This window comes from Salmo salar, chromosome 16 (genome assembly GCF_965601325.2).
Source record: "Salmo salar chromosome 16, fSalSal1, whole genome shotgun sequence".
Classification (NCBI taxonomy): Eukaryota; Metazoa; Chordata; class Actinopteri; order Salmoniformes; family Salmonidae; genus Salmo; species Salmo salar.
The window spans coordinates 25627764-25771942 of record NC_138306.1 but is presented as its reverse complement, the minus strand read 5'-3'; the positions used below and the strand labels follow the sequence as shown (position 1 = coordinate 25771942).

At 43.7% G+C, this 144179-nt stretch overlaps 3 protein-coding genes and 2 long non-coding RNA genes across 13 annotated transcripts in view; all 5 read left to right on the top strand.

Moving 5' to 3' along the window:
* Positions 1-1897, top strand: part of LOC106573431 (WASH complex subunit 1) — a 17659-nt gene extending 15762 nt beyond the window's left edge. For both annotated transcript variants that reach the window (XM_045697079.2, XM_045697080.2), the window contains exons 9-11: positions 684-839; positions 1121-1189; positions 1318-1897. In XM_045697079.2, coding sequence (XP_045553035.1) covers positions 684-839; positions 1121-1189; positions 1318-1466 — 374 coding nt within the window. In that variant the 3' untranslated portion in view covers positions 1467-1897. The remainder of the gene's footprint in view (positions 1-683; positions 840-1120; positions 1190-1317) is intronic.
* A 9558-nt stretch (positions 1898-11455) lies between these two features.
* On the top strand, positions 11456-18024 carry LOC100195395 (FKBP prolyl isomerase 4). Its single transcript, NM_001140424.1, has 9 exons — positions 11456-11847; positions 13124-13268; positions 13349-13491; positions 13607-13727; positions 13816-14590; positions 14685-14870; positions 14977-15120; positions 15240-15335; positions 16894-18024. Exons 1-5 carry the CDS (start codon positions 11755-11757, stop codon positions 13974-13976), a joined length of 663 nt encoding a protein of 220 aa, NP_001133896.1. The 5' UTR covers positions 11456-11754; the 3' UTR covers positions 13977-14590; positions 14685-14870; positions 14977-15120; positions 15240-15335; positions 16894-18024.
* A 3875-nt stretch (positions 18025-21899) lies between these two features.
* LOC106573437 (beta-1,4-N-acetylgalactosaminyltransferase 3) lies at positions 21900-42995 on the top strand. The gene is made up of 10 exons (XR_001321345.3): positions 21900-22392; positions 27254-27344; positions 27428-27502; positions 38668-38735; positions 38840-40713; positions 40916-41069; positions 41564-41636; positions 41747-41899; positions 42161-42287; positions 42425-42995. It is a non-coding gene; the product is annotated as a beta-1,4-N-acetylgalactosaminyltransferase 3 (long non-coding RNA).
* Positions 42996-43001: 6 nt separating this feature from the next.
* Positions 43002-55194, top strand: LOC123727802 (uncharacterized). Its single transcript, XR_006759702.2, has 2 exons — positions 43002-44986; positions 53919-55194. It is a non-coding gene; the product is annotated as an uncharacterized LOC123727802 (long non-coding RNA).
* Positions 55195-74698: 19504 nt separating this feature from the next.
* On the top strand, positions 74699-138686 carry LOC106573427 (C2 domain-containing protein 5). Of its 8 annotated transcripts, none has more exons than XM_082962624.1 (29): positions 74699-74994; positions 81338-81446; positions 81570-81656; positions 81811-81982; positions 82685-82780; positions 82881-83036; positions 89413-89662; positions 98603-98757; positions 99220-99435; positions 100120-100208; positions 101376-101484; positions 125632-125746; positions 125911-126084; positions 126287-126478; positions 127988-128174; positions 128295-128459; positions 128558-128599; positions 131350-131490; positions 132353-132416; positions 132503-132564; positions 132654-132752; positions 132879-132968; positions 133109-133181; positions 133335-133427; positions 134020-134055; positions 134337-134468; positions 136583-136779; positions 136966-137112; positions 137411-138686. In XM_082962624.1, the coding sequence occupies exons 2-29, from the start codon at positions 81357-81359 to the stop codon at positions 137534-137536; spliced, it is 3555 nt and encodes a 1184-aa protein (XP_082818750.1). In that variant the 5' UTR covers positions 74699-74994; positions 81338-81356; the 3' UTR covers positions 137537-138686. The 8 variants fall into 8 exon arrangements, with proteins under 8 accessions (XP_082818750.1, XP_082818754.1, XP_082818752.1 ...); XM_082962628.1 differs by having other exon boundaries at positions 128555-128599; positions 134367-134438; XM_082962626.1 differs by having other exon boundaries at positions 128555-128599; positions 134367-134468.
* Positions 138687-144179: the final 5493 nt, after the last annotated feature.

The window sequence follows — 144179 nt, the reverse complement described above, 5'->3', positions numbered from 1 at the left end:
CTTGGTCACTTTCCTGACCAAGGCCCTTCTCCCCCGATTGCTCAGTTTGGCCGGGCGACCAGCACTAGGAAGACTTTTGGTGGTTCCAAACTTCTTCCATTTAAGAATGATGGAGGCAAGTGTGTTCTTGGGGACTTCAATGCTGCAGAAATGTTTCTGTACCCTTCCCCAGATCTGTGCCTTGACACAATCCTGTCTCGGAGCTCTACGGACAATTCATTTGACCTCATGGCTTGGTTTTTGCTCTGACATGCACTGTTAACTGTGGGACCTTGTATAGACAGGTGTGTGCCTTTCCAAATCATGTCCAATGAATTGAATTTACCACAGGTGGACTCCATTCAAGTTGTAAAAACACCTCAAGGATGATCAATGGAAACAGCACCTGAGCTCAATTTCGAGTTTCATAGCAAAGGGTCTGAATACTTATTTCTGTTTTTAATCAATTTGCAAAAATTTCTAAAACCCTGTTTTAGCTTTCTCATTATGGGGTATTGTGTGTAAATTGATGAGGGAAAACAATTATTTAATACATTTTAAAATAAGTCTGTAACGTAACAAAATGTCAAAAAAGGGAAGGGGTCTGAATCCTTTCCGAATGCACTGTATGTAAGTATACACACACACACACACACACACACACACACACACACACTCCTCTCTAACTGTGTGTTTACGTCCAGCTCCTGTAGCGGGGGCTCCCAGTGAGGTGGTTGAATCAAACAGCCGGGCCAGTCTACTAGAGTCCATCCGCAACGCTGGAGGCATCGGCAAGGCCAAACTACGCAACATCAAAGAACGCAAGATGGAAAAGAAGAAACAGAAGGAACAGGAACAAGGTAAGATAAAAAGAGGGGGAGTGAGAGGGGAGAGGTGGTGGGGAGAGGGGAAGAAGAAGAATAGAGGGAGAGGAAAATAAACAGATTGCCGTTGGTTGAGTGTCTTGGTTTTCCAGTTGAATAACAAGCGAGAGATCAGTCTTGAATCTGGTGACTCTTTGAGAACATGTAGCACCAACAGAGCAATGCTACAGGCTTCCAGTTCTTTAACTTACAGAGCATATTTGGGACATAGTGTTACACACTGCTTTCTTACTGTGTTCTCCCTCCCTCTCTCTCAGTGGTAGCAGCAGCCAGTGGAGGAGACTTCATGTCAGATCTTTTCAATAAGTTGGCCATGCGAAGGAAAGGTGAGAACATCCCTCTCCCTGCCTGTCCTCCCTCCTTTGCTCATCTCCCCTGGGTTATTGTCGCAAAGGCTCTGATAATGGTGTAGAAGTATTCCTGTCTTGGTGATCGTGGTGTGTGTGTTTCCTAGGTATCTCTGGTAAGGGTCCTGGAGGCGGGGACTCTGGGGAGGGCCCAGCTGGTTCTGGCAGCGCATTCGCTAGGATGTCCGATGTAATCCCGCCTCTTCCTGCCCCCCATCAGCCAACCGCTGAAGATGAGGACGACTGGGAGGCCTAACAACTGAGACTAGCCAATCAGAACCAATGGAACTCTGAGCACATATCGGGAACGCCACTGGTTTCTTTGCGGATTATATGATTGTTTGACCATAGTGACGTGGTCCCTACGTTTTGCAATCAGCCACACTTCCAGTGTCTGCCATGTATTTGACCCAGGTGTATTCTATAGTTCGGTGACTCCCTCTGCTGGCTTTCTGTAGTTCTGATCAACACACAGGAACCATCATGGACTGATCTTTACTGAGAAAATGAAAGGACAAACAACTACAGGAGAAAAGTCAGACCTCATCTCAGCATTGTAAAGATGTTTAATAAAGTAACATGTAAATATTACATCATGTGTAACACCACACTAAAGTAGCAGAACATTTCAATCAGAATGTTAACACATTTCATTCAATAAATGGCTTTTTGCATTTAAAAACAAAAGTCAGTGGAGAGTTGACTGATCTGTACTGCTGGAGAGGTGTGTGAGACAGACAGAGCCTAAACCTACAGTGCCTTCAGAAAGTATTCACACCCCTTGACTTTTCCCACCTGTTGTTACGAAGTGGGATTAAAATGGATTTAATTGTCATTTTTTTGTCAATGATTACACAAAATACGAAAAATAAAACATCTTAAATAGTTAGGTAATTCAACCCCCTGAGTCAATACATGTTAGAATCACCTTTGGCAGCGATTACAGCTGTGAGTCTTTCTGGGTAAGTCTTAAGAGCTTTGCACACCTGGATTGTACAATATTTGCACAATATTCTTTTAAAAATTCTTCAAGCTCTGTCAAGTTGGTTGTTGATCATTGCTAGACAGTCATGTACAGTAAGTCTTTTCAAACCAAAACTAGGCCACTCAGGAACATTCAATGTCATCTTGGTAATCAACTCTGGTGTATATTTGGCCTTGTGTTTTAGGTGATTGTCCTGCTGAAAGGTGAATTTGTCTCCAAGTGTCTGGTGGAAAGCAGACTGAACAAGGTTTTCCTTTAGGATTTTACCTGTGCTTAGCTCTATCCCGGTTCCTTTTATCCTAAAAAAACTCCCTAGTCCTTGCTGATGACAAGCATACCCATAACATGATGCAGCTACCACCATGCTTGAAAATATGAATAGTCATACGCACATCCTTAAAAACATAGGTGCAGGGCTAACAAAGAATACTAGTACAGAACAAGGCCTGCACACTGTTGAAGCTCCCAATTTCAGTTTTATTGACAACGTTATGATCAAAAACGGATCTTCGACTTTTGGTCTTAACTTGTTTGATTTGCCCCAAACATAACGCTTTGTATTCTGGACAAAAAGTTATTTATCTTGCCTCATTTTTTGCAGTTTTACTTTTATGCCTTATTGCAAATAGGATGCATGTTTTGGAATATTTTTATTCTGTACAGGCATCCTTTTCACTCTGTCATTTAGGTTAGTATTATGAAGTAACTACAATGTTGTTGATCTACCCTCAGCTATCTCCCATCACAGCCATTAAATTCTTAACTATTTGGCCTCGTGGTGAAAACCCTGAGCGGTTTCCTTCCTCTCCGGCAATTAGAAGGACTCCTGTATCTTTTTAGTGACTAGGTGTATTGATACACCATCCAACGTGTCATTAATAACTTCACCATGCTCAAATGGATATTCCATGTGCTTTTTTAAATGTTTACCCATCTACCAATAGGTGCCCTTCTTTGCAAGGCATTGGAAAACCTCCCTGGTCTTTGTGGTTGAATCTGTGTTTGAAAGGAATACCTAGGATAGGATAAAGTAATCCTTCTAACCCCCCCCCCCCCTTAAAAGATTTAGATGCACTATTGTAAAGTGGTTGTTCCACTGGATATCATAAGGTGAATGCACCAATTTGTAAGTCGCTCTGGATAAGAGCGTCTGCTAAATGACTTAAATGTAAATGTAATGAAATTCACTGCTCGACTGAGGGACCTTACAATTATCTGTATGTGTGGGGTACAGAGACGAGGTAGTCATTTAAAAAATCATGTTAAGCACTATTATTGCACACAGTGAGTCCATGAAATTTGTGACTTGTTAGCACATTTTTACTCCTGAACTTATTTAGGCTTGCCATAAAGGAGTTGAATACATGACTAAAGACTCAATCTCAATTTAATCTATTTGAAATTCAGGCTGTAACAAAATGTGGAAAAAGTCAAGGGGTGGGAATACTTTCTGAAGGCACTGTGCTATATATGCTTCAACGAGTGTGTGTGTGTGTGTGTGTGTGTTTTTGATAAAAACATCCCTCCAATTGAAAAGAGAGACTCTTGTCCAATCAGAAGTCCTGGCTCCAGGCTGAGAGAGGTGAAGCAGCTTAACTTTTTGACAAGGGGTACACACCTGGCCGCACTCTTTCCCCTTCACCTTCCTCTGATAGCTGCTGCTGTTGCTTTTTCTTCTCCATGAAGAGAGAGAAGTGTTGGGTCAGAGAGGTTCTGTGCTCCAGGGTTGTGCTCTACAGGAGTGCGTGTGTGACTGTGTGTGTGCGACTGTGTGTGTGTGATTACCCATCGCAGGCCAGCGAAGGCAGGGCCGAAGCTGGCGTGTGTGCTCTGATCTAGTCGGGGAGTTTGGCCAGCGTTGCAGGTTGGGAGTAGTGTCGGTCACACAAAATAATACAAGCATAGTCTCTGTGATGACGAGGAGAGGAAATTTTCATCCCCAGAACATTGATTAGGGGTACAGATTGATTGATTAGGCCAAGGGTATACATACCTTGAGATATATACTGAACAAAAATAGCACAACATGCAACAATTTCAAAAATTTTACTGAGTTACACTTCATATAGGGAAATCAGTCAATTGAAATAAATTCATTAGGCCCTAATCTATGGATTTCACATGACTGGGAATACAGATATGCATCTGTTGGTCACAGACACCTAAAAGAAATCAGTACCTGGTGTGGCCATCATTTGCCAAATACAGTGCGACACATCTCCTTCACATAGAGTTGATCAGGCTGTTGATTGTGGCCTGTGGAATGTTGTCCAACTCCTTTTCAATGGCTGTGCAAAGTAAAAAAATATTGGCGGAAACTAGAACAAGCGGTTGTCTGGTGAGTATGCAGACCATGGAAGAACTGGGACATTTTCAGCTTCCAGGAATTGTGTACAGATCCTTGCGACATGAGGCAGTGTATTATCATGCTGAAACATGAGGTGATGGCGGCAGATGAATGGCACGACAATGGGCCTCAGGATCTCGTCACGGTATCTCGGTGCATTCAAACTGCCATAGATAAAATACAATTGTGTTTGTTGTCCGTAGCTTATGCCTGCCCATACTATAACCCCACTATGGAGCAAATCGCTCGCCCACTCGACGCCATACACACTGTCTGCCATCTGCCCAGTACAGTTGAAACCGGGATTCATTCGTGAAGAGCACACTTCTCCAGCATGCCAGTGGCCATCGAAGGTGAGCATTTGCCCACTGAAGTTGTTTACGACGCCGAACTGCAATCAGGTCAAGACCCTGGTGAGGACGACGAGCAAGCAGATGAGCTTCCCTTAGACAGATTCTAACAGTTTTGCCAAAATTATTTAGTTGTGCAAACCCTCAGTTTCATCAGCTGTCCAGGTGGCTCATCTCACTCCATCCTGCAGGGGAAGAAGCCGGATGTGGAAGTCCTGGGCTGGCGTGGTTACACGTGGTCTAAGGTTGTGAGGTCGGTTGAACATATTGCCACATTCTCTAAAATGGAGGTGGCTTATGGTAGAGAAATTAACATGAAATTCTCTGACAACAGCTCTGGTGGACATTCCTGCAGTCCGCATGCCAATTGCACGCTCCCTCAAACCTTGAGACATCTGTGGCATTGTGTTGTGTGATTAAAATGCACATATTTGAATGGCCTTTTATTGTCCACAGCACAAGGTTCACCTGTGTAATGATCATGCTGTTTCAATTAGCTTCTTGATATGCCACACCTGTCAGGTGGATAGATTATTTTGGCAAAGGAGAAATGCTCAATAACAGGGATGTAAACAAATGTGTGCACAAAATTTGAGAGAAAAGCTTTTTGTACATATGGAACATTTCTGGGATCTTTTATTTCAGCTCATGAGACATGGGACCAACACTTTGTGTTTATATTTTTGTTCAGTATACTGTAGATAGATACGTTACCTATAGATTAACTGAGAAGGTCTATAGATAGAGTACCTATGGATTGATTGACAGCCTTCATGTAGAGGTTCTCTATCACAGCCTGGCCTGGACTCCTCCCACCAGAGTGAGGCTGAAACATAACTGAGTGTGAGTGTGAATAAGCCATAGACAAACAATTAATGGATGCAGGATGGACTGAGCTTTCCATTCAACCCTATGAGAAATGGAGAATGGCGGTGTTGGGCTGATGTTGGGCGATTAGGCCTGGCTCACAGTCGACGTTCCAATTCATCTCAAAGGTGTTCGATGGGGTTGAGGTCAGGGCTCTTTGCAGGCCAGTCAAGTTCTTCCACACTGATCTCGACAAAACATTTCTGTATGGACCTCGCTTTGTGCACGGGTGCATTGTGTCATGCTGAAACAGGAAAGGGCCTTTCCCAAACTGTTGCCACAAAGTTGGAAGCACAGAATCATCTAGAATGTCATTAATTGTATGCTGTAGCATTAATATTTCCCTTCACTGGAACTAAGGAACTAGCCCGAAACATGAAAAGCAGCCCCATTTGGTCCTAGACGTTTCCACTTCACAATAACAGCACTTACAGTTGACGGGGGCAGTTCTAGCAGGGAAGAAATTTGACAAACTGACTTGTTGGAAAGGTGACTGAGCTCTTCAGTAAGGCCATTCAACTGCCCATGTTTGTCTATGGAGATTGCATGGCTATGTGCTCGATTTTATACACCTGTCAGCAACGGGTGTGGCTAAAATAGCCGAATCCACTAATTTGAAAGGGTGTCCATATACTTTGTATATATACCTATTCAATGGTGGATTCAAGTATAAAAAGGTAAAATAGTCATATTAAAAGGTGTTTAACCTCTCTCGGGTATGTGGGACGAAATCGTCCCACCTAGTCAACAGCCAGTGGAATCAAGTGGCGCGATATTCAAAAACCTTAAAAATGCTATAACTTCAATTTCTCAAACATATGACTATTTTACACCATTTTAAAGACAAGACTCTCGTTAATCTAACCACATTGTCCGATTTCAAAAAGGCTTTACAACGAAAGCAAAACATTAGATTGTCAGGAGAGTACCCAGCCAGAAATAATCACACACCCATTTTTCAAGCTAGCATATGTCACAAAAACCGAAACCACAGCTCTAACCTTTGATGATCTTCATCAGATGACACTCCTAGGACATTATGTTATACAATACATGCATGTTTTGTTCAATCAAGTTCATATTTATATCAAAAACCAGCTTTTTACATTAGCATGTGACGTTCAGAACTAGCAAACATACTGAAAACTTCCGGGTGAATTTACTAAATTACTCACGATAAACGTTCACAAAAAACATAATTATTTTAAGAATTATAGATACAGAACTCCTTTATGCAATCGCGGTGTCAGATTTTAAAATAGCTTTTCGGCAAAAGCACATTTTGCAATATTCTGAGTAGATAGCTCGCCATCACGGGCTAGCTAATTTGACACCCACCAAGTTTGGCGTTCACTAAACTCAGAATTACTATAAGAAAAATTGGATTACCTTTGCAGTTCTTCGTCAGAATGCACTCCCAGGACTTCTACTTAAACCACAAATGTTGTTTGAGTCATCATTCCCCGTTCTGGCACCTTCTCAGAGCCTATGGGAGCCTTAGAAAATGTCACGTTACAGCAGAGATCCTCTGTTTTCGATAAAGAGGCTATAGAAGGCCAAGAAATGGTCAGAGAGGGCACTTCCTGTATAGAATCTTCTCAGGTTTTGGCCTGCCATATGAGTTCTGTTATACTCACAGACACCATTCAAACAGTTTTAGAAACTTTAGGGTGTTTTCTATCCAAATCAAACAATTATATGCATATTCTAGTTTCTGGGCAGGAGTAATAACCAGATTAAATCGGGTCCGTTTTTTATCCGGATGTGAAAATACTGCCCCGTACCCTAGAGAGGTTAAGCTTGGTTTACCTTTTCAGCTGCACCCCTGATGCTCTCCTTATCCCCTCATGGAGTACTGTCTGATAGGGCAGCACCACCAGCTACACACATGCTACACACACACACACACACACACACACACACACACACACACACACACACACACACACACACACACACACACACAGAGTCAAAGACCAGGGACTTGGGGGCCTCCCAAGTGGCGCAGTGGCCTTAGAGATTCTTGGTTTGAGTCCAGGCTCTGTCGCAGCCGGCCGCGACCGGGAGCCCCATGGGGAGGCGCACAATTGGCCCAGCATCGTCCGGGTTAGGGGAGGGTTTGGCCGGCAGGGATGTCCTTGTCCCATCGCACACTAACAACTCCTGTGGCGGGCCAGGAGCAGTGCTCGCTGACACGGTCGCCAGGTGCACGGTGTTTCCTCCAACACATTGGTCCGGCTGGCTTCCAGGTTAAGTGAGCAATGTGTCAAGAAGCAGTGCGGTTTGGTTGGGTTGTGTTTCGGAGGATGCACGGCTCTTGACATTCGCCTCTCCTGAGTCCGTATGGGAGTTGCAGCGATGAGACAAGACTAACTACTACCAATGGGATACCACGAAATTGGGGAGAAAAAAAGGGTACAAAAAAAAGAGGCAAATGTTGGTTTCTTGAGGAGGGGAGCGACTCAGGCCATTTTGAAGTCAGAGGGGTCAGGGATGAGTGGATGAGGCAAGTGAGGAAAGGGAGAAGGTCTCCAGAGATGGTCTGGTGAAGGGAGGGGATGAGCGGGCAGGTTGTTGGGGACAGGTTGAAAAGCATTAAACATTTATGGCAATTTAGCTTGCATTTGCTAGCTAATTTGTCCTATTTAGCTAGCTTGCTGTTGCTAGCTAATTTGTCCTGGGATATAAACATTAGGTTGTTATTTTACCTGAAATGCACAAGGTCCTCTACTCCGACAATTAATCCACACATAAAACGGTCAACCGAATAGTTTCTAGTCATCTCTCCTCCTTCCAGGCTTTTTCATCATTTAACTTATATGGTGATTGGCATCTTAACTTTCATAGTATTACCACGACAACCGGCAACAGTTCGACTTTCAATCACCCACATGGGTATAACCAATGAGGAGATGGCACGTGGGTACCTGCTTCTATAAACCAATGAGGAGATGGGAGAGGCAGGACTTGCAGCGTGATCTGCGTCAGAAATAGGAATGACTTCTATTTTAGCCCTTGGCAACGCAGACGCTCGTTGGCGCGCGAAAGCAGTGTGGGTGCAATAATTGAATAACATAGATTCCTAGATTTATTTTGCCATGCTCGCGCACGCGACGCGAGCGGTGTGGTCAGCCTGTAAGGCAGACGTTGGGAAGTTAAAGTCGCCAAGTACGAAGAGCAGTGAGCCATCGTCAGGAAATGAGCTTATCAAGGTGTCAAGCTCATTGAGGAACTCTCTAAGGACACCTGGTGGGCGATTAGATGACAACAATGTTAAGCTTGAGTGGACAAGTGACAGTGACAGCATGGAATTCAAATGAGGAGATGGACAGGTGAGTGAGGGAGAAAAGAGAAAATCTCCACTTAGGAGAAATGAGTAGCAGTGTGCCACCACCGTGACGACCAGATGCTCTCGGACTATGAGAAAAAACATAGTCAGATGAAGAAAGAGCAGCTGGAGTAGCAGTGTTCTCTGGGGTGATCCATGTCTCCATCAGGGCAAAAAAGTCAAGGGACTGAAGGGCAGCATAGGCTGAGATGAACTCTGCATTCTTGACTGCAGATCGGCAGTTCCAAACGCTGCCAGAGACCAGGAATTCCACATGGGTTGTGTGCGCAGGGTACACTAAATTAGAAGGGTTGCCGCCAAGGGGTGGGGAGCGTCTGTAAAGCCTACAGGGAGAGGAGCGAACAGGTATAGAAAACACACACATAGTTGCCAAAGCTACAAACCAACAAAATGAGATGATGTGAAAATAACTAGGTAAGATGCTAAAGTGAGAGTGTGGTGTGGAGCCTTCCTTTCTGCAGAACAGTCTTTTTTTTAGGCGACAGTCTTAGTTTTGCGACGAGACCCCTGCCGCTGAAAAAACAGGAGCACACCTCCCAGTACTGAATTGCTGATTGCCTTGGAGAGGAATTCATTAACTTCGTGAAAAAGTTGCCCAACCAACTAACCCTGCACCCATTAAAACCTCACCACTGTTCCACTACTTTGGCCCTATCAGATCCTACTACACACCAGCAGCCTGGGAGGACGGGACACTATCATTCAAAACATTGTGTAGGTCTTCTGCAGTAAAATCTTGTACACCCAAGTACTCCTCTGCAGCTGCCACCACATCTATCCTTTGAATTGTGTTCCATTCCTGCAGTACAATTGACAAGCATTGCCATAAACCCCCCCCCCAAAACAAAACTGACTGAAGCACGTTATTCCTATCACTCTCTATTGGCCTCAGCCTACTCATTGGGACCCTCTTCTGATCCCTCACCCTGAACCCATCTTCCTCTACTACTCTCTTCACTGCCTCAGCATATGACACTTTCCGCACTACTCAACCTGCCATTCTCACACCGGACACCTCTGATCTCCAGCACCATGGGTAATGTGATGGAAATGTTTGTTTTTGTGCTTTTCTAATAATCAATTTCTGTGCTCTTCTAATAACTGTTTTCTGTGTCCATGCAAGTGACTGACTAAGTGTATCCTCACTATCAGTATCTGCAATTTGGCAGTACGCCCAGACCCTTATTTTGAGAACGAAAGATATCTCAGTGTCAAGGTCTCAGCAAGGAAAAGGCCTTGTGAGGTGTTGGTATGTCATATGCATGACCCAGTATTGGTTTGTCACATGAATTAAGCAAACATTAATGATGAATGAATTATGAATAAACTAAATCATGCAAATATAACTTGTCTGTATATAAGCGATCTAACGGGACTGCCCCGTTAGCGCTCCTGACAGACGTTCACTATGGTGCAAGTTTGTTGGAACCTCTCCAGTTAAATGGATCATTGTTTATTATCAGTTAAGATTGACTTTAAGTGTCCCTGTGTGCATTGTTTAAATAATCAGTTCAAGGACATACATGTGGTGTATTAGAAGCAATTATTGGTACCAGTATTGTCTTAGAAACATGCCTGCAGTACTGCGGTCGGCCTTAAACTTCAGCGTCTTCAAAGAGAGGGGGCAGTCATTCTCCCCTGGTCTTGACAAAGTGATCCCCTCGAATGTGCTCAATTTTCCCTTCCCTGTTCACCCACCCTGACTAGAATTTGTTTTGCCAGTGATAGATGTCTCTTTCTCTATCATCTATGCTCAGACCTCATGCATGTTTACGACAACTCTGAAATTCGGAACCTCTGACTTAAAATTAGCATAGAGCTTCCTATTGGTTGATTCTGATCGTTTCCAAACCTCATCTTTCTACGAGTTTCTAAGTCGGATATTTCCGAGTTCTAAATTGTCCTGAACGGAGCGCTGGGCTGACTGGGCTTTTATTTGGGGAAAAAAGATTATTTGAGAGAGAGTTTATTCATGACAAGTCGAAAACTCGGAACCTCCGAGTTAAAATTAAAGCAAATTATTTGCGTAGAGCTTCATATCAGTTGATTCTGATCATTTCCAATTGGGAAACTCGGGCCTCATCTTTCTACAATGTGTTTACAAGTCGAAATAATAAGTTTCCGAGTTGTCCTGAATACGCCACCTTTCCCCCAAAATAAAACATTGTTTTAAAAAAGATCCCAATACATGTGTTTATCACACCATAAAACAATGTGTGAGCTCATGTATATTATGTGTATTTCGTTAGACGGCAATTGAGTCACTTGCTTCACACGACGATGACAATTCCACCACCCCCATTTCCTCGCTGCGTATCTGGAAAGTTCTCGGCTTTTCCTCCAGGTGCTAGAACTAAGCAAGCAACACAGCAACGTGGACCGCTTGATTTATTAGCCAAGCAGCTCAACAGCAAACATTCAGTTTGGAGACGGGTGCACAACGGTCGATATCCGGCATAATTTGGCGCTAAATGTGCGAAATATAGCTAACAAGACAAACGGATTCTTGATCTAGCTGATTTGTGGCGCAGATAGCCTTTCCGAACCATAGTTAGTTATTTAGCTAGCTTGCGCCCTACTAGCCAGCCGTATTGTTAGCTAGCTAACGTCAGCAGACAATTGTTTCAGGCCAGGGGCTCCAGGGCTATGACTGCTGAAGAGGTGACCAACGAAGAACAGAACAACATCCCGATGGAGGGAGAGGATATCACGCAGAAGAAAGATGGAGGGGTTTTAAAGGTAACTGAGTAAGCTACGTTAGTCAGCTAGCTTAGCTAACGTGGGCTTGCTCGCTTATCTAGCCAATGCAATCAATCATTACCAGATAACTACGGTAGCCTAAACTATTTGTCATTTGGTTAGTTAGGTTAACTTAAGACTACTTAGATGGTTTTGCGCAGTACAACGACTGAATTGGCAACATTTGGGTTTTGCCGTTTTCTAACGTTAGCCAGCGATAAATATGTTGGACTAACATGGTTAGCAAGCTAACTGGCTAGCTACCCACATCTTCGTTAGCCAGTAGATCTATAACCTTTAAGTTCATATGCCTTGCCACCATGATATAGGCCTACGGCCGAGACAGTAATATCTAAGGTATGCACCACACACAAAGGTGCTGCAACTGCCTCTGGAAACAACCGTGCAGCATTCCATTGGAAACAAATAAACGCAACATCCAACAATTTCAGACTTTACTGATTTAAACTCATTATTCCCTAATCTATGCATTTCACATGACTAGGAAAACAGATACCTTAAAAAAGGGTAGGGGCGTGGATCAGAAAACCAGTCAGTATCTGGTGTGACCATTATTTGCTCATGCAGCGCTACACATTTCCTCTGCATAGAGTTGATCAGGCTGTTGATTGTGGTGTGTGAAATGTTGGCCGCTCCTCTTCAAAGGCTGTGCGAAGTTGCTGGCTATGGGCTGAAACTGGAACACAATGTCGATCCAGAACATCCCAAACATGGTTGGACGTACTGACAAATTCTCGAATGTAGTTGGACATGCTGCCAAATTCTCTAATGACATTTGAGACGACTTATGGTAGCGAAATGGACATTCAATTCTCTCGCAACAGCTCTGGTGGACATTCCTGCATGCCAATTGTACGATCCCTCAACTCAGCATCTGTGGCATTGTGTGACAAAACTGCACATTTTAGTGGCCTTTTATTGCCCCCAGCACAAGGTGCACCTGTGTAATGATCATACTGTCTAATCAGCTTCTTCATATGCCACACCTGTCAGGTGGATGGATTATCTTGGCAAAGGAAAAATGCTCAAGAACAGGAATGTAAAACAAAGAGAAAAATAAGCTTTTTGTCCTTATTGGAACATTTCTGGGATCTTTTATTTCAGCTCATGAAACATGGGACCAACACTTTACATGTTAGGTTGAATTTTTGTTCAGTGTACTAGACCACATACAGTAACATTACCATAGGCTGACTGGGCCATACATTGCTACAGCACAACTAATCTTCAGTCTCTCCCTCCCCTCCATCTCTAGTTGGTGAAGCAGGAAGGCACAGGGACAGAGCTGCCTATGACTGGAGACAAGGTGTTTGTTCACTATGTTGGCACGCTGCTGGATGGAACCCTGTTTGACTCCAGTCGTGAACGAGGAGAGAAGTTTTCCTTTGAGCTGGGCAAAGGTGTGTGTCTATTAGTGTAGGCCAGGTGATCAAGGTGTTGGACCTTGGTGTAGCTACTATAACTTTGTGTGTGTGTGTAGGCCAGGTCATCAAGGCGTGGGACCTGGGAGTGGCTACTATGAAAGTAGGAGAGATCAGCCAGCTGATCTGTAAACCAGAGTATGCCTACGGCACTGCCGGCAGCCCCCCGAAGATTCCCCCCAACGCTACACTTGTCTTCCAGGTAACCCTCTGTCTGTCAGGGATTGAGAAGTTGTGTTTTTGAGAGAAACATTCTGTGCCAACATTGACGTGTGACTTTGTAAGAGTGCCCAAATTGAATGTTTTGTGTGTGTTAGGTGGAGTTGTTTGAGTTTCGAGGGGAGGACATCACTGAGGGAGAGGGTGGAGGAATCATCCGTCGCATCATCACTAAGGGAGAGGGATACACCAAGCCTAATGAAGGAGCTGCCGTAGAAGGTACGAGCGCGCACACACAAACGTATCATCATCAATAAGGAAAATACCTACCAGCTCTCTCTCACCTATCTCTCTCTTTCCCCTGCAGTGTGTTTGGAGGGCAGCTGTGAGGGCAAGGTGTTTGACAAGAGGGAGCTGAAGTTTGAGTTGGGAGATGGAGAGAGCCTGGGTCTGCCAAGCGGAGTGGAAAAAGCCCTGATGGCTATGGAGCAGGGAGAAGAGTCCCTCTTCATCATCAAACCCAAGTAATACCCACTACAAACCTTGTGTACATACTATGTTGTTTTGAGAAATGTGTGATTGTGTGTTCTCTTGGCATATTTCACTCTGTATCACAGGAGGTTGGTGGCACCTTAATTGGGAAAAACGGGCTTGTGTTAATGACTGGAGCGGAATGGTATTAAACACATGGTTTCCATGTGTTTGATGCCATTCCATTTGCGCTGTTTTGGCCTCAGCAGCACCCTGTGCTCTGTATGTATGGATATCTAAGTGTGTGTGTGTGTGTGTAGGTATGGCTATGGAAACACAGGCAACAGCAAGTACAATATTCCTGGTGAAGCCACTCTGCAGTACAAACTCAAACTGACCACCTTCGAAAAGGTATGACCCCTCATCCTTTAGCCATATCAACTCGATGGTCCTGTCCAGAAACATCCGTTCTGCATTTTATTCATGGCTTTTCCACACATTTTGCCTACTGAATGTTCCGTAGCTGTGTCTGGTGTTCTGAGAGGTGATATGCTAGCTTGCTGACTAAAGTATTTCCTATTCCCCAGGCCAAGGAATCCTGGGAAATGAACTCAGCAGAGAAACTGGAGCAGAGCATCATTGTCAAGGAGAAGGGAACACAGTACTTCAAGGTGTGTGTGTATTCACGTTTCTTTGTGTGAAGGGAAGTAGCTTCAAACATTGGTGCAGATTTACACAGGATGTAATATATGTGTTTTTGTGTAGGAGGGAAAGTATCGCCAGGCATCTGTCCAGTATAAGAGGATTGTGTCCTGGCTGGAGAATGAATCGAGTTTACCCGAGGGGGAGGAACAGAAGGCTCAGGCCCTGCGGTTGGCTGCTCACCTCAACCTGGCCATGTGCTTCCTCAAGCTACAGGAACCAAGCTCTACTTTTGACAACTGTGACAAGGTACACTCACTCAGAAGATACACACCTGACTGTATCTGACTACCTGAATATTCCACACCACACTTATTCACCTATGGTTTCTGCTCTCTCTCATTCATGTGTGTAGGCCCTGGAGCTGGACGAGACCAATGAAAAGGCTCTATTCCGGAGGGGGGAGGCGCTGTTTGCCATGAAGGAGTTTGATAGGGCGAGAGCAGACTTCCAGCGTGTCATACAACTGTATCCTAGCAACAAGGCCGCCAAAAGCCAGGTACTGTACTAGAATGGTCTTTGTGTGCCTCAGTCGAAACTTCCCTCTCCTCTTCTGGATGTCCCATCTCTCCCTGCTGTCTGTCTGATCTGGGTCTCTCTGTTTTTCTGCCCTTGCAGGTGGCTCTGTGCCAGAAACGGATTAAGGAACAGCATGAGAAGGACAAGAGGCTCTATGCCAACATGTTCCAGAAGTTTGCTGAGAGAGATGCTAAGGTGAGACAAACAGCCCTTAGCCCCTACACACTACACACTTTTCCTAGTTCCTCCACACCACACAATTCCCCTGGCCCCAATGTAAGTGGTGATGGAACACTGAAGAAAACACAGAACAAGGCTGTAGATCTCCAAATTAACCACCAGAGGGCAGACTAACTCACACTTAGCATCCTATAGACAGGTTGGTTGTTAATGAACAAAACTGACGGTATACCAAAACTTTGGTACTTTTTCGATACTAGAACATGAAAAACATTTTGATACTAGAATGTGTTACTTTCGGTAATTCTGTCATGTGTCTCACGGATCAAGCTTGTCTATCAGCACAGTCGACCCCTTATTATAGCCTGCTCCACTTAGTCATTTATAAATTAAGATACTTCTATGCAAATGTTGTTGATCAGTACAATAAGTCCCAAATGGAAGGAAAGCAGGTTGTTTGTCATCTTAGCCCCATGAAATCAGCCAACACGAGCTCAATAACTCAATGCGTGTACACACTCCTATTGAAAATGCCTTCACCTGTATTGTGGATAGGCCTAGGCTACATCTTTATTGATAAACTGGGTAAATCAAGATTTACCATTCAAATAAATGATTACCGTTGTGTAATTGGTAAAAACCAAGTCAAATTGACTGTATAATTTGATTCATTTGGAAAGCATTCAGACCCATTGAGTTTTTCTACATTTTGTTACGCTACAGCCTTATTCTAAATTGGATAAAATATATTTTTCCCCCTCAATCTACACACAATACCCCATAATGACAAAGCAAAAACAGGTTTTGGGATTTTTTTTGGCCAATTTATTGAAAATAAAAAAAACGGATGCCTTATTTATATAAATACATTTTAGATTGTAACGTAACAAAATGTAGAAAAAGTCAAGTGGTCTGAATACTTTCCAAATGCACTGTACATGGCTGTGTCTGAACAATGTTGATGTAAAAAAAAAAATGCGCATGTAATGATATTGAACTTTAAAGGTGCCCAACGATTGAACAGAGCAGTAGCTGAGTTTCTGTTTGGATGAAGTGCCATTCTGTGACTTTGGTTAATATGTCTTGTTTTTTCCCCCGTGGTATCGAGTATTGTGATACTAAACCTGGTATTGAAGTCAATTCTGGTACCATGACAACACTATGCGCAACTATGGGGCAAAACATACTGGGTTGGCTTAGACTGTTGACAACATGCAAACTATATTTGGTCTCCAAATGTTTATTGAAAACATAAATACATTTGCATTATGAGCACATGTCTCTCAAATACATTGTTATTTTAACCATATTAGCATAGATATGACACCAGTCAAAACACCTAAAAACAAGACATGGTATCATTAACGAGCCACCTACAATTCCCCACATGGTAGCAGCTTGTCATTGTTGCTAGCTATCTGACCATTCAGAATCATAACGCACGCCTTCTGGCCACAGACTCATCATTTTCATGTCGTTGTCAGCCAACCTGTCTATAAAGCTACATCACTTCTGAACATGGAACTAAACTGTATTAATATCTCTCTTGCTCTCTCTCTGCTTTGATGATCAGGAGGAGGCTGACAAGGGGATGGAGAACGGAGGCGGGATGGAGGTGGAGGAGAATGGAGGACAGGAGTAATGGCTGATGGAGACAGATGTGGTAGTCTGTCTGTCATGAAGACTTTTAACTTCAGACATTTGTGTTTCTAAAGAGAGAAAATGTTAGTGTGTGTGAGAGAGAAGTGCATGTGTGCCCATGGCTCGACTGTATCTCCTGTGTGTCTGTGTGCTATCATCATGGCAGCTAGCTGGCTGGGTGGGCCTTCTGTTGTTGACTGCACTCCAGAGGTGTGGCTAAAAGGAGTTCCCCTCCCTCTGGTTAGCATGTAGCAGGCTGCCCCCTCCCTGCACGCTCCTGCTCAGACTTCTTTGCTTAATGGAGTTGGAAGCCCAGTTCTAGATGTGTGTAATCACCCCCTCCCCCTTCCAAGGCCAACTAATCAATTCCTGGGGTCTGCTCCCTGTGTGTGTGCGCGACTGTGTCTGCTGACTGTAACAGCACCCTCTCTAGCAGAAGTCATGCTCACTAAACAATTGCTCTCTGCTTCTCAAACACTGTATGATCTTACCCTGGGTTTATGATTTCTCTCTTTAAATGTTCTTAATGGGATGATGATGATTTACTTCACGACTGGAAAGTGTGTGTGTGTGTGTGTGTGTGTAGTAGCTGATATGAACTAGCAGCTTCTCCTGGTTGAACTCAGCCAGTATAAAGCTCAGTCAGATTACATATATATAGTCTTACTGTAGTCTATGGATGCATCCCAAATCACACTCTATACCCTGTAGATGACATATGCCCAACTTTTTGACCAGTGCCCTGTGTCTAACCTGAGGAGGCTGCTATAAAGTAGTGCACTATATAGATAATGGGTGTCGTTTAAGATGCAGACTTACAGCATCCAGCTCCAGCGGACCTGGCTCTAGAATAATACCTGATTCAGCTAATCACGGTCCTGTGGAGCAGTTGGTTTGTAGAATCAAGTCTGTTGGAACAGGACGGAGCAGCTAGGGAGTGAGATTGGTCAGTGGGTGGGGTTTGGGGTGTCATGTGTGTGTTGATTGGGGGGGGGGTCTTTCTGATTGGAGCATTGTGGTTGGTTCTCTGACTGAAGGATCTAATAAACAGAAATGACTCAAACTCTTGTGTTTGTGTATCCACTTGTTTTGTACAATACAACTTTCTTTGGCCAACTGTTAAATCAGAAATGCATCTCCCCATTTGTGTAAAAGTAAATACCTTTAATAGAAAATAACTCATGTAAAAGTCACCCAGTAAAGTACTACTTGTGTAAAAGTCTAAAAGTATTTGGTTTTAAATATACTTAAGTATTCAGTAAAATAATTGTACATTCCTTTATATTAAGAAAACCAGATGGCACCATTTAACATTTTTTTTATATATATATTCACGGATAGCCAGGGGCACACCAACACTCAGACGTCATTTACAAACAAAGCATTTTTGTTTAGTAAGTCCACCAGATGAGAGGCAGTAGGGACCACCAGGGATGTTCTCTTGAAGTGTGTGAATTGGACCATTTCCCTGTCCTGCTCAGCATGTGAAATATAACCAGTACTTTTGGGTGTCATGGAAAATGTATGGAGTAAAAAGTACATTATTTTCTTTAGGAATGTAGTAAAGTAAAAGTAGTCAAATATATATATATATATATATATACCCCAAATAACTTAAGTAGTACTTTAAAATATTTTTACTTAAATACTTCATGCCACTGCTTCTCTTCCCCCTACCTCCCCTACACTGATTTGAAGTGGGTGACCTCAATAATGGATCATAGCTTTCACCTGGATTCTCCTGGTCAGTCTACCATACAAGCGCATTAGAGGAAAATATGTATCTTTATGAATAATCCATTTTCACCATATCTGAGAATGTATGGTATATCTACAGCCTAGCCAGAGTATCCAGATAGAAGAAAGTGCTTGTTTTAGATTAATAATACATTTTCACAAAATTATAATTGCACTCACAACTCTGAACTGTCTTCATAAGGCTTCCTTAATGTAAATAGACATCACTTAGCAGTCTGTGAGGGCTTGTATAGTACAGTATATCTACAACCTAGTCAGAGTAGTCAGATATAGGAAAATGCATGTAAAAATCAAAAGAAGCAATTTTCACGATCATTGCATTTAAACTTTAAATAGACGAGTCTTGAGAGCCTGTATTGTATGGAAGCGTATAGCTGACAAAACTAAATTGCACACATAATCGGATAAGCCGTAATGCAAAAATCCAGTTTGATTAATTTTTTTATTTAAGTACTGTTTGCCACATTTAAAATGAAAATAGTAGCCTAGTGGTTAGAGCGTTGGTCCAGTAACCAAAAGGTTGCTGGATCGAATCCCTGAGCTGACAAGGTAAAAATCAGTCATTCTGCCCCTGAGCAAGGCAGTTAACCCACTGTTCCTGGATGCCGAAGACGTGGATGTCGGCAGCCCCCCGCACCTCTCTGATTCAGAGGGTTAAATGCAGAAGACACATTTCAGTTGAAGGCATTCAGTTGTACAACTGACTAGGTATCCCCCCTTTCCTTTCCCATATAAGGAATGTGTGTGGGTGAGCGGTTTGCTGATGTCAACATTGTGAACAGAGTGCCCCATGGTGGTGGGGTTATGGTTTGAGCAGGCAAAAGCTATGTGATGTCAGCGGATGAATGGCATGACATTAGGCCTCAGGATCTCGTCACGGTATTGCTGTGCATTCAAAATGCCATAGATAAAATACAAATGTCTTTGTTGTCCGTAGCTTTTGCCTGCTCAAACCATAACCCCACCACCACCATGGGGCACTCTGTTCACAATGTTGACATCAGCAAACCGCTCACCCACACAACGCCATACACATGGTTTGTGATTGTGAGGCTGGTTGGACGTACTGCTAAATTCTATAAAACGACATTGGAGGCGGCTTATAGTAGAGAAATTAACATTCAATTCTCTGGCAACAGCTCTGGTGGACATTCCTGCAGTCAGCATGCCAATTGCATGCTCCCTAAAAACGTGAGACATCAGTGGCATTGTGTTGTGTGACAAAACTGCACATTTTAGAGTGGCCTTTTATTGTCCCCAGCACCTTGTGGAAAATGTGTAATGATCATGCTGTTTAATCAGCTTCTTGATATGCCACACCTGTCAGGTGGATGGATTCTTTTGGCAAAGGTGAAATGCTCACTAACAGGGATGTAAACAAATTTGTGCACAAAATTTGAGAGAAATAAGCTTTTTGTGCATATGGAAAATGGTAGGCCATGACATTATCAGGTGTATCTACTTCCTGTTTCCGTCACACACACACACACACACACACACACACACACACACACACACACACACACACACACACACACACACACACACACACACACACACACACACACACACACACACACACACACCGGTGTCCTGGTTTCCATCTCAATTAATAAGTAAACAGATGAAGATCACATGCTATGGCTGGAGAGAAAGAAGGGGAAAGCAGGACAGGGTAAAGCATCATGATGGAGGCCGAGCCCAGATATTAGCTTTCACCTGCTCTTTGACGGAATAGAGATTCCTGCTGAATGAATTGAATATTGAGCTACATGAGTAAGGGTTCTTATTTTCTAACATATGCCCTTACAACCTAGCATAAAAATAATTATGTATGAAGATTGAAGAATTGACGCTGACCTGTTACGTCATTAACACAATCTGCCTCTCCAGGGTAACAAGGGGTGGAAAAAGTAGCCAATTGTCATACTTTAGTAAAAGTAAAGATACCTTAATAGAAAATGACTCAAGTAAACTTAAAAGTCACCCAGTAAAATACTACTTAAGTAAAAGTCTAAAAGTATTTGGTTTTAAATATACCTAAGTATCAAAAGTAAAAGTATGAATCATTTTCCAATCCTTATATTAAGCAAACCAGACAGTAAAAAATGTATGGATAGCCAGGGGCACACTCCAACACTCAGATATAATTTACAATCGATGGATGCATTTGTGTTTAGTGAGTCCACCAGATTAGAGGCAGTAGGGATGACCACGTGTTCTCTTGATAAGGGTGTGAATTGGACCATTTTCCTGTCCTGCTAAGCATTCAAAATGGAATAAGTACTTTTGGGTGTCAAGGAAAATATATGGAGTAAAAAGTACATTATTTTCTTTGGGAATGTAGTGAAGTAAAAGTAAAAGTAGTCTAAAATATGAATAGAATAGTAAAGTACAGATACCCAAAATAACTACTTAAGTAGTACTTGAAAGTATTTTTACTTTAAGTACTTTACACCACTGAGTGAAAGTAAAAGCTGTCAAAAATATAAATAGTAAAGTACAGATACACAAAAAAAACTACTTAAAGAAGGATTTTAACTTAAGTACTTTACACCACTGAGGGTCACTGCTGGGTAACACACACACAGGGCCATCTGCGGTGTCATTTTACGGACATTTACGGATAAAACACCACAGGCTGCCACACACAAACACACTGACATAGATTACTCGATCCCCAGCGATAGGGCTGTCATCCTGACGTGTAGTTAGTTTGACTATGACAACAAAACACTTTATTACAAAAACACTTAACAGGTGTGGTGCTGCCTCATATATTGACTTGACCTCATTTAAAACCATATAATAACTCATCCAGTGGTATTGAAAATATTCAGATGTAAAGGGGGGAATGACTTTGGTACACTCTCACAAATACACAGCACACGATCTGCTAGACTGCGTAACAAAGGTTTTGACAAAGAACAGATTAGAATCAAGGTCATGTGGGATCATGTGACAGGCCTACCAATGTCTCCCAGGTAATCTATATGGGGTAATCCTTTTCACGTCCATATCCTAACCTTGAACATTCCCTTAACCTTGAACCTAACCTTTACCACTTTAACGTTGTCCCAAGGATCCCGGAAACTACCTGTGCCACTGGCTGCGAATGAGATGTGGGCGTGGCCACGTAACCACACCCCTAAATCTCTCGCTGTCCGGGGGGTGCAATCTGTTTGTCCGTGTTCTGTGTGCATGTGCAGTGGGTTGGTGGGCATTTTGTTTCATTCATTCTGTAGCCCAGTCAGACAACCCACGTGCCAGTGTCGATTCGGTTAAATCCAAGATAGCACTCGAGTCAGAGCAGCCGAAGCCAGCGCGGTTTTTTTACGTGATGAAATTAAAGCTCTTTCGGGACCATCGCTAGGTGGGAGTGTTGGGGGGCCGCCGGTGTGTCACGAACAGGGTCGCGAGACTGACGAGTGGTCAGTCTGGTCCAACTTTGCCGAACAAAGCCGTTAAATTCACGGTGGCAGAATCAATGACTGACAGAGTACCCTGGAGCAAGCAGCAGGGAGATCAATCAACATGTTCAAATCGTTCTTCCCGCTGAAGAAGCTGAGACGGAGTCGGAAACATCTGCTGTACTTAGCTCTGCTGATGCTGGGAGCTTTCTCTGTTTAACAAGAGTTTGTAGCTACTAGAGTGTGGAGGATCACCAATAGCCGTGAGTTGGCTATATTGGCCATCTGAACCGTTGCTATGATGATCAGCTTGTGTGTGTGTGTGTGTGTGTGTGTGTGTGTGTGTGTGTGTGTGTGTGTGTGTGTGCGTGCGTGCGTGATTCGGAAAGTATTGTGTATATATTTAAGTTTTTTTTTTTATTATCCATTTTAGAATAAGGCTCTAACGTAACAAAATGGGCCGACTCTAGCTTTTTGGTGGCCCTAAGCGAGATTTGGTTAGCGGGTCCCCTACCTTGTGGTAAAACATTTTAGTGTCCCCCCCCCCTTGTCGTTGGAGAGAAATGTAAGTTTTAAAGCAAATTCTCTGCAATTCTACGCATTTTGCCATGGCACTGAGTAAACGTTGCAATTTTATAACATACACTTCTACTCATTTTGCCATTGGGCAGGGAGAAAACGTGCAGTTTTACAGCTAATTTCCTGCAATTCAGCACATTTCGTAATGATGAAAGCAAATAAAGAAAATGTAACCTTTATTTAACTAGGCAAGTCAGTTTCTTTCTTATTTTCAATGACGGCCTAGGAACAGTGGGTTAACTGCCTTGTTCAGTGACAGAATGACAGATTTTTAGCTCGGGGATTCGATCTTGCAACCCAACCTTCCGGTTACTAGTCCAACGCTCTAACCACTAGGCTTCCGGTTACTATGGGCCCCCTGGAGGTCTGGGCTCCTAGGCACATGCCCTGCATGCCCAGCTGTTATTCAGCAATGATTAAGCCTATTGCAAGTTTAGCTGGCTAGACTAACTACCAATCTAAAAATTGTTAGCTGTCATGGCTAATTGAGTGACTGACATAACAAGAGGAAAGCTTCTGATATGCAACCAAATTTCGAAATTGCACCTGGTGTATTCTACCATTCTTACTCTAAAAAATAAATTGGGTCGGGGCCCTAAGTGACCGCTTATGCCCTGAACCGGCCCTGTGTAGGTGTACTGGTAGTTTTGTTCCTTACACTCTAAAATGAAAAGGTTTCTGGATAATACTTTAGGGGTTCTTCAAATTGAAAATGTGGGGGAACCCCTATAAGTTCTTCAAAGAACCCCCATTAATGGTTCCTCGAAGAGGGTTCATTTTTAAGCATTATTATTGTTGTTATTATTGTTAATGATAATAATCAGCATCACAATATTTTAATTGTCAGTGTTTATTATGATTTTAATGGCAAAGCAGATTATATATATATTTTTTAATATGAGGTAAACTCCCAGCAGAGCCCCAAGTCCAATGGGTACATCCTCTGGCATTTTGATGTGTTGATGTCCTCTTTAGGCTATCCATAGCCAGAATGATTTTGCAGTGCATGGTGATCGAACAGATTTTCATTCGATGTGTAGGGAGGGTGAAGTCTGAATACAAACAATTATAATTATACAGATGATTGTTGGTTAAGGGCTTGTAAGTAAGCATTTCACATGTTGTATTCAGTGCATGTGACAAATAAAATTTGTTTTTATTAACAAAAAGTGCACAACAGTATTCATACTTTGGTTTTTGTGATAAATGTGAATGAAAAAACATAACTTTTAATAATGGTTTTCATACACATAGCCTTCCTTGTCCATAATGTTGAGGCCTCTGGGATTTTCATTGAAGAGGTAAGGGAGGAGGAAGATGGCTGATGTGACTGAGTCCTGTAAGGTTTTAGAGAAACCATTAATTAACTTTAACTGTAGATGATACATGGGATCTGCATAACATTATGAGGCAAACCAATATCAATTGTACATACATTACCTTTGTGTGCCTCCTCATCAGTATACTTGCTGACACAGACACACACAAAAGGGAGCAGTCACCTGCGCCCAATGCAGCTATAGCCTTTAGCATATTCTTACCTCTTTGTTGATTTGATATCCATTGAATTGTGTCCATTCTGTTTTAGAAAGGATTTTATACGGGAGATAAGTGTCAAACAACACATCCATTTTCACAAATATAAAAAGATAGATCGTATCATCATATAAAATATCAATTTATATCATACAAGGGAGAAACCTTAAATTGATTGAGATCTTTCAATTTTTCAGTTAATGGATAGCCCCCCTTTTTTTCCAATTTTTGCCTAAATGACATACCCAAACCTAACTGCCTGTAGCTCAGGCCCTGAAGCAAGGATATGCATATTCTTGGTACCATTTGAAAGGAAACACTTTGAAGTTTGTGGAAATGTAGGAGAATATAACACAATAGATCTGGTAGAAAAAAATACAAAGAAAAAAATCAACCATTTTTTTCTACCACCATCTTTGAAATGCAGTGAAGGTCCCACGTTTAGCCATCACTCTGGTTGTAATGGTGTCCACAAGATGGCAGCAGTGTATGTGCAAAGTTTCAGACGGATAACTTGAAGTATGAGCAAACTACATGACATTTAGTGTGAAGTCACCCAGGTACATTTGGTAAAATTGTGAAGGGGACATTTGCATTCACATTAAAAAAAATTCTGCAATAATATCGTCAAATCTGGACACTTGGACTTTGATTTAGCTTTTCCAGTATTAGTAGCCATATTATAAGTTCAACATTTGCAAAACAACCAGTTTTCATAACTTCATAACTCTCCATATTCTTATAATTTTTGTCCAAAAGGAAAAGTCTTGCTGTCGCACAAGGTTAGCAGCTACATTTTGCGACAGATACAGGGTTTCCGGATACTCCTGCAAAGCCCAGCTCATTGGCTATCTAGCTAGCTTTGTTTGACCCCGATTGGTGCTTATTTGACAAAGTTACAGTCGATCAAGTGAAGACTGCCGCGTCATCAGCGTGCCATGAAGGCGTCGCTCTCTGACCAAATTTGGTGTCCTATAGGATATACTACACCCCTAATGATATAGTGAAATCTGGTTACATTCTAGGATCTCTGAGAAATAAATACGAACGGGATATGACTGGTTGAAACAACGTTTAGGGTTAGATTTTCACAGATTCCTATCTTTGCAAATTGAACAAGTGGAAATACAAAATCGATCGTGCATGCTATATGGACCTTTTTAGGATATGAAAAATGATTTTATCTAACAAAACGACACTTCATGTTTCTCTGGGACCCTTTGGATGATAAATCAGAGCAAGATTTCAGAATGTAAGTACACATTTAACCTTCAGAGGTGAATTTATCAAACCTATCGCGGTGAAAAACGTTTTTTTGTTAGGAGCTCTCAAACAATAGCATGCCATTTTTTTCAGTAATAGATACTCTAAATTGGACAGTGCAGTTATATTAACAAGAATTGAAGCTTTCAGCCGATATAAGACACTTATATGAACTGACATTTGTTGTTTCTCTAAAATCTGCGATTGTGACAGGACCCGAAAGATGGTGAACTATGCCTGGGCAGGGCGAAGCCAGAGGAAACTCTGATGGAGGTCCGTAGCGGTCCTGACGTGCAAATCGGTCGTCCGACCTGGGTATAGGGGCGAAAGACTATGATTTACAACTGTCCCGTTGACGGGACGCCTATCCCTAAGAAGTTGTTTTAAGTACCTGCTCCAGCTGTTGTCTCAAATTCTAATCGAAATGTTTCTGCTGAGCAGTTAGGTTCCTGCAAGAACCCCCAAGAACTAAAGAGGATCCTCAATGAACCCCAGCTCCTTTGGGGTTCTTGCAACAACCTTTTGGGGTCATTTTTCAGTTCCAAGAACCCTAAGGTTCTAGCAAGGCAGAGGTCCTCGGTTCGAGCCTCGATGTGAGCTGAATCAGGAGGAAGTGGTACTCGCTAAGCAAGCGGTGTGACTTCCTTTACATGTAGATGTTAGTCTTTGTGGATGGCTTTTCTTTCCCACCGTCCTTTTGCTCCTGCTGTCTATACACACACACACACACACACATTCGTTTGTAGCAGTGGTAGCCTCATACCTGGGGCTGGAGGGGACAGGGCTTTGGAACCCTGCTGTCAATACACACACACGCACACACACAGGTGTGTGTGTGTTTTGTAAAGAAGAGAAAATGAATAATACACCCCCCTATGGACAAACACACACACAGTGCATTCCTGAGCCCCCTCAGATGGGGCTATTCTCAGGGGCGAGGACATCACCCTCTTAACATATGTATGTTTGTGCATGTTTTTGTGTGCATAGTGTTAGGACAGATTTTGTAGATTTGTCTATGTGCCCAGACACTTAGCCAGAGGAGAGGAGAGTGCAGAGGAACAGGGAGAGGAGAGAAAGACATACAAACATGAGAAGGGAGATAGGAAGGGGATAGAATCTCTTATTCCTTGAGTTAAAAATATCATTATTTTTCTGTCCTCAACTACCTCTAAAATGACCGTGTATGTGTCTCCCCCCTGGTGATAATTACAGACTTCCAGAACTTAAAGTTCTATCTCCCCATCGCACCCCCCCCCCCCCCCCCCCCCCCCCCAACACACACACACGCTAACCCTGTGGCACTGCCTCTATAAATACACACAGGGTTGTCTAATTGTAGTGTGTTTGTTTGTGTGCGCACACGCCTGGTTAGTGTTTCTGAGTCCAGAAGGCTGTTGTTGTTTACCAGACCCGATGCCTTTAGCTCAGCGGGTTAACATGACCCTGAATTAAGCAGAGGACACTTGTTGGAACATCAGCAGTAGAGCGAGGAGTGTGTGTTCAAGTGTGCTTGTGTGTGTGTGTGTGTGCAGTATGTTCAGATTCGTATGTGTCATTTCCATTGTTATGACCAGCTGATTGTGTGTTTAGAGTTAGATCTATGATTTAACTTTGGACTAGAACCAAGGAGAGAAAGTGTGTGTGTGTGTGTTTGTTTGTTTCTTGTAATACGTACTTCTAATTTTAGAGTGGCAGTTTGTTTCCCTTTCCTTCCTAACATTTCTCCCTCTCTCTCTGCTGCAGGTTTCAGTCCTGCCAGTGAGGACAGACCCAGGAGAAGACCTACCCAAGAAAGAGTGGTAAGGATAGGGGGAGAAGAAGAGAGAGATGGAGGGTAAGGGAGAGTCACATACCAGTCTTTCCATACACACCCATCACAAAAACCAGAAAAGGAGTTACCTCATCTGTGTGTTCCAGGTTGGAGGTGATGTGGGGGAGGATTATTCAGAAGCCTGGCGTTCCAGCTACACACCACAGCCCTGGAGGCCAGAGGTACGTTATTCACCAACAGGAACCTTCCACAACCTGCCCAGGCTTGCCCAACAAGTGTGTCTGTTTTGTGTGTGTGTGTGTGTTGGAGTGTCAGTGTAGTATGTGTGAGTGTGTGGGTAAGTGTGCATAGAGCCAGTGGAAGAGAATCAGTACAACAACAAAAAAAGGGGATCAATGCAAATAGTCTGGGTAGCCATTTGATTAAATGTTCAGCAGTCTAATGGCTTGTGGGTAGAAGCTGTTTAGGAGCCTTTTGGTCCCAGACTTGGCGCTCCGGTACCGCTTACCATGTGGTAGCAGAGAGAACAATCTATGATTTAGGTGGCTAGAGTCTTTGACCCTGGTATAGAGGTCCTGGATGGCAGGGAGTTGGGCCCCAGTGATGTACTTGGCTGTACACACTACTAGAGGTCGACCGATTTATGACTTTTCAACGCCGATACCGATTATTGGACCAAGAAAAGCCGATACTGATTAATCGGCCGATTTTTATATCTATATTTGTAGTAATGACAATTACAACAATACTGAATGAACAATGAACACTTTTATTTTAACTTAATATAATACATAAATAAAATCTATTTAGTCTCAAATAAATATTGAAACATGTTCAATTTGGTTTAAATAATGCAAAAACACAGTGTTGGAGAAGAAAGTAAAAGTGCAATATGTGGCATGTAAAAAAGCTAATGTTTAAGTTCCTTGCTCAGAACATATGAAAGCTGGTGGTTCAATATTCCCAGTTCTTCAATATTCCCAGTTAAGATGTTTTAGGTTGTAGTTATTATAGGAATTATGACACGTCGACTATTTCTCTCTATACCATTTGTATTTCATATACCTTTGACTATTGGATGTTCCTGTAGGCACTTTAGTATTGCCAGCCTAATCTCAAGAGTTGATAGGCTTGAAGTCATAAACAGCGCTGTGCTTCAAGCATTGCTAAGAGCTGCTGGCAAATGTAGTAAAGTGCTGTTTGAATGAATGCTTACGAGCCTGTTGCTGCCTACCACCGCTCAGTCAGACTGCTCTATCAAATCATAGACTAAATTATAATATAATAAACACAGAAATACGAGCCTTTGGTCATTAATATGATCAAATCCGGAAACTATAATTTAGAAAATAAAACGTTTGTTCTTTCAGTGAAATACGGAACCGTTTCGTATTTTATCGAACCCTAAGTCTAAATATTGCTGTTACATTGCACAACCTTCAATGTTATGTCATAATTCTGTAAAATTCTGGCAAATTAATTACGGTCTTTGTTAGGAAGAAATGGTCTTCATCTTCACACAGTTCACAACGAGCCAGGAGGCCCAAACTGTTGCATATACCCTGACTCTGCTTGCACTGAACGGAAGCGAAGTGACACAATTTCCCTAGTTAATATTGCCTGCTAACATGCATTTGTTTTAACTAAATATGCAGGTTTAAAAAAATATACTTCTGTGTATTGATTTTAAGAAAGGCATTGATGTTTATGGTTAGGTACATTGGTGCAACGATTGTGCATTTTTCGCGAATGCGCTTTTGTTAAATCATCACCCGTTTGTCAAAGTTGAAGTAGGCTGTGATTCAAAGATAAGTTAACCGGCACTGCATTGATTATATGTAATGCAGGACAAGCTAACCTAGTAATATCATCAACCATGTGTAGTTAACTAGTGATTATGTAAAGATTGATTGTTTTTTATAAGATACGTTTAATGCTAGCTAGCAACTTACCTTGGCTCCTTGCAGCCACAAGCTCCCTTTCACGCTGCACTCGCGTAACAGGTGGTCAGCCTGGATTGCAATGTAATCGGCCATAATCGGCGTCCAATAAGGCAGATTACTGATTGTAATGAAAACTTGAAATCGGCCCTAATTAATACACACTACCCTCTGTAGCGCCTTGCGGTTGGATGCCAAGCAGTTGCCATACCAAGCGGTGATGCAGCCAGTCAAGATGCTCTTAATGGTGCAACTGTAAACCTTTTTGAGGAGCTTCCTAAGTGGGAAGAAGCGTCGTCGTGCTCTCATCACGACTGTGTTGGTGTGTTTGGACTTGATAGGTTGTTAGTGATGTGAACACAGAGAAACTTGAAGGTCTTGACCCACTCCATTACAGCCTCGTTGATGTGAAGGGGGGCGTGCTGCTTGAAACGTAGGTATTTTAGACTGGGTCAAGGAGAGGTTGAAAATGTCAGTAAAGACACTTGCCAGCTGGTCAGTGCATGCTCTGAGTATGCATCCTGGTAAATCCTTCTGGCGCTACGGCCTTGTGAATGTTAAGTTGTTTACAGGTCTTACACACATCAGCTACGGAGAGCGTGATCACAGTTATCTGGAACAGCATGGTTCTATGTCGAACTAGTGCAAGATGAAACATCATTGCGCGAGCAAACACTTGAGTCGAGAGAGAGAGAGAGAGAGAGAAGAAATGTGGTCAAGCGAGCAGAGGACAGGTCCCGCGAGTGCAGGCCAGCTGTGTGCGCGCAAATTAAACTTGAGTGCTTGCGAGTGTGACTTTGAGCGAGCAGAACTGCATTTAAATCGAGAGCGGAGACTTTTGTTCGCCTGAAGAAATACTTACTATATGTCAAGACTCAGAAAATAAATCCCCCCCCCGACACAATGATGTCTTTTCTCCCTCAGTCTCACATAGGGCTGGGCGGTATACCGTATTTTATGATATACCGGTATTGATGCAGGGACCGGTTTGGGTTTTTACTTTACCTTCTGTACCGGTATTTGAATGTTTGGTTTGTTAAATGGGATACGCCATGTGTAATGTCAATTTTTATAGTTCGCTACTTGAGTCATCTCTCTACGCTCTTTCTCTCCGTGCCACTTTCCACACAGACCTAGCTACACCCCCTGTCACTCAAGGAGCGAATTTGATGTCTCAACCATGAGACACTTGCGTTCAGTCTGCATGGTCAGTGCAGCACAGGCAACAATGTTGATGACAACATTGCTGTTTTCACTTTGCTTCTTAATATAAATCCACTAGCAAACAGCTAGTATGTCTTTTCTTAGCAAGTTGCCCTAAATCTTGTGAGATGCTAATTGTTAGCCGCTAATAGCTAGCTAATAAATGTACGGAGTAAGAGCAAACCTAGCTAGCTAATACAGCCTGATAATACCAGTGATGGTGTAGACCTAAATCAGCATGTTGTTTGTGCAACAGTATCTTTAAATCAAAGCGGAATATGCAAAGCAAGAATATGTTAGCTTCATGAAGTAGCTAAGAGAGAACATGCAGTGTAGCCAAAGCTTATAGGGTCCCCTAGGAAACACTTATCAACACTTTAGTTCTTACCCTGTCACAATAACTCCTCCCTGGCATTTTAATTTGTTGTCATCTCAAACAACACTGTATTCAAAGTGCCCACTATTATATTCTAACTATAGAATTAGAATAGTATTTCTATTTCCATGATTCCAACAGTTTTGCTCTAATTCGCAAGTCAAATCGCAATTGCAACATTTGGTTAAAAATAAGTCCTAGATTATTTGCCCATATCGTGCAGCCCTACGTGGCGTGTGGAAATGATCTCAATTGAGCAGTGGTGTATTTAAGTAAAAATACTTTCAAGTACTACTTAAGTCTTTTTTTTGGTATCTGTATTTTACTTTTTGACAACTTTTACTTTTACTTCACTACATTCCTAAAGAAAATACTGTACTTTTTACTCCATACATTTTCCCTGACACATAAAAGTACTCATTACATTTTGAATGCTTAGCAGGACAGGAAAATGGTCCAATTCATGCACTTGTCAAGAGAACATCCCTGGTCATCTATTGCCTCTGATCTGGAGGACTCACTAAACACAAATTCTTTGTTTGTAAATTATGTCTGAGTGTTGGAGTGTGCCCCTGGCTATCCGTAAATAAAAAAATACAATTGTTTGCTTAATTTAAGGAATTTGACTTTTTTATACTTTTACTTTTGATACTTAACTACATTTTATCAATTACATTCACTTTTGATACTTAAGTATATTTAAAACCAAATACTTTTAGACTTCTACTCAAGTAGTATTTTACTGGGTGACTTTTACTTGAGTCATTGTCTATTCATTTATCTTTACTTTTATTCAAGTATGACAATTTGGGACTTTTTCCACCACTGCAATTGAGTGCAGGAAATGGTGAAATTATAAAAGTGCTGAAATTTGTTTTGGTTGAAGTTGAATTGAACAGTATAAAACAATCAGAATGGAGAAAGATTCATTGAAATCACTTACAATGTATGTGTTGCCACCCAAGGATCACTCACTACTCATAAAGAAAAGGTTGAACTTTTATTACTCAAAAACAAAAAATACCGTCATACTGTCTTATTTAAAAAAGTATATTTTAAAAAATCAATAAAAAATACAGTGATATAATACACTGCTCAAAAAAATAAAGGGAACACTTAAACAACACAATGTAACTCCAAGTCAATCACACTTCAGTGAAATCAAACTGTCCACTTAGGAAGCAACACTGATTGACAATCAATTTCACATGCTGTTGTGCAAATGGAATAGACAACAGGTGGAAATTATAGGCAATTAGCAAGACACCCCCAATAAAGGAGTGGTTCTGCAGGTGGGGACCACAGACCACTTCTCAGTTCCTATGCTTCCTGGCTGATGTTTTGGTCACTTTTGAATGCTGGCGGTGCTTTCACTCTAGTGGTAGCATGAGACGGAGTCTACAACCCACACAAGTGCCTCAGGTAGTGCAGCTCATCCAGGATGGCACATCAATGCGAGCTGTGGCAAGAAGGTTTGCTGTGTCTGTCAGCGTAGTGTCCAGAGCATGGAGGCGCTACCAGGAGACAGGCCAGTACATCAGGAGACGTGGAGGAGGCCGTAGGAGGGCAACAACCCAGCAGCAGGACCGCTACCTCCGCCTTTGTGCAAGGAGGAGCAGGAGAAGCACTGCCAGAGCCCTGCAAAATGACCTCCAGCAGGCCACAAATGTGCATGTGTCTGCTCAAACGGTCAGAAACAGACTCCATGAGGGTGGTATGAGGGCCCGACGTCCACAGGTGGGGGTTGTGCTTACAGCCCAACACCGTGCAGGACGTTTGGCATTTGCCAGAGAACACCAAGATTGGCAAATTCGCCACTGGCGCCCTGTGCTCTTCACAGATGAAAGCAGGTTCACACTGAGCACATGTGACAGACGTGACAGTCTGGAGATGCCGTGGAGAACGTTCTGCTGCCTGCAACATCCTCCAGCATGACCGGTTTGGCGGTGGGTCAGTCATGGTGTGGGGTGGCATTTCTTTGGGGGGCCGCACAGCCCTCCATGTGCTCGCCAGAGGTAGCCTGACTGCCATTAGGTACCGAGATGAGATCCTCAGACCCCTTGTGAGACCATATGCTGGTGCGGTTGGCCCTGGGTTCCTCCTAATGCAAGACAATGCTAGACCTCATGTGGCTGGAGTGTGTCAGCAGTTCCTGCAAGAGGAAGGCATTGATGCTATGGACTGGCCCGCCCGTTCCCCAGACCTGAATCCAATTGAGCACATCTGGGACATCATGTCTCGCTCCATCCACCAACGCCACGTTGCACCACAGACTGTCCAGGAGTTGGCGGATGCTTTAGTCCAGGTCTGGGAGGAGATCCCTCAGGAGACCATCCGCCACCTCATCAGGAGCATGCCCAGGCGTTGTAGGGAGGTCATACAGGCACGTGGAGGCCACACACACTACTGAGCCTCATTTTGACTTGTTTTAAGGACATTACATCAAAGTTGGATCAGCCTGTAGTGTGGTTTTCCACTTTAATTTTGAGTGTGACTCCAAATCCAGACCTCCACGGGTTGATAAATTGGATTTCCATTGATTATTTTTGTGTGATTTTGTTGTCAGCACATTCAACTATGTAAAGAAAAAAGTATTTAATAAGATTATTTCTTTCATTCAGATCTAGGATGTGTTGTTTAACCTCTCTAGGGTAGGTGGCACCAAATCGTCCCACCTACGTAACAGCCAGTGTAATCCCGTGGCGCGTTATTCAAAAACCTAAAAAATGCAATGACTATTTTACACCATTTTAAAGACAAGACTCTCGTTAATCTAACCACACTGTCCGATTTCAAAAAGGCTTTAGAACGAAAGCAAAACATTAGATTATGTCAGCAGAGTACCCAGCCAGAAATAATCAGACACCCATTTTTCAAGCTAGCATATAATGTCACAGAAACCCAAACCACAGCTAAATGCAGCACTAACCTTTGATGATCTTCATCAGATGACAACCCTAGGACATTATGTTATACAATACATGCATGTTTTGTTCAATCAAGTTCATATTTATATCAAAAACCAGCTTTTTACATTAGCATGTGACGTTCAGAACTAGCATACCCCCCGCAAACCTCCGGTGAATTTACTAAATTACTCACGATAAACGTTCACAAAAAACATAACAATTATTTTAAGAATTATAGATACAGAACTCCTTTGTGCAATCGAGGTGTCCGATTTTAAAATAGCTTTTAGGTGAAAGCACATTTTGCAATATTCTGAGTAGATAGCCCAGCCATCACGGCTAGCTATTTAGACACCCACCAAGTTTAGCCCTGACCAAACTCCGATTTACTATTAGAAAAGTTTGATTACCTTTGGTGTTCTTCGTCAGAATGCACTCCCAGGACTGCTACTTCAATAACAAATGTTGGTTTGGTTCAAAATAATCCATAGTTATATCCAAATAGCGGCGTTTTGTTCGTGCGTTCAAGACACTATCCGAAGTGTAAATAAGGGTCACGCGCACTACGCATTTTGTGACAAAAAAATTCTAAATATTCCATTACCGTACTTCGAAGCATGTCAACCGCTGTTTAAAATCAATTTTTATGCAATTTTTCTCGTAAAAAAGCGATAATATTCCGACCGGGAAAGCGTGTTTACGTACAAAAGAGAGAGAAAATAAAAGCATGGGATCCCCTCGTGCACGAGCCTGAGTCTCATAGTACTGTGACTGTCCACTATCCAAACGCGCTAATGTTTTTCAGACAGGGGCTGCCTCGATATCATTCAGCTTTTTGCCGCCTTCTGAGAGCCCATGGGAGCCGTAGGAAGTCTCACGTAACAGCAGAGATCCCCTGTATTGGATAGAGATAATCAAGAAGGCCAAGAAATGGTCAGACAGGGTACTTCCTGTACAGAATCTTCTCAGGTTTTGGCCTGCCAAATGAGTTCTGTTATACTCACAGACACCATTCAAACAGTTTTAGAAACTTTGGAGTGTTTTCTATCCAAAGCTAATAATTATATGCATATTCTAGTTTCTGGGCAGGAGTAATAATCAGATTAAATTGGGTACGTTTTTTATCCGGCCGTGAAAATACTGCCCCCTAGCCATAACAGGTTAAAAGAAAAATGTTGTCATACCCGTGGTAGCTGTGGTATATCAGCCAATCAGCATTCAGGGCTCAAACCACCCAGTTTATAATAAATAATATTTGTGAAATTTGTTTTGGCTTAGAATGGACCATTATCATGCACCTGTCTCGAAACAGGAATAGGGGAAAAAATACATGCAATCTATGCACTTACATAGTGAATGGAGGATACTATTCCAGTGGTTAATTTTCATTCCATCCTGTTGTAAAGAGAAGCAATGTGCTTAGTTTTAGGAAAGTTGAGAAATACATATAGTAGGCCTAGCATATAGAAAGCTGATGCGATCCTCCTCTTTTTAATAGAGGCCATCACTGTGTTCTCATGCAATAGCATAGCCTATAGAAATGTTGTGCACCATGAGCTCATGGGCTCTAATTTTTGATGTCAGATTGATTAGAGGGACAGTAGAGTGCTGAGTACCAGGCAGTAAGCAACTTTGGTAGGCTACTAATGACCATCAGCAGCATCAGATCTTGGAGAAGCCTAGTTACCGTAACTAAATGGTGAAGTGAAATTTCACTGCCATCAGGATTCGTGACCTCCGGTGTGGCGGTAATACGGTCACCGTAACAGCCCTAGGAAGGTTTTCTTAATGTTTTGTACACTCAGTGTAGGTTAGTATTGAACTTATTGGTTATTAACCCACAAATCACCAAGACCGCTCCTCCCTCCTCCCTCAAGATGTAGTAGTGTTTGAGGACATCATGGGTAGCAATTTTGCAGAGGACAGCAGGTCTTAACCTAAAAACACGCAACAACTCTTAAGATTAAAGCTAGAATCCTTAGTTGCTACATCCGTGTTTGAATTTATGGATTAATGATGTAAACCCATTGATTATTAAATATTATACCTTATAAATGCCTCATGAGCTTAGTTCAACTTTTGTATATGTAGTGTACGTTAGCCTGGAATTTCAAATGAAGACTGACATACATTAGACATTTGTTAATGTTAACATGCGAATCATTTAGTCTCAGAAATATCTCCAGCCAACCTTACCGCAAGACAGCAGAGGTAAATGGCTTACAGTAACTTCATATATTCAAAAACATTGAAGCATTCAAATCAAAACAAAAGACCTTATTTTGTGGCGTCAACTTTAAAATGAAGTGTGACATACGCTAAACGTCTGTTAACAGACATCTCTCCACCAAACCGACCACAACAGTCCCAGTCAATCCACTCGTCTCGCAGTCTCTCCAACCGGAAGAGGATGACCTGGCCTCTGTGACAGTAAATAAACACTGAAGCATAAAACTTGAGTAAAAATATAATGTTCCCTGTTAGATTAAAGCTAGAATCCTTAATAGAAACAATAACAAAATCGTCGCCCCTCCTCTGTTGTGGTAAAAAGCTGAGGGATAGGCCTGGAGAAATGTAACCACTCTCAGATTAATAGACAGAGCTATGGATGCAAGGACTGACCATCCATGATATCAAAATGATTGTTTTAACCATGTTATGAGACTATACAGTGTTTATATTTACAATGTTTAAAAACATTGGAGAAAAACAAGCTTATATTCTGGGTTCTCATGGAGTGTGACAGTTGAACTAAGCTCATGAGGCATTTAAAGTTATATTCTTCAAGAATCAATGGATATTTATACAGTTGAAGTCGGAAGTTTACATACACCTCAGCCAAATACATTTAAACTCAGTTTCACAATTCCTGACATTTAATCCTAGTAAAAATTCCCTGTCTTATGTCAGATAGGACCACCACTTTATTTTAAGAATGTGAAATGTCAGAATAATAGTGGAGAAAATGATTTATTTCAGCTTTTATTTCTTTATCACATTCCCAGTGGGTCAGAAGTTTACATACACTCAGTTAGTATTTGGTAGCATTGCCTTTAAATTGTTTAACTTGGGTCAAACGTTTCGGGTAGCCTTCCACAAGCTTCCCACAATAAGTTGGGTGAATTTTGGCCCATTCCACCTGACAGAGCTGGTGTAACTGAGTCAGGTTTGTAGGCCTCTTTGCTCGCACACGCTTTTTCAGTTCTGCCCACAAATTTTCTATAGGATTGAGGTCAGGGCTTTGTGATGGCCACTCCAATACCTTGACTTTGTTGTCCTTAAGCCAGTTTGCCACAACTTTGAAAGTATGCATGGGGTCATTGTCCATTTGGAAGACCCATTTGTGACCAAGCTTTAACTTCCTGACTGATATCTTGATATGTTGCTTCAATATATCCACATAATTTTCCAGCCTCACAATGCCATCTATTTTGTGAAGTGCACCAATCCCTCCTGCAGCAAAGCACCCCCACAACATGATGCTGCCACCCCCGTGCTTCACAGTTGGGATGGTGTTCTTCGTCTTGCAAGCCTCCCCCTTTTTCTTCCAAACATAACGACGGTCATTATGGCCAAACAGTTCTATTTCTGTTATTTATTTTATTTTTGTCAGACCAGAGGACATTTCTCCAAAAAGTATGATCTTTGTCCCCATGTGCAGTTGCAAACCGTATTCTGGCTTTTTTATGGTGGTTTTGGAGCAGTGGCCTCTTCCTTGCTGAGCGGCCTTTCAGGTTATGTTGATATAGGACTTGTTTTACTGTGGATATAGATAGTTTTGTACCTGTTTCCTCCAGCATCTTCACAAGGTCCTCTCCTGTTCTGGGATTGATTTGAACTTTTCGCACCAAAGAACGTTCATCTTCATCTTGCCTGATTTCTTTTGATTTTCCCATGATGTCAAGCAAAGAGGCACTGAGTTTGAAGGTAGGCCTTGAAATACATTCACAAGTACACCTCCAATTGACTCAAATTATGTCAATAGCCTATCAGATGCATCTAAAGCCATGACATAATTTTCTTGAATTTTCCAAGCTGTTTAAAGGCACAGTCAACTTAGTGTATGTAAACTTCTGACCCACTGGAATTGTGACACGGTAAATTATAAATGAAATAATCTGTCTGTAAAAATGTTTTGGAAAATGTACTTGTGTCATGCACAAAGTAGATGTCCTAACCGACTTGCCAAAACTACAGTTTGTTAACAAGACATTTGTGGAGTGGTTGAAAAACAAGTTTTAATGACTCCAACTTAAGTGTATGTAAACTTCCGACTTCAACTGTATATAACTTATAAGTCAAAAAATGGATGTAACAACTACAGATTGCCCCTTTTAAGTCTTATCAAAAGTGTGCGAGTTTGAGCATGTGTCCATTAGGCCTATGGATCACCATGAATTAGATTGAGCAATAAAAGCCCCACTTTTATTCCATAGGCTGGGATCCAAACTATGCAGTTGTTGCAATAGCATGTTTTTCACTGGCTGTCCACTGGTTTCAAAACCAATGATTGATAGGCAGCTTAAACTTCTTGAACTCAACCATTATTGGCTTCAAATACACATTTAGATTTGTGAACAGCCATCCACAACAAGAAGACCAATACAAAAGCAGCGCAACCTTTCTTTCGATCCTATCAGTATCAACACTATGTCTTAACGACGCACTTAACTAACATTCTCTCTGCGGGGTTCTTTGGGAAACGAATGTTACATCTTTGGCCGTTGTAGGAAAGATGCAACTTTAAAAGACTCGTAAGCCTAAGTTCCATCACTATTGGGAAACCGGGCTCTGGTCTGAGCAGAGGCTTATCCTGTATGAGGTCATTACCATTACCATCCAGCAGAGGGCAGGGTGCTATCACTGATGTTATGGATAATGGTGTCTGAGAGAGACAGACAGTGTGCAATGATGAAATTCTCTCCCTTTCTACTCCCTTCCTTATCTCCACTCTCTAGGTATGGCTTTTCCAGGTACATGAGGCTGGATGAGCCAGAGGGACAGGAGGGAGAGAACAGAGCCAGAGGTAGGGGAGACACACATTCGTTTTTCTTCTAAAGTATATGAAATGTCGTCGGTCAGCGTTCGTTTTATATGAACACTCTTCTCCATCTGTGTGTTGACTGGTAGATATTGGCATCTCGATGAGGAGAAAGGCGGTCCCAGAGGAGGGGTTAGATGGTGAGGCTCCTCCAAATGTGGGAGGGGCTAGTGAGACAGACCACACCCCTCCTGACTATGACGAATATGCTCAGAGATGACGACACAAACTCTTCTCCCTGCCACAGGCCGACAGGGCACCTACACACACAAACATGTCTGAGACTCTCACATACAAGAAGAGGAGGAGGAGGAAGAGGAGAGAATCTAATGCAGCAGCTGTAGTAGAGCAGCAAGCCGGAGTCCAGACCAGAGCAACTGAACTGGATGGGTTAGAGATCCCTCTTGGTCATGGGTCACACAAACCTATACAGACTACACCAGAAGAAAAGCTGAGACCAGAAGACAGACAAGCAGATAGACCAGCTGAACAGCTCAGACCAGCACAAAAAACCAGGAGGGAATCCAGCAGACAGAGAAGGTCTGGGTCCAGCAGACCAAAATCAACCCAGACCAAGAGAGGGACCAGCAGAACAGAACTCAATTGGGTTAACGATTTTACCTGCACCACAAAATCTAGACCAGAACATGCCAGCAGAGAGAGACAGGCCAGCAGAGAGAGACAGGCCAGCAGAGAGAGACAGGCCAGCAGAGAGAGACAGGCCAGCAGAGAGAGACAGGCCAGCAGAGAGAGACAGGCCAGCAGAGAGAGACAGGCCAGCAGAGAGAGACAGGCCAGCAGAGAGAGACAGGCCAGCAGAGAGAGACAGACCAGCAGAGAGAGACAGACCAGCAGAGAGAGACAGGCCAGCAGAGAGAGACAGACCAGCAGAGAGAGACAGGCCAGCAGAGAGAGACAGACCAGCAGAGAGAGACAGGCCAGCAGAGAGAGACAGACCAGCAGAGAGAGACAGGCCAGCAGAGAGAGACAGACCAGCTGACAGAGAAAAGCTAGCAGACGGACCAGCAGACGGACCAGCAGACAGAGACAGACCACAAGTTAGGCTTCCCCAGCTGCAAGGGAGGCGCCGGCGCGTTCAACAGCCTGGTCAGAGGGGGGGGACTAAGATTAAACCACCCCTAGTGAAGTTGTACCACAAAGCAACTGTGACCAGGAAGAGAGTCCAGGGCCTAGAGACAGATATCATCCTCCGAGCACAAACACATATAAAGTCACGACCGCAACCTGACTATGACAACACAGTCCACTGTGCTCTGCCCCCTGGCGTGATCAGCGGAAGGAACCATCTGGTTGAAGGGATTGACAGAGTGGGGGAGGGTGAAAGAAAGGGGGAGAGAGAGGGTGAAGAGGTGGGTGTGAGTGAGTCTTTATGGAGTCTGGGGTCGAGACTCTGAAGAGGAGGAGGGGCTGGCTTATGACTCCACGCCTCCACCGGTGTTTGACCCTGAGGTAAACTGGGCTCAGACATTCCAGGTGACCCCTGTTAACCTCCAGGCGATGTGTTCTGATTGGATAGACCTCCGCTGTAACGTGTCTGGTAACCTGCTGCTCCGCCCTAGTGATGCTCTGCCTGTCGTCAAGGCCTTCATGGACAAACTAAACCACAGACACAACGGGTGTGTGTGTGTGTGTGTGTGTGTACAGTATATGTGTGTGTGGAAGTTTGTGTTAACCCTGTCCCTCCCTAGGCATTTCTCCCTGGTGCGTGTGCTGAATGTTGAGAGGAAAGTGGATGGGGTTCAGGGCAGCAGGTACTTCCTGGAGCTGGAGCTAAGGGACATAACTGGCCAACACCTTCGTCTGACACACTACATCTATGCTCTGAATCGCCATAATCGATCTCGCCCCAGGGGACTCCTTCGCCCTGCCCCTGAGACGTTGCTATGCAAGCCTCTAGGCTTCCACTGGAACCCGACTGCCACTGTACACTTCATAGTACCAGGTACTACACACACACACACACACACACACACACACACACACACACACACACACACACACACACACACACACACACACACACACACACACACACACACACACACACACACACACACACACACACACACACACTGCTACTCTCCTAATGTTGTATGGTGATATAATGATGTATTACTCTGTGTATGCGTGCTTGTGTGTTTCAGTAAAGAACCAGGCCCGCTGGGTGCAGCAGCTGATAGTTGACATGGAGGGTCTGTTCCAGACCACTGGAGACCCCTACTTCAACCTCATCATCACTGACTACAACAGCACTGACATGGATATAGAGGCAGCACTAAAGGCATCCATACTGCACAGGTATGCAGAGTGTGGCACAAGTCATAAAATGTTCATATCATTGTCAAACAAATCACCTCAAAGGCTCCCGTAGACTACCTGGGCACATTCCTTCACTCTAAAATAATTTCAGCATCCAAACAGTGATGGAAAGAGACATCTGTTACAAATCACAAAAAAGCGGAATGACATTTTGGAATTGAGACACATGGAGCCTGGATTGAGTTTAGGTTGATGCGTTCCACTGTTGTCTCTGTCTCGGACATTCATCTATGCCTTGGAAAAATGTCACTACATTCTCATCGCAGAGACGAAACCACACCACATTTTGTAGCACATACGACCCGTTTTCAACTCAATTTACACATTTTTGAAGTGGCTGAGATGCGGTAATGGTAAATGATGGTGTTATAGCCTACAGTTTTGTTGGCATCTTTATTTTATTTATTGTGATAGGCTAACGTTTTAATTGTATGGCTTACTTTCACCCCTGATTACTTGCCTCTGTGAACCAGGTACAAGTACGTGAAGCTGAGTGGAAACTTTGAGCGTTCCGCTGGTCTATAGGCTGGCATCGACCTCATCACTGTGAGTATGACATCCTCAGTGACACCATCACTATGTGATAGACTGGGTGTGTCCTGTTTTGTGTCCTTAGTTTCATGAAATGGGCATGAATATTTTCTCTTCCTCCCCAGGATGAGCACAGTATAGTGTTTCTGTGTGACCTTCACATCCACTTCCCCCCTCCATCATCGACTCAGTCAGGAAACACTGTGTGGAGGGACACATGGCCTTCGCCCCCATCGTCATGAGACTGGACTGTGGGGCTACGCCCAGGAAGCCCAGAGGTACACGCACACGCATATACACACCAGAGGAGGCTGGTGGGAGGAGCTATAGGAGGACAGGCTCATTTTAATGGCTGGTATGGAATAAATGGAATGGTTAACATATAACACATATGGAAACCACATGATTGACTCCGTTCGATATATTCTATTCTAGCCATTGCAATGAGGCCGTCCTCCTATAGATTATCTCACCAGCCTTCACTGATATACACACCTCCACCTCTCTTTCTTTCTCTCTCCTCTCTCGTTGTGTTCCAGGTTACTGGGAGGCGAATGGGTTTGGTCTGCTGGGGATCTATAAGTCTGACCTGGATGCAGCAGGAGGCATGAACACACACGACTTCACTGACCGCTGGGACGGAGAGGACTGGGAGCTGCTGGACAGGTGTGTGTGTGTGTGTTTGTTTGTTTGTCTGTGTTGGGTTGTTTGGTGCATGTCTGTGTATGTTCTATTGCTCATGCCTGCTCTAACAATCTGATCATTAATAGCATTTTGTGGCTCTCCCCTGCTCTGTGTCTCAGGATTCTGCCGATTCTGTCGAGTCTTGAGGTGGAGCGTATCTACCTGAGGAACTTCCTGCATCACTAGCATTCTAAACGTGGTATGTGGAACCGGCGCACTCAACACAGCGGCACGTAACCCACAACAACACAGCCAAATTGTACAACGATGCAGCCGTAACCCACTACGACGCAGCCGTAACCCACTACGACGCAGCTGTAACTCACGACGACACATCCGTGGCCACAAGGAAATCAAGGAAACTGCCGCACTTTAATGTCCCCACTCCTCGCATCAGCCATTTCCATCTGTCGACTGGTTAACGAGAGGGCAGGACAGAGGAGATTCCTGACACACCATTGGGTGATATCTCCTGTCACTCAAACTGTTTGAGGGTGTGGTGATTATGGAAAACAGAACATAGTACTAACTGTCCTGGAAGAAGACACTCCTGAACTAGTGCAGAGGTACTTCAATCTTAACATGGAGGTCCACAGTACTACTGGTTAGCCACACACACACACACACACACACACACACACACACACACACACACACACACACACACACACACACACACACACACACACACCCTTGTTAAATATCAGTGATCACACAGTATTTGTATGTAATCAGGGCCTTGCTTATTTATTGACAATGACAGGATGCACCAATGTTACACTTTACTCTAACAGTGTAATACTGTATTTCAGTTTAAAACATGGTTTTATTAATATAATTAATTAAGATGGGGAAAGAGGGATGACTTCTGATAGAAGTGACTATTATTCAGGCTTGGGGGGGCTTACTGTACTGGATGGGGATATTTCCCTTAAAGCAATGTGCATTATGAAGCCCTGTATTCACCAGAGGGATTGCCAGAGCTCTACTACTGACTCTTGGATGTGACATTGTGCCTATTGTATGTGTCCTTCAAAGCGCTGTCCATTTAATTTTCTATGGATTACACTTAAGAGGATCCCGCACCCAAACGCTTTTGGAGATATTTTGAGCAAGTTAACCATTTTTTATGCAACACTGTGCCTTCTCTACAGCTCCCCCAAAATGAGAAAACTTTTGTAATTGGAAAGTACAACCTGAACATGTCAGTTAAAAATGCAAAATGTTGTTTTCTATTTCACAATAAGATTAGGAGTATCACAGGACCTTGTATATACAGTTGAAGTGGGAAGTTTACATACACAGGTTGGAGTCATTAAAACTCGTTTTTCAACCACTCCACAAATTTTGGCAAGTCGGTTAGGACATCTACTTTGTGCATGACACAAGTCATTTTTCCAACAATTGTTTACAGACAGATTATTTCACTTATAATTAATTGTATCACAATTCCAGTGGGTCAGAAGTTTACATACACTAAGTTGACTGGGCATTTAAACAGCTTGGAAAATTCCAGAAAATTATGTCATGGCTTTAGAAGCTTCTGATAGGCTAATTGACATAATTTGAGTCAATTAGAGGTGTACCTGTGGATGTATTTCAAGGCCTACCTTCAAACTCAGTGCCTCTTTGCTTGACATCATGGGAAAATCAAAAGAAATCAGCCAAGACCTCAGAAAATAAATGTAGACCTCCACAAGTCTGGTTCATCCTTGGGAGCAATTTCCAAACGCCTGAAGGTACCACGTTCATCTGTACAAACAATAGTACGCAAGTATAAACACCATGGGACCGCACAGCCGTCATACCGCTCAGGAAGGAGACGTGTTCTGTCTCCTAGAGATGAACGTACTTTGGTGAGAAAAGTGCAAATCAATCCCAGAACAACAGCAAAGGACCTTGTGAAGATGCTGGAGGAAACAGCAACAAAAGTATCTATATCCACAGTAAAACGAGTCCTATATCGACATAACCTGAAAGGCCACTCAGCAAGGAAGAAGTCACTGCTCCAAAACTGCCATAAAAAAGCCAGACTACGGTTTGCAACTGCACATGGGGACAAAGATCGTACTTTTTGGAGAAATGTCCTCTGGTCTGATGAAACAGCACTGCCCCCTCAAGATTCAGGTTTTGGCCTGCCATATGAGTTCTGTTATACTCACAGACACCATTCAAACAGTTTTATAAACTTTAGGGTGTTTTCTATCCAAATCAAACAATTATATGCATATTCTAGTTTCTGGGCAGGAGTAATAACCAGATTAAATCGGGTACGTTTTTTTTATCCGGCAGTGAAAATACTGCCCCCTATCCTAAACAGGTTAACGAGAGTCTTGTCTTTAAAATGGTGTAAAATACTCATATGTTTGAGAAATTGAAGTTATAGCATTTATGAGGTATTTGTATTTCGCGCCACGCGATTCCACTGGCTGTTGATTAGGGGTGGGACGCTTGCCCAGGGAGGTTAAAATGGAGAACACCGTTCTGAGAGAAGCCTTACTTGACATATAGACTAGATCCATGAGAGAGAATCTGGTACTTACAGGTATCCAAGATAAAGAAAGAGAAGTTCCTGAATCTGTAGTTAGAGAGTTCCTCCTTACAGCGCTTCAGATTCCACTCGAAGATATCGACAAAACCCAACTCGAACGTGTACACTGCTTCGGACAGAGAGGGCAAAGGTATGAACGTCCAATCGTTGCCAAATTTGCTTCCTTTAAAAGATAAAATAATGGTTAAAACCCTGGGTAAAAGACTTGCTGGGACCAAAATTGGCATGAATGACCAGTTCTCGAAGGAAATTGCAGAACGGCGTAAAGTTCTGTATCCAATTTTCAAGGATAATAGATGAAAAGGGAAACGAGTAGCTCTCGTCGTTGATAAACTATATATTAATAACCAGTTGTTCAGAGACACAAAGACTACTCCATGGTTATTTTAAAAATTACAAAGTTCTTATAGACGAGGAAAATAATGAAACAATTCTAGCCCGGATATGGATTGTAACAATACAATAAAAAATATAGCATTTCTATATATCTTCAAATATAAGTAATTGGAACACACAAGCACTAATTCAACATGGTGAGGATAAAAAGTCCGTAAACAGAAGACGTTTGGTGTGTGTTTATTTTTTATTTGTTTTGTTATGTTTGGGAAAGTGTGGCATTGAGTGAGAAAGGAAATGGTTGCATATCCCAGAGCCAATGTATTGCTGTGAGCCGGGGTGTGAGAGCTTTCAATGTTGTTCAGATGATGGATATACTTTTATAATGAATTTTATGTCTTATTTATTTATTGTCCTATCATGGTGGAACTGTTTTAAAATAAATTATACATTTAATTTATTTATTGTCCTATCATGGGGAACTACATTTTTAAAATAAATTATATATCTAATTTATTTATTTATGATCCTATATTGATGGAACAGTCCACAATCCTATACCCTAGACACCAACCTGAATGACCCAGATACTAAGGAGAAGTCCCTAACTGTTTTATGGGCCTGCTGTAAGCGGTCTGTATGCAGCCAAAATGCGGTCAGAGACCTAGAGCAGCACTGCCCCCTCAAGATTCTGAGCCTGCTTGGCAGGGTTGGTCCTGTAGTGGTTCTGAGCCTGCTTGGCAGGGTTGGTCCTGCAAAGCCAAAGCCCCCTGAAGGGAGAGCATACTACACAAGGAAATTCTCAAAGCTGCTATGAGAACCTTGACGACCTTGTACCTAGCCGGTGGGGATTCCGGTGGGGTGCCCCCACCCAGGCAGTAGCAGTGCTGGCAACACTAGCTGCAGTAACCCATGGGAAGGGGGTCACACTCGGACATTCAGAGAGGGGGTATATTATTGTGGCCCTGGTGGCACAAAATCAAAAGTCTGACTGCATGGAGATGCTTGGGAATATGGTCAATACGGGGGACCGTGTTGTGAGTGTTTTCAGGGAAAAGGTGTACATCTGACATCCATCATCTAGGACGTGACAATGGTTAATAAAATCTCGCCATTTCTGCCCATTTTTTTGCACAGTCTTGCAGGCCTTCTCATACAACTGCAACTGTATATGCATTCGTAAATCAAGACCTTTCTTAAGTTGGGCTCTGGGATGGTGCAACTGTTGAGAATGTGAGCCTATGATTGTGTGGTGGGAAAGGGCTTTAGGTGTGCATGATCGTGTGGGTGTATGTGTTGTGGCGTACAGCAGGTCAGCCACCAGGGGGAGACTCGTCGAGGCCTGGTAACAGATGGAGTATACATCACGAGGCGATGGCTCCATCTGCTGGACGGGCTCTCCAGCCAGGACTAATTGGGGCTGATTGGGAGCTGGTGAGTAATCAAGGGCAGATTGCTCACCAGCTGTGCAAGGCCCACACAGGGGGTGGGGAGAAAGAGAGAAAGAAAGAAAGAAAAGAAAAGAAAGGACTCCCGTGGTATTGTTGACAGTTGCAGAGGTAAGAAGAGGGAGTTCAGTTTTGTGCCCGACAGGACACAGCCACACCCGGAATACCAGAAGACGGCATCCCGGAGAGGGTCTCATTGGGGAGACCTATCCTTTTCTTTTTGATCTATTATTTAAATAAACACCCTTGAAACTGAGCTAATCCTCTGTCCGTGTCTGATCTGGGTAAACGTCTTGACCAAACCCCCTGGTCTGCCGCAGTGCGTATCCCACAACTGTTGCGAAGGAGTAAAAGATGTTCGGGACAATAAAGGATGATTCACAATAATTGTTTGCTAATATAATTATTGCTTGTAATAATGTCATTTTCGTAATGGCGAGACTGGTGAGAGGTAAAATCCTTTGCATAAATTGCCTACATTACTACAAATATTAATAGCTAATTTTGGAAAATAAGAAACAGGATTTTTAAAATATATATATTTTTTGATGGCTATATATAATACAAATCGAGGTGAGAGCAATGGAAATGCATTTGGTGGTTGATCTACTTCTGTTCTGTAAATGGCACTGTGTGCTCTTTTCCAAGGATGGATCCCAGTCTGTCAGGGCTATGCGATAAGGGGGGGTCAGGGGTGGTCTGCCGGCATTGGGATGACAACCCAACTCGGGATGAGGAGGGCTTTTAGCGGGTGGAATAGTGAAGACCAATTGGAGGTTTACTTAGTAGCAATGCAAATATCATGGTACAGCTATATAGACACTCAATCATCATGTTACTTTTTAATGGTACGTTTACAAACATATATTTTGATAAATAGAATTGAAAGTTGTGTCTCATTGTGGTAAATGGTGAAATAAGTATAGCCAGTTACAACTGTAATGGCCTAGCAGATAATAAGAAAAGACGATCAGTATTTACCTGGTTAAAAGAGAAGGAATATAATATCTATTGTTTACAGGAAACCCATTCAACAATTTTAGATGAAGTTTTGTGGAAAAAGGACTGGGTTGCGAAATATATTTCTTCCATGGGCAGAAATGAACAGTAATTTTGATCCAAATGTGCAAAATGTCCAAACAGATCATCAAGGTAGATGGATTATTTTAAATATTTTATTGGACAATAAACAGATATGCTTTATTAACCTATACAGTCCAAATAATGATGATCCAAGCTTCTTTGAAAATATATGTAAGAAATTATCAACTCTACAAGCAACACTAAATCAAAGTTTATTTGTCATGTGCGCCGAATACAACAGTGAAATGCTTACTTACAGGCTCTAACCAATAGTGCAAAAATGGTATTAGGTGAACAATAGGTAGGTAAAGAAATAAAATAACAGTAAAAATACAGGCTATATACAGTAGCGAGGCTATAAAAGTAGTGAGGCTACATACAGACACCGGTTAGTCAGGCTGTTTGAGGTAGTATGTACATGTAGATATGGTTAAAGTGACAATGCATATATGATGAACAGAGAGTAGCAGTAGCGTAAAAGAGGAGTTGGCGGGTGGTGGGTGGGACACAATGCTGATAGCTCGGTTAGCCAATGTGTGGGAGCACTGGTTGGTCGGCCCAATTGAGGTACTATGTACATGAATGTACAGTTAAAGTGACTATGAATATATGATAAACAAAGAGTAGCAGCAGCCTAAAAAGAGGGGTTGCGGGGGCACATAATGCAAATAGTCCGGGTAACCATTTGATTACCTTTTCAGGAGTCTTATGTCTTGGGGGTTAAAACTCTTGAGAAGCCTTTTTGTCCTAGACTTGGCACTCCGGTACCGCTTGCAATGCGGTAGTAGAGAGAACAGTCTATGACTGGGGTGGCTGGGGTCTTTGACAATTTTTAGGGCCTTCCTCTGACACCGCCTGGTGTAGAGGTCCTGGATGGCAGGCAGCTTAGCCCCAGTGATGTACTGGGCTGTACGCACTACCCTCTGTAGTGCCTTGCAGTCAGAGGCCGAGCAATTGCCGTACCAGGCAGTGATGCAACCAGTCAGGATGCTCTCGATGTTGCAGCTGTAGAACCTTTTGAGGATCTGAGGACCCATGCCAAACCTTTTTAGTTTCCTGAGGAGGAATAGGCTTTGTCGTGCCCTCTTCACGACAGTCTTGGTGTGCTTGGACCATGTTAGTTTGTTGGTGATGTGGACACCAAGGAACTTAAAGCTCTCAATCTGCTCCACTACAGCCCTGTCAATGAGAATGAGGGCGTGCTCGGTCCTCCTGTTCCTGTAGTTCACAATCATCTCCTTTGTCTTGATCACGTTGAGGGAGAGGTTGTAGTCCTGGCACCACACGGTGAGATCTCTGACCTCCTCCCTATAGGCTGTCTCGTTGTTGTCGGTGATCAGGCCTACCACTGCTGTGTCATCGGTAAACTTAATGATGGTGTTGGAGTCGTGCCTGGCCATGCAGGCATGAGTGAACAGAAAGTACAGGAGGGGACTGAGCACTCACCCCTGAGGGGCCCCTGTGTTGAGGATCAGAGTGGCGGATGTGTTGTTACCTACCCTTACCACCTGGGGACGGCCCGTCAAGAAGTCCAGGATCCAGTTGCAGAGGGAGGTGTTTAGTCCCAGTGTCCTTAGCTTAGTGATGAGCTTTGAGGGCTCTATGGTGTTGAACGCTGAGCTGTAGTAAATGAATAGCATTCTCACGTATGTGTTCCTTTTGTCCAGGTGGGAAAGGGCAGTGTGGAGTGCAATAGAGATTGCATGATCTGTGGATCTGTATGCAAATTGGAGTGGGTCTTGGGTTTCTGGGATAATGGTGTTGATGTGAGCCATGACCAGCCTTTCAAAGCACTTCATGGCTACAGACGTGAGTGCTATGGGTTGGTAGTCATTTAGGCAGGTTACCTTAGTGTTCTTGGGCACAGGGACTATGGTGGTCTGCTTGAAACATGTTGGTATTACAGACTCATACAAGGAGGGGTTGAAAATGTCAGTGAAGACACTTGCCAGTTGGTCAGCGCATGCCCGGAGTACATGTCCTGGTAATCCGTCTGGCCCTGCGGCCTTGTGAATGTTGGCCTGTTTAAAGGTCTTACTCACGTCGGCTGCGGAGAGCGTGATCACACAGTCGTCCGGAACAGCTGATGCTCTCATGTATGTTTCAGTGTTACTTGCCTCAAAGCGAGCATAGAAGTAATTTAGCTCGTCTGGTAGGCTCGTGTCACTGGGCAACTCTTGGCTGTGCTTCGCCTTGTAGTCTGTAACAGTTTACAAGTCGTGCCACATCCGACGAGCGTTGAAGCCGGTGTAGTATGATTCGATCTTAGTCCTGTATTGAGGTTTTGCCTGTTTGATGGTTCGTCAGAGGGCATAGCCATTCCGGGATGCTTCCTCAATGCCATCGGAAGCATCCCGGAACATATTCCAGTCTGTGCTAGCAAAACAGTCCTGTAGCTTAGCATTTGCTTCATCTGACCACTTTTTTATTGACTGAGTCACTGGTGCTTCCTGCTGTAATTTTTGCTTGTAAGCAGGAATCAGGAGGATAGAATTATCGTCAGATTTGCCAAATGGAGGGCGAGGGAGAGCTTTGTACGCATCTCTGTGTGTGGAGTAAAGGTGGTCTAGAGTTTTTTTCCCCTCTTGTTGCACATTTAACATGCTGGTGGAAATTTCGTAAAACGGAATTAAGTTTCCCTGCATTAAAGTCCCCGGCCACTAAGAGCGCCACCTACAATGTTTCCGGATCCACAGGATGAGGGGGTTCTTCATCCTGCACCAGAGCCACCTCCAATGCTGGCGGATCCGCATGATGAGAGGGTTTTTCGTCCTGCACCAGAGCCGCCTGCAATGCTGGCGGATCCGCAGGATGAGAAGGTTCTTCGTCCTGCACCAGAGCCGCCACCAACACTAAACACCCCCCCAACCCTCCCTTTTGGTTTCAGGTTTTGCGGCCGGAGTTCGCACCTTTGGGGGGGTGGGGTACTGTCACGTCCTGACCATAGTGCTGTTATTTTCTCTGGTAGAGTAGGTCAGGGCGTGACTGGGGGTTTATCTAGTTTATTTTTTCTATGTTGTGTTCTAGTTTCTTTTTTCTATGTTGGGTTTTTTGTATGATTCCCAATTAGAGGCAGCTGGTCATCGTTGTTTCTAATTGGGGATCATATTTAAGTAGTTGTTTTTCCCACCTGTGTTTGTGAGAGATTATTTTGAGTTAGTGCATGTTGCACCTCTGTTGTCACGGTTTGTTGTTTGTTTATAGTTTATTGTTTGTTTGGCTAAGTTTCACAATATAATAAAGATGTGGAACGAAACTCACGCTGCGCTTTGGTCCGTTCCTACACACAGTCGTGACAGTCGGACTCGTTAAAGGAAAGATCTTCTACCAGTTTGTGGTGAGTAATCGCTGTTCTGATGTTCAGAAGTTATTTACGGTCATAAGAGATGGTAGTAGCAACATTATGTACAAAATAAGTAAAAAAAAACAAGTTACAAACAACGCTAAAAAAATGAACAAAATAACACAGTTGGTTAGGAGCACGTCAGCCATCCTCTCTGGCGTCATTCTAGTATGATATAGCCTACAGTAGCCTATATGTTGTGTTCAATGCAGGCCTACATTGCATTAAAAACGTTTTTACATTATGAAGGGCTTGACATTAATGATTAAAAAAATTATTGTTCTGTAACACCATGGGCCAAATAGGTGACTGAGTTACATTGTGTTGTATGATGCAAAAAAACACTTTACAAAATACAGTTAATAATTATTACCATACAGAAAATTAGACAATGTAGGTTACCCCTCTGCCTATTTGCTTATTTGCATATTCAAGCCTGTCTCAAAATAAAACACTTCCCCTTTAATTAAGGCATAAGCTTTTTATCTGACTGTCTTTTCGAAGACAGCTTGAAATGTAGCCTACACGTTTTGTGCTCTTGTAGGAAGCAGTAACTCCTCATTGCTGACCTATACTTATCTACAACTGGGTTAATAACTTCACACGCACGGCACTGATCTGAAAAGTTTACGCCGACTCGATCTTGCAAGATTTGTTTTGGTTTGATGCATTAAAAATGTTATGTTGATTTCATCACGGAAAAATCTTTGATTTATATAGTGCAAACTAATGAGCGAACTCAGTGTCATAAGCGTCGTAAGGACAGGACCAAGGCGCAGCGGGTAAAGTGCTCATCTTCTTAATTTATTAGAAATAACACTTAAACAAAAGAAACAAACGACGAAACAGTCCCATAAGGTGCACAGACTATACAGGAAATAACCACAAAACACAAGTGAAACAAACCTCAACTAAATATGGCCTCCAATTAGAGACAACGACAACCAACTGTCTCTAATTGGAGGTCCTACCAAAAACCCAACATAGAAATAGAAAACTACATTTAAACATAGAAATAGAACCTAAACCAAAAACACCAAAACAAACACCCCCTGCCATGCCCTGACCAAACTACTATGGCAAATAATCCCTTTTACTGGTCAGGACGTGACAGTACCCCCCCCCCCCCCCCCAAAGGTGCAGACCCCGAATGCACCTCCAAAACCCCACAAAAACAACCCCAAACTTAAAGGGAGGGAAGGGAGGGTGGCCACCGTCAATGACGGTCCCTGTGCTACACCCCCCCTTCCCAATCCTCCCACTACGGAGGTGGCTCTGGCTCTGGGCGTAGCTCAGAAGACTCTGGGCTGTGCGGCATCGCTGGAGGCCCCGGGCTGAGGGGCGTCGCTGGAGGCCCCGGGCTGAGGGGCGTCGCTGGAGGCCCCGGGCTGAGGGGCGTCGCTGGAGGCCCCGGGCTGAGGGGCGTCGCTGGAGGCCCCGGGCTGAGGGGGGGGGGGGGTCGCTGGAGGCTCCGGGCTGAGGGGCGTCGCTGGAGCCAATTTACGCAAATCTTTTAATTCCTCATTCAATTGTTTCAGGGCATTTCGAGTAACATTTCCAATTTTCTCTGAGTGTCTAGAGATTTGGTCTAGGGCACATGAAACTCCATACCCAGGGGAAAACACACTAAAGAACCTGGAGGCAGGTGCCTGAGTGTGAGTAATGTCAGCAAGAGACAGGAGGTTTGTAGTCTCTTAAACAGAACCTTCAGATCCTTCTGATTGTTTGGAACGGTTCTCATAGCTATCACCACAAACCCAACAGTGCAAGCATTTGATCCATTAAGATTCATAGAACATTGTTGGCCATAGTCTTAAAAGGCATTTTTCCTGCCAATGCTACAGTAAAGTTCACCACCTTAACCGGACCCAACGCAGGGCCCAGCAGGGCTCTCCTTGCACGATGACCATCTAGTTCAGGGCCACTCCAGGCCTGCGTTGGTCCCTTTGACTCCTTCTACAATTACCATCTTCTGGGTCACTACTCCGGGCCTGCTTTGGTTCCTTTGGCTTGGGACTTATCTCACTCTTATAGAAACATTTTAACATTAACATTTTTAACATTTAGCAGACGCTCTTATCCAGAGCGACTTACAGTAGTGATTGCATACATTTCATTTAATTTCATGCATTTTTTTTTTTTTTTTTACTGGCCCCCTGTGGGAATCAAACCCACAACCCTGGCGTTGCACACACCATGCTCTACCAACTGAGCCACAGGGAAGCATTCTATCTCAGAGACAGGCCCCCTTTGTACTTTGCCTCCGGCCACAAATACTGTACATTTGTATATAAATCATTCCATCCAACCCATAACACATTAATTGCGTCACTTGAGGGGTGCGTCACTTGAGTGGGTTGAGTCACTGACGTGATCTTCCTGTCTGGGTTTGTGCCGTGGGGGAGATCTTTGTGGGCTATACTCGGACTTGTCTCAGGGTAGTAAGTTGGTGGTTGAAGATATCCCTCTAGTGGTGTGGGGGCTGTGCTTTGGCAAAGTGGGTGGGTGCTTCTACAACTGCATTGCTTGCTGTTTGGGGTTTTAGGCGTGGTTTCTGTACAGCACTTTGAGATATCAGCTGATGTAAGAAGGGCTATATAAATAAATTGTATTTTATTTTATTTATATCCTGCCTGGTTGGCCCTGTCCGGGGGTATTAGTCGGACGGGGCCACAGTGTCTCCCAACCCCTCCTGTCTCAGCCTCCAGTAATTATGCTGCAATAGTTTGTGTCGGGGGGCTAGGGTCAGTCTGTTATATCTGGAGTATTTTTTTTCCTTCTTATCCGGTGTCCTGTGTGAATTTAAGTATGCTCCCTCTAATTCTCTCTCTCTCTTTCTCTCTCTCTCGGAGAACATGAGCCCTAGGACCATGCCTCAGGACTACCTGGCCTGATGACTCCTTGCTGTCCCCAGTCCACCTGGTCATGCTGCTGCTCCAGTTTCAACTGTTCTGCCTGCGGCTATGGAACCCTAACCTGTTCACCGGACGTGCTACCTTGTCCCGGACCTGCTGTTTTCGACTCTCTCTCTCTCTCTCTCTCTCTCTCTACCGCACCTGCTGTCTCTATCTCTGAATGATCGGCTATGAAAAGCCAACTGACATTTACTCTTATGGTACTGACCTGTTGCACCCTCTACAACCACTGTGATTATTATTATTTGACCCTGAAGGTCATCTATGAAAGTTTAAACATTTTGGCCATGTACTGTTATAATCGCCACCCGGCACAGCCAGAAGAGGACTGGCCACCCCTCAGAGCATGGTTCCTCTCTAGGTTTCTTCCTAGATTCTGGCCATTCTAGGGAGTTTATCCTAGCCACCGTGCTTCTACATCTGCATTGCTTGCTGTTTGGGGTTTTAGGCTGAGCTTTTGTATAGCACTTTGTGACGTCGGCTGATGTAAAAAACGGCTTTATAAATACATTTTATTGATTGATTGATTGAGGAGTGTTTTGTGTGCTATAGGGTGAGTGAGTGACTACGTTGTTGTTGTGTGTGTGAGTGAGAATGTAGTCTACTGAGAAGTGCCTGGGGTATGTTTGGTCAACAGCAGATGTTCCACTGTGTTTACATTTTACATTTTAGTCATTTAGCAGACGCTCTTATCCAGAGCGGCTTACAGTAGTGAATACATACATTTCATTTCATGCATTATTTTTGTTGTTGTTGTACTGTTCTATTTATTCAGTAACCTTTCTGCTACTATGTCTGTCCTCAACACAATGTTGCTGCCTGTTCCTCTCCATGTCTCCCCCCCAGCCGCTGCCACACCATAGATCATTCACATGACAGACTCAACACAACCCTGTGCTTTACCTAGCCTCAGTGCTCTCATTTCCTTATACCCCAACCTAACACAGCCCCAGCCTTCTCTCAAAGTCCTGTATCCCAGCCCAAACTAACCCAGTCACATCCCAGCCCCTACTACCAAGCCACAGTCTAACCCTGTCTAATCTCCAGTGCTTAGACTGACATGCATATCTCTGGAAACAGTAATTCATTCTCTCAACACAATGTTTTGACTTCTCTGATACTATCATGATGTAGCCTCCCCGGTGATTTATGCTTTTTCCAGCATCCACAGTGTTTACTGTTTATGATCATAAATAAAGGCAGTCTCTACAAACGTGATAACACTCATTCCTGACTAGCTGGACTCAGCAGGTTAGAGTTAAAGGTACACTCTCTGAGTCTTGAGACATTAGCACTGGGGCCCCGAAGGATTGTGTGGGTTCTCCCATCTTTTTCACACTGTACACAAATGAATGCACCGGCGGTAATCCTGATAATTACAATGTCAAGTTTTCAGATGATACCGACGTTCTTGGTCTGATGTATCAAGATGCTGATACTACTGTGTACAGGTCAGAGATCCAAAGGCTTGTCAAGTGTTGTGATGAGCACCATCTCATCGTTAATGTAAAGAAAACGGAAGAGATGGCGTTTGACCTCAATCTGTCGGTGACGATGTGCCTGTGGTTGTCCGCAATGCCAACATAGCACAGGTTAGTCCGTACAAGTACCTAGGTTTACATACATGTATGGACAATGTATTTAGCTGGAAGGTCCAAGTAGAGAGTGTCTGAAAGAAATGCTCCTGTTCTACCATGCAGTTCTAGACTATCCTGAGATATGGCATCACAGTCTGGTTTGGTCATTTTAAATCACATTTGATTTGTCACGCGCCGAATACAACTGGTGTAGTTTAAAAATAATAACAAAATAGTAACACAAGAGGAATAAAATGAAATACACAAGAACGGAGCTATATACAGGGAGTCCCAGATCAATGTGGAGCTATATACAGGGAGTCCCAGATCAATGTGGAGCTATATACAGGGAGTACCAGATCAATGTGGAGCTAAATACAGGGAGTACCAGAACAATGTGGAGCTATATACAGGGAGTACCAGTACCAGATCAATGTGGAGCTATATACAGGGAGTACCAGTACCAGATCAATGTGGGGCTATATACAGGGAGTACCAGTACCAGATCAATGTGGGGCTATATACAGGGAGTCCCAGATCAATGTGGAGCTATATACAGGGAGTACCAGATCAATGTGGAGCTATATACAGGGAGTACCAGAACAATGTGGAGCTATATACAGGGAGTACCAGTACCAGATCAATGTGGGGCTATATACAGGGAGTACCAGTACCAGATCAATGTGGAGCTATATACAGGGAGTACCAGTACCAGATCAATGTGGAGCTATATACAGGGAGTACCAGATCAATGTGGAGCTATATACAGGAAGTACCAGTACCAGATCAATGTGGAGCTATATACAGGGAGTACCAGTACCAGATCAATGTGGAGCTATATACAGGGAGTACCAGTACCAGATCAATGTGGAGCTATATACAGGGAGTACCAGATCAATGTGGAGCTATATATTGGGAGTACCACTACCAGATCAATGTGCAAAAGTACAAGGCTTTTGATGTAGATATGTAATGTACATGATTGCAGGATAAAGTGACTAGGTATCAGGATAGATAAAAATAAGAGTAAAATAAAGAACAGAGTAGCAGCAGCAAATGATGAGTGTAAAAGTCTGTGAGTGTGTGTGTAATGTGTGTTTGATGTGTCGGTATGCGTGTTTTTTATGCGTGTCTGTTATGCGTGTGTGTGCATGTGTATGTGAATGTCTGAGGGTTTTGTGTGGGAGTGTTAATGTAGTGTGTGTGAGTGAGTGTGTGTATATGGTGTGTATATGGTGTGTATATATAGTCTAGTGCGTGTGCGTAAGGTCAGTGAGAGACAGAGTCAGTGCAGATAGTTTGGGTACTATTAATTGACTATGTAGCAGTCTGGCTATTTAGCGGTCTTATGGCTTGCGGGTAAGAAGCTGTCTCTGAGCCTGGTACCGTTTGCAGGATGGTAGCATTGTGAACAGTCTATGGCTTGGGTGGCTGGAGTCTTTGGCAATTTTTCAGGCCTTCCTCTGACACCGCCTGATATAGAGGTCCTGGATGTACTGGGCTGTCCGCACCACCCTCTGTAGCGATTTGCGGTCAAGGGCAGTGCATTTGCTATACCAAGCTGTGAGGCAGCCAGTCAAGATGCTCTCGATGGTGCAGCTGTATAACTTTTTGAGGATCCGAAGGCCCTGCCAAACCTTTTCAGTTTCCTGAGGGGGTAGAGGCACTGTCGTGCCCTCTTCACGACTATGCGCATGTGTGTGGACCATGTTAAGTCCTTAGTGATGTGGATGCCAAGGAACTTGAAGCTCTCGACCAGCTCCACAACAGCTCTGTCAATGTGTATGGGCGTGCACTCCCCTCTTTCTCCTATAGTCCACAATCAGCTCCTTGGTCTTACTGAGGTTGAGCGAGAGGTTGTTGTCCTCCTCCCTGTAGGCTGTCTCATCCCCATCTGTGATCAGACCTACCACCGTTGTGTCGTCAGCAAACTTGATAATGGTGTTGGAGTCGTGAGTGGCCACACAGTTGTGGGTGAACAGGGAGTACAGGAGGGGACTAAGCACACACCACTGAGGGGTCCACGTGTTGAGACTCAGCGTGGTGTATGTGTTGTTGCCTACTCTCACCACCTGGGGCCGGCCCGTCAGGGAGTCCTGGTTCCAGTTGCAGTGGGAGGGGTTCAGTCCCAGGGTCCCTAGCTTGGTGATGAGCTTGGAGGGGACTAGGGTGTTAAATGCTGAGCTGTATACTATGAACAGCATTTTCCCATAGTTATTTCCCCTCTTGTCCAGGTGGGAGAGGGCAGTGTGAAGTTCAATTGACATTGTGTCATCTGTGAATCTGTTGGGGTGGTATGTGAATTGGATTGGGTCTAGGGTGTCTGGGATGATGGTGTTGATGTGTGTCATGCCCAGCCTTTCAAAGCATTTCATAATTACAGCTGTTAGTGCTACATGGCTATAGTCATGTAGGCAGGTTACCTTGGAGCTCTTGGGAACAGCAACAATAATGATCAGCTTGAAACATGTTGGGATTACAGACTGAGACAAGGGGAGACTGAATATTTCTGTGAAGACACTTGCCAGGTGGTCTGCGCAGGCTTAGAGAACGTGCCCTGGTATTCCGTCTGGCCCAGAATACCAAGTCCGACTGAAATCTTAAATTTCCCGCCTGACACAAACTGCCATGAAGGTTATGGGTGTGAGGCAGACTCTGCAGACTATGTTTAACCAGACTGTTACCAAGTGCAGAAAATTATTTCAGAATCCTCCCATGAACTTCACTCTGTATCAGCTCTTCTTGTCACGTTCTGACCAGTAAAGGGGTTATTTGTTATTGTAGTTTGGTCAGGACGTGGCAGGGGGGTATTTGTTTTATGTGGTTCGGGGTGTGTGTTTATGTAGAGGGGTGTTTGGTTAGTGTTTTCCGGGGTTTTTGGGCTATGTTCTATGTTAGTGTATTTCTATGTTCTAGTCTAGTCTTTGTAGTTCTATGTTTAGTTTATTGATTTGGCCTTCAATTGGAGGCAGCTTCTCCAAGTTGCCTCTGATTGAAGGTCCTATATAGAGGGGTGTGTTTTGTTTGGGTTTTGTGGGAAGTTGTTCTTTGCATAGCTGTGTGTTGCCTGCAAGACTGTTTGTTGGCCGTTCATTGTTTTCGTGTTTTATTTTGTAAAATAAACATGAGCATTCACGTACCCGCCGCGCCTTGGTCCATTCACCACGACGGCCGTTTCACTTCTCCTCAGGCAGACGCTATAGTGTTCCTATGTGTAAGCTTAACAGGTATAAGCACTCTTTAATTCCCATGTCTATTAAATACCTAAACAGCAATAAGTAAGTGAGCTGTGTTAGTATGCCACTAACATAATGTAAGGGAGATTTGCAATATGTATTATGTATGTGGCTATATGAAAAGCGTACAATGTGTATGATGGAGTATCGTGCAATGTATGTATTATGTTGAGTGTGTAATGACCAGTGTCTATTTTTGTATACAGCAGTACTATGTGTCCAAGACAATTTTCCCATTGGGGATATTAAAGTTCATCCTATCTGGTTCCTATCCTATCCCAAGTGTTACATGGGGTAATCTAGTGGGATTTTCTGTATCCTAAATGCCTCCCTCTTCCTAGGAGTGGGGGTTAGGAGTGGAATGAGAGATGGAAATGGGCTTGGCCACTCAGCCTGCCATGTAGGCCTAACCTTGAAAGTGGCCCTCTGGTCCTTGGCAGGAATTAGAAAATAGGTTCCTAGGATGGAATGGATATCTGTGTGCTGACAGAATAAAATACCAGCCTCTCCTAACATCCCTCTGGAGACAAACTAACCAGGTGACAAGAACAAGGCTTTATGTTTATACCCAGACAAATCCACCTAGCAAACAGGAGGGACACAGACACAGACAGATGCACACAAACACACACCCCACTCTGGGTGCGTTTCTTTGTTCAGGCGATGTGACGCAACAACCAATGTCGGTTCACACTGGGCTCATGGCCAAAAAAAGTGTCACAGCGGTAAAAGCAAACGGCATCGCTGACGGAGGTAGAGTCACTGCCTGCATTGGTGAAATTGCTACAAATTGCGCAGCACTGTAGTTGGTCTCCACGACCTAGCTCATAAAGCAACGCTGCTCAATAGACGGGTTGGATGTTTAGCAACAAAACTGACGCGCAACTATGGGGCAAAACAGATGGTGTTGGTTTAGATTGTTGACAACATGTAAACTATATTTCGTCTCCAATGCAATGTTTATAGAAAACAATAATTTATTGTATGGTGACCATGAGGTAGTCGGGTGAAGGTGCACAGGACAGTTCACAGAATTGCCTATTTAAAGAAATGTAGCCAATTTATTCATTACTACATTTAGCTAACATTAGATAGTTAATCCAGAGATTCTTAACTTTGCCTCAATTCAACAGTCTCGTCCAGATCATCATGACATTTGTAGTTCTTTATGGTAGCCACATTAACAAATACAGGCAAATTCAGTATATTGAGAAAAGTCACCTTGTCCTGGAGAGATTTACACTGTTATCAAAACTTCATGCCAGGGTAAGCCTACACGAAACACAGCCTTTATTTGAAGTGTTTCTAAAGTCCACTATGGGAAAAATGAATGGTGGAAAAACGATTGGAAACATTTCCCTGTTTGACCTCTGTTTGGATTCATACTGTGGTACTATATTCCCTTTCTTTACAAAAAATATGCCTCGAAAAGGAAACTCAACTCGAAAGTCAAGAAATAACTGAAAGTTTATGTTAGAAACGGCATGTTAAGGCAAATACTAAATTGAGAAATAGAGACAAACAAACACTACGAAACAATGTGATCAAGTAGCTGACAACTTGACTAAAGTGAGTCTAGAGACACTATTAACAGAAATACGCACTGGCAATGAGAAACTGCCTAAGCAGATGAAGAACTGATATAACTGCTATGACTGACCTGGGCAAATGCGTGGAGTCCGAAATCCGGGTTAACCCTGGAGAAAATCACACGAAAAGCTTCAGCAAACCATGGATGAACAAAAACAGCAGGGCTTACCGAAAGACTAAAAAGGATGGAGGACTTTGTCGTCGTTCAAATCTTTTGTCGTTCAAATCTTTGTTTTGTAAATTTTCCCTGAAAGCTGTTGAACAACCGGAATGGAAGAATTCTTGGAAAAGTCAACTACCTACCACAACTACTGGACTGGGCCAGGAGAACTTTAAACTGGCTCCCACATCTAAATTAGCACATCAAATAATGCGGCCCAAGAGGGGACAGAAGCAGCAAACCAAGGGGCATCATTGTTATGTTCCTTAACTATAGGGACAAAGAGAAAGTTCTACGGCTGGCCATCCAAGCCAAAAAGCCGGGAGTCGGACCTTTGATGTTTGAGGGCCATCGAATCTACATCAACAACGACATGAGCAGACAACTCTATGAAACGCAGAGAATTCGACCCCAATAAAGGAAAAAGCAATGGGGAAAAATGAATCCTGTTCACTTTGGTGTACCCCAGCGCACAACTACAGGTCAAATAGCAGCGGAAGGAAAGAGATGTCACACTGAAATCAGCAAAAGAAGCTACCTGAATCCTGGATAACATGGACAAGGAGAATGGTTGAAATAGCAATTAATGAAATGTGTAGACTACAGGACAGCCTCTTAACAGATGATGTAGGACAGATGGGGTACGGGACTATTGAACTGTTTAGGCTACTGGAATGAGGTGAACGATGGACTATTACACCCCACCACATCAGACACAATAGAGAAAGGTACGTGTTGTTAATGCCTTCACTCACACGCTTATTGAAAAGACAATCACAGCACCACCCAGTCGATCTGTCTCAAAGAATAACACTTTAATGACCATATATGCAGCCTAAATGACAACCCATTAATTGGTAGGCTATATCCATGATCTATTTGTTTAAGTAAGGAACTGACAAGTGAACAAGACAACATGATGATTGCTATGACCAGGACAATTGTTTCTGAATGCTCCATAAGCTATAAAGGCCTTCTTCTTCGTCTTCTTCCTCCTTCTACGATATCATGGCGGTCCTCAAACAAACGTTTAAAGTGCATGCCGCCACCTACTGTGCTGGAATGTACTGTACGATCAATCATGATCTGCTCAATTCTGTACTGCCATGAAAATTCAAAACCAAATAAATCCTGAAAAACTTCTACCACACCCTCTCCCAACAGCCTTCCCCAACCCCTCTACCCCATTAACCAATCTATATCATGCTGAAACACTCTAGCCTTAGGATTGTTCAGCACGTCAACAACCATTTCAACAGTAACATCTGTTACCCCCAATATTTATTTTGCCGTCTCCACAATAACCTTCAACCTGGCATTTCTGCTTACCACAACCCGGGTCGTGTAGGATAACCTTACCAATAAAAGATATGAAGTCAACTTTATTCATTATCAAAGTGTCCTTTGACACCACACATTAATGAGCGCAAGATTTCTGAACAGGCCTCGAAACCATGCCTGGACCATCAGAAGCACCAGCTTCCCCTTACTACAGAAACATCCATGTAAACTCCATGAGTACACACTGTAGTTATACCAATCTGTCTTATAGCCTCTGCATATGATACATCAGGACTGAACCTATATCTCTGAGCCTCTCTAGCCTCTCTCTGCACCTGGTATCCACCAAATGCTGCACTGTGTTCTCGCCCACAATTACAGCACTTAACCTTCACATTGCTTCCACATTCACCGTAATCATGTTCCCCTCCACACTTGGCACATCATTTCTTTCCTTTACACTGAACAGATACATGTACCATTCTCTGGCATTTAAAACACTGCAGTGCATATGGGACAAATTCTCTAACATTGATACTAAGAATTCCTATCTGTACTTTTCCCAGCAAAACTTTCTCAAACCTCAGCATCACTGATAAGCTTTCACTTCTTTGACCCTCTTTCCTACTGATCAACCTTTTGGCCTCAATCAGTCTGCCTCCCTTCACATTTTCTTCAATATCATCTGTGGACATAGATATTGGGACCCCAGTGATGGCTCCCCTCAACCTTGCAAAAATCATGAGGTACATGGCTTTTAATCTTCTTCTCATTAAGCTTTTCCATTTACAGAATCTTCCCTTGCTGAGCCTGACTACCACAAAATATGAGCAATCTACCATTTCCAATGAACCGGGCTAGTTTAACTTCACCTGTCTCTTTCTCTACGACATTAGTTAGTTGGATAGGGCGTACATGAGGCCCAGTGGTCTCATCAAACACCATCACAACATTCCACTCCGACACATTAATACTCTTGCTTCCTACTTTGACCCTCTTTTGCTTCCTACACTAGATGCACCACTGCTTTCAGTATCATGATCTCTCTTCTTCCTATGTCTGTCCACTACAGACCATTCAGATCCTTGACCCTCATCCTCCCGCTCCATATCATCAGAACGGTCACCCATATTGATCGCACTCCAGCACCGCTGTTGCTTCTCCAACCTTCTCTCTATTTCTTCCACACTACTTGCTGCCATCTTCGCTATTATGGCCTGAATGGGTGGGAAGAATATATATGGCCCATATGTGGAAAAAGACTGGGAGAGATCAAATGTCATACAGCCTAAGACTCTGAAATTGTAAGCACACAGTTATTATTCCCTTACTTCTTAAAAAATACATAAATGTACTTTTGCCCAAATTAAGGCATGATAATGGGGGAATTGACATGAATTGAAGAATATGTGTTATCAATGTGGGAAACATGATATCATCACGTGTCGATTATCCTTTTCTTTTTATTCTCCCATAGAAAGTACAATGAATAATGTTAATGAATGTTGAATAAACATGGGCAATTGCCGAGTTTATAAAAAAGAGACAAACACGCAGGCTATGTGCGCGAAGCCCACAATTATGCACCTTTTAATCATTATTTCCAATTATAATGAAATTAATGAACTGAATCTCAAGGTGGAATGTACATTTCCTGAATGCCTAAATAATCAAATTCATTTTATTCTCAATTAATACAGTGATGGCAAGTGCTTTTTATGTTGTTTTTCTCTTGTTATTGACCATGAAAGGGATAACCTATTCCTTTCCTTTGGTTTGAAAAAAATAGAAGTAGGCCTATCACACTGGCCTTCACATCCCCTGACTTTTTCCACATTTTGTTGTGTTACAGCCTGAATATAAAATTGATTAAATAAAGACTTTGTGTCACTGATCTACATATAATACCCCATAATATCAAAGTGGAATCATGTTTTTTGAAATGTGTACAAATTGATTAAAAATGAAAAGCTTAAATGTCTTGAGTCAATATGTATTCAATCACTTTGTTATGGCAAGCCTAAATAAGTTCAGGAGTAAACATTTGCTTAACGAATGGTAGACCATTCCATTCTTGTGGGCCGGCTAAGAAGTATTGGTATCTCTGATGGGTCTTTGGCCTGGTTTGCTAATTACCGCTCTCAAAGAGTGGAAGTCAGAACATCTGCTGTCTCAGCCACTGCCTGTCACCAAGGGAGTACCCCAAGGCTCGATCCTAGGCCCCACTCTCTTCTCAATTTACATCAACAACATAGCTCAGGCAGTAGGAAGCTCTCTCATCTATTTATATGCAGATGATACAGTCTTATACTTAGCTGGCCCCTCCCCGGATTTTGTGTTAAACGCTCTACAACAAAGCTTTTTTAGTGTCCAACAAGCTTTCTCTGCCCTTAACCTTGTTCTGAACACCTCCAAAACAAATGTCATTGTCATGTGTGTAGGTGGCAGGGAAGTCAGGCGCAGGAGAAATCAACTTGGTGTAACTGGAGTAGTTTAATATTATAAAAACAAACTCCAAAAAAACAACGTACATAAAATAAACATGGGTAAACATACCCGTCGCACACCTATACTATTACATTATTGGCATTTATTGCATTATCAGTTGCTAAAGGGACCAATGGCGTGGGTGAAGTAGAATGTGTTGCAGAACATATAGACCTCAGTTCCCCATGAAATAAAACCATTATATACAGTACGCTGAACAAAAATATAAACGCAACATGCAAAGTGTTGGTCCCATGTTTCATGAGCTGAAATAAAAGATCCCATACGCACAAAAAGCTTATTCTGTCATGACTTCCACCGAAGTCGGTCCCTCTCCTAGTTCAGGCGGCGTTCGGCGGTCGACGTCACCGGCCTTCTAGCTATCACCGATCCACCTTTCATTTTCCATTGGTTTTGTCTTGTCTTCCCTCACACCTGGTTTCAATTCCATCAATTACATGTTGTGTATTTAACCCTCTGTTCCCCCCATGTCCTTGTCCAGAATTGTTGATTGTAAGAGTTTGTGCACGTTATTTCTGGCGTGCGAAGGGTTTTGTCCCATTGTATTTATTTATTGTTTTTGTTCACAGTGATTTTTATTATTAAACTGCACTGTTGTAACACAGTCTTTGCTCTCCTGCGCCTGACTTCTCTGCCGCCAGTACGCACGCATTACAGAATTCCGGACCAAACCTATGGAGTCAGCAGGAGCAGGTACCCCGGGTATAGGGGTGGAGGAGCGCGTCCGGGAGCACGCAGCAATGCTCCACCATCTTGGTCCTGCCATGAACAGCGTTGTCCAGACAATGGACCGCTGGGAGAGACAAGTAGTTCTCCCATCGCCTCCACCAGCACAACCGGGGTCTCCACTAAGCACTCCTCCTTCTCCTGGTCCCAGTGGGATTCGCCTCTCCCTCCCCAGGAATACGATGGGACGACTGCGAACTGCCAGGGGTTCCTATTACAACTGAACTTGTACCTGTCAACCGTCCACCCGGCTCCTTCGGGTCGTGAGAGGGTGTCCGCCTTCGTCTCGTGCCTCACCGGGAAAGCCCTGGAGTGGGCCAACGCCATGTGGAGAGAGGGAGATGCAGCGTTGGACCAATTTGAGGAGTTCACCTGCCGCTTCCGGGCTGTCTTCGACCACCCGCCCGAGCGTAGAGCGGCGGGTGAGCGCCTCTTCCATCTGAGGCAGGGGACGAGCAGCACACAGGAGTTCGCCTTGGACTTTCGGACCCTGGCTGCCGGTGCTGGATGGAACGACAGGGCCCTGATCGACCATTATCGCTGCAGTCTGCGCGAGGATGTCCGTCAGGAGTTGGCCTGCAGAGACACCACCCTCACATTCGACCAGCTGGTGGATCTGTCCATCCGGCTGGACAACCTGCTGGCTACCCGCGGACGTTCAGATCGGGGTCTGTTTGTTCCATCCCCACGCACCCCCTCTCCGATACCCATGGAGCTGGGAGGGGTGGTGCACAGGGAGACCGGAGGGGGTTCCAGCTCGTGCACCATCTGTGGCCGCAGAGGTCACACGGCCGGTTGGTGCCGGGTTGGTTCCTCTAGGTATCGAGGCAGCAGGCAGGGCGCTCTGGCGTCACCCCAGGTGAGCCGGCACCATTCTCACCCAGAGCCCTCTGTTGCACATATGTTTGTGTATGTCACTTTCCCTGAGTTTTCCCCGCATTCCCAGCATAAGGCACTCGTCGATTCAGGCGCGGCTGGGAATTTTATTGATAGAGCGTTCGCCCATAGTTTTGGGATCCCCATTATTCCTGTGGCTGTGCCCTTGCCTGTTCATGCAATAGATAGTCGACCATTAGGGTCAGGGTTGATTAGGGAGGTCACCGCTCCTCTGGGCATGGTGACGCAGGGGGGTCACATGGAGAGAATTAGTCCCTTCCTTATTGACTCTCTTGCGTTTCCAGTGGTGCTAGGCCAACCCTGGTTAGCTTGTCATAACCCCACTGTTTCTTGGCCACAGAGGGCTCTCACGGGGTGGTCGCGAGAGTGCTCGGGGAGGTGTTTAGGGGTTTCCGTTGGTGCTACTACGGTGGAGAGTCCAGACCAGGTCTCCACCGTGCGCTTTCCCCCTGAATATGCCGATTTGGCTCTCACCATCTCCAAAAAGAAGGCAACTCAATTACCACCCCATCAACAGGGGCGATTGTGCGATAAATCTCCTGGTAGACGTTGCACTCCCCAGGAGTCACGTGTATCCCCTCTCACAGGCGGAGACGGAGGCTATGGAAACATATGTCTCCAAATCCCTGCGTCAGGGGTACATTCGGTCCTCCACTTCACCCGCCTCCTCGAGTTCCTTTTTTTGTGAAGAAGGAGGGAGGTCTGCGCCCGTGTATTGACTATCGGGGTCTGAACCAGATCCCTGTGAGGTATAGTTACCCACTACCGCTCATAGCCACAGCGATTGAGTCAATGCACGGGGCGTGCTTCTTCACCAAACTAGATCTCAGGAGCGCTTACAACCTGGTGCGTATCCGGGAGGGAGACGAGTGGAAGACGGCTTTCAGTACCACCTCAGGGCACTATGAGTACCTCGTCATGCCGTACGGGTTGATGAATGCACCATCAGTCTTCCAAGCCTTTGTAGACAAGATTTTCAGGGACCTGCACGGGCAAGGTGAAGTGGTGTATATTGATGACATTTTGATATACTCCGCTACACGCGCCGAGCATGTGTCCCTGGTGCGCAGGGTGCTTGGTCGCCTGTTGGAGCATGAGCTGTACATTAAGGCTGAGCAATGCCTGTTCTTCCAGCAGTCCGTCTCCTTCCTAGGTTATCGCATTTCCACCTCAGGGGTGGAGATGGAGAGTGACCGCATTTCAGCCGTGCGTAATTGGCCAACTCCCACCACGGTAAAGGAGGTGCAGCGGTTCTTAGGGTTTGCCAACTACTACCGGAGGTTTATCTGGGGTTTTGGTCAGGTAGCGGCTCCCATTACCTCACTGCTGGAGGGGGGCCTGGTACGCTTGCAGTGGTCAGCTGAGGCGGACAGGGCTTTTAGTCACCTGAGGGCTCTGTTTACCTCGGCTCCCGTGCTGGCTCATCCGGATCCCTCTTTGGCGTTCATAGTGGAGGTGGACGCATCTGAGGCTGGGATAGGAGCTGTGCTCTCTCAGCACTCGGGTACGCCACCGAAGCTCCGCTCCTGTGCCTTCTTCTCGAAGAAGCTCAGCCCAGCGGAGCGAAACTATGACGTGGGGGACCGGGAGCTGTTGGCTGTCGTAAAGGCCTTGAAGGTGTGGAGACATTGGCTTGAGGGGGCCAGACACCATTTTCTCATCTGGACTGACCACCATAATCTGGATTACATCCGGGCGGAGAGGAGACTGAACCCTCACCAGGCAAGGTGGGCCATGTTTTTCATCCGTTTTGTGTTTACCCTTTCCTACAGACCAGGCTCCCAGAACGTGAAGGCAGACACATTGTCTCGGCTGTATGACACAGAGGAGCGGCCCATGGATCCCACTCCCATACTCCCTGCCTCCTGCCTGGTGGCGCCGGGAGTGTGGGAGCTGGACACGGACATTGAGCAGGCGTTACGTGCAGAGCCCGCTCCCGTTTAGTGTCCTGCTGGGCGTCTGTACGTCCCGTCTGCTGTTCGTGACCGGTTAATCTATTGGGCCCACACGTCACCCTCCTCTGGTCATCCTGGGATCGGTCGGACAGTGCGCTGTTTGAGCGGGAGGTACTGGTGGCCTACCTTGGCTAAGGACGTGAGGGTTTATGTTTCCTCCTGCTCGGTGTGCGCCCAGTGTAAGGCTCCTAGGCACCTGCCCAGAGGTAAGCTACACCCCTTACCCATTCCACAACGGCCTTGGTCGCACCTGTCGGTAGATTTTCTGACCGATCTTCCACTCTCACAGGGTAACACCGCGATCCTGGTCGTTGTGGATCGTTTTTCTAAGTCCTGTCATCTCCTCCCTCTGCCCGGTCTCCCTACGGCCCTACAGACTGCGGAGGCCTTGTTTCCGCACGTCTTCCGGCATTACAGGGTGCCTGAGGATATAGTGTCTGATCGAGGTCCCCAGTTCACGTCTAGAAGGCGTTCATGGAACATCTGGGGGTCTCGATCAGCCTTACTTCAGGGTTTCACCCCGAGAGTAATGGGCAGGTGGAGAGAGTAAACCAGGATGTGGGCAGGTTTCTGCAGTCCTATTGCCAGGACCGGCCGAGGGAGTGGGCGGCGTTCGTGCCCTGGGCTGAGATGGCACAGAACTCACTTCGCCACTCCTCCACTAACCTCTCTCCCTTCCAGTGCGTTCTGGGGTACCAGCCGGTTCTGGCGCCTTGGCATCAGAGTCAGACCGAGGTTCCTGCAGTGGACGACTGGTTCAGGCGCGCGGAGGAGACATGGGAAGCTGTCCGTGTTCACCTTCAGCAGGCCGTGATGCGCCAAAAGGAGAACGTAGATCGCCACCGCAGTGAGGCCCCGGTGTTCGCACCGGGGGACCGGGTCTGGCTCTCGACCCCGAAACCTGCCCCTCTGCCTGCCCTGCCGGAAGCTGGGTCCGCGGTTTGTGGGGCTATTTAAAGTCCTGAGAAGAGTGAACGAGGTTTGTTATAGGTTACAACTTCCACCCAATTACCGTATTAACCCCTCGTTCCATGTGTCTCTCCTCAGGCCGGTGGTGGCTGGTCCGCTTCAGGAGTCTGAGGTGCGGGAGGTTCCTCCGCCCCCTCCGCCCCCTCTGGACATCGGGGGAGCCCCGGCGTACTCAATTCGCTCCATACTGGATTCGAGGCACCGGGTGAGGGGCCTTCAGTATCTTGTGGAGTGGGAGGGGTACGGTCCAGAGGAGAGGTGCTGGGTTCCAGTCGAGGACGTGTTGGACCCGTCAATGCTGCAGGAGTTCCACCGTCTTCGTCCGGATCGCCCTGTGCCTCGCCCTCCGGGTTGTCCCCGAGGCCGGTGTCGGCGCGCTGCTGGAGCCGCGCGTCAGGGGGGGGGGGGGGTGCTGTCACAACTTCCACCGAAGTTGGTCCCTCTCCTAGTTTGGGCAGCGTTCGGTGGTCAACGTCACCGGCTGACGTCACCACTTTCATTTTCCATTGGTTTTGTCTGTATTTATTTATTGTTTTTGTTCACGGTGATTTGTATTATTAAACTGCACCGTTGTAACACAGTCTTTGCTCTCCTGCGCCTGACTTCTCTGTCGCCAGTACGCTCGCATTACAATTTCGCTCAAATTTTGTGGTAAATGTGTTTACTTCTCTGTTAGTGAGAATTTCTCCTTTGCCAAGATAATCAATCCACCTGACAGGTCTGGCATATCATGAAGCTGACTAAACGGCATGATCATTACACAGGTGCACCTTCTGCTGGGAACAATAAAAGGCCACTCTAAAATGTGCAGTTATCACACAACACAATGTCACAGATGTCGCAAGTTTTGAGGGAACGTGCAATAGGCATGCTGAATGCGGGAATGTGCACCAGAATGAATGTTCATTTCTCTACCATAAGTTGCCTCCAACATCGTTTTAGAGAATTTGGCAGTACTTCCAACTGGCCTCATAACCGCAAACCGCGTGTAACCACGCCAGCCCTGGACCTCCACATCCGGCTTCTTTACCTGTGGGATCATCTGAGATCAGCCACCAGGACAGCTGATGAAATTGTGGGTTTGCACAACCAAAGAATTTCTGAACAAACTGTCAAAAACCGTCTCAGGGAAGCTCATCTGTGTTCTCGTAGTCCTCACCAGGGTCTTGACCTGAGTACAGTTTGGCATCGTAACTGACTTCAGTGGGCAAATGCTCACATTCGATGGCCACTGGCATGCTGGAGAAGTGTGCTTTTCATAGATGAATCCTGGTTTCAACTGTACCGAGCAGATGGCAGCGCGTATGGCATCGAACACAATTGCATTTGATCTATGGCAATTTCAATGCACAGAGATAGTGTGACGAGATCCTGAGGCCCATTGTCGTGCCATTTATCCACCACCATCACCTCATGTTTCAGCATGATAATTCAAGACATCATGTTGCAAGAATCTGTACACAATTCCTGGAAGCTGAAAATGTCCAAGTTCTTCCATGGCCTGCATACTCACCAGATATGTCCCCCATTGAGAATATTTGGGATGCTCTGGATTGACGTGTACGACAGCGTGTTCCAGTTCCTGCCAATATCCAGAAACTTTGCACAGCCATTAAAGAGGAGTGGGACAACAATCCAGATACTGACTGCTTTTCTGATCCATGCCCCTAACTTTTTTTTAAAGGTATCTCTGACCAACAGATGCATAGCTGTATTCCCAGTCATGTAAAATCCATAGACGCGGGCTTAATTAATTAATTTAAATTGACTGATTTCCTTATATTAACTGTAACTCAGTAAAATCTTTTAAATTGTTGCATTTATATTTTTGTTCAGTGTAGATTTTACAGACCCTAGTGCCCTCAAACTCCACTCTGGTCTTCGAAGCCAGTTCCACTGCGATTTTTCATTGTTCACCTCTAATCAGGAGATCTGGATCTGGAACACCAGGCGTGTGCACAATGGCAGACTTACCATTTAGGCAGAAGATCATTTTTGTTTGTTAAAAAAAGATATATATACATATGCAGTGCCTTTGGAAAGTATTCAGACCCCTTGTCTTTTCCACGTTTTTGTTAGGTTACAGTCTTATTCTGAAATTGATTAAATCGTTTTTTCCCCTCATCAATCTACACACAACACTCCATAATGACAAAGCAAAAACTGAAATATTACATTTACATAAGTATTCAGACCCTTTACGAAGTACTTTGTTGGAGCACCTTTGGCAGTGATTACAGCCTTGAGTCTTCTTGGGTATGACACTACAAGCTTGGCACACCTGTATTTGGGGAGTTTCTCCCATTCTTCTCTGCAGATCCTCTCAAGCATTGTCAGGTTGGATGGGGAGTGTTGCGGCACAGCTATTTTCAGGTCTCTCCAAAGATGTTTGATCGGGTTGAAGTCCGGCCTCTGGCTGAGCCACTCAAGGACATTCAGAGACTTGTCCCGAAGCCACTCCAGCGTTGTCTTGGCTGTGTGCTTAGGGTCGTTGTCCTGTTGGAAGGTGAACCTTCGCCCCAGTCTGAGGTCCTGAGCGCTCTGTAGACGGTTTTCATCAACGATCTCTGTGTACTTTGCTCTGTTCATCTTTGCCTCGATCCAACTATTCTCCCAGTCCCTGCCGCTGAAAAACATCCCCACAGCATGATACTGCCACCACCTTGCTTCACTGTAGGGAAGGCGCCCGGTTTCCTCCAGATGTGACTCTTGGCAATAGGCCAGCGTTCAATCTTGGTTTCATCAGACCAGAGAATCTTGTTTCTCATGGTCTGGCAAACTCCAAGCGGTCTGTCATGTGCCTTTTACTGAGGAGTGGCTTCCGTCTGGCCACTCTACCATAAAGGCCTGATTGGTGGAGTGCTGCATAGATGGTTGTCCTTCTGGAAGGTTCTCCCACATTCACAGAGGAACTCTAGAGCTCTGTCAGAGTGACCATTGGGTTCTTGGTCACCTCTTTGACCAAGACCCTTTTCCCCCGATTGCTCAGTTTGGCCAGGCGGCCAGCTCTAGGAAGAGTCTTGGTGGTTCCGAGCTTCTTTCATTTAAGAATGATGGAAGCCACTGTGTTCCTGGGGACCTTCAATGCTACAGACATTTTTTGGTACCCTTCCCAGATCTGTGCCTCGACACAGTCCTGTCTCGGAGCTCTACGGACAATTCCTTCGACCTCATGGCTTGGTTTTTGCTCTGACATGCACTGTCAACTGTGTGACCTTATATCGACAGGTGTGTGCCTTTCCAAATCATGTCCAATCAATTGAATTTACCACTGGTGGACTCCAATCAAGTTGTAGAAACATCTCAAGGATGATCAATAGAAATAGGATGCACCTTTGCTCAATTTCAAGTCTCATAACAAAGGGTCGGAATACTTAAGTAAATAAGGTATTTCTGTTTTCTTTTTTTAATACATTTGCAAACATTTCAAAAAACTGTTTTTGCTTCGTCATTATGGTGTGCTATGTTTAGATTGCTGAGGATTTTTTTTATTTAATCAATTTTAGAATAAGGCTGTAACGTAACAAAATGTGGAAAAAGTCAAGGGGTCTGAATACTTTCCGAAGGCACTGTATACATACAGTACCAGTCAAAAGTTTGGACACACCTACTCATTCAAGGATTTTTCTCAATTTTTTATATTTTCTACATTGTAGAATAACAGTGAAGACATCAAAACTATGAAATAACACACATGGAATCGTGTAGTAACCAAGAAAGTGTCAAACAAATCATAATATATTTCATCTTTTAGATTTTTCAAAGTAGCCACCCTTTTCCTTGATGACAGCTTTGCACACTCTTGGCATTCTCTCAACCAGCTTCATGAGGAATGCTTTTCCAACAGTCTTGAAGGAGTTCCCACATACGCTGAGCACTTGTTTGCTGCTGGTCGGGTGAATGTGGAGGCCACGTCATCTGATGCAGCACTCCATCACTCTCCTTCTTGGTCAAATAGCGCTTACACAACCTGGAGGTGTGTTTTGGGTCATTGTCCTGTTGAAAAACATATGATAGTCCGACTAAGCGCATACCAGATGGGATGGCGTATCGCTGCAGAATGCTGTGGTAGCCATGCTGGTTAAGTGTGCCTTGAATTCTAAATAAATCACTGACAGTGTCACCAGCAAAGCACCCCTACACCATCACACCTCCTCCTCTATGCTTCACGGTGAGAACCACACATGCGGTGATCATCCATTCACCTACTCTGCATCTCACAAAGACACGGCGGTTGGAGCCAAAAATATCAAATTCGGACTCTACAGATCAAAGGACAGATTTCCACCGGTCTAATGTCCATTGCTCGTGTTTATTGGCTCAAGCAAGTCTCTTCTTCTAATTGGTGTCCTTTAGCAGTGGTTTCTTTGTAGAAATTCCACCATGAAGGCCTGATTCACACAGTCTCCTCTGAGCAATGGACATTAGACCTGTGGAAATCTGTCCTTTGGTCTGTCTGCCGTGTCTTTGTGAGATGCAGAGTAGGTGAACGGATGATCTCCACATATGTGGTTCACACCGTGAAGCATGGAGGAGGAGGTGTGATGGTGTGGGTGTGCTTTGCTGGTGATTTATTTGGAATATCTGCGTCTCAATCCACTGCATCCGCCGATGTCGGCCTTCTGCATCTGCGATGGAAGGTGGCAGAGCAACAGCAATGTATGTCAGACCTGGAGACATCTCGAAAATCGGCCTGGTCATGAAAACGTCCGTAGCATCTCCTCTATGGAAAAATGTTGTCTACGACCCCAACATGTCTCACAGGACTCGTCTGAAGGTAACCCGGTACCGGGCTGAAAAATGTATAGAACTGAATAGGGCATTTCTATGTCAAAGGTATACATGTCGTTCCATGGTAAAAACATATATATATTTTTTTAGCTTTCTTATACTTCCTTTTGATAAAAAGATTTACTCTCAGTTTTTCCAAGTATGAAACGGTTATTCAATGCATTTCTATGGGCCAATAGGCCCAAGGCCAAATTCAATGTTTCATCAAATCATTTTTTAAAACATATTTATTTTATACCTACCTGTGGTCCTCAAATTCAAAATCAAAAAGCTACATTTTTCTTGGTATGACCATCTTAAAACAATTCCATATGTTAGGTTAGTACTAGTCTCGCGTTGGCATACCTCCAAAGTCACATGCTGTCACTCCTCTCTTGAATGGCAAAACCGGTTTGAATGGTCCGCTGGCTCCCAGCAGCAAGATTTTGATTGGATGATGCGGTCAAAGTAGTGGAATGGGGTAGTGGGTTTTAGGTTAGTTGGAAGTTGGAGTGTAAGGTTAGTTGGAAGTTTTTTTATATTTATTTTTTCTCACCTTTTCCCATTTTGTGTCACAAAGTATAATGGATATATATAATAGTCAAATTGGGGGGGTTAATTTCCAAAGAAGAAGAAGAATGATGCCTGTTGTTGCTATGTCCATCACTGTTTTCAGACCAGGAAGGACACATGTTACCTTAAGCTAGTTTGCAACATTGCAGAAAAAAAATAATTCTGTTTTGTCAGAAGTGTGCTCTACAGACAAAATCGATGGGGTTTTAATCTATGATTTCCCTGCCATCCTCAACATAGATTAAAATAATCCTCAAACACTGTTGCAGACTGGCCTCTGATTGGGGCCTCCAAATCACTAAGTGCGCCCCTGTGTGTACAATTAATTATCAGGTAGAACAGACAACCAGCAGGCTCCGGACCTCGAGGGTAGGAGTTGAATACCCCTGCCCAAGTGAGTAATCCCAACCCCACTTTTACTTTGGCACCTAGAATAGTGGACTTTTATTGTGAAAAATTCCGAAACGCCGTGCCCCGGAACTACTTTTTAGTGTTAATGACGAGACGCTAGCATTTTCCATTCGTAGGTGAACGGACGCTAACAGCAAAGTGTATTTTTTTTAATTAGCTTAGCTAATTATAATTTTAACAGAAGTAACCCTGTTGTAGCAGTGAATGGCCATATAGCGTCGAATAGTGAATATTAGCCACATCTACCCGGTCTTTGAGAGGATAACCTTCCTGTCATGTTTGGGAGAGAGGCGGAGGTCAGGCGCGCGGGCTGTCAACAATGTCCAGCTGAAAAAACGCTACTGGGTCCCCAACTTTCTCGTAAGTCATAGTCCTGGTAACGACATTGAATGACGTCTAGTAACATAGCTAGCCAACTTGCTTAATATGTTAGCTACCTATGCTGTTTGTAACAGATGTCAATTTTGTGGGGCGACCCAGTCGCACAGAAATGGCTATCTACGCATGTCACTGTCAACTGCAATTCCGTAACGCTAGCTAACTTGTAGCTAGCTACTGGTATGCTGGACACATTAACATGTGTGCGTTTTTTTCAGATAAAAACTAGTTCATTGCATCCACCATGGAGCCCAGTTTCATAATATTACCATATTCTTGAGTCAGGCAGCTTCAAAATGCAGGTGATATCTGTGGGGGAGCCAGCGGAAAATACAGAGCGAAGGGGTTGGTAATGTTCTCTAGTTGCACCTTGATTGGCTCAGTGTTCTGTCACTCAATGGGGACACTACTTCACTGCCAAATCTAAGGGTAGAGATCGAAAATTCAAGTCCCTTGGGTGCTGCCATAGAGTTGTATTAGAAGTGCCCATCCAAGAAGGCTCAAGGTCATTGGCCACAGATATAACGTGATTTGACGCCATTTTATCTACAGTAGCTTTGATTAGACTGGTCTGAGGCACTGCATCTCAGTGCAAGAGGCGTCACTACAGTCTCTGGTTCGAATCCAGGCTGTATCACATCCGGCTGTGATTGGGAGTCCCATAGGGCGGCGCAGAGTTAGCCCAGCGTCATCCGGGTTTGGCCGGGGTAGGCCGTCATTGTAAATAAGAATTTGTTCTTAACTGACTTGCCTAGTTAAATAAAGGTTACACACCACACTGACCCAAAAGTAATTTTGTTGGTGTTTACGTATGTCCCCATTACCAGTAAAACATAATCAAAACCTATTTATTTCACTTACTTGCTGTTTCGTTGTTCAGTCGTTTCATTCTCATCCAGGATTTCTATGGAATGCTGTTTGGGTCAGGACCTGAATATGACTGCACGTCACATAATAATTTAACATGTTCATTATTTTTTACATAGTTATTACACATTGATTACATTCACTCGTATTTCATATGTCACAACGATTCATCGATATGTATGCTATGATGCTGGTGAAGTTGTCTCGCACACCTACAGTGCTGGTCATAAAAAAAAGCTAGCTAGCTCATGGATGCAAACAATGTTCTTCCCCAAAAACATAGCAAAACGACATCTGTTTCAGTAGCTAGCTATAGTTAGAAAGTATGTGACATCATCTAAAATAACCCTAATTTATAAGACGGTTCTTATTTGATTAATGGTGGTCGGACCCATCTATGTGAAGCTAGCCACAATAGTGGACTATGTGGTTAGATTTCAAAATAAAGTATGTCATTGACAGTGATGTAAATGAATACAAATAGTAGAATTATGCCATAATTGAATAGATCATGCTAAACGAGGTTGGAATGTTGTTTATATAAAATCAAAAGACAATTTGTTAATTTGACAAAAATCTGTTGAAATCAGTCTGGATGTATTATACTTTAAAATTGCATTGGGGGCATACTTATTTCACTGTAAAGCCTTACCTATGGATTGTGGATCAATGACATGGGGTATCAAGTCTACTCAGTGACACCCAGAGAACATTAGCATCGTAGCTCTTATTGCGGGACTCTGAAACAACTGTGAATTGAGCCACATTTATTGTCAACCTATGTGTATTGAACACTATTCCTGAGGAAAAACAATACTGCGTGGATGTTTTGGAGTCTGGTAACTCTGAGGACGTTGGGAAAAAATTGCTTGGGTATTGAGTAGACCCATTTCATTGATCCCCAATCCTTAGGTAAAGCTGTACAGTGCAATATGAATCTCAATACACACACTAAGCTGACTGGGGAGGGGATTTCAAACAGTCACAGTCTGGCGATAAGAGCTACAACTCTAATATTTGCGTAAACTCTTCACAGTTGTGTTCTGTTATTGTTACCGAGTAGACTGATATTCCATTGCTTCACATTCCAACCTTGTTCAACATTATCTAGTCTAAATATGGCAAGATTCAACCAATTGTAACATTCTGCATCACTTTCAAAGAGGTACTTTTGATTTGAAGTCCAACCGCAAATTCCATTATTGTGCTTAATCCTTATTGTGGCTAGCTTCACAACACATAACCCTGTCTGGTCTAGCTTCACTAGCCAGATGAAGCTAGCTGGCTGCTTATAATGTCAGTTTTGGGCAACAGAGTTACGTAGCTGGCTAGCTATTTATTTTCATGAACTGAAGTTCAATTTCAATAGGCAAACAACAAGTGGCTACCAAGCTAATACTTACTCACAAGGATTCCTAAATCATTGCTAAGAATAATTCAAATTACTGCAGTTTCTACTGGTCATTGTTTTCAGGCTGGTTGTACTGGTGTTAGCTAGGTACCAAGCCAAAGCTAGCTAGCTACCCCAGAAGTTGCGGTCGAACAAATAATGCTTTATTACCAACACGTTATTGTAAACACATCGTTCGTGACTGGTGTTTGCAGACATTTTGTACAACTTTGACAGTGCTACTGATAGTAGTGGTGGCGCTTGGCTTGCACGTACAAATTCAGACACAACATTCTGTAATAGAACTGTGTTGTTTGACGTGTCAAATTAAAAGCTTATTTAATGCGTGAAATAGTGTTATTTGGCGTGTATCTTTTTTGACACGCAAAGACCCAAACGGCGATCCATAGTATGTTGTGATGCTAATAGCAGTGACGCTATTACTGTGTAACTCCTGTAGGGCAACATCTGAAAAATAGCTCACTTGGTAGTGTGTACCGGTGCTCCACCAGTCGCGAAAGCCCACATCACCCACAGAGAATGGTTTATTGTCAAGGGCAATGAATTCCATTATCTTGGCGTTAATGGATTTTGCCTTTGAGTTGTCTCGCTGAAATTTCCTTACTCTTTCAAATGACTGCTAGACTTGTTGACTGCTCGATCCACACAGCAGACATTATGGGCTAGGTTAGGAATGCTGTGTTGCACGTGTAGCGCAAAATTTTACGTGGCGTCATTACGTCATTTAGGTATGCATGTCAGCGTTGACATCGGTTTTGCACATCGGCATTACACTAGACATCGGGCCAATACCGATGTTGGCATTTATTGCTAATGTTGTCCGTTTCCGATATGTTCACCAATTATATTGTGCATCCCTAGAACAAATTCTTATTTCCAATGACGGCCTACCCTGGCCTAACCCGGATGAAGCTGGACCAATTGTGCGCCACCCTATGGGACTCCCGATCATGGCCGGTTATGATACAGCCTGGGATCACTAGCCTGCTATTCAGTGGAGTGGCTGTGTGGTCCCAATTCTGGGTTTAAGGGTCTCTTTTCCAAGCTTAAAATGATTAATATTCAACATTGGCCATGCTGTCAATCCAGCATGATTTCTGCCGCACTCAAAATAACTAACTCGGAACTGGGATCTTTTATTTCAGCTTATGAAACATAGGACCAACACTTTACATGTTGTGTTTTATATTTTTGTTCAGTATAAAATAGCCTCCAACACTCTACTCAACAAACTGGATGCAGTCTATCACAGTGCCATTTGTTTTGTCACCAAAGCCCCATACACTACCCACCATTGCGACCTGTACGCTCTCGTTGGTTGGCCCTCGCTTCATAACCTGTAGCCAGTGGGTTTCGTGACGAATATCTACATGTTTCTGCTAGGTAAAGCCCTGCCTTATCTCAGGTCACTGGTCACCATAGCAGCACCCACTCGTAGCACGTGCTCCAGCAGGTATATCTCACTGGTCACCCCCAAAGCCAATTCCTCCTTTGGTCGTCTTTCCTTCCAGTTCTCTGCTGCAAATGACTGGAACGAACTGCAACAATCTCTGAAGCTGGAGACTCATATCTCCCTCACTAGCTTTAAGCACTAGCTGTCAGAGCAGCTCACAGATCACTGCACCTGTACATAGCCCATCTGTAATATAGCCCATCCAACTACCTCATCCCCATACTGTATTTATTTATTTATTTATCTTGCTCCTTTGCACCCCAGTATCTCTACTTGCACATTCATCTTCTGCGCATCTACCATTCCAGTGTTTAATTGCTATATTGCAATTAATTCGCCACCATGGCCTATTTATTGCCTTAACTCACCTCATTTGCACTCACTGTATATAGACTTTTTGTTTTCTTTTGTTCTACTGTATTATTGACTGTATGTTTTGTTTATTCCATGTGTAACTCTGTGTTGTTGTATGTGTCGAATTGCTATGCTTTATCTTGGCCAGGTTGCAGTTGCAAATGAGAACTTGTTCTCAACTAGCCTACCTGGTTAAATAAAGGTAAAATAAAAAAAATTAAGCCTAATATCGCGTAAGCTGTTTTTAGCATTTGAGTGCTGAAGGTGCCGCACAGATGTGCAAGATCATGAACAGGCCAACTACCTTGCGTTTCTCAGCACGTGAAGCTGGGCGCCGTGCCTGAGCGAAGCTGGGCTGCTGATATTGCCTGGTGGTTGTTAGGCATGCAAAATGACTTGTAGATCAATATGTCACCGTTACATGCTTAGTTCGATACTGAAGGAGAGGACACATCAGTTGTCACTTGACATTAGGTATTTTTGGAAGGTAGAAGGAAAGTAATATGAGCAAAACAATTCATAACGTTTGAACCTGTTGATGCATGCTACATTTAGATCGATTTTGGGCTCTGTGGACCGATGCAGTCACATCTTAAACATTTTAATCGGGGACCGATGTGTATAGGTGAATCGTTACATCTCTAGCGTATACCAAGCTTTTTATTTTCAAGTCTTTTACCTTTAATTCAGCTCGTTGCGACCCTGCGGAAATAACTTTAAAGTTGACGACGACCACAAAATATAAAGTTCTCAAAAGTTGTTACGTGAAACTTGTACTGCTGTCAACAGAGCTTGGTCCCTATTATCGGATGTATTAGGTTAAGGAATCCAAACTTTTGGATATTATCTTAATGATATGTTAGACATAGACCCCACTGAATAATTCACAACATTAATAATCATATTTGTCTTGGTAAAATGTTTATAACATAAGGAAGTGATATGTCATCACCAAAGCGCCTTTTCACCCATTCTGAGCGGAGTGGGTGGACACCCTACTTATCGGTCTTTAAGGGTGGGTAGCATAAACTTAACTACATGTACAGGATTTCTTATAAGCGTCCGGATTGGTGTCCCGCTCTTTGAAAGCGGCAGCTCTAGCCTTTAGCTCGTTGCGGATGTTGCCTGTAATCCATGGCTTCTGGTTGGGATATGTACATACAGTCACTGAGGGGATGACGTCATCGATGCACTTATTGATGAAGCCGATGACTGATGAATCCCGGGAACATATTCCAGTCTGTGCTAGCAAAACAGTCCTGTTGTGTAGCATCCACGTCATCTGACCACTTCCGTATTGTGAGAGTCACTGGTACTTCCTGCTTTAGTTTTAGCTTGTGAGCAGGAATCGGTAGGATAGAATTATGGTTAGATTTGCACAATGGAGGTCGGGGGAGAGCTTTGTATGCATATCTATGTGTGGAGTAAAGGTGGTCTATTTTTTATTTATTTTTATTTTTTCCCCTCTGGTTGAACATGTGACATGCTGGTAAAACTGATTTAAGTTTGCCTGCATTAAAGGCCACTAGGAGCGCCGCTTCTGGATGAGCATTTTGTTGTTTGCTTATGGCCTTATAGAGTTGGTTGAGTGCGGTCTTAGTGCCAGCATCGGTCTGTGGTGGTAAGTAGACGGCTACAAATAATATAAATAGTGTGGTCTACACCTTATCGTAAGGTACTCTACCTCAGGTGAGCAATACTTCGAGACTTCTTTAATCCTCACTTTTCCATTTTTCGAGTTATTCCTACTCTTTAACTGTCAGCAACCGATGTTACCTGACCACGTGCCCATGTCAGGGCCAAACAGGACTGTCAGCATTCTTAGTAGCACAACTGCAGTGTGACCTTAGGTTTGTTAGCTCATTAATTAATTCATCTTTTATCATGGTGTGATGAATACAGGTAAACGGTACATGTGTTGGCATTATATTAATGGAAGAAATGGAGACCCGTGCACTGTTGAAAAAAAAGAATAAATCCAAAACTGAGACTTGAATGCAAAATAAAGATGTTTATTAAAACATCATGGTGCCCATCATAAATGAAAGGTGAGGTGTAAATGAAAGGTGTAAACACTTCTTCAACAGTGTGCGGGTCTCCATCTCTTCCAGTATTCTTATTTTGACTCCTACTCACCTGGAACAGACACTTCAGTAATAAGGATCTTAAGAGTGCAGACGTCCTCTTATTTAGGCTTTATAATAATGAAATGATTTACCTTTTAATTCTTGCATCTGCAGGTTAAGACAAAGCTGAATCATGCCAGGGAAGCTGAAAGCTAAGATCGTGGCAGGGCGCCACCTACCGGTCATGGACAGAGCCAGCGACCTCACTGATGCCTTTGTAGAGGTGAGCAACCTGAAAAAACATCAGGTCAACGTAACCCTACAACCATTTCAACACGTACAGTATATACTGTGTTCATGTGCTGTAGTCCTAACCTTGCGGTTTTCTTCATTGATGTTCTTACAGGTCAAGTTTGGCAACACAACTTTCAAAACAGATGTCTTCCCAAAGTCACTTAATCCACAGTGGAACTCAGAGTGGTTCAAATTTGAGGTAAAATGTCTGGATATGTCTTCTTGACTTATTTCTCTGTGAAATTAGTTGCAGGAGGTATTTGTGAATGGCATTGGATTACAGTGTAAATATGCTACAGTCAACATGATAGTCCTGTATCCTTGTTTCCTCAACTTTGTCACCCTTCCTGTAGGTGGATGATGAGGACTTGCAGGATGAGCCGTTACAAATCACAGTGTTGGACCATGACACTTACAGTGCCAACGATGCAATAGGGAAGGTCTACATTGACATCGACCCTCTGCTCTCCTGCGAGGCTGCTACTGTCATCTCTGGATGGTTCCCCATCTACGACACTATACACGGTGCGTTTTTTATAGGTCATTCTATTTAATTTCAATCACTTTTTGACTAACCCCTTTTGATTTGTATGAAACTTTCAATATATATTTGCCCATGGTCAGAAAGTGACGTTTTGCACCTCATTACCAAAACATTCAGAAGATGGAGTTGCTCTAAGTTGACCCATTTTGCAAACCATACCATGAGACATCCAGTTCTTCATCACTGGAACATTTTTACGGATGAGTTTGATATAATTTAAAAGCGTATACATTTTTTTTTTATAAAGCTTATATGGAAAGTTTCGTTCAAATCAAAAGTCAAAAAGTGATCACAGTCAAATGGAACGATCTTGTAGAATTCCCTATCTACCATGCTATACACTGAGTCTGTTATATAGTTCCCCATCTGACACTAATGATGTCAGTCATATACTTCCCCATCAAAAGGTGCATGGCCACAGTGGGACTTGTTAGATATAGAGCCAGACCTCTAAAGGAACACACAGTGTTCTCTGTGTAACAGCCTGTAAATGCATGTTGTTGCTTTCTGCTGTAAAAAAACTGCCTTACTAAAAGCTGTTCTTTAACTGTGTCCGTTGGTCATGATGATGTAGTTCCTGGTGTCAGAGGGGACAGTAACGTGTTATTGAAGAGTTGGGGTTTCTAGGGTTAGGTGCTGTTTCTGACTGGTAGTAATGTTTCTGTTGATCTCCTCTCTTGCAGGTATCAGAGGGGAGATTAATGTTCTGGTGAAGGTGGACCTCTTCAGTGACTTGAACCGCTTCAGACAGTCCTCCTGTGGTGTTAAATTCTTCTGCAGTGAGTCTGGTTCGCTATGGGGCTGTACTAATGTAGAGATGAGGTCTAGTCACAAGAAATTACGATAATGTGTGTGTTTATGCACGTCTCTGTGTGTTAGCAACATCCATCCCGAGGTGTTACCGCGTGGCGCTGGTCCATGGCTTTGTTGAGGAGCTGGTGGTGAACGAGGACCCAGAGTACCAGTGGATTGACCGCATCAGAACCCCCAGAGCTTCTAACGAGGCCCGACAGAGACTCATCTCTCTCATGTCTGGTACGTAACACCACTATCAAACACTCTATATATACACTCCCCTATGTTTTTATTTGTTCAGTGAAGCTAAAATGTTTAATTGGTCTCTATACTCTAGCATTTTGGAAATGAGATCAAATGTTTTATGAGGCGACAGTACAGGAATGTCACCTTTTTTATTTGAGGATATTTTCGTGTCTTCAGAAAGTATTCATACCCCTTGACTTATTCCACATTTTGTTGTGTTACAGCCTGAATTCAAAATTGATTAAATGTATATTTTCTCACCCATCTACACATAATACCCCACAATGACCATGTGAAAACATGTTTTTAGAACTTTTTGCTAATTTATCGAAAATCCTATATCCTGTTTCAATTGATCATCCTTGAGATGTTTCTACAACTTGATTGGAGTCCACCTGTGGTAAATTCAATTGATTGGACATGATTTGGAAAGGCACACATCTTCCAGAAGGACAACAATCTCTGCAGCACTCCACCAATCAGGCCTTTGTCGTAGAGTGGCCAGACGGAAGCCACTCCTCATTAAAATGCACATGACGGCCTGCTTGGAGTTTGCCAAAAGGCACCTAAAGGATTCTCTGGTCTGATGAAACAAAGGTTGAACTCTTTGGCCTGAATGCCAAGCGTCAAGTCTGGAGGAAACCTGGCACCATCACTACGGTGAAGCATGGTGGTGGCAGCATCATGCTGTGGGGATGTTTTTCAGCGTCAGGGACTGGGAGACTAGTCAGGATCCAGGGAAAGATGAATGGAGCAATGTACAGAGAGATCCTTGATGAAAACCTGCTCCAGAGTGCTCAGGACCTCAGCCTGGGGCAAATGTTCACCTTCCAATAGGACAACGATTGTAAGCACACAGCCAAGACAACGCAGGAGTGGCTTCGGGACAAGTCTCTGAATGTTCTTGAGAGGCCCAGCCAGAGCCCGGACTTGAACCTGATCGAACATCTCTGGAGAGACCTGAAGGACAGCCGTGCAGCGACACTCCCCATCCAACCTGACAGAGGTTGAGAGGATTTGCACAGAAGAATGGGAGAAACTCCCCAAATACAAGTGTGCCAAGCTTGTAGTGTCATACCCAAGAAGATTTGAGGCTGAAATCGCTGCCAAAGGTGCTTCAACAAAGTACTGAGTAAAGGGTCTGAATACTTATGTAAATGTGATATTTTATTTTAAACACATTTCTACACATTGCTTCATCATTATGGGGTATTTTGTGTAGATTGATGAGGGGGGGAAAACAATTTAATCCATTGTAGAATAAGGCTAACAAAATTAGGAATAAGTCAAGTGGTCTCAATACTTTCCAAATGCACTGTACGTCTCTTGTCTGAGCTGTTGAATTGCAACTCCACTTTGTCCCTGTTCTGTTGTTTTGCCTGTTTGATTGCCTTATGGAGGGCATAGCTGGACTGTTTGTACTCTTCCATGTTCTCAGTCACCTTGCCGTGGTTAAATGCTGTGGTTTGCACTTTAAGTTTTGATGAACTCAGGCACCGAGTCTCTGTATACGTAAATACTATTCTGAGGCAACCCGGAACATATCCCAGTTCACTTTGTTTTGATAATTTTGAAGCATATATTTTGATTGGATAGACCAACATTGAACAATACTTATCACGGGTACTTCCTGTTTAAATTTCTGCTTATAGGAAGGGAGGAGCAGAATGGAGGCGGGCCTTGTAGCCGACCCGGAAGGGGCAGTAGCAATGGTCAAGAGTGCTCGATGAGCGGGTAGCACAGGAGATCTGTTGATAAAATTTCCGTAGCGTTTTCTCAGATTTCCTTTATTAAGTCCCCAGCTACAATAAATATGGCCTCAGGATATACGGTTTCCAATTTTCACATAGACCAGTGTAGATCCTTGAGCGCCGTCGTGGTGTCAGCTTGGGGGGGAAAATACACTGCCGTGACGATGACTGAAGATGATTCTCTTGGGAGGTAACGCGGTTGGCATTTGATGGTGGGGTATTCCAGATCTGGATAACAAAAGGACTTGAGTTCCTGTACGGTACCACAGTCACACCATGAGTAGTTAACCTCTCCTGGGTATGTGGGACGAAATCGTCCCACCTAGTCAACAGCCAGTGGAATCGAGTGGCGCGATATTGAAATACCTTAGAAATGCTATTACTTCAATTTCTCAAACATATGACTATTTTACACCATTTTAAAGACAAGACTCTCGTTAATCTAACCACATTGTCCGATTTCAAAAAGGCTTTACAATGAAAGCAAAACATTAGATTATGTCAGGAGAGTACCCAGCCAGAAATAATCACACACCCATTTTTCAAGCTAGCATATAATGTCACAAAAACCCAAACCACAGCTAAATGCAGCACTAACCTTTGATGATCTTCATCAGATGACACTCCTAGGACATTATGTTATACAATACATGCATGTTTTGTTCAATCAAGTTCATATTTATATCAAAAACCAGCTTTTTACATTAGCATGTGACGTTCAGAACTAGCAAACATACCGAAAACTTCCGGTGAATTTACAAAGTTACTCACGATAAACGTTCACAAAAAACATAACAATTATTTTAAGAATTATAGATACAGAACTCCTTTATGCAATCGCGGTGTCAGATTTTGAAATAGCTTTTTGGCAAAAGCACATTTTGCAATATTCTGAGTAGATAGCTCGCCATCACGGGCTAGCTAATTTGACACCCACCAAATTTGGCGTTCACTAAACTCAGAATTACTATAAGAAAAATTGGATTACCTTTGCTGTTCTTCGTCAGAATGCACTCCCAGGACTTCTACTTCATCCACAAATGTTGTTTTGGTTGAAAATAATCCATAGTAATGTTCACATATCCTCTGTTTTGTTCTTGCGTTCAAGACACTATCCGAAGGGTAACGAAGGGTGACGCGCGGACGCGTATCGTGACCAAAAAATGCAAAATATTCCATTACCGTACTTCGAAGCATGTCAAACGCTGTTTAAAATCAATTTTTATGCGATTTTTCTCGTAAAATAGCGATAATATTCCGACCGGGAGACGTCTTTTTCGTTCAAAGACTGAAAATGTAAAATGGCCTCTTCACGTGCACGCAAGCGCCCGTCTCATTGTTCTCAGATCGACCACTATCCAAATGCGCTACTGTTTTTCAGCCAGGGGCTGCAAAGTCATCATTCAACGTTCTGGCGCCTTCTGAGAGCCTATGGGAGCCTTAGAAAGTGTCACGTTACAGCAGAGATCCTCTGTTTTCGATAAAGTGGGTGTAGAAGGCCAAGAAATGGTCAGAGAGGGCACTTCCTGTACAGAATCTTCTCAGGTTTTGGCCTGCCATATGAGTTCTGTTATACTCACAGACACCATTCAAACAGTTTTAGAAACTTTAGGGTGTTTTCTATCCACCAAGTTTGGCACTCACCAAACTCAGATTTACTATAAGAAAAATTGGATTACCTTTGCTGTTCTTCGTCAGAATGCACTCCCAGGACTTCTACTTCAACACCCAGTGTTGTTTTGGTTCCAAATAATCCATAGTTATATCCAAATAGTTGCGTTTTGTTCTTGCGTTCAAGACACTATCCGAAGGGTGACGCGCGTATCGTGACAAAAAAAATCAAAATATTCCGTTACCGTACTCCGAAGCATGTCAAACGCTGTTTAAAAGCAATTTTTATGCGATTTTTCTTGTAAAATGGCGATAATATTCCAACCGGGAGACGTTGTATCCGTTCAAATACTGAAAGAAGAAAAATGGAGTCGTCACATGCACGCGCGCCCCAGTGTCATTGTTCTCAGAACAACCACTTTCCAAAACCCCTACTGTTTTTCGCCCAGGGACTGCAGAGTTATCATTCCACGTTCTGGCGCCTTCTGAGAGCCTATGGGAGCCTTTGAAAATGTCACGTTACAGCAGAGATCCTATATTTTCGATAAAGAGGCTACAGAAGGCCAAGAAATGGTCAGACAGGGCACTTCCCATATAGAATCTTCTCAGGTTTTGGCCTGCCATATGAGTTCTGTTATACTCAGACACCATTCAAACAGTTTTAGAAACTTTAGGGTTTTAGGGTTTTCTATCCAAATCAAATAATTATATGCATATTCTAGTTTCTGGGCAGGAGTAATAACCAGATTAAATTGGGTACGTTTTTTTATCCGGCCGTGAAAATACTGCCCCCTATCCTAAACAGGTTAACTTCTTTCTGTCTGTATGATGTACGGAGAACCCCACTGGCTGAATGGACAGGGACAGCATATCCGGAGAGAGCCATGATTCCGTGAAAGAGAATGTTATAGGGTTGGGCCGATATCCTGATAGTATGATTATCATACCATTGCTGTACTATACCGTGGTATACGGTATTACCGAAGGGGTGCTTTTAAAAAAAAAAAAAATGTACACATTAAACAATTTAAGCAACAGGGATCTTGATCCAGGAGGGGATTTAATGTATCTGCTGTAACCAAGAAGCATGATCTTGAAATCTAGCCACTTGGCAAGCAAATTAAATGCACAGATGGAGCCCTGAGCAAGATATAATTTATTTTACACATTTTAGATTTCTTATAATTATACTTAACTTATTGCTAGCTATAAGCAATGGTGTAGCACGCACCCCCAGCTCCCGTGAGGCGGGGGTGCCCCCAACCCCTCATACCATCGGTATTTCGAAATACCCCTTTATACGGTATAAACGGTATATTGCTCAAGCCTAGTATGTTAGTCCCTGATATCTCTCTGGAAGGAGATCCTCTCCCTGAGTTAGTCTACTTTATTGTCCAGGGACTGAACATTAGCGAGTGATATACTCAGAATCGGTGGATAATATGCACGCCTCCTGAGTAGGACGAAAAGCCCACTCTTTATTCCTCTTCTCCATCGACGGCGTCTTGGAGCAGCCCCAGTGATGAGTGGACTCCTTGGGGGGGGGTGTGAGCGAGCACGCCCCCATCCATATTGACAGGGCTGCAGTGGAGCGGGTCAAGAGCTTCAAGTTCCTCGGTGTCCAAATCACTAAGGACTTAAAATGGTCCACACACACAGTCGTGAAGAAGGAGCGACAGTGCCTCTTCCCCCTCAGGAGGTTGAAAATGTTTGGCTTGGGCCCTCATATCCTCAAACTGTTATACAGCTGCACCATTGAGAGCATCTTGATTGGCTGGATCACTACTTGTTATGGCAACTGCACCACCCTCGATCGCATGGCTCTACAGAGGGTGTTGCGGACAGCCCAGTACGTCACTGGGGCCGAGTTCCCTGCCATCCAGGACCTCTATATCAAGCGGTGTGAAAGGAAGGCCTGGAAAAACGACTCCAGCCACCAAAGTTATAGACTGTTACTCTGCTTCCGCAAGGCAAGCGGTACCGGTGGATCAAGTCTGACACCCAACAGGCTCCTGAACAGCTTCTATCCCCAAGCCATAAGACTGCTAAAACGTTAACGAAATGGCTACACTGATTATTGGAGTTGACCCTTGTGTGTTAGTGTCTCTATGCAAACTCACATGACTCTACACTCACTCGCGCATATACGCATGCGCACACACACACACACTCCTGATGCTTATGCATACACATTTATACTGACTCTACACACACACACACACTCACGTTCAATCATCATATACACTGCTGCTACTCTGTTTATCATATGTCCTGATGCTTAGTCACCTTACCCCTATACATACTACATCAAAACCCAGGGAACATTCAAGGCCGTTATGAAGGCTACAACCTTCAGACTGTTGTAACGGATATTGCAGGTGCACAAGCAGGACACAGTCCCTACACATTGCATTGGAGCAAAAACAATCTGCGTTTTGTGTGATGATGTAGGCTGATCTTTGTAGTTACTGCCGTATTATATCCATTAGTCACAGTTGCTGAAAAAGAACACTACTACTTTGACTGCCTGTCTGCATCCTGCTTAGCCAATGTTTGCAATGATGAATAAAAAATAACATTAAATCCCTAAATAGACTGCGTGTCTATCTTTCTTGTGTTTGATATGCTGTCTAGATAGCTGCATGTAACTCCCCACTTGAGTTTTGCATTGAGGCAAAAAACTATCTGCGAGTTTGTACAAACATGTTCATATTTTTTGTGTACAACATGTAGCCTAACTCCCCTCCTGAAAAAGGACCATGGAATCGCACTTATGCTTAATAGCCTCCTGAGGCATGGAAGTTTGAAGGCTACACCAGACAAAGGCTTTCATTGCCGATCAAGGACAGGGAAGCGGCGTCGGAGCACTGAGCAGCAGCAACGTAAAATAAATCCTGTGCAAGAACAGAAATCTCTGTATCCTTAGCCACGGCAAATCAGGTTTCCAGAAAATCCAGAACCTCAGCCACTCCATTAAATTAAACCTCTTCTTCTGTGTATGTGTGTAGGTGAGCTGCAGAGGAAGATAGGTCTGAAAGTATTGGAGATGGGTGGTAATGCGGTGGTGGGGTACCTGCAGTGTTTTGATCTGGAGGGAGAGTCAGGTCTGGTGGTCCGAGCCATCGGCACCGCCTGCACTCTGGACAAACTCAGCCCTGGGACGGCTCCCAACACCACCACACACACCAACACACACACACTCCCCAACACCGCCCCCGCATCCAATGCCTGCAACTCGCCTTCCAAGGACAGCAAAGAGTGAGTATTGAATAATCGCATGAGCATGGAGTCTGTGTGTGCATGCGAGAGAGGGAGAGAGTGTCTTGTCTCCTACCATTGTACTGACTCCTGTTTGTGTTTTTGGGGCTCTCAACATTTTTGGTCTGATTTAGGGCTGGGCGGTATACTGTATTTTACTATATACCGGTATTGATGCACGGACTGGTTTTGATTTTTTTCTTTACCCTCCTAAAATGGTATTTCAATACTTGGGTTGTTAAATGTGATACGGAAATCTGGGGCTTGTAATGTCAGTTTTTATAGTTTGCTCCGTTTGCTACTTGAGTCGTCTTTCTCCTATCGTCCAGCTGCGTGCCTGCTTTCCACACCAAGCCCTGATCCCTGTCACACAGTTGCTCTACCACTGAGTCACAAGCACTTTTTTGCTGTTCAGTCTGCATGGTCAGATAGATGCAACAAGATGTTGGTGACATGCTACTTTCCACAAGCGTTCTATAAGTACACTATTAGTTTGTGTATCTTACTGTCTGCTAGTTTGTAATTTCTTAGGAAGTTAGCCGCTAATGCTAATCACTAGTTAGTTGGCTAGCTAGCTTGCTAAGTGTACTCAGAGCAAGCATGTTGTTTGTGCAAAGGTTTATTCTAAATCAAAGAAGAATAGGCAAAGCATAAATATGTTAGCTAGCTTGCTACATGGGGTAAGAAGCCATGTAATGTAATGTAACATTACAATTATGGTCATCTGTCAATAATTCCTCCCTGGCTTATTCATTCGTTCAAACAACTATGTTTTCATTGTGCTTCCCACTATATTCCAATTATTTAATTAGAATACTAATTATATTTCCATGATTCCAACAGTTCACCAATTAACTAGGCCTAGATTCTTTGCCCGTATCATGCTGCCTTGCGTGGCACAGTGGAAATGCTGAAATTGATTAAATGTTTTTTAGTTGGATTTAACAGTATAAAACAGAGTGGAGAAAGCCCCATTGAAATCACTTCATTTGTGTTGCCACCCTAGGGTCATTAACCACACATCAAGCATATAAAGATATTTTATTATTCAAAAACATAATATACAGTCATACCGTGGAAAAAATATTGTGATACGATATTTTGGCTGTATTGCCCAGCCCTAGTGTTTGTGTATTATAATCATGTCACATGGCTACATTCCTTATCTGGGACATACACACAGCCCCCCTCCCTGTACAGCCTCCCTCTCTCTCTCACTCTCTCTAGTGAGTTATAGATGAGTTATATGTCTGAGGGCTGTGCATGAGCTTGTTACTGCTAGTGCACGGTCAGAGAGGAATGGAAAAGGGGATGGATGGAGGGGAGGGATGAAAGGAGGTAGGGTGGCTGCTCGATGCAAGCATTTTCTTTAGCTACAGCATGTAGGTGCATGTTAAAATGCAAAAGGAGGGGGTAGAGAACCTCTCCTATTTTGTCTTGTCTTTTGTTGTACTCTATTTTTCTTTGCTGCAATGTTGTGGTGTGTTGTGTTTCTCTTCTTCTCTACCTTTGCTGCACACGGATTGGCTCTTCTCTTGCTGTGTGCGTTTGGATTCGTCCACTCGTCCACTGTCCGTCTCTGCGTGGTGAATGGTTCAGGTCCCCCCTGGCCCATGGATGTCGCTCCACCCACAACAGCCCTGTCCACTCAACCTGCAGCTCTCAGAGACTTTCCCACTCCCAGAACTTCTCTGTCTCTGTCCCTACTCTGGTCTTCACTGGTACGGACAGAGAAAAAGAGGGAGAGTGAAGGAGGGAGGGAAAGAGGAAGGCTGATCGTTACTGGTTCAGAGTGAGAGAGAGAGAAGGGGATTGAGGGAGAGAAATATTGTCCCAGAACTTCTATGTTCCTACATGGGTCTTCACTGGTACATGGAGAGGGAGGGAGAGATTATTAAAGTGAGGTAAGGAGACGGAGGTAAAGGGGGGTGGAAAGGGAAAGCCAGAGCAAGGGACAGAGAAATGAGAGAGAGAATTACCACCCCCTTCCTAAAAAAAAAAAAAGTAACCCAGAGAGCCCCTTATTCCTTTCCATTAGATGAGAAGATGGTGGCATCCACAGCCCCAAACTCTTCCTGTGTCCCCCTCAGCCAATCATAGAGCCCCTACAGGCAGAGCCACACCCACTGTTGGACATTAGATACCCACCCAAGCAGATCCATCCCTTCCACCTTTCCTCAGCACCCCTCTTAGTCCAGTTTTAGTTCAGTCAACTTTATTTGTCTCAGTGGCGCAGTCACTCAGGAGCCTGTTGGGCTCAATTCCATTTCAATTCAGTCTATTCTGGAAGTTAATTGAAAATTCCACTACAAGAAACTGCTCATTCCTTTGGTGTTGTGTTGGTATGGCCCATGTTGTGTGTGTGTGTTTCTGCCGTGCTTTCCTCCTCAGTTGGATATACAGTATCGTGTTTCTGTTTTCCAGTGTTTCCCCCAGGATTTTTTTCAGCAGTGGTGGTCAAGTTTTTTTCTGGATCAAAATGGTGCTTAAGTGGTGGGCGTTGCGAAAGTGTGTTAGTGGGCATGGTCAATGTTGCGGTCTCCGACCCAAGATGTTAGAAGCCCTCTTGGCTGCAGAGACAAACTGTTGCTGTTTTAAAGCAAATTTCCTGCAATTCTACACATTTTGCCATACCGTGTTCTTATGCTGAGTGACTTATGCTGAGTGACTTAAACATTATAACTAAATCAATGGGGGCCCCATGCCATGTAAAGTTGGAAATGTAGTTTCTCCCTGAATGTTAGTTCTGAAAGATAATCTTATATATAAACAAATATACTGAACAAAAATATAAACGAGGCCTCCCGAGTGGCGCAGTGGTCTAAGCCACTGCATCACAGTGCTAGCTGTGCCACTAGAGATTCTGGGTTCGAGTCCAGGCTCTGTCGCAGCCGGACGTGACCGGGAGACCCATGGGGCAGTGCACAAATGGCTAGGGGAGGGTTTGGCCGGCAGGGATGTCCTTGTCCCATCGCGCACTAGCGACTCCTGTGGCGGACCGGGCGCAGTGCACGCTGACACGGTCGCCAGGTGCACAGTGTTTCCTCTGACACATTGGTGCGGCTGGCTTCCAGGTTAAGTGGGCATTGTGTCAAGAAGCAATGCTGCTTGGTTGGGTTGTGTTTCGGAAGACGCACGGCTCTCGACCTTCGCCTCTCCTGAGTCCGTACGGGAGTTGCAGCGATGAGACAAGACTGTAACTACCAATTGGATACCACGGAATTGGGGAGAAAAGGGGGTAAAAAAATGTATTAAATAAAAATATCAACGCTACATGTAAAGTGTTGGTCCCGTGTTTCATCAGCTGAAATTAAAGATCACAGAAATGTTCCATATGCACAAAAAGCTTATTTCTCTCACATTTTGTGCACCAATTTGGATACATCCCTGTTAGTGAGCAATTCTCCTTTGCCAAGATAATCCATCCACCTGAAAGGTGTGGAAAATAAACTCTATGTGAAGGAGGTGTGTCGCGCTGCATTAGGCAAATGGTGGTCGAACCAGATACTGACTGGTTGTCTGATCCACGCCCCTACTTTTTTTTTTTTTTAAACCAACAGGTGTATTTCTATATTCCTAGTCATCAAATTTTATTGGTCACATACACATAGGTTTGCAGATGTTAACGCGAGTGTTGCAAAATGCTTGTGCTTCCAGTTCCGACAGTGCAGAAATCCATAGATTAGGGCCTAATGAATTTATTTAAATTGACTGATTTCCTTATATGAACTTTAACTCCGTAACATTTGAAATTGTTGCATTTTAATTTTTGTTCAGTGTATATAGGTCCATTATCTTTCTAAATACTTTATCTGGTTTTACACTGAAAAGTTTACACCCCCCCATTTTTTAAAATACATTTTATATATATATATATATATATATATATATATATATATATATATATATATATATATACCAGTCAAAAGTTTGTACACACCTACTCATTCAAGTTTTTCTTTCTTTTTTACTATTTTCTATATGGTAGAATAATAGTGGAGACATCAAAACAGTGAAATAACACATATGGAATCATGTAGTCACCAAGAAAGTGTTAAACAAATCAAAATATATTTTCGATTCTTCAAAGTAGCCACCCTTTGCCTTGATCCAGGCTGTATCACCACCGGCCGTGATTGGGAGTCCCATAGGGGGCGCACAATTGGCCCAGCGTCGTCTGGGTATGGCCGGGGTAGGCCATCATTGTAAATAAGAATTGACTTGTCTAGGTTAAATAAAGGTTAAATAAAAAAAATAACAAAAATGTTCACACACTTGGCATTCTTTCAACCAGCTTCACCTGGAATGCTTTTCCCACAGTCTTGAAGGAGTTCCCACATGTTTTCCCTTGTCACTCATTCCAACTCATCCAAACCCATCTCAATTGGGTTGAGGTCGGGTGATTGTGGAGGCCAGGTCATTTGATGCAGCACTCCATCACTCTCCTTCTTGGTCAAATTTCCCTTATACAGCCCGGAGGTGTGTTGGGTCATTGTCCTGTTGAAAACAAGTGATAGTCCCACTAAGCGCAAACCAGATGGGATGGCGTATCGCTGCAGAATGCTGTTGTAGCCATGCAGGTTAAGTGTGCCTTGAATTCTAAATAAATCACAGACCGTGTCACCAGCAAAGCACCATCACACCTCCTCCCCCCATGCGTTACTGTGGGAAACACACATGCAGAGATCTTCCGTTCACCTACTCTGTCTCACCAAGTCACGGCGGTTGGAACCCAAAGTCCAAATTTGAGATTTTTCGGACCAAAGGACAGATTTCCACTGGTCTCATGTCCATATTGCTCGTGTTTCTTGGCCCAAGCCAGTGTCTTCTTATTATTGGTGTCCTTTTAGTAAACTCAGCAAAAAAAGAAACGCCACTTTTTCAGGACCATGTCTTTCAAAGATGATTCGTAAAAATCCAAATAACTTCACAGATCTTAATTGTAAAAGGTTTAAACACTGTTTCCCATGCTTGTTCAATGAACCATAAACAATTAATGAACATGCACCTGTGGAACGGTCGTTAAGACACACAGCTTACAGACAGTAGGCAATTAAGGTCACAGTTAGGAAAACTTAGGACACTAAAGAGGCCTTTCTACTGACTCTGAAAAACACCAAAGGAAAGATGCCCAGGGTACCTGCTCAGCTGCGTGAACGTGCCTTAGGCATGCTGCAAGGAGGCATGAGGACTGCAGATGTGGCCAGGGCAATAAATTGCAATGTCCGTACTGTGAGACGCCTAAGACTGCGCTACAGGGAGACAGGACAGACAGCTGATCGTCCTCGCAGTGGAAGACCACGTGTAACAACACCTGCACAGGATCGGTATATCTGAACATCACATCTGCAGGACAGGTACAGGATGGCAACAACAACTGCCCAAGTTAAACTAGGAACGCACAATCCCTCCATCAGTGCTCAGACTGTCCGCAATAGGCTGAGAGAGGCAGGACTGAGGGCTTGTAGGCCTGTTGTAAGGCAGCTCCTCACCAGACATCACCGGCAACAACGTCGCCTATGGGCACAAACTCACCGTCGCTACGCCAGACAGGACTGGCAAAAAGTGCTCTTCACTTACGAGTTGCGGTTTTGTCTCATCAGGGGTGATGGTCGGATTTGCGTTTATCGTAGAAGGAATGAGCGTTGTGTCACAGCATCATCGGACTGAGCTTGTTGTCATTGCAGGCAATCTCAATGCTCTGCGTTACAGGGAAGACATCCTCCTCCCTCATGTGCTACCCTTCCTGCAGGCTCATCCTGACATGACCCTCCAGCATGACAATGCCACCAGCCATACTGCTCGTTCTGTGCGTGATTTCCTGCAAGATAGGAATGTCAGTGTTCTGCCATGACCAGTGAAGTGCCCGGATCTCAATTCCGTTGAGCACGTCTGGGACCTGTTGGATTGGGTGAGGGCTAGGGCCATTCCCCCCAGAAATGTCCGGGAACTTGCAGGTGCCTTGGTGGAAGAGTGGGGTAACATCTCACAGCAAGAATTGGCAAATCTGGTGCAGTCCATGAGGAGGAGATGCACTGCAGTACTTAGTATCTGGTGTGGCCTCCAGCTGCATTGACTCTTACTTTTGATTTTGACCCCCCCCCCCCCCCCCCTTTGTTCAGGGACACATTATTCAATTTCTGTTAGTCACATGTCTGTGAAACTTGTTCAGTTTATGTCTCAGTTGTTGAATCTTGTTATGTTCATACAAATATTTACAGATGTTAAGTTTTCTGAAAATAAACGCAGTTTAGTGAGAGGACGAAGGCCTCATTTCATGCAATTTCCTCAAAACAGTTGATGTTTAGATCTGTCTGTCACTTGAACTCTGAAGCGTTTTTTTTTGTCTGCAATTTATGAGGCTGGTAACGTTAATGAACTAATCCTCTGCAGCAGAGGTAACTCTGGTTCTTTACTGTGCAGAGCTTGAGGGTTTTTGCGACTGCACTTGAAGAAACTATTGAAGTTCCTGACATTTTCCATGTTGACTGACCAGGTCTTAAAGTAATAATGGACTGTCGTTTCACTTTGCTTATTTGAGCAGTTCTTGACCTCATATGGACTTGGTCTTTTACCAAATAGTGCTGGCTTTCTGTATACCAACCCTACCTTGTCACAACAAAATTGATTGTCTCAAACGTATTAAGAAGGAAAGAAATTCCACAAATTAACTTTTAAGAAGGCACACCTGTTTAATTGAAATGCATTCCAGGTGACTACCTCATGAGGCTGGTTGAGGGAATGCCAAGTGTTCAAAGCTGTCATCGAGGCAAAGGATGGCTACTTTGAAGAATCTCAAATTCAAAATATATTTTGATTTGTTTAACACTTTTTTGGGTACTACATGATTCCATATATGTTATTTCATGGTTTTGATGTCTTCATTAGTGTTATACAATGTAGAAATAGTCCAAATTAAGAAAAACCCTTAATTGAGTAGGTGTGTCTAAACTTTGGACTGGTACTATATATACAGTGCATTTGGAAACTATTCAGACCCCTTGACTCTTTCCATATTTTGTTACGTTACAGCTTTATTTTAAAATTGATTTAAATAGTTTTCGCCCCCATCAATCTACACATAATACTCCATAATGGCTAAGCAAAAACATATATATATATTTTTGAAACGTTTTACTGAAATATCACATTTACATAAGTATTCAGACTAGAGGTTGACCGATTTTAATGTTTTTCAACGCAGATACCAATATTTCGAGGACCAAAAACAGCTGATACCGATTAATCGACCAATTTTTTTTTTAAATGTATTAATTATTTTTTTACTTTTATTTTTACTTAAAAAAATGTTTTGGTTTTTTATATATATATTTTTTATTTTATTTGTAATGATGACAATTACAACAATACTGAATGAACAATGAACACTTTTATTTTAACCTAATATAATATGTAAATAAAATCAATTTAGTCTCGAATAAATAATGAAACATGTTCAATTTGGTTAAAATAATGCAAAAACACAGTGTTGGAGAAGAAAGTAAAAGTGCAATATGTGCCATGTAAAAAATCTAACGTTTAAGTTCCTTGCTCAGAACATGAAAGCTGGTGGTTCCTTTTAACATGAGTCTAGAATATTCCCAGTGAAGAAGTTTTAGGTTGTACTAATTATAGGACTATTTCTCTCTCTACCATTTGTATTTCATATACCTTTTGACTATTGGATTTTCTTATAGGCACTATAGTATTGCCAGCCTAATCTTGGGAGTTGATAGGCTTGAAGTCATAAATAGCACAATGCTTGAAGCACAGCGAACGCAGGAAAGTGGTGTTTGAAAGAATGCTTACGAGCGTGCGCTGCTGCCTACCACCACTCAGACTGCTCTATCAAATCATAGACTTAATTCGATTATAATAAACACAGAAATACGAGCCTTAGGTCATTAATATGGTCAAATCCGGAAACTATCATTTCGAGAACAAAACATTTATTCTTTCAGTGAAATACGGAACCGTTCCGTATTTTATCGAATAGGCGGCAACCCTAAGTCTAAATATTGCTTTTACATTGCACAACCTTCAATGTTATGTCATAATTATGTAAAATTCAGGCAAATTAATTACGGTCTTTGTTAGGAAGAAATGGTCTTCACACAGTTTGCATCGAGCCAGGCGGCCCAAACTGCTGCATATACTCTGCTTGCACGGAATGCAAGAGAAGTGACACAATTTCCCTAGTTAAAATAAATTCATGTTAGCAGGCAATATTAATTAAATATGCAGGTTTAAAAAAATGTACTTGTGTATTGATTTTAAGAAACGCATTGATGTTTATGGTTAGGTACACATTGGTGCAACGACAGTGCTTTTTTCGCGAATGTGCTTGTTAAATCATCACCCGTTTGGCGAAGTAGGCTGTGATTCGATGATAAATTATATGCCACGCAGGACAATCTAGTTAAACTAGTGATATCATCAACTATGTGTAGTTAACTAGTGATTATGTTAAGATTGATAGTTTTTTTTATAAGTTTAACGCTAGCTAGCAACTTACCTTGGCTCCTTGCTGCACTCGCGTAACAGGTGGTCAGTCTGCCACGCAGTCTCCTCATGAAGCGCAATGTAATCGGCCATAATCGGCGTTCAAAAATGCCGATTACCGATTTTTGTTATCGGCCCTGATTAAATCGGCCATGCCGATTTAATCGGTTGACCTCTAATTCAGACCCTTTACTTAGTACTTTGTTGAAGCACCTATTTTAGTCAGATGTTTTGGAGTGGCGGCAATGCTTTAGCAGCGGTGGCCCCCTTGCTGCTAAATTAATCCAAGGGAAACACTGTGCTTACGCTTCATGTGCTTGGCTTTCTGTTCCGCGGCCAAGTAATTTGCACTCCACACACTTCACATACATCTATCAGCAAAGCATCTTTCCACACCACACCCACACTGACTGATGGGTGTGTGTGTTCTCCTGGCAGGCCCGTGTTCAGTGAGGACCCCCCCCATCCCCTCTCCGGCCCCCCCACGCCTCTCAGAACCCTTCCTTCCTCCTCTCCTCCCTTCTCTCCATCCAAGCCATGCAGTCGCCAGTCCTCCTCCTCAGACACAGACCTCAGTCTGACGCCCAGGATTGGTAAGACCTCACCACCCTCTCCTTCCCTCTGCACCTTTCCTCATCCCCACTCAGAAACTCGCTGTGTTGTTTATTTTGCTATCCCAGTTCATTGTTTTATTGATTTATTTCAAGTCATTTTGTTAGAATCACACTGACAACAGCTGTTGACCATGGAGTTCTGGTGTTCACCACATAATAACCCGCACTTCCCCTAGGACAGGACATGGCTCCCCCTACTGGTGGAAATACACCCTATGATCCCCTCACTTCCTCAACTCCCTTCTTCCTAAAGGAGTTTTATTTCCCTTCCTTTTTTTCCCTGTCAGATTTAAAATCATGTGACTCTCCTCCACTGTCTTTCTTTTCTGCTTTTCTTGCTGTTTCTTGTTTTCTCCTTGTTTTCTGTCTCCCTACCTCCTGCCTCTTTCTCTCTCCCCTCCTCTCCTCCCCCCCTCTCTCTCTTCACCTCTTTCTCTGCAGAGAGGTTTGTGTCTCGTCCTGGGGTCTTCCTCTGTCCCAGTTCCCCCACCCTCTCCTTCGATTCCCCGTCCCTTCCTCCCTCTGGGCTAATCCTGTGCAGCATTGGGTCTGCCCTCAGAGCCTACACCCCACCCCCTCTCCCCTCTGTCCAATCAGAGGGGTCTGTGTTGAGAAAGACTGTATCATTCAGTGAAGAGCTGATGCTGGCGGCCTCCGGTAGGACGGTCATGAAGGTCTATAACTGTCTTTAACACTATAACAGACTGCAGGAGCCATGAAGCCCAACAACACCGCTTTTAACACTTGTTACACTTAAATAGCCTTTATTATAGTCTCTGGTAGGGCACAGAGTTCAGAAGTCATGAAGCACTAAAACACCTTTTACAAACTGCATCTACAACCTCTAACAGCCATAAATGTGCTTCTCTCAAACTTTACCCCACTTAACCTTGGGTGAAATGTCCATCCCTGCTGATCTCTGGCCCCGATACTAACTGCCCTGGAGTGACCCCCTGCCCATGTTTCTCTACCCCAATGTGTGGTTTAAGGCATGTCCAGCCCCCCCACAATCACTCCCATTTGTAAGTCTCTATGGTGGTGTAGTATGCAGTAGTGTACAGAGGGGATAATAAAGCAGCTATGTGAACTTTCTCTATCCTCACAGGTAGATTTATGGGAATGTTGTCATTAACAAAGATGTATGATACATGCTATGTAGATATTAGCTTAGTAGTCTAAGGGACACTATTAATCTGGGATTTGCATGGTTGTCGAGGTGTTCCAGCTCGCACAAGCTAAGGCTCGTGCAAGGCTACTTACATACTTGTGGTTGTCGATGAATGGCAGCTTTCTGTGATGAAGCGACGTGATTGGTGAAGTGTTGTTCTCTCGTCGTATCAGGGATGGGGAGTGGGGGCAGCGTTGGAAAAGAGGCTGGGCCTCTGAAGACCCTCCTCAGACAACATACCCAATCAGCTCTGGAGCAGAGGGTAAGCACACACACCGGACACACACCGCACTGCATTTAGCTGTGTGAAAGGGTGAATTGTGAAGAGTTTGTGAGGGTGAAGTATGATTATGTTAGAGTGAATAATGTTGCGTCTCTCCATCTTCTTGACCACTCCTTCTCTCAGGGAGCCTCATCCTCTGGTATATTTGTAAACACCAGGGTATGACACACACACACAGTGTTTTTTCTGGATGCTTCTATCTAACCTCTCTTTCCTGCCTGAGTTCTGCTCAGGGGTTTTAGTCTTTAGTTGGGCTGCTTCTCAACAGTTTACAGTGGTTTCCTCTCCTTACAGTGCATTCGGAAAGTATTCAGACACCTTGACTTTTTCCACATTTTGTTACGTTACAGCCTTATTCTGAAATATATTATTTTTTACTTCATCAATCTACACACATTTACCCCATAATGACGAAGCAAAAACTGGTTTTTAGATTTTCTGGCAAACGTATGAAAAAATATTTATATTTACATAAGTATTCAGAACCTTTACTCAGTACTTTGTTGAAGCACCTTTGGCAGCGATTTCAACCTCAAGTCTTCTTGGGTATGACACTACAAGCTTGGCACACCTGTATTTGGGAGTTTCTCCCATTGAGAGTCCTTTAGATGTCTTTTGGCAAACTCCAAGCGGGCTGTCGTGCCTTTTACTGAGGAGTGGCTTCCGTCTGGCCACTCTACCATAAATGCGTGTTTGGTGGAGTGCTGCAGAGATGGTTGTCCTTCTGGAAGGTTCTCCCATCTCCACAGAGGAACTCTGGAGTTCTGTCAGAGTGACCATCCGGTTCTTGTTCACCTAAAAACCTGTTTTTGCTTTGTCATTTTTGGGTATTGTGTGTAGATTGATGAGGAAAAAAACTATAATTAATTTTAGAGTAACCTAACAAAATGTGAAAAAGTGAAGGGGTCTGAATATTTCCGAAGGCACTGTATATATGTGTGGGCAGAGACTACTTTAAGTCAGTATGGGTTTTTCTCTTCTATCTTATGCCCTTACAACCCTGCATGTTATTGCTTGAAGAAGACAGGGTTGAGCATGCCAATCCTTAATTCTGATTCCCTTGTAACCAGATGTCCCGGAGACAGGTTTGAACCCTGACTCCTAACCTGACTTTTACTGTAACTGACCCTATTTGTATCTTTTCAGGAGTTCCCCATCTTCACGTTGACCTGTTTCCCCCCTGGCTTCTTGGTTCACGTCGGGGGCGTGGTCAGCACCCGCTCGGTCAAGCTGCTTGACCGCATACACAACCCCGGTGAGTTCCACAAGAACGCACTGTCCTGGCTGTAGGAAAACATATGTTGTATTACATGTTGCACTGTAGTTTCCAGGCTAGTTCGATCATGTTTATGACATGACCCACTCACCCAATGGGATCATCAATTGGATCATCCGTATGATCAATAAAGGATCAATAAAGGGCTAGAGGGGTGTGTCACACATAGTGGGATCAGTGTGTTAGTCAGCCTGAGTTAATTAGGGTTGGGCGGTATCCAGGTTTTCATACCTAAATACTATTCCTGTACCAAACTGGGGTTTACGGTATTACTGGTAGTGCACAGAAGGGGGTGCTATTTTTTTCCAAAAGTAAAAATAAATAAGAATAATAACGCTAACAAAGTACTAGTGAATTCCCATAGCAGATGCTAGCTAAATGCTAAGAAGCGCAAGCGAACATAAACTAATGCAAGGACAGACACCCCAGTTCATAAAGTTGTACAACTATCTCAAATGGTTTGCTGCAGAAACAAATATTAGACAGCAGGGCTCTTGAACCAGGAGGGGATTGGTTGTCTTTACTGTTACCAACAGGTGATCAAGTTACACTTGAAATTCTGGGCTAAAATACAAGAAGAGAGATCTTGCTAGCTAGCCACCAGCTAGCAAGTGAGCAAATGCATAGCTGGAGCCCTGAGCTGAAGATAGTTAAAGTTATAAGATATTTAGCTGGCAAACAATAGTGAATTTCAAATGTAACTTGATCACATCTCTTACGCTGCACAACAGTGGATCATCACGTCAGGAAAGTGTCACGTCAGGTATCCTCTCTGGTGGGGATTCGGGGGCATGACTCTGCATAAGGTAGCAAATAATGGACCTCATCTGATATTTACAGCGTCTTCAGAAAGTATTCATTCTCTTTGACTTATTCCACATGTTGTGTTATAGCCTGAATTCAAAATTGATTAAATGTTTTTTTCTCACCCATTCACACACAATACCCCATAATGACAAAGTGAAAACATGTTTTAAGAAATGTTAATACATTTATTGAAAATTAAATAGAAATATCTAGTCTTTTTAAGTATTCACACCCCTAAAAGTGACAAAGTGAATTCTCTCTCTCCCCAGTTTCAGCTTGCGTTTAACTAGCGAGATTTAGGATATTTTCTAGCCCATACCAGTGTCAAACTTAGCTATTTTATCAACATATGGCAGTACACAAACAAAATCTAGCTCGCTTATTTTGCCAGCTAGAAAAAAATAGCCATTAACCTCTATGGGCTAGGTGGGACGCTAGCGTGCCACCCGTGGTGCACTCCATCAACAGCAGGTGCATTTCAAGAGCGGCAAATTTGAATCCAAATAAATGTCAAAATTCAAATTTTTCAAACATACAACTATTTTACACCCTTTGAAAGATAAACATCTCCTTAATCTAACCACGTTTTACGATTTCAAAAAGGTTTTACGGCGAAAGCATAAATTTAGAGTATGTTAGGACAGTACATTTACAAGAGTTGTGTGTAATGTTTTGTCAATTCAAAGACAGGGTCACCAAAACCATAAAACCAGCTAAAATGATGCACTAACCTTTTACAATCTCCATCAGATGACACTCCTAGGACATTATGTTAGACAATGCATGCATTTTTAGTTCTATCAAGTTCATATTTATATCCAAAAACAGCGTTTTACTATGGCATTGATGTTGAGGAAATCGTTTCCCTCCAATAACCGGCAGTCAAGTCAGCGTCACAAATTAAATAATTAAAATTAGAAAACATTGGTAAAATATTATATTGTCATTTAAAGAATTATAGATTTACATCTCTTGAACGCAATCAACTTGCCAGATTTAAAAATAACCTTACTGGGAAATCACACTTTGCAATAATCTGAGCACTGCGCCCAGAAAAATACGCGTTGCGATACAGACTAGACGTCATGTTGGGGAGATCTAAAATCGAAAATACTATGTAAATAATCCATTACCTTTGATTCTCTTCATCAGATGTCACTTCCAGGTATCACAGGTCCATAACGAATGTAGTTTTGTTCAAAAAAGCTCATCATTTATGTCCAAAAATCTCCGTCTTGTTAGCACATGATCTAAGCCAGCCGGACTTCTCGTCATGAACGAGGGGAAAAAATATATTTACGTTCGTTCAAACATGTCAAACGTTGTATAGCATAAATCATTAGGGCCTTTTTTAACCAGAACATGAATAATATTCAAGGTGGACGAATGCATACTCTTTTATAACGTATTGGAACGAGGGTACCCAACATGAACTCGCGCGCCAGGTGTCTAATGGGACATCATCGTTCCATGGCTCTTGTTCGGTCAGATCTCCCTCCAGAAGACTCAAAACACTTTGTAAAGGCTGGTGACATCTAGTGGAAGCAATAGGAAGTGCCAAAATATTCCTCAGCCCCTGTGTTTTTCAATGGGATAGGTTTAAAGGCAATACAACACATCAGGTATCCACTTCCTGTCAGAAAATGTCTCAGGGTTTTGCCTGCCAAATGAGTTCTGTTATACTCACAGACACCATTCAAACAGTTTTAGAAAATTTAGGGTGTTTTCTATCCATATGTAATAAGTATATGCATATTCTAGTTACTGGGTAGGAGTGGTAACCAGATTAAATCGGGTATGTTTTTTTATCCAGCCGTGTCAATACTGCCCCCTAGCCCTAACAGGTTAATCTGTTCAGAAATGGAGGATAGCTAGCTATAGCAAGCTAACGTTATCTGCTGCCTTTTCAACAAGAATCAACTGTGACCAAATTGATCGTAAGATCCAAAAATCCACTTTTCCACAGACCAAAATCCACAATTCACCCCGCCAAAGAAAGCATGGCCCTGTGGCTTCTTCGAAATGCCACCTGATCCGCAAACGGATTCATGGCCAAAGAGTCACATTTCAGTTTAGCCCGCACTTGGCAGGCTATATAAAAAAACAGCCACAGAACGACCGAATTACCGCATCTCGCAGCCCCCAGAAACACCTTGAAATCTACTCTTTCCCATAGGCTTGTACTATCTATGGGGCGGCAGGTAGCCTAGTGGTTAGAGCGTTGGGCCAGTAACCGAAAGGTTGCTGGATCGAATCCATGAGCCGACAAGGTAAAAAATCTTGAAAAAGGGCGGAACGACAGATTTTGTTCTTAACTGACTTGCCTAGTTAAATAAAGGTTAGAATAAAAATATATGACAGCATCAGCAGTTGGCTACCAACAGCTGGCAGACATTTACATTTGGTTTGTTTTATAAGTGTTATTTAGATGGAAGACATGAGCTAAATGCAGTAGCTCTATAACTAGCTAACGTTAGCATAGAGGTAGCAAGCTAGCTAGCTTTTTCACTTACCTGGTTCACTTCCATGCCAGTGATAATGCTTGCAGTCTCTGCTGGTGCTGCTGCTGGCTGTTTGAGATGCTTTAGAAGTCACGTTAAAACCTGTTATGGCTTGAATCCCGTTAGCAGGATCGATATGACGACAGCCAGTGAAAGTGCACGGCGGCAAATTCAAAACATCAACAATCTCATAATTAAAATTTCTCAAACATACAAGTATTATACACCATTTTAAAGATATAGATTCTCCTTAATCTAACCACAGTGTCCGATTTCAAAAAGGCTTTACGGCGAAAGCAAAACATTAGATTATGTTAGGACAGCACCTAAACAAGAAAAACCACACAGCCATTTTCCAAGCAAGCAAAGGCATCACAAAAACCAGAAAGTCAGCTAAAATCAATTACTAACCTTTGATGATCTTCATCAGATGACACTCCCAGGACTCAATGTTACAAAATACATGTATGTTTTGTTCGATAAAGTTCATATTTATATCCATAAACCCCATTTTACATTGGCGTGTGATGTTCAGAAAATGTATTCCCACCAAAACCTCCGGTGAATGAGCACATCAATTTACGAAAATACTCATCATAAACGTTGATAAAATGTACAAGTTATTGAAAGAATTATAGATATACTACTCCTTAATGCAACCGCTGTGTCAGATTTTAAAAATAGCTTTTCGGCGAAAGCACATTTGTCAATATTCTGAGTACAGAGCTCAACCATCAAAGCAAGCTATACAGATACCAGCAAAGTTCTGGAGTCAACTAAACTCAGAATTAGTATTATAAATATTCCCTTACCTTTGCTGATCTTGGTCGGAATGCACTACCAGGACTCCTACTTCCACAAGAAATGTTTTTTTTTGTTTGAAATACTCCATATTTATGTCCAAATACCTCCGTTTTGTTCGTGCGTACAGATCACTATCCAAAGGCATAACGCGTGAGCGTAAAATAAGGGACAAAAAGTGAAATAGTTCCATTACCGTTCGTAGAAACATGTCTAACGATGTTTACAATCAATCCTTAGGGTCTTTTTAAAATAAAACATTGATAATATTCCAACCGGACAATAGTGTATTCATTACAGAAGAAAAAGAATGAGCGGCGCGCTAGCGTGAGTGCGCAGTAAACAACTCACTGCTCCCAGGCAGTCCACTGATAGACTGAGCTCCTATTCTCTGCCCAGTAACAGGAGATGCATGAAACAAGTTTCTAAAGGCTGTTTACAGCCAATGGAAGCCTTAGGAAGTGCAAAATGACCCCACGAACACTGTGGTTTGAACAGGGATTAGATAGAAGAACTACAAATCACTTCCTGGTTGGATTTTTTTCTCAGGTTTCTGCCTGCCATATGAGTTCTGTTATACTCACAGACATCATTCAAACAGTTTTAGAAACTTCAGAGTGTTTTCTATCCAAATCTACTAATAATATGCATATCTTAGTTTCTGGGAGTGAGTAGGAGGCAGTTTACTCTGGGCACGTCAGTCATCCAAGTGACTCAATACTGCCACCATCCATAAGAAGTTAATTGTAGGGACAGCATCCACTTTGAGAAGCAACTTCTTTCTGAAGTCCTCTTTCCATTGTTGATAGCCGTGGAAGTTCTCAAGGAAGAAATGTGCCCCACAGATTGATGAGTAGACTCCTCATTTACACATTTATCCCACTTTTAAGAAGTTTTTCATTCACCGTATGACGCTGACCGCAGGGCGTTGTGGGATTGTTTCCGAAGTTAGAGCTGATTTGGAGAGAACCTTAAACCCAACTTTTAGAATAACATTACAATATTATAATTGATTTAAGAGTTTGTAATTTGGGAATGTTTTCTTGGGGTGCTCTAAGTTACTACTATATGTGTTCCTAGCATTGAGAAATAGGTGCTACACTGCGTTTAATTTTCAAAATCGTACACTATCTTTTTAAGGGTGTGTCTCATTCTATCATTCAGGGGAAACACTGCTAGATCTGTGGTCAGGGTGGACTTAAACCGGGAGCTGATAGTTGTGCACGTGTGGTAGTTGTGCACGTGTGGTAGTTGTGCACGTGTGGTAGTTGTGCACGTATGGTAGGTGCTGCCCCTGGTGTTGAGGTTTGGTAGTGCATGGCTGTGGTGTGCTGTGGCTTGGCTGTGTTGTGTGTTGCATTTTGGGCTTTAGGAGGCCCGTATCACTTAGTGTCCTGCCTAGCAGTAAAGAATGAATGAATGATGTTTGTACAGATCCCATTTACTCGTCTCATATGTACATACTGTACCCTATACCATCTACTGCATCTTGCCTATGCCGTTTGGCCATCACTCATTTATATATTTGTATGTACATATTCGTATTCATTCCTTTACACATGTGTGTATTAGGTAGTTGTTGTGAAATTGTTAGGTTATATTACTTGTTAGATATTACTGCATGGTCAGAACTAGAAGCACAAGCATTTCGCTACACTTGCATTAACACCTGCTAACCATGTGTATGTGACAAATACATTTGATTTGATTTTGATTTGATGTGTAGGAGGAGACTCGGCCTGTGAGGAACAGTTAAATATCAGTGCTTGTGTGGAAATGTCTTTGTCTGAGTGCAGCTGTATTGACCCTCTGTGAAGAATAAGTTTGGTTAACCTCTTACATCTAGACGTTCCGCTAGCGGAACACCTGCTCCAATATCCAATGATAGGCGTGGCGCAAATTACAAATTCCTCAAAAATACAAAAACTTCAATTTTTCAAACATATGACTATTTCACAGCATTTTAAAGACAAGACTCTCCTTTATCTAACCACACTGTCCGATTTCAAAAAGGCTTTACAGTGAAAGCAAAACATTAGATTATGTCAGCAGAGTACCCAGCCAGAAATAATCAGACACCCATTTTTCAAGCTAGCATATAATGTCACAAAAACCCAGAAGACAGCTAAATGCAGCACTAAACTTTGATGATCTTCATCAGATGACACACCTAGGACATTATGTTATACAATACATGCATGTTTTGTTCAATCAAGTTCATATTTAGATCAAAAAACTGCTTTTTACATTAGCATGTGACGTTCAGAACTAGCATACCCCCCGCAAACTTCCGGGGAAGTTACTAACAATTTACTAAATTACTCACGATAAACGTTCACAAAAAGCATAACAATTATTTTAAGAATTATAGCTACAGAACTCCTCTATGCACTCGATATGTCCGATTTTAAAATAGCTTTTTGGTGAAAGCACATTTTGCAATATTCTAAGTACATAGCCCAGCCATCACGGGCTAGCTATTTAGACACCCGGCAAGTTTAGCCTTCACCAAAATCAGATTTACTATTATAAAAGTTTGATTACCTTTTTTGTCTTCGTCAGAATGCACTCCCAGGACTGCTACTTCAATAACAAATGTTGGTTTGGTCCAAAATAATCCATCGTTATATCCGAATAGCGGCGTTTTGTTCGTGCGTCCCAGACACTATTCGAAATGGTAAATCAGGGTCGTGCGCATGGCGCAATTCGTGACAAAAAAATTCTAAATATTCCATTACCGTACTTCGAAGCATGTCAACCGCTGTTTAAAATCAATTTTTATGCAATTTATCTCGTAAAAAAGCGATAATATTCCGACCGGGAATCTCCTTTTCGGCAAACAGAGGAAAAATCACAAAGACGGGGGCGGCCAGGGCACGCGCCTAAGCCCACAGTCCCTTGATCGGCCACTTGAGAAAGGCGATAATGTGTTTCAGCCTGGGGCTGGGATGACGACATTCAGGTTTTTCCCGGGCTCTGAGCGCCCATGGAAGACGTAGGAAGTGTCACGTTAGAGCAGAGATCCTTTGTAAAAGATAGAGATGGCAAAGAAATGGTCAGACAGGCCACTTCCTGTAAAGGAATCTCTCAGGTTTTGACCTGCCATTTGAGTTCTGTTATACTCACAGACACCATTCAAACAGTTTTAGAAACTTTGGAGTGTTTTCTATCCAAAGCCAATAATTATATGCATATTCTAGTTACTGGGCAGGAGTAGTAACCAGATTAAATCGGGTACGTTTTTTATCCAGCCGTGAAAATACTGCCCCCTAGCCATAACAGGTTAAGCTTTCATAGTGTCCGTTGAGTTTTTAGATGGAACGGAAAATATGGCGCTATACAACGTGACGGTCGGGAGTAGGTTACAGTACTAAGAGCATAACATTTCCACACCCTAATTGTATAATTGTAGTCTAACCAATACCCAAACTGAGATTCAGTGAAAATATAAATCTAATTGATTTATCAAGACCAGTCCCCATACTTGCTAAAATAGTTGACCACAGCGGGTAGGCTATTGCGTCAAATCATATTGCTTCAATATGCTCTTTAATAAATAAGACCTACACTGCTTTTAACAGCACATTACTCAACACTAGTGAGACTCATGTCGCCGCCAATAATTACATATGGGTCTCCTGGTGGCGGCCGGCATGGGTATCGAACCTGCATCTGTGCCACTCGGGAGACCCCATCCACAAAGTATCAAAATAAAGAGAGGTATTGGTTAAGGTATGTTGTCCTGCTAACAGTCCATAATGGGCTATTATAATACTGTACATGGTGTCCAGGTCAGGATAACCAAACATTTCTTTATTAAAGACTATCAGAAAGAATGTTGGTACTTATTTATTTTGATCCAAAGCAGTGAATGAGTGAGTCACTCAGCTTTATGTAGGTGCCGGGGCTATAGGACTGTGCCATCAACTTGATAATCGAACAATTGTAATCTGAATAAGGCCATAATAATATTTGTAAAGGCCCAAACATGTATTTCTGTTTTTAGAGGGAGAGAAATTCTGGGCCGATTGTGCGCCGCCCTATGGGACTCCCAATCACAGTCGGATGTGATTAATAATACTTTTTGTTGTATTATTATTTTTTTCTTTACTGGTGGATTAAACTGAAATTGTAACATTTACATTTTACATTTAAGTCATTTAGCAGACGCTCTTATCCAGAGCGACTTACAAAATGGTGCATTCACCTTATGATATCCAGTGGAACAACCACTTTACAATAGTGCATCTAAATATTTTAAGGGGGGGGGGGGGTTAGAAGGATTACTTTATCCTATCCTAGGTATTCCTTAAAGAGGTGGGGTTTCAGGTGTCTCCGGAAGGTGGTGATTGACTCCGCTGTCCTGGCGTCGTGAGGGAGCTTGTTCCACCATTGGGGTGCCAGAGCAGCGAACAGTTTTGACTGGGCTGAGCGGGAACTGTGCTTCCTCAGAGGTAGGGGGGCCAGCAGGCCAGTGGTGGATGAACGCAGTGCCCTTGTTTGGGTGTAGGGCCTGATCAGAGCCTGAAGGTATGGAGGTGCCGTTCCCTTCACAGCTCCGTAGGCAATCACCATGGTCTTGTAGCGGATGCGAGCTTCAACTGGAAGCCAGTGGAGAGAGCGGAGGAGCGGGGTGACGTGAGAGAACTTGGTAAGGTTGAACACCAGACGGGCTGCGGCGTTCTGGATGAGTTGTAGGGGTTTAATGGCACAGGCAGGGAGCCCAGCCAACAGCGAGTTGCAGTAATCCAGACGGGAGATGACAAGTGCCTGGATTAGGACCTGCGCCGCTTCCTGTGTGAGGCAGGGTCGTACTCTGCGAATGTTGTAGAGCATGAACCTACAGGATCGGGTCACCGCCTTGATGTTAGTGGAGAACGACAGGGTGTTGTCCAGGATCACGCCAAGGTTCTTAGCACTCTGGGAGGAGGACACAAGGGAGTTGTCAACCGTGATGGCGAGATCATGGAACGGGCAGTCCTTCCCCGGGAGGAAGAGCAGCTCCGTCTTGCCGAGGTTCAGCTTGAGCTGGTGATCCGTCATCCACACTGATATGTCTGACAGACATGCAGAGATGCGATTCGCCGCCTGGTTATCAGAAGGGGGAAAGGAGAAGATTAATTGTGTGTCGTCTGCATAGCAATGATAGGAGAGACCATGTGAGGATATGACAGAGCCAAGTGACTTGGTGTATAGCGAGAATAGGAGAGGGCCTAGAACAGAGCCCTGGGGGACACCAGTGGTGAGAGCGCATGGTGCGGAGACAGATTCTCGCCACGCCACCTGGTAGGAGCGACCTGTCAGGTAGGACGCAATCCAAGCGTGGGCCGCGCCGGAGATGCCCAACTCGGAGAGGGTGGAGAGGAGGATCTGATGGTTCACAGTATCAAAGGCAGCAGATAGGTCTAGAAGGATGAGAGCAGAGGAGAGAGAGTTAGCTTTAGCAGTGCGGAGAGCCTCCGTGACACAGAGAAGAGCAGTCTCAGTTGAATGCCCAGTCTTGAAACCTGACTGATTAGGATCAAGAAGGTAATTCTGAGAGAGATAGCAGGAGAGCTGGCCAAGGACGGCACGTTCAAGAGTTTTGGAGAGAAAAGAAAGAAGGGATACTGGTCTGTAGTTGTTGACATCGGAGGGATCGAGTGTAGGTTTTTTCAGAAGGGGTGCAACTCTCGCTCTCTTGAAGACGGAAGGGACGTAGCCAGCGGTCAAGGATGAGTTGATGAGCGAGGTGAGGAAGGGGAGAAGGTCTCCGGAAATGGTCTGGAGAAGAGAGGAGGGGATAGGGTCAAGTGGGCAGGTTGTTGGGCGGCCGGCCGTCACAAGACGCGAGATTTCATCTGGAGAGAGAGGGGAGAAAGAGGTCAAAGCACAGGGTAGGGCAGTGTGAGCAGGACCAGCGGTGTCGTTTGACTTAGCAAACGAGGATCGGATATCGTCAACCTTCTTTTCAAAATGGTTGACGAAGTCATCCGCAGAGAGGGAGGAGGGGGGGGGGAGGGGGAGGAGGATTCAGGAGGGAGGAGAAGGTAGCAAAGAGCTTCCTAGGGTTAGAGGCAGATGCTTGGAATTTAGAGTGGTAGAAAGTGGCTTTAGCAGCAGAGACAGAAGAGGAGAATGTAGAGAGGAGTGAGTGAAAGGATGCCAGGTCCGCAGGGAGGCGAGTTTTCCTCCATTTCCGCTCGGCTGCCCGGAGCCTTGTTCTGTGAGCTCGTAGTGAGTCGTCGAGCCACGGAGCAGGAGGGGAGGACCGAGCCGGCCTGGAGGATAGGGGACAGAGAAAATCAAAGGATGCAGAAAGGGAGGAGAGGAGGGTTGAGGAGGCAGAATCAGGAGATAGGTTGGAGAAGGTTTGAGCAGAGGGAAGAGATGATAGGATGGAAGAGGAGAGAGTAGCGGGAGAGAGAGAGCGAAGGTTGGGACGGCGCAATACCATCCGAGTAGGGGCAGAGTGAGAAGTGTTGGATGAGAGCAAGAGGGAAAAGGATACAAGGTAGTGGTCGGAGATTTGGAGGGGAGTTGCAATGAGATTAGTGGAAGAACAGCATCTAGTAAAGATGAGGTCAAGCGTATTGCCTGCCTTGTGAGTAGGGGGGAAGGTGAGAGGGTGAGGTCAAAAGAGGAGAGGAGTGGAAAGAAGGAGGCAGAGAGGAATGAGTCAAAGGTAGACGTGGGGAGGTTAAAGTCACCCAGAACTGTGAGAGGTGAGCCATCCTCAGGAAAGGAACTTATCAAGGCGTCAAGCTCATTGATGAACTCTCCAAGGGAACCTGGAGGGCGATAAATGATAAGGATGTTAAGCTTGAAAGGGCTGGTAACTGTGACAGCATGGAATTCAAATGAGGAGATAGACAGATGGGTCAGGGGAGAAAGAGAGAATGTCCACTTGGGAGAGATGAGGATTCCAGTGCCACCACCCCGCTGGCTCGATGCTCTAGGGGTATGCGAGAACACGTGGGCAGACGAAGAGAGAGCAGTAGGAGTAGCAGTGTTATCTGTGGTAATCCATGTTTCCGTCAGCGCCAGGAAGTCTAGGGACTGGAGGGTAGCATAGGCTGAGATGAACTCAGCCTTGTTGGCTGCAGACCGGCAGTTCCAGAGGCTGCCGGAGACCTGGAACTCCACGTGGGTCGTGCGCGCTGGGACCACCAGGTTGGAGTGGCAGCGGCCACGCGGTGTGAAGCGTTTGTATGGCCTGTGCAGAGAGGAGAGAACAGGGATAGACAGACACATAGTTGACAAGCTACAGAAGTGTTGTTTCTTGTATTATTGTCTCCTGTGTCTTTAGAGAACTGTTTCACTTTGATATCCTTTTTCTTCTGTCCTGATTTTCTCTTCTTTTCTTCTGTTAACTAGATATTCTTTGTTGTTCTTCGTTAGCTAGCTAGCTTCTTCCAAAAGAGTCCCTAGCAACTGCTTAGCAACTGGTAAACAATTCAGCTAGCTAAGATAACTACAATTTTATGAAAAATAGTTATTTTTCAAAAGCCTATCTTCTTTGTTTGTTGCTTGTTTTTTTCTCCTATTCAGTCTTGCAGTTTTCTTTTGCTTTTTTCCGATGTACTTCACTCTAAAAACCATGTAAATTTCAATATTTGTAGGAGCTCATTTTTCAGCTCATTTTTCAGCTGCTGCTGCTCAAATAACCTATCACTGCCGGTTGTGATATAGCCAACCTAACTAAGAAATACATTTGATGATAGAATTCTCCCCCTACCCACCTCCTATGCAAGTCTATTGTCCAGCTACCTGCTAATAGTCATAATGGCAATGTACAACGTGACCGTGTGTGTTTGAAAGAGTATTTTCCATTAAGCAACAATTTGTTTCACCTTCATTAGCCTATTTTGTTCTAATATTTCTGTCATTCAGTGATATTTATTCCCATAGTAATTCGTTATGGATCCATAAAGAAATAAACATCTGCATTTTGAAAGAGTATTTGTATCATTATTTTATTAACAAAAGCATAAAGATGCTGATGAAGAAATACAGTACTGTACAGTATATGCTTTATCCAACAATTTGTGGTTGCGTGAGGTCGCCCACACGCAGCTTTATGTAGGTGCCAAGGCTATATGACTGTGCCATCAACTTGATTATTTAGCAGACATCACTTGCTTATATTTAGTCAACACATATATTTTAAGAATATCATGGAATATAATTGAAAATGTTAGTTTCTCCATGTTCGACTCAGAGCAGCACGAAACGGTGCTGAAATAGTCGTCCACAGCGGGTAGGCTATATATAACGATAATTTGGAGATTATTTCATTTTCAAAAAACAAAAGTGAGAAATTGTAATCTGAATAAAGGCAAAAATATTTGTTTATGTTTTAAGAGGGAGAGCAGAACATCCCGGCCAGCCAAAACCTCCCCTAACCTGGAAGACGCTGGGCCAATTGTGCGCCGCCCTATGGGACTCCCAATCACGGTCGGATGTGATACAGCCTGGATTCGAACCAGGGGCTGTAGTGATGCTTGTTGCTTGCAGATGCAGTACCTTGCGCCACTCGGGAACCATGACCAATATGACCAATATATATTTTCCTGTTAATGGCTCGTCCTAGAAACGTTGTTTGCAGAATAATACTTTTTCCCCCTTCCACATGGTAAAGGTTGATTGATAGTTTTTTTTTAATCAATTAGTATATTTGAGTTTAACCACATTATTTGTTTAGTCTTTTCTGGTGGATTAAACTGAAATTGCAACCAATCATGGCTGGTTGTGATACAGCCAACCTAACTAAGAAATATATTTGATGATAAAATTCTGCTAATAGCCCTGCTAATAGCCATAATGGCGCTGTACAACGTGACTGTGTGTGTGTTTGAAGGAGTATTTTCCAGTAAGCAACAATTTGTTTACCTTCATTAGACAACTTTTGTTCTGATATTTCTGTAATTCAGTGATATTTTTTCCCATAGTAATTAGTTATGGATCCATAACTAAATAACATCTGCATTTTGAAAGAGTATTTTTAGCATTATTTTATTAACGAAAGCATAAAGATGCTGATGAAGTACAGTATATGCTTTAACATTTGGAAAATAAAGCATCTAAAGCATTTGTTTATTAGACTACTGTGCAGTCTGACAAGTAAACATAGCCTACAGTACATACTGTAGTAAAGACATCCTTGGAATAGCAGAACAGCATAACGGTCCGGATGGCCCTTGCTGTGCCTGTTGAGCAGTTGGTCAAGTTCTGTTGTCAGAAGAGGAATGGAAATGTCAGGGTGATGTTGACTATGCCTGTCGTAGGTGGAGTTCCAGAGCTCACAGGTGTGCCTGGCATGGATTGTGACTCCATCTCATTCTTCGCCCTCTTCAACACGTCATTCTCCGCTTGACACTCTGTCAATGCTGCCTGGCTCTGGACCAATGCATCAGCTGTCACCTGTATCTCTGCCCTCAGATAATGTTTCTCTTTCTGCTGGTCTGCCTTCAATGACTTGATCTCGGTCTTCAAAGTTTGAATCTGATCCATGTGCACCTTCATCAGATGAGCAGAATTGTACCGACCTCAGCCCTCATTGATTACAATGGCCTATGATAAAAATGGTGGATCAATTAAGAATTAAAAGTGACTCCAACACACACATGCTGCATACACATTTTAAGAATCTAGCAAAACTAACCGTTTTCTTGGCAACCATACGTTTTTTCGGTCCTGCCCATTGTCCAGCCCTTTGTCCACTGATCTCCACGGATGGTTGTTGGATGGTTGTTTGTATGCTCTGCAAAAACACATTCACGTTTTTTAGTACACAATCATTTTTATTTAACCTTTATTTAATTATTGATTTTATAATACAGTATTCCTACACATTGATAAGCTATATACAATTTATTTTTTAAGAAAATACACTGAAACCAAAATACCTTTTTTAGTTTTTGTGATCCTCTCAGCTCCGGTTAATTTTCAAGTCCTCTCGTGGTTACGGTCCTAACCATGGAACAGATAGCACCATAGAAAGAAGCTGGCTTGATGAAAAGGATGTCCATTTCATCTGTTCTCTTTGGTCGCAATGTCATTTTTTTTATATATAGGTAAACAGCTCGTTTTTCAATGGTATCTGTGTTAAGGGTGGAGTTTGGGGCGGGATGAGAACTGGAAAGGTGTGACTTTCAGTTTACAATAAGCCAGAAGTATACAGCAGATCGTATTGTGAATTTTTCAGTACATATGTGGCAATTATTTATTTCAGAAGGAGTCAGCAAAACTAGTGCACTCTATATGTGCTCTGGGTCATTAGACACCATTAGACATGCACCTGTCTGGGGTTTAGACACAACTGGTTATTCCTGTAACTGGGTTATGGCCAACTATGTACTGTTGCTATGGTTACACCGCTTGGGTCTTTTCCAGTCTGCAGGTGTCTGTTTCAGAGGAGTTAGCAGGATGACATGTATGGTTATTTCTGTAGAGTGCCAAGGTCTGTTACTATGGTCCTACATGCATGAACTATTTCTGTGGCTCTATGGGTTCCATGCCCTAATATGAAACCAAACTAAACTTAGTGCAAGGCAATAAGGTAAGGGTGGCTAAATGCCAGAGGGGATGAACCATTAAGAGGAGTTACTATCAGTATGACGTAAGGAGGACAAATGTATAAGAAGTCTGTGCCAAGATTGTAAAGGCAGTTGTTTCATGAATCAGCTCGGCTTGTATGTTATGTAATAAAAGTCTATTTGAACGCACATGCTCTGGTATTTGAGAATTATTATTGACTGAATAATTCCACGACAATCTCCGATTGTCCTCATTTTGATTATGCTGTAGCACTGTGACCAGGATCTCTGTTCATTTAAGTAAGCAGATTAGAGCTTTCAGGAGGAATGGAAAATCTACTGGAGAAAACAACCTCCTCCCTTGCCCATGGGCTAGGTCCATCTTCTGTGTGCGGCTCTGCGGCCCATCCCGTGCCCCCTGCCCTGGTGCCTTGAACCTCGTATGCCCACCGCTATTTCAGTGGATTCAGCTGGAAAACGGCAAGGCAATTCCATTATGCGCCACTCGGGAGCATGACCAATATATATGGTCCTGCTAATAACAGGGTTAATAATATGTCTGTGAGAATATCCAAGGGGCTTTTATATAATTCTAAATTATTATTATTAATCGCTTTATTTAAAAAATAATAATAAACATTTTGGAGATTACTTTGTTTTCAAATAATGTAAAATGAGCGATAAAGGCCATTCTTGAACATGGGGTGAGGCATTGTTACTAATTTGTAAATAAAGCCAGTTTGTTATTTAGAATTATTTATGTCTGTTTTTAGAGGGAGAGAAACCAAAAGCCTTCCGTCGCGTTATGGGTCTCCCGGTCACGGCTGGCATCTGTAGCAACACAGCTTGCACTGCGATGCAGTGTCTTAGACCGCTGCGCCACTCAGGTGCTGTACAATGAGACCGGTCGGGAGTAGGCTACAGTAAGAGCAAAATAATCCTAACATTTCCACACCCTAATTGTAGTCTGTTTCTCTTAGAATAAAAACTTTAGTGTAACAACAGTTTTAGTAAGTAATACTGAAGTCGTGCACAATTATCAGTTTCTATTTTGACTTATACCGCCCATTCATTGTCAGTTAGACACACAGTAGCGCCTTGGGACCCAAAAGCATAATCCATGCTCTCTCCCCCTTGCGCTGGTCTGGAGCAATGAAGTAGTGAAGCAGGGTACCGTACTAAACCACAAATTACCTCTGTCCCGCAGCATAATTTCAGAACTTTGAGTTGAGCAACCACTGTACTTCTTCTACACTGTGTTTTCTCTGCCTCATTCTGTCATCCTGTTCTAAAGCCTTACTAGAGATGGACCCACTAGTTAATAAAACCTCAGCGAGCATGCGCTGATGAAGCGTTTTTTTACACGTCAAGTATATTCACTTTTCAAGTGATTCTATGTGCGTTTCACAAATCCACATGTATCTGTTGTAACAGGCTAAAAACAACGCTGATTGCAGGACAATGTGACGTTTGCCAGGTAGTTTTGGAGTTAGTATATGGGCCTTTTCGGGCCTTGTTTGTCTGATTACAGTGGGAGTGGTAGATGGTCATCATTGGAAAAAGAGGTGAAGTACAGTGGAAGAGAAGTTATCTGTCCTGTCAGACTCCTCTGATTTGGTAGCTGACTACACCCAGTAAAAGAGTGTCATCTGAGCTGTCTCTCTGGTGTGGTGTAGTGTTAGATGTTACATGGTTAGGAGAAAAGTTAGTTACTGCTGGCTGACAAGCTAAACCACCCTCTCTCCTGGGATGTAGAGCTGACAGGTGTATAAAATGGAGCACACAGCCATGCAATCTCCATAGACAGTAGAATCGCCTTACTGAAGAGTTCAGTGACTTTCAACGTCATACGATGCCACCTTTCCATCAAGTCAGTTCATAATTTCTGCCGTGCTAGAGCTTCCCCGGTCAACTGTAAGTGCTGTTATTGTGAAGTGGAAACGTCTAGGAGCAACAATGGCTCAGTTGTAAAGTGGTAGGCCACACAAGCTCACAGAACTCGTCTGTCCTCGGTTGCAACTAGGGTTGCAAAGGGTCGGAAACTTTCCGAGATATTTCCGGAAATTTTCTATGGGAAGTTAAGCCTGGGAATTTTGGGAATGTTGCTTACATTCATAAAAAAAAGTTAGCTTATAACAGTGAACCTTTTTTTGTGGGATACACAAGGCAATTCTAGGTCTTGTGGCATATTTTGGTTAAACTATCCCCAATTTAATGGAATTGCAACCCTCTGCATGCACAGTGCATTCTTCCATCACATGTGCAGTGCACTCTTCCATCACATGTACAGCTGATTCTCAAGATCTTGCACACTAATGAGATGCCTTTGAGCCCACACTAGTACACTGTCTGAGCCAAGGACTACATGCTTTCTGGTAAGTTTTGATTACAATACTAGGTGGGGTGAATATATTTTATGACATACATTTTTTTTTTTGTTAACTAGTAGCCTACAGCAAAGTGTGTTTAAATAATTTCTAACTTGTTAACAATTTCTGCTAGTTAGTTGTTGCTACCATGTGTGTTTTAGCTTGCTTGAGCCTGCTAACTCAGTGTTAAGTCACCTGTTTCCATACATGTTTCATTTTAAAACATTTATCTTACAAAATCTAACTGCTTAACTATTTATCTGTACATGGAATTGTATTTTAATAGTTTTCTTCATTTTTTCCCCCCTAATCTTTACAGGAAAATGCCACGGGCACTATCTAATGTGTGGAGACATTTCACTGGAGCTAATTTAGAAGGAAAAGCTGTGTACATTTGCAAACACCGTGCCAAATCATATGTGAAGAATGCAACAAAGATGCAGAATCATCTGGCCAAGTGCATAAAGTTCCCTCAGCGCTCACAACAAGCAACCTCTGACAAAAGACCCTCTACTTCTATTCGAGGTGAAATTGATGAATCAGACACCTTATCGATAGCAACAGCTCATGGTTCTCCTGGAATCAGAAGGTTTTTTGGCTCAATGGAGGAACATAGTCAGAGAAATGCTGATGTCTTGCTCGAGCTATGTATGCAACTGGTTCACCTCTGATGCTCACAGACAATGTGTATTGGAAGAGATTTCTAAATGTTCTTCGCCCAGCATACACCCCTCCAACCAGACATGCTCTATCTACTAATTGTCTGGATGCAGAGTTCAACAGACTTCAAGTGAAGGTCAAGCAAATCATAGAGATAGCAGACTGTATTGCAATCATCTCTGATGGGTGGTCGAATGTTCGTGGGCAAGGAATAATTAACTACATCTCCACCCATCAACCAGTATTCTACAAGAGCACAGACACACCGGTCTCTACATTGCAGATGAGCTGAAGGCAGTCATTAATGACCTTGGACCACAGAAGGTATTTGCACTAGTGACAGACAATGCTGCGAACATGAAGGCTGCTTGGTCTAAAGTGGAGGAGTCCTACCCTCACATCACAACCATTGGCTGTGCTGCTCATGCATTGAATCTGCTCCTCAGGCACATCATGGCACTGAAAACAATGGATACACTCTACAAGCGAGCCAAGGAAATGGTCAGGTATGTGAAGGGTCATCAAGTTATACCAGTAATATACCTCACCAAGCAAAGTGAGAAGAATAAGAGCACCACATTGAAGCTGCCCAGCAACACCCGTTGGGGTGGTGTTGTCATCATGTTTGACAGTCTCTTGGAGAGGAAGTCTCTCCAAGAAATGGCCGTATCACAGTCTGCCGATATGGACAGCCCCATGAAGAGGATCCTCCTGGATGATGTATTTTGGGAGAGAGTGGTAAGTAGCCTGATACTCCTGAAACCTATAGCAGTAGCCATTGGACGGATTGAGGGAGACAATGCCATCCTGTCTGATACTCAGACTCTGCTTGCAGATGTAAGAGAAGAAATCTGTACTGCCCTGCCCACTTCACTGGAAACTGCAGTTCTGAAATACATCAAAAAGCGTAAAGACTTCTGCCTGAAGCCCATACATGCCACAACTTACATGTTGGACCCCAACTATGCTGGCAAGAGCATCCTGTCTGGTGCAGAGATCAACAAGGCCTATGGTGTCATCACTACTGTGTCTTGCCACCTTGGCCTGGATGAGGGCAAGGTCCTTGGCAGTCTGGCGAATTGCACTTCCAAGCAAGGGCTTTGGGATGGAGATGCAATATGGCAGTCGTACCAACATATCTCATCAGCCACCTGGTGGAAGGGACTTTGTGGATCAGGCTCTTTCCCCTGTTGCCTCCATCATCCTCCAAATCCCACCAACATGAGCCGCCCCAGAGCGCAACTGGTCCTTGTTTGGGAACACACGCACCAAAGCATGCAACAGGCTGACCAATACAAGGGTTAAAAGATTGGTGGCCATCCGGGCAAATTTGAGGCTTTTTGAGGCTGACATCGAGCCATCCTCAACAAGGTTGGAAAGTGACAGTAAAATGAGGCCTCAGAGTCTGATGTTCAAGAGGTGAACATTGAGGTTGTCCAGGGAGAAGACATGGAAGCCTGAGAGGAAGACAACCAAACCATTAGTTTCTAGACATATTACAGATGTATGTTGAAAACGTTTTTGGGAGATGCGATGGATCATTGGGGATCATTCAATATTCCCTTTCTTTTGTTATTCAGTGAAATCGGGGCGGCAGGTAGCCTAGTGGTTAGAGCGTTGGACTAGTAACCGAAAAGTTGCAAGATCCAATCCCTGAGCTGACAAGGTAAAAATCTGTCGTTCTGCCCCTTAACAAGGTACTGTTCCTAGGCCGTCATTGAAAATAAGAATTTGTTCTTAAATGACTTGCCTAGTTAAAGGTAAAATATATATTATTTTAAATAAAATCATCCCATGTGAAGAGTCAACTAATTTAATTGAAGTTCAATTCGTAACTAAATACTTTTTATTTCTATTGGAAGGATTTAATCATTTGCAATTGTCTACTTATGATAAGGTAAAAGGTTTATGTCTCCATATGATATGGTAAATATATCCAATGCAAAAAAACATTAAATGGTATTAATATTCATTCCCATATATTCCCGTTAATTCCCACGGAAAGTTTTGACCTCTGAATATTACCTAAAATGTGCAACCCTAGTTGCAACACTCACTAGCGAGTTCCAAACTGCCTCAGGAAGCAACGTCGGCACATGAACTGTTCGTCAGGAGCTTCATGAAATGGGTTTCCATGGCCGCACACAAGCCTAAGATCACCATGCGCAATGCCAAGCTTCAGCTGGAGTGGCGTAAAACTCGCCGCCATTGGACTCTGAAGCAGTGGAAACGCCTTCTCTGGAGTGATGAATCATGCTTCACCATCTGACGGACAATTCTGGGTTTGGCGGATGCCAGGAGAACGCTACCTGCCCCTATGCATAGTGCCAACTGTAATGTTTGGTGGAGGAGGAATAAAGGTCTGGGGCTGTTTTTCATGGTTCTGGCTAGGCCCCATAGTTCCAGTGAAGGGAAGTCTTAATGCTACAGCATACACTTACATTCTAGACGATTCTGTTCTTCGAGCTTTGTGGCCACAGTTTGGGCATACATAGTAGTATCATCTGCGTATGTGACCGACCGCCTCGATTCGGTCTTATGTTGTAAAATTTGAAAATGTGTTTTTCACATTGGGTTAAAGTAGAGACTCAGCTAGAAAATGGTATATCATACACTGCAGTTGAAGAACAATGGGAAAGTAATTCTGCTTTGAAAGTTGATAAACTTGTAAACCCATTTTTGAGAAAATGTCCTTGAACTTTCTTTGTCTACACCCATTCAGCATTGTTCACACCCTCTTAAGCCTTAGGCCCTCCCATCTCTTTAAGGATTTACATGTGAGGCCATTTGCTAAACATAGTGATTAGTTTAGTAAACAACCAAAGATTTTAAGACTAAAAGCGGTGAAAGTAGTAACTAACAATAAGGAAAAACTCCAGGTAAAAATACAGTGTCTAGTCCTTTGCCTATATCCTCATCTGACTTTGGTGCAGGTCATGTTTTTCTTCAAATTAGTCTCTGGTAAACACACACTATATCAAATAAAAAGTTGATTTGTCACATGCACAGGATACAGAAGGTGTAAACAGTACATTGAAATGGTTACTTGCATAGTAGCAATATCAAAAATAAAGTGTCCAGATAAAAATATTTTATAATTATTTAATGACAATTACCTGACAGTCTTGTCTAAATTGATGGGTCATGTGAAGGAAATGATATAACCAACCCCAGCCACATCTAGCTAAGTGGATGGGTCACTACTGTCTAGATGTGTACACATGTTCATGAAATACAATAGATGGCTGTAATCACCCCCAGATACACCTGGCTAACTTGATGGGTCATGTAATCATCTGGCTAAGTGTTTTTTTGTTTAGACATGTACTGTAGCTAGCTAGCTAACAATGAACCGGCATAATCCCAACTCATACGACCACCATCCAATACAAACATTGTCATAGCTGTAGTATGAATCTGCAGGTAGCTAAAGCTAATCCGCAGGTAGGGTTTCTGAGAATGCAAATAAATGGATTACATCCGTAAGGTTCGCTAGCTAGCTAACCATGAACAGGCGTCAGAGCTCAGTCCTATCGAGGATAACAATGAAATAGCAGTATCAACAGTATCAAAAGCTTTTGACAGGTCCACAAACAAAGCAGCACATTTCATTTTAGTGTCAAAAGCATGGACACTAATAACTAACGATCATTAATAACTAAAGTGGTTGCTGTAATAGTGCTGATGCCCATGCCTAAACTCTGATTTACATTCAAAATACATTTCTCAGATAAAAAAGATCAAAGTTGTTAATTTACCAAGGATTCAAGAATCGCAGCTAGACAAGGACGCCTTGAAATGGGGTGATAATTATTAAGATCACTACAATCCCTGCCCTTATGGAGTGGCAGCACGAGCTGATTTCCATACTTTTGGAATATTTCCTGATACCAGTGTTAAATAGAAATTGTGTTTATTAAGCCAACAATGATGGGTGCTGCACACTTAAGCAGACCGGGATCCGGTTAGTCGGACTCTGTGGATTTCTTCTCTATTGCTAGCAAAGCTTCCAGGACATCTTTTTCAGTAAATAGCCTAAAAGAAAAGCTTTGACTATAATTTCTCTGATCATTCATCAAGTTTCCCCTATCAGCATCCAGCCCAATATAATTATGAATAGGCTTAGAAGTTCTTTCCAAAAGAGAGCCCGCTGAAATAAAATGACAGCATTTTTTAAAGTAAATTCATTTTTTGCGGCATAGTGGAGGAAGTAGAACCCTTCAGGGATTTGACAGTTTTCCACAATTTAGCCGTGTTCCCATTACAATCCGAAAGGGCTGTTACATAATAATCATGTTTAGCCTTTCTGATTTGTCTTACACAAAGATTCCTCAGTTTAATAAATTGCCAGTCCAGGCCTAAAGCCTGTGTTCCAGGCATCATTTCTTTTATGAATGACTTCTGATAATTCCGGAGTGTACCAGGCATTCGCTCTACCCTTTTAAGGGAACATTATTAAGGGACATCAGTAAGGGATCATAGCCTTCACCTGGATCTACCTGGTCAGTCTATGTCATGAAAAGAGCATGTGTTCTTAATGTTTTGTATACTCAGTGTGTGTGTGTAGAAATGTTTTATTACTCAAACTACCGGCGGGCCGGATTGGTCCCCCTCCGTATGTTTGATACCCCTGCCTTAGACTGTAGAGATATCTGCTAGTGAATGCCTCTTCTCTTCTCTCTTCAGCCTATACCTCTCTCCCTGCTTGTTTAATTCCACAGCATCTCTGATCATTCTTCTCACCATATCTGCTTTTCTCTCTACCTTGTTCTCGCTTCTCTCTCTTTGTTGATTTCTTTCTCTCTCTTTCTCTCTCTCTGCTAGACTCTGGTATTGACTCAGTGGTCTGTGTCTTTGCAATTACTGTGGTGCTGTTGTGTTGTAGTTTGTATCTTCTCTTTTTCCTCTCTCTTTCTGTACTAATGGTGTGTGTTGTTCTGGCCCAGTGTTGGGTAACACACGCTCTTACAAACTGCTAGACTGGAATAGTGTCGCTGCAGGTACCTCCCTCCTTCTACTGGTCTCACACACTGGAGACATGGTAGCTCACTGAAACACACCCACCCAGGCACACAAATATGGGTGTCTGCAAGCATCTAGTTAAAGCTCTAAACTAAAGCTCTGTTTCTTTCACTGAGCTGCCATCCTCCTCTCTCCTAGTCTGTGTATGTGTGTGTACTGAGCATGCGCTAAGCCCCCCCCCCCCCCCTTCCCCCTTGGCTAGCCCACCATCCCAAGCTGCTACACCAGTGTGTGACACATTGCATCCCTAACGTTCTCCCTGTGCTTCAGTAATGTTCCTCTAAGAAGCCTGTCCAGGTTAAAACTGAGACAGACTGGGCATGTGCATCATCCCTGGATCCACTGGGCCGTATTCATGCTGGGAGGGGGGAAGAGACAAGAGGATGGAGGGGGGTACAGGAATGGAGGGAGTGCGAGACAGAGGGTAGTGTAGTTGGAGACAGGGCTGTGTTGTTTCAAGCTCTGTGATGAATGAATATGGCCCTCCTCTGCCCATGCGTGTGGATGTGAGCGTACCTGTGAGACATGCTGCTTCTTTTAGAGAGGACCCTGCTCTGCTCTGGGTCTGTTATGCCTGAGCCATTTATCCATCCATCTCACGTCATTCCTTCCTCCCTGTGTCTCCGTTTTCCTCTTTCTCTCTCCCTTCTTCCCTCTCTATCGTCTCTATCTCTCTTTGAGCATGTGGCCTGTCCCAGGAGGTACAGAGTGGACCCATGGTTATTAAGGACCATGGTTCAGCCTCCACCAGGTGTCCCTCATTTGAGTATGATGAAGGCTCTGAGGAGGGCCTCTTCTCCTCCTTGCCTGGCCTTATGTGAGGCCAGGGTCTTGTTCAGGAGCCTCAAAAACTGTAGATAATGTTTTGAAACAGGAAGGCACTTGTCCAATAAGAATACTCCTATTAGTTTTTTGGTTTTTTTAGCTTTGGTGTGAACTACTGAACACAATACATTATGGGAATGAAGTTAAGGAGATGTAGGGGGTTGGGACGCCACCCTACATTCCTGTCTTCCTGTGATTGGCTGGCCTGGAGATGATGCTATGAGATGAGAACAGGCCAGACACTAACTAAACACCTTCATTATGTTCATCATCGTCATCGACATCATGTTGACTGTGTTATGAACTGACAGTTGGTTTAGTGGTATCTGCTTGCTATGATGCACCATTTTAACACAATCAGCAAAAAACAAGTGTCAGTTGATTCTCTGTTGCTTCTTATTTTCTGGTAATCGCTAGTTTCGATACTTCTAGTTTCTAATAGTCACCACTCTGATGGTCAGTAAGTTTCTAGAAGTTCTAATAGGTTTTAGTTTCTGATAGTCAGCTAATTTCTGACTGTCGCTAGTTTCTGGTAGACAGTCAGTCAGGTAGCCAGCCAGTGTGTGTGTCTGTGTCGCTATGTATGTGTGTCTGTGTATGACGTTATGTGTGTTTGTGTTGCAGACGAACCGGAGACGAGGGACGCGTGGTGGGAGGAGATTCGTCAGGAGATCAAGTCTCATGCAAAAGCCCTGGGTTGCCACGCTGTGGTGGGATACAGCGAGAGCACCAGCATCTGGTACACTGCGTGCGCACGCACACACACAATACAAAGACCAAAACTGTATTTCAACGTCTGTTAGTGCATTATAGGCAAAGAAAGTTATCTAAAGTTATGTGGATCTAAAGTTATCCACCATCTCTCTCTCTCTCCACCCTCTCCCCTCCCTCCTGTTCCCACAGTGAGGAGGTGTGTATCCTGTCTGCATCTGGCACGGCGGCCATGTTGAATCCCAGATTCATGCGTGAGGGCTGTCTGGACACCGGCGGCAGCGACCACAGGTTATCACGGCAACCACACCCCGGCATGGTGGGGTCGGAGAGGGGCGAGGGGGAAGTTGGCTCAACCTGGCTGGGGTAGGAACACACACACTCACTGCTGGATGGGTGTTAGTGTAGGTGTGAGAAGATTTGAGTGGCCGGGAGGTTTTGGACTAACCTAGTCATTGATTGTTTCTAAATGGAGAGTGGCGTTCTGAATAAAGGAATTGGATTAATTGAATAAAAAAAAATTGTGTTCTAGCAGTCTTTCTGAGCTGCGTGTGTGTGTGTATTCCAGGTATGAGGATGCGTCGCCCCCTAGCTGCGGGTTTGCTCACATCCCGTATGATGAGTTCAACATGCCGTTCCCAGCTCAGCTTACATACTGCTACCACTGTAGGAGACAGAAGGTCCCTGATGTGCTCTTTACTACCATAGACCTACCTGCTGAGGCTGAGGTTACTGGGAAGGGCTGCCTCATACAGGCTAGGTAACATACACACACTACCACCATATTTCCTGTCTGTGTGGGTAATAAACTCAGCAAAAAAAGAAACGTCCTCTCACTGTCAACTGCGTTTATTTTCAGCAAACTTAACATGTGTAAATATTTGTATGAACATAACAAGATTCAACAACTGAGACATAAACTGAACAAGTTTCACAGACATGTGACTAACAAAAATGGAATAATGTGTCCCTGAACAAAGGGGGGGTCAAAATGTAAAAGTAACAGTCAGTATCTGGTGTGGCCACCAGTTGCATTAAGTACTGCAGTGCATCTCCTCCTCGTGGACTGCACCAGATTTGCCAGTTCTTGCTGTGAGATGTTACCCCACTTCCACCAAGGCACCTGCAAGTTCCCGGACATTTCTGGGGGGAATGGCCCTAGCCCTCACCCTCTGATCCAACAGGTCCCAGACTTGCTCAATGGGATTGAGATCCAGGCTCTTCACTGGCCATGGCAGAACACTGACATTCCTGTCTTGCAGGAAGGGTACCACATGAGGGAGGAGGATATCTTCCCTGTAATGCACAGCGTTGAGATTGCCTGCAATGACAACAAGCTTAGTCCGATGATGCTGTGGCACACTGTCCCAGACCATGACGGACCCTATACCTCCAAATCGATCCCGCTCCAGAGTACAGGCCTCGGTGTAACACTCATTCCTTCGGCAATAAACGCGAATCTGACCATCACCCCTGGTGAGACAAAACCGCGACTCGTCAGTGAAGAGCACTTTTTGACAGTCCTGTCTGGTCCAGCGACGGTGGGTTTGTGCCCATAGGTGATGTTGTTGCCGGTGATATCTGGTGAGGACCTGCCTTAGAACAGGCCTACAAGCCCTCAGTCCAGCCTCTCTCAGCCTATTGCGGACAGTCTGAGCACTGATGGAGGGATTGTGCGTTCCTGGTGTAACTTGGTCAGTTGTTGTTGCCATCCTGTACCTGTCCCGCAGGTGTGATGTTCGGATGTACCGATCCTGTGCAGGTATTGTTACACGTGGTCTGCCACTGCGAGGATGATCAGCTGTCCCTGTAGCGCTGTCTTAGGCGTCTCACAGTACGGACATTGCAATTTATTGCCCTGGCCACATCTGCAGTCCTCATGCCTCCTTGCAGCATGCCTAAGGCACATTCATGCAGATGAGAAGGGACCATGGGGATCTTTTCTTTTTGTGTTTTTCAGAGTCAGTAGAAAGGCCTCTTTAGTGTCCTGAATTTTCATAACTGTGACCTGAATTGCCTACCGTCTGTAAGCTGTTAGTGTTTTAACGACCGTTCTAGAGGTGCATGTTCATTAATTGTTTGGAAAGCATGGGAAACCGTGTTTAAACCCTTTACAATGAAGATCTGTGAAGTTATTTGGATTTTTCCGAATTATCTTTGAAAGACAGGGTCCTGAAAAGGGGACGTTTCTTTTTTTCCAGAGTTTATTATGTTGTTTCGTATGAGGAAGGTGGCCCAGGGAGGTGTGTAAAATTGTGTTATATTGCAGGTTGTGTCGTACGAAGAAGAAGGCCCAAGGGGAGGTGAATGCTACTTCCATCTCTAACCTCCTCCCCTTCATGGAGTATGAGCTCCACACACAGCTGATGAACAAACTCAAACTGCGCTCCATGAATGCTCTGTTTGGACTCCGCATTCAGATCAGTGTGGGAGAAAACATGCTCCTGGGACTAGCTGTAAGTCTGTGTGTGTGTGGTGGTGGCGTGCGTGCCTACCTCTCCTCCAGTCTTCTACAAGGTGTGTATCTGACGTGTGTGTGTTGTGTGTATCCCTCTCTTTGACGTGTGTGTGTCCAGTCTGCAACGGGGGTGTACCTGTCAGCACTGCCAGCTCCAGGTGGTATCCAGATAGCTGGTAAGACCCCCAGTGACCTGAGCTACGACCAGCACATCTCCACCATGCAGAAACGCATCGATGACACCATCGCCAAGAACAAGGAGCTCTACAACATACACCCCCCGGTGAGAAACACGCACACACAGCCATATGTGTGTAGTTGTAATTCTGTGTAAATATGAAAGTGATAGTTATATCCTGTCTTTCTCTGGTTGTTAAGAAGTTATTTACGTTGGACCCTGAGGCATTCACCGGCCTGAATACGGTACTGAGCATGCCCAATTAGTGATGCATGCCACACTACCCTGTCTATTAATCAACTCTGTATGAGTACAACACCCTCTAGAATCACAGCTCTGTATGAGAACTACAGACTTTCAAGAATTAAACCTCTATACAGTGAGGGGAAAAAAGTATTTGATCCCCTGCTGATTTTGTACGTTTGCCCACTGACAAAGAAATGATCAGTCTATACTTTTAATGGTAGGTTTATTTGAACAGTGAGAGACAGAACAACAACAAAAAAATCCAGAAAAACGCATGTCAAAAATGTTATAAATTGATTTGCATTTTAATGAGGGAAATAAGTATTTGACCCCTCTGCAAAACATGACTTAGTACTTGGTGGCAAAACCCTTGTTGGCAATCACAGAGGTCAGATGTTTCTTGTAGTTGGCCACCAGGTTTGCACACATCTCAGGAGGGATTTTGTCCCACTCCTCTTTGCAGATCTTCTCCAAGTCATTAAGGTTTCGAGGCTGACGTTTGGCAACTCGAACCTTCAGCTCCCTCCACAGATTTTCTATGGGATTAAGGTCTGGAGACTGGCTAGGCCACTCCAGGACCTTAATGTGCTTCTTCTTGAGCCACTCCTTTGTTGCCTTGGCCGTGTGTTTTGGGTCATTGTCATGCTGGAATACCCATCCACGACCCATTTTCAATGCCCTGGCTGAGGGAAGGAGGTTCTCACCCAAGATTTGACGGTACATGGCCCCGTCCATCGTCCCTTTGATGCGGTGAAGTTGTCCTGTCCCCTTAGCAGAAAAACACAGCCAAACGTAATGTTTCCACCTCCATGTTTGACTGTGGGGATGGTGTTCTTGGGGTCATAGGCAGCATTCCTCCTCCTCCAAACACGGTGAGTTGAGTTGATGCCAAAGAGCTCCATTTTGGTCTCATCTGACCACAACACTTTCACCCAGTTGTCCTCTGAATCATTCAGATGTTCATTGGCAAACTTCAGATGGGCATGTATATGTGCTTTCTTGAGCAGGGGGACCTTGTGGGCGCTGCAGGATTTCAGTCCTTCACGGCGTAGTGTGTTACCAATTGTTTTCTTTTTGACTATGGTCCCAGCTGCCTTGAGATCATTGACAAGATCCTCCCGTGTAGTTCTGGGCTGATTCCTCACCGTTCTCATGATCATTGCAACTCCACGAGGGGAGATCTTGCATGGAGCCACAGGCCGAGGGAGATTGACAGTTCTTTTGTGTTTCTTCCATTTGCGAATAATTGCACCACCTGTTGTCACCTTCTCACCAAGCTGCTTGGCGATGGTCTTGTAGCCCATTCCAGCCTTGTGTAGGTCTACAATCTTGTCCCTGACATCCTTGGAGAGCTCTTTGGTCTTGGCCATGGTGGAGAGTTTGGAATCTGATTGATTGCTTGCTTCTGTGGACAGGTGTCTTTTTTACAGGTAACAAGCTCCTAATCTCAGCTCATTACCTGTATAAAAGACAGCTGGGAGCCAGAAATCTTTCTGATTGAGAGGGGGTCAAATACTTATTTCCCTCATTAAAATGCAAATCAATTTATAACATTTTTGACATGCGTTTTTCTGGATTTTTCTGTTGTTCTGTCTCTCACTGTTCAAATAAACCTACCATTAAAAGTATAGACTGATCATTTCTTTGTCAGTGGGCAAACGTACAAAATCAGCAGGGGATCAAATACTTTTTCCCCTCACTGTATGAGTACAATACTCTGGAATCACAGCTCTGTATGAGAACTACAGCCTTTCAAGAATTAAACCTATATGAGTACAATACTCTAGAATCACAATATGAGTAGTCCTACAATTACAGCTGTATGAGTACAGTCCAGAATCACAGAGCTACGGAAATGCATACACTCTAGAATCACAACTCTAAGTACAGTCTAGAATCAGAGTTATATGATAGTACACTCAAGAACACAGCTAGTATGCTCATGCATATTCAAGGGGCTATAGTTTTTCTTAACACAAAATACATTAGTGCAACAGATATGGCAGAAAATAGTTTTCATCAGATGACAACAGCAGTGCAATGCTATTTGGCTAGCATCCTCACATGTATATTAGCTTACAATTCAAAAGCAAGGTATTTTCTTTTAGCAAAAACGATGCATGGCCATCATATTTGTAATGTTTATCACAGAATGAATGTAGCCAGCTACATTTCCTAATGTTTTGTTTGCATTTTGACTTATTACTGGAGAAAAACTACACCGGAGGAAAGTACTTGGGAAAAGTAACCTACACCAGTCAGAGCTCTGTCTGGTGATCCAATGACTAGAGCAAAGATATTTCATCCGAGTGGAGAAGTGAAACTAAAGCATGAAATTTGTCCTTTTCCATTGATGATTTGGAGTGAACCCTGACTGAAGCAGAATTTACAATAAGAAGCATTTTAGATCTGCATTTACAAAACGCAGCAAGATATTTTATCAAAACTTTTCTGAGTGAAGAAAGCTAAATGCTGTGTTAACCCAACCCCTGAAGAGTCTTCTCACTTTTCCTCCCTCCACCTAATTGTTGTGTGTGCTATTAACTAATATAAAAACTTACTCTAGTAATAGCGCCTTCTTGGGTGTGGGTGAATTGGATGTGATATGGAAGTAGCTACTTATTGTGTGGTTTGGACTGATGGTGTTGCTATGGGACTGTGACTAACTCAGTGGCTCACATCCCGGACAGGGTTGGTCGGAGCCACACACACACCTATTGTTGTGTTGTTTTTATTGCTGTTGTTGTAGGAGTGTATAGAGGAGGTGGTGGGGTCTCCTATCCCTGACAGACAGCGGTCCAGCAGACTGTTCAGGTCTACCTCTGAGAGTTCAGATGAGCTGTCCGAACTAGACCTGTCCCACGGCAAGAAGGATGCCTTTGTACTGGAGGTATGGCTGGCTGGGTGTCCTCTACTGTAGGGTGTGTGTATTGTAGGGTGTGTGTACTGTAGGGTGGGTACTGTAGGGTGGGTGTGTGTTAACTGTAGGGTGGGTGTACTGTAGGGTGTGTACTGTAGGGTGGGTGGGTGTGTACTGTAGGGGGGGTACTGTAGGGTGGGTGTGTGTGTACTGTAGGGTGTGTGTACTGTAGGGTGGGTGTGTGTGTACTGTAGGGTGTGTACGTGTACTGTAGGGCGGGTGTGTACGTGTACTGTAGGGGGTGTGTGTGTACTGTAGGGTGGGTACTGTAGGGTGGGTGGGTGGGTGTGTGTATTGTAGGGTGGGTGTGTACTGTAGGGCGGGTGTGTACTGTAGGGCGTGTGTGTGTGTGTGTGTGTGTGTGTGTGTGTGTGTGTGTGTGTGTGTGTGTGTGTGTGTGTGTGTGTGTGTGTACGTGTACTGTAGGGGGTGTGTGTGTACGTGTACTGTAGGGGGTGTGTGTGTACTGTAGGGTGGGTACTGTAGGGTGGGTGTGTGTGTGAACTGTTGGGTGGGTACTGTAGGGTGGGTGGGTACTGTAGAGTGGGTGGGTGGGTGGGTGTGTACTGTAGGGTGGGTGGGTGTGTGTGTACTGTAGGGTGTGTGTGTACTGTAGGGTGGGTACTGTAGGGTGTGTGTGTGTGTGTGTACTGTAGGGTGGGTGTGTGTGTACTGTAGGGTGGGTACTGTAGGGTGTGTGTGTGTGTGTGTGTGTGTACTGTAGGGGGGGGTGTGTGTGTACTGTAGGGGGGTTGTTATGTTGGATGTGTAAATTGTAGTGTGTGGGCATAGTATAGGATGTGGTGTGTTAATGCATTTCTTCTGTCTTCAGATTGATGACACTGATGCAGTAGAGGACATCCAATCCCTACTTACTGATGCCCCCATACCTGCAGGTATACACACTGTTCTATTAGAAATTATATTTTCTATTAAACTCTGCTCTTTCACCATGTTCGTCCATCCGTCTGTCTGTCTCCAGGGTTCTACAGCTGTAACACGGAGGTCATGCCTGGGATTCACAACTGGACTTCAGGACTACAGGTCAGACTCACACACTACAACGACGACGACTACTACTACTTATTTTGCGATTTATAATATCTTACTCATTCTCTTCCGTTCCTCCCAAGATGTTTACATCTGTCCGGGTCTACAGACTCAGTAATGCCAATCTGACCAACCAGGGCCTCAACAAGATCTTCACTGACCTCTGTGAGAATTTGCTCAAAGTAAGACCATACACACAAGAGGGAAGCACGGGTTAAGCGTTGGTGTTCCTCTTACTTAATCTACTTAATATATAACTTCCATATTAAATTGAACTGTCTGCTTTGCATTTGTCTGTGTGTGTGTAGAGTCTATACTTTAAGCTGCGTTCCATGATCCCCTGCTGTCTTTGCCATCTCAACTTCACTGTAGCCGTACCAGAAGAAGAACTCATACAGGTGAGAGGACATGCATACCTGAGCACACCTCTCCTATCTTGTCAGTATTTGGTCAGTATTTTTATCTTACATTTATGTCATTAAATGATAGCAACAAGGTAAAAAGAGTTTCATTTTCTCACATCCCCTCTCCCCTCCAGGTGGCGGTGACAGCCGTAGCCATGAGTTTTGACAAGGAGACTCAGCAGGCAGCAGACAAGGCTCTCACCAGGGGTCAGTATTCTGAAAGCCTATATGTCAAGGCTTAGAGATAAAGTTCTGGAGTTATGGCGAGCTGGAGAGATAAGACCCTCTACTGGAGTTGGTATACTCGGGTGGGTTGAGGGGGGAAAGAGATTGAACTCTGTGTGTTTGTTTGTTTTCCAGGGAGTGGTGAGAATGAGGAGCAGCTCCAGTTTTCTATGGAGCTGTGTGGAGAGTCAACCATCTCCAACAACCAGCCTACAGCCAAACCTTCTGGTACACCACCACACCTTACCCCTTATAATCTTAACCACTAACAACCGCCTAACCTTTAACCTCCAATAACCATCCCTTAGCAGACAAAACATCAGAAATCCCCTAAATGCCTGTAATCTCTCACCCTTGAAGCTCCCTTAACCATAGTGTTCTTTTTCAGTGTGTTCTGTGGTGGTTGTGTTAAATGTGAATTTACCACCTGAGACTGTATCACCAGGTAAATGCTGTAACAGTATACCCAGGTAAATCTTCTCTCAGGTATTTTAGACCTGCAGCCCTGTCTGTATGTCTAGAAGAGAAACAATCCTGCTCATCATTGGTCTGGAGAGAGAGGAGGGGTTAAACTAAAATGGCTGCCCTCCACCACCTCCACATCAACCAAGACTAGGAGATGGGATTTAGGACTAGGGAACAAGATGTGGGTATAGGACCAGGTAGTATGACTAGGGAATAGAACGTAGGAAAGGAAGCGTCTGTCTGTAAGGTATTGAGATACTGTGTGTTGTATCATGCTGAGGACTGAAGAGTGGATCATGTTGTGTGTGTGTGTGTGTGTGTGTGTGTGTGTGTGTGTGTGTGTGTGTGGGGACAGGTGTTCCTGAGAGTGCCATGGTCCACTCGTCTCGAGGTAAGCTCCCCCCCACACCCCACCCCATCCCACCCCCTCCCTGCTGCCATGGCTACCACGGTCCTGTTTTAAGTTCTCATCCTTACATTTTTTATTTTGTCCCGTGTTCTTTTCTTTATGTGTGTCTGTATTATGTTATGTCATGTGTGTATGCGGTTTTCGGTGTGTGTGTGTGTGCACTTGCGCATGTATGCGGTGTGGATGTTGTGTTCTCTCTGTGTGTGTACGTGGGGTCTGTGTGTGCGTGCATGTATGTGGTGTGTGTGTGTATTTTTCTCCAGCTCCCTCGGTTGATTACGGTTCCTTTGCAGACAGATGCAGCACCTGGCTAGAGCTGCTTAGGCTGAAAGCTCACACCATAAGACGAGGATCAGTTAAGACAAGTAGGAGGACACAGTTGCTAGCACATTCTGGTACACACACATACACAAATATACACATCTCTCCCCGCATGCCGCTGGGGGGTGGAGAGTCTCAGATCATGCACCAGCTGATTAGCTAGAGTGTGAAAGTTGAAGCCCCGCCCCTCAGAGGGATAGCCAACTAACAGCCAGTGTATAACCTCTGACTCTGTCACAATAGTGACTGACATGGAGGAAGTAAACATCAGAGTATCTTAAAACATGCTTAAAACGCACTTAAAATGTCTCACTAAAGCTGGTGACTGGGGGAAATGCAGTTTGATATTTCTGCACTACGTAAATAAACTGTTTCATAAACTGATAATAACTGAGCATAATTAACTGGGTTAAAATTTCACAACACATCTCAAATCACACTGTATCCCCTTTATAATGCACTACTTTGGATCAGAGCCATATGGCAGATCCCTGTGTAATGCACTAACTGGGGAGTGATTTGAGATGCAGACTTAATGTTGTTCAAATTGTCTGTGAAGGTTCCTGGTCTGATTGAAGCATCATTCACTATGTTACAAGATGGAACATCTTTCACACTCTGGCTTGTTTCAATCATTCTGCTTAGCAGACTGCCTTCTGTTTCTGTTCTGTATCGATCATACACACACACACGCTAATTCAAACAAACTCACATAGGGACTCTCTCACACCCACACACAGGTACAGTGCCTTCAGAAAGTATTCATACCCCTTGGCTTATTTCAAATTTTGTTACAGCCTGAATTCAAAATGTATTAAATTATTTTTCCCCCACTCATTCATCTACACACAATACCCCATAATGACATGGTGAAAACATGTTTTCAGAAATTTTAGCAAAGGTATTGAAAATAAAATACAGAAATATCTAATTTACATAGAAATATCTAATTTACATAAGTATTCACACCCCTGAGTCAATACTTTGTAGAAGCACCTTTGGTGGCGATTACAGCTTTGATTCGTCTTGGGTATGTCTGGATCAGCTTTGCACATCTGAATTTGGGAATTTTATCCCATTCTTCCTTACAGATTTTCTCAAGCGCTCATAAGTTAGATGGAGAGTGGCGGTGAACAGCAATCTTCAAGTCTCCACAGATTTTCAATGTGATTCAAGTCTGGGCTTTGGCTGAGCCACTCAACGACTTTCACATTCTTGTTCTGAAGCCATTGTAGCATTGCTTTGGCTGTATGCTTGTGGTCACTGTCCTGTTAGACTGGGGCGAAGATTTACATTCCAAGGTCGTTTTCACTCTGAAGCAGGTTCTCAAGGATTTGCCTGTATTTGGCTCCATTCGTTGTTCCTGCTTTTCCATTTCTCAACTATGGAGACCACTGTGCTCTTGGAAACTTTCAACACTCTAGAAATTGTTTTATACCCTTCCCCAGATAGATTTGTGATGAGGCATATATCTCGGAGATCTACGGACAGTTCCTTGGACTTCATGGTATAGTTTCTGCTCTGACGTGCGCTGTCAACTGTGGGACCTTATATAGTGTTTGTTTCTAAATCATGTCTAAACAATTGAATTGGCCACAGGTGGACTCCAATCAAGTTGTAGTGAAATCTCAAGGATGATCAAAGGAAATTGGATGCACTTAAGCTCAATTTGGAGTGTCATAGCAAAGGGATGTGAATACTTATGCAAATTAGATTTCTGTATATATTTTTCAATACATTTGCAAATTATGGGGTATTGTGTGTAGATGGGTGATTTTTTTGTTGTATTTAATAAGTTTTGAATCTGGCTATAACAACAAAATGTGGAATAAGTTAAGTGGTATGAATATTTTCTGAGGGCACTGTAAATACAGACACACGCACACACGTGGCTCAGGCCTGGCCAGTGTTATGGCTGTTTGTCTGTCACTGCCTGGCAGCTTACGCTTTCATCATTGTGATTATACTGTCACTATGCTGCCCTACTGCGCACAGATGCTCACATACACACATCGCTTATAGTTCATATTCAAATTCCACACACTCTACATCCATTTTCTTCCAGCTCATAGCCCATCATGTCTGCTATTCTTTGTAGTGCCATCTAAAGCCGGAGTCTGTTATTGCCATCCATTCCTATGTTTTTTTCTCTCACTCCTTTTCTCTCCCCCCACCACCCCTCCTCCAGTCTCATCTTCAGAGCGCTGCAGTCCTCTCCCAGAGGGGCGGTCCCGGTCGCTACGCTCCACCAGGTCGTTGCCATGCGGTGCCCCTGTTACTGTGGTGAAGATGACTCCTCTGTCCTTCCTTCCCGGGACGCGCATTGTGAAATACTTGGGAATCATCAACATGTTCTTCATTAGGGAGACCACGTCACTACGAGAGGTACCCGCATACAGATGTTTGTGTGATAGATTCCTGAACATGTCATCAGAGATGAATAGGGCATTTTTACATTTTTCTGTGGTGTGCGTAGTCGGTTCCTCTGCTCGCTCATAGCAGTGATATTGCAATGGTTAGCATATTTCATGTGTGTGTGTGTGTGTGTGTGTGTGTGTGTGTGTGTGTTAGGAGGGGGGTGTAAGTGGCTTCCTCCATTCCTTCATAGCGGAGGTGTTTGCCATGGTCCGTGCCCATGTAGCAGCTCTGGGGGGCAACGCCTTAGTGTCATACAGCATGAAGGAGTGTGTCTTCATGGAAAACCCCAACAAGAACCAGGTACAAAAACACACACACTGTTAATTTGCTCTGTTCAAGAACTGGAAGCCTATAGCATTACACGATTTTCTCAAAGAACCAACAGGTTAAAGAACCTCATGTCTGTCCTCTCTCTCTCTGCCTCTCGGTTTCTCCCTCTCGGTCTCTCTCTCTCTCTCTCTCTCTCTCTCTCTCTCTCTCTCCTCTCTCTCTCTCTCTCTCTCCCTCTCGGTTTCTCCCTCTCGGTCTCTCTCTCTCTCTCTCTCTCTCTCTCTCTCTCTCTCTCTCTCTCTCTCTCTCTCTCTCTCTCTCTCTCCAGGCTCAGTGTCTGATTAATGTTAGTGGTGATGCTGTTATCTTCATCAGAGAATCAGAGCAAGAGGCCATACCCCCTCTGTTGACCAGCAGACAGACCAGCAGCACTGGGGCTGACGGGACCACATGACACACACTTGAGTCTAGCCATCCAAATAATCGTGATTTGTGTCTGCCTTAAACAGATGGAACATCTTAAGGTTAGGTAGGACCCCACAAATTACACACGCAAACAAACACGCAGTTGACAAGTTGGAGAAATTGTCTCTCATTGTCCATTGAGATACTCTACAGAAGCCATTTAGAGGCAGTCTGTCACTTCTCTCTCTGTTTTGCTATAATAGACATTCCAAAACATGGTGAAGCTTTATGCAGCTAATAGACCTATCACTCTCCATCCAGTCTCAGCAGTCACTAGCCGGCCTGCTAGAGCGGACAAGGTATTCATTAATAGACCGCTCCGTACAGGGTAGTCACTACTGTAGATGGCCATGGTAGAGAGAACTAAATTGTAGAAATAAATGTTTTAATTGTCTGTCATACGATATTTGGGCTAACACACATGCCCTGTGGACAGCCTCCTGCCATCCTCCTGGCTGTCATGACTGCAGCCTTCCAGGTCTCCATACTACTGAACTGTCCTGTCTTTAACGATCATGTAAATGCTGGAAAACAAACTAATTGCGATGACACATTTTTGTTCATTGTTTAGATGCCACTTTTGTTTGTGTAAATGTGCGCTACAATCAGATTTGAGTATTTTTATAATGTAAAATTATATTCGTCAAGTCTAATGAAATTCTGGAAGTTTGATTTATATGGTGTAAGAGAAGTAAGGGTACAGTGATCTGTTCTACTGTTAATGAATATAACCTGTCTCTCTTTCGCTGTAGGACTTGAATGTACATACATACATGTGTTGCTTAGTGTCTGCATGTATTTGTTATTGCCATGACTGTCTGTCTGCTCGTTGCCTGAGATGATCAGTCCTGCACAATAAACTAAACTAGTCCTGTTGACTAGTCACCTTTATTCCTAGTTATACGTACATATCTGCCTCAATTGCCTCTGCACATCGACTCGGTGCTGGTACCCCATGTATATAGACACGTTAACGCTACTCATTGTGTATTTATTATTACGTGTTACTACTTTTCTATTATTTCTGTTTTCCTTCCCTCTGCATTGTTGGGAAGGGCCCGTAACTATTTTACTGTTCGTCTACACCTGTTGTTTACGAGGCATGTGATGAATAAAATGTCATTTGATACAGTGAAAAACAGCTTGCCAGTGCCTGTTCCTGCCTCAATGTCAAAGCGGATAACATTGCTTTGAAATCATGATTCATTTGTAAACGAGAAAAGACAAGTTATCCTAGCTCTGATCCATGGTGTTTGAGGCCGCACGTATAACGTCAAGCTCAGGACCAGAGCTACATGATTTAGGGCTAAGACAGTACAGTATGAAGATGGGCAGAAACTGCTTCTCCAATATAAATCCCTGATCAAGTTGTAGGCGACGTCATGGGGATGTTGGCTAGCTAAGCTCATGCCTATGCGCAGTTCGACAGTTAACTCGCGTCGAACTGCGCATGTGCAGGTTGTCAAATCAGACACGCCTTTGATGTATAGTTTGTGACTAAAATGAAAACGTATCTGTGTCACTTTCACGGGGTTGGACTGATAACATGTTCAACTACTGAAGACATTGGCTCCAATCTAGGTTGTGCCTTTAGATTTCGAGAAAATTTACAAATAAGGAAGAATTGTTTCACTTATCTCGTTGACTTCTCGAACACCAGACCCCGGCCTGGTTTTCTTCGCAAGTGTTCCCGGGAGTCTCGTGATGTTGCGCCTCTGGGTTTAGAAACTCTGTGTTTAGGGTGTCTATCCTGCGTATATGCGGCAGTCTTTTCCTTTCCCCCTGAACATTTTTCATCCACCTGTAGCGACGTGTCTCCACCACTGATATAATAATGCAAGTCGGAACTAGGAAACTCGCAAATGTCTGTATGCATGTGAACACCGCATTCGAATGGTCTCAATCTCAGTGCTTGTCTTCCAGTCCCGCTACAGTAGCCTACTGACGGTCCCTGTTGCAGGAGCAGAGAGAGAGGAGACACCCAGTAAAGGGCTCCACACAGCGCAGACATGGGCTGTATCACTCTGCCGCGCCGCCTGTTCCTCTGGCGCATGGCTCTCATCTACATGTTCGCCATTGCCTCCCTCTACCTGCACATACCAGATGAGCTATCTAGCTAGCTGTCCCATTTTAGTTAGGATAGCTTTCTAGCATACAGTCATTGCTTTCTAACCAGTTAGCTATGATTGTTGTGGTATCTAGCTGCTGTGATGGCACACTATGGTATTTCACCCAATAGATATGGGCAGTTATCAACATTTGATTTGTTTTCTAATTCTTTGTGAGTGTTTAATCTGAGGGGGAAAATGGTCTATTATGGTCATACATTGGCAGGAGGTTAGGAAGTGCAGCTCAGTTTCCAACTCATTTTGTGGGCAGTTAATTTTAAAAATATATATATTTCACCTTTATTTAACCAGGTAGGCAAGTTGAGAACAAGTTCTCATTTATAATTGAGACCTGGCCAAGATAAAGCAAGCAGCTTGACACATACAACAACACAGAGTTACACATGGAGTAAAACAAACATACAGTCAATAATATAGTAGAAAAATAAGTCTATATACAAAGTGAGCAAATGAGGTGAGTTAAGGGAGGTAAAGGCAAAAAAGGCCATGGTGGCGAAGTAAATGCAATATAGCAAGTAAAACACTGGAATGGTAGATTTGCAGTGGAAGAAAGTGCAAAGTAGAAATAATGGGGTGCAAAGGAGCAAAATAAATACAATAGGGGAAGAGGTAGTTGTTTGGGCTAAATTATAGATGGGCTATGTACAGGTGCAGTAATCTGTGAGCTGCTCTGACAGCTGGTTCTTAAAGCTAGTGAGGGAGATAAGTGTTTCCAGTTTTAGAGATTTTTGTAGTTCGTTCCAGTCATTGGCAGCAGAGAACTGGAAGGAGAGGCGGCCGAACGAGGAATTGGCTTTGGGGGTGACCAGAGAGATATACCTGCTGGAGTGCGTGCTACAGGTTGGTGCTGCTATGGTGACCAGCGAGCTAAGGGGGAATTTTACCTAGCAGGGTCTTGTAGATGACCTGGAGCCAGTGGGTTTGGCGAAGAGTATGAAGCGAGGGCCAGCCAACGAGAGCGTACAGGTCACAGTGGTGGGTTGTATATGGGGCTTTGGTGACAAAACGGATGGCACTGTGATAGACTGCATCCAATTTATTGAGTAGGGTATTGGAGGCTATTTTGTAAATGACATCGCCGAAGTCGAGGATCGGTAGGATGGTCAGTTTTACGAGGGTATGTTTGGCAGCATGAGTGAAGGATGCTTTGTTGCGAAATAGGAAGCCAATTCTAGATTTAATTTTGGATTGGAGATGTTTGATGTGAGTCTGGAAGGAGTGTTTACAGTCTAACCAGACACCAAGGTATTTGTAGTTGTCCACATATTCTAAGAGTAGTGATGCTGGACGGGCGGGCAGGTGCAGGCAGCGATCGGTTGAAGAGCATGTATTTAGTTTTACTTGTATTTAAGAGCAGTTGGAGGCCACGGAAGGAGAGTTGTATGGCATTGAAGCTCGTCTGGAGGGTAGTTAACACAGTGTCCAAAGAAGGGCCAGAAGTGTACAGAATGGTGTCGTCTGCGTAGAGGTGGATCAGAGACTCACCAGCAGCAAGAGCGACATCATTGATGTATACAGAGAAAAGAGTCGGCCCAAGAATTGAACCCTGTGGCACCCCCATAGACTGCCAGAGGCCCGGACAACAGGCCCTCGGATTTGACACACTGAACTCTATCAGAGAAGTAGTTGGTGAACCAGGTGAGGCAATCATTTGAGAAACCAAGGCTGTTGAGTCTGCCGATGAGGATGTGGTGATTGACAGAGTCAAAAGCCTTGGCCAGGTCAATGAATACGGCTGCACAGTATTGTTTCTTATCGATGGCGGTTAAGATATCGTTTAGGACCTTGAGCGTGACTGAGGTGCACCCATGACCAGCTCTGAAACCAGATTGCATAGCGGAGAAGGTGCGGTGGGATTCGAAATGGTCGGTAATCTGTTTGTTGACTTGGCTTTCGAAGACTTTAGAGAGGCAGGGTAGGATAGATATAGGTCTGTAGCAGTTTGGGTCAAGAGTGTCCCCCCCCTTTGAAGAGGGGGATGACAGCAGCTGCTTTCCAATCTTTGGGAATCTCAGATGACACGAAAGAGAGTTTGAACAGGCTAGTAAAAGGGGTTGCAACAATTTCGGCAGATAATTTTAGAAAGAAAGGGTCCAGACTGTCTAGCCCGGCTGATTTGTAGGGGTCCAGATTTTGCAGCTCTTTCAGAACATCAGCTGACTGGATTTGGGAGAAGGAGAAATGGGGAAGGCTTGGGCAAGTTGCTGTGGGGGGTGCAGTGCTGTTGACCGGGGTAGGGGTAGCCAAGTGGAAAGCATGGCCAGCCGTAGTAAAATGCTTATTGAAATTCTCAATTATAGTGGCTTTATCGGAGGTGACAGAGTTTCCTATCCTCAGTGCAGTGGGCAGCTGGGAGGAGGTACTCTTATTCTCCATGGACTTTACAGTGTCCCAGAACTTTTTTGAGTTTGTGTTGCAGGAAGCAAATTTCTGCTTGAAAAAACTAGCCTTGGCTTTCCTACCAATTACAATGTACTATTGAGCCTTGTGTGTCCCAGTCTTGTGACTACACTTTCCTACTATCTCGGCCTGAGGACCTCCCTGCCCCCACCTTTTCCTGGATCTTATACAGGTGTCTTCCCTTTCTCTCCCTGTTCCACAACTCTTGCCATTTGTTTTTAACCACTGCTTCTGCTTTACTGATTTGACATTTACATCTCAACATTAGGATGTTTTAAGAGCCTGCTTGGTGATAACATCCACCTCCTCATTCCCCTCTACTCCCACATGAGCTGGTACCCAGAGGAACATCACAAATACCCCAAAAAAATTCACCCTATACAAGCGCCGCAAAACCTCATACAGTACATCATGTCGCTCTGAGACACTAACTTAAGCTCCTCAGTGCTGCACAGGAGTCCGAGCAGATGACTACTCTGTCTGGCCTCACCACCTCCACTCACTCTGCAACCAATAGTAAGGCCAACAACTCCATTGTGTAAACAGATAAATGATCCATTGCTCTTTTTGTCACTGCCACCTTAAACTCGAGAACATTAAAAGCTGCACCTGTCCTCCCTGTTTGAGTCCATCTGTGAATATATTCAAGAAAGCATAGTATTGTGGCTTTAAATGTTCACTTACAACTGAGTCTACTCCTTAATCAACATATCTTACCCTCTCAAGCACCCCTAGATATATCACTACTGTAAGTCGCTCTGGATAACAGCATCTGCTAAATGACAAAAAATGTAAATCACTGGCTGAGGGAGAAACCAAGGTGGGATAGCAGGAAGAACCACAGAGGGGCTGAACGCCCTCCCAAACAACCCAATCTCTCTCGCCATGCCATTGCCTATCCACCCAAAGCTTGTATTCAGATTTTGTTCATGTTCCCTGCACTCTAGGATTACCTTTTTTGTAGGCTGTTCAGCCTTATGTCCTTGTAGATTTACCCAATATGTCACGGCTAGCTGTTGTCGTCTTAACTTTAAAGGCATCTCTCCCAACTCTACCTGCATCGCTGCCACCAGGGAGGTCCTGAGTACTCCACAACATATTCTTAGGGCTTGGGCCTGCATTAAATCTAGCTTTTTAAAAGATGTCTGAGCTGCTGATCCATATGCTATACTTCCATAATCCGGTGATGACCTTAACAGCGCAATATATATCATTATCACTGCCATTCTATCTGCACCCCAATCCATTCCTGACATGCAACGCATCACATTCAATATGTTTTTTCTCATTTGAGGACTACCCCTGTTAATATGCTCCGCCCATGTGTCAATCCAGAGCCCCAGAAACCTAAACCCTCCCACCCTCTCCAGATTCCTTCCATACAGCTTCAAGTATATTTCCTCCCAAACCTTCCTTCTTGAAAAATAAACGGTTTCTCAATTGAAAACTTGAAGCCCCACCTGAGGGAACACTGCTCAACTTCCCTAATCACTTCTTGAACTCTTCTGGCTGTATGGGTACCCATGTAAAGCTTGTGTGTTTACCCAGAGATATTAGAGAAAATAAGAGAAGAATCCAATTGAACAATGACTGGAGGACTGTATAACGCCCCACCCAGCAGACTGGACTGTCGACCAATTAAGTTCACGTTGTAATGCTGCATCACACGGTTGCTAAGCTGATCTTCACACAATCCCTTCTCAAAATCAGAGTCACTCTGCAACCAAAATAAGTCGAGAAATCTATTTTCCTCTAAAGTACATAATGTCACGATTCCAAAGCTATATGACATTACAGAGAAGTTAGTTATCTTACATCTCTGAAAATATTTGTAATGTACTTCTTGTTCACAAAATTCATGCTAATGTTGGGTTTTTGAGCTAGCGCCCAATTGACTACCATTCACTCCTTGAAGTAGAGCTCCCCTTGTCCCAAAATAGCCCAGAACACAACGTGCAGCCCATTGACGATGCATGGGCAACAGACACAATTGGCATTAATACGATTTAAATGGAGTTTCCATCTCCTCAAATTATTTTTGGTTTACCGCAGGTAATTAACAAGGTTAGGGCTACTTATTGAGAGATCACTATTCATTTGCCT

Coding starts and splice junctions, on each gene's coding strand:
- LOC100195395 (NM_001140424.1), top strand. CDS start 11,755: ATGACTGCTGAAGAGGTGACCAACGAAGAACAGAACAACATCCCGATG. Junction 13,492..13,606: donor ACGCTACACTTGTCTTCCAG/GTAACCCTCTGT, acceptor TGTGTGTGTTAG/GTGGAGTTGTTTGAGTTTCG. Junction 13,728..13,815: donor TGAAGGAGCTGCCGTAGAAG/GTACGAGCGCGC, acceptor TTTCCCCTGCAG/TGTGTTTGGAGGGCAGCTGT.
- LOC106573427 (XM_014148467.3), top strand. CDS start 81,357: ATGCCAGGGAAGCTGAAAGCTAAGATCGTGGCAGGGCGCCACCTACCG. Junction 81,447..81,569: donor TCACTGATGCCTTTGTAGAG/GTGAGCAACCTG, acceptor ATGTTCTTACAG/GTCAAGTTTGGCAACACAAC. Junction 82,781..82,880: donor TGGTGTTAAATTCTTCTGCA/GTGAGTCTGGTT, acceptor TCTGTGTGTTAG/CAACATCCATCCCGAGGTGT.